The sequence below is a fragment of the Mustelus asterias genome, chromosome 4 (genome assembly GCF_964213995.1).
Source record: "Mustelus asterias chromosome 4, sMusAst1.hap1.1, whole genome shotgun sequence".
Classification (NCBI taxonomy): domain Eukaryota; kingdom Metazoa; phylum Chordata; class Chondrichthyes; order Carcharhiniformes; family Triakidae; genus Mustelus; species Mustelus asterias.
In genome coordinates this window covers 65,115,160-65,218,519 of record NC_135804.1, presented here as the reverse complement: position 1 = coordinate 65,218,519, position 103,360 = coordinate 65,115,160, and the positions used below count along the sequence as shown (strand labels likewise).

Sequence of the window (103,360 nt, the reverse complement as noted above, 5' to 3'; positions counted from 1 at the left end):
GCTTTCACAATGTTAATAATTTAGATGAGGGAATTAAATGTAATATCTCAATTTGCAGATGACACAAAGCTGCGTGGGAGGGTGAACTGTGAGGGGATGCAGAGATGCTTCAGTGTGCAGGATGCAGAAACGATGTTCCTGATGGTGGGGGCGTCCAGAACCAAGGGTCATTGGTTAAGGGTATGGGGTAAACCTTTCTCAACTGAAATGAGATATTCTTTGCCCAGAAAGTGGGAAGCCTGTGGAATTTGCTACCACAGAAAGCAGTTGAGGTCAAAGCATGTATGTTTTCCAAGAAGGACTTGGATATCGCTCTTAGGCCAAACGGGGATCAAAGGATATGAGGGAAGAAGGGATCGGGTAATTGAGTCGCATGGTCAGCCATGATCAAAATGAATGCTGGAGCAGGCTCAAAAGGAAAAATCGTCTCCTCCAGCTCTTATTTTCTATATTCTTTTAGATTGCAAAGGTTCAAGAAGGCAGCTTACCACCACCTTCTCAAGGGCAATTGGGGATGAGTAATCAATGCTGGCCTCACCACTTTCACTCCCATATCACAAAAACAAATTTAAAACCTCAATTAGTGATTATGAACTATTTTGGGACACCTTGAACATGATAGTGTTTCACAAATACCAGTCTTTAATTGAGTGGTTGTTGGGCAAACATAGTTTGGAATATATGGCAATAGTTGAAAGGAGCACTAGTTATTATCTACTTTATCTATCATGTATTTAAAGGACAGGTTGAGGACACAGGTTACTTAATTACTTAACCAAAACTATTGGGGCCTTTTCCAGCACAAGTCACAGATTGTTACCTGTGTTCACATCATTCCAATATTTGTTTTCATACCTTGTGATTTCATTCCCTATCGTCTCTTAGTATTATTGTAACTCCCTGCCTCCTTGTATCATTTACAATTGGTCTTGTGATTATCCCATTCTGAGTCTGGATTATATAAGGAGTTGTCTGCCCCCAACCACCACATTCCTGAGATCCTCCGGGTTGTGGCTGTTAATCTCTCGGTCTCACTCTCTCCACCTGCTTGGCAATGATGTGGTGGGGTTTGCTGTTGCTCTGTGTGAGCGGCGCTCTGGGATATTACGCCCAAGATGAAGTCCTGTCCTTGCCGGGTCTGAAGACCAAACTCAACTTTAGGCAGTGGTCAGGGTACCTACAGGCATCTCCTGGTCAACATCTACATTATTGGTAAGTGAATGGGGCGCCACATAGCTGGCATGCTGGATACCCTACCTTGACATTGGGGACACAATAGAACTAGTGTCTGACAGTCCACAGTCTCCTGAACTCTCAATGGGTGAAGGTCCAGATTAGATTCCTGGTCTGTGTAAAGTTGGATATTATAACAGGGCTCAACTAAACTTTGGGCTTGCTCATGAGATGAGGTTGGGGGAATTTGTGATTGGGAGAGACTGTGCAGCTTTTATTGCTTCTAATTACTTTTTATTTAATCCCAGTGATGCCCTCCACTGTTCAATGTCCCATTGGCATCTAGTGTTTGTGATCAGACAGAAAGAATGAATGTTGGGGGCGTGGGGAGGATCAGATTGTAGGATATATCCAGGAAGAGTCAAAGTGGAGAATAAAGAAAACATCTTGCATTTATATTGCACGTTTCCTGACTACTGTTCATCTGAAAATGCATTACAGACAATGAAGTATTTTTGAAGTGTAACCACTGTTGTAATGTAGGAAATGGAGCAACCAATTTGTGCACAGCAAGCTCCCACAAACACCAATGTATAAAGAACAGATAATCTGTTTTTCTGAAAGTGATTGAGGGAGAAATATTGGCCAAGAGAGCTTCCCATTCTACTTCAGCGGGATCTTTTAGGTCCACCCAAAAAGGCAGAGACTTGGTTTCACATTTCATCTGAAAGACGGCACTCTGACTGTACTGCATTCCCTTCACTGGAGTGTCAACCGTCATTTCTACTTGACAACAGCCCATTGACCTACTATTGTCTCCATGGATTTACTGAATATTTCCAACATATTCTGGTTTATTTTAATAGTTTAGATATTCAAGTCCTAGGGTTAGGACCTAAACACACGACCTTGTGACTAAGAGACAAGTGATCCCAACTGAGCCTCAGTTGACACAAAGGAGGAGGAATCAGTCTTTCAAAACCAAAATTCTGCAGTGTACCCTATGCTTCCCCCTGCTTCCCCACCCCTTATCGCCCATTTTTCACTCCCTCCTCCTGGAAATGGTATCATGTGTGTTGATAGAAAGGCTGCAGAATCCTGGCATTATCCTAAATGAAGAAGATTGGAGAGATATATTTGAGGAGGTTTTAGCATATGTTAGGAGTTGTAGATATACTGTGATGGGATTAGTATTGTTCAGTTATATTGCATTGTGGTTAAAATAAATGTGAGGTTATTTGCTATTATTAACTCTCAACTTTACTTCTCCAACTAATTTCTGGCCAGCCTCCGAAGTTCTATCCAGTTTTTTTAGATATGAGTTATGGGGACAGTGCAGGAAAATAGCACTTTGGTGCTCAACCATGATCGATCTAAATAGAAGGCCAGTATTGAGGGGCCGAATGGCCTACTTCTGCTCCTATTTCTTATGTTTCTACCCTCCACAAACCTAGTGTCATTCACTACTCTGCTGCCCATGTCCTTACTCACAGCAAGTCCATTTCACCCATCATCCCTATGCTCACTGACTTGTATGGGCAATGCCTAAATTTTGAAAACTTCAAACTTGTTTTCAAATCCCTCCATGGACTCGCCTCCCTCTTCGTCTGTAATTTTCTCCAGAATAGCCCATCCCCCAACCTTCCAAGTTAATTTTGTTTCTTTCATTCCGGCCTCTTAAGCACCTGATTTTAATTGATCCAGCATTGACCATTTCTATTCATTCGTAGCACATGAACGTCGCAGGCTGGCCAGCATTTATTTCCCATCCCTAGTTGCCCTTGAAACTGAGTGGCTTGTTAGGCCATTTCATAGGGCAGTTGAGTCAACCACAATGCTGAGACTCTGGAGTCACATGTGGTCCAGACCGGCAGATTTCCTTTGCTAAAGGATATTAGTGAACCAGATGGGTTTATCCTACAATCGACAATGGTTTCATGGTCATCAGTAGATTCTTAATTCCGGATATTTTTATTGAATCCAAATTCCACCTACTATGGCAGGATTCGAACCTGGGTTCCCGGAACATTCGTTGAGTTTCTGGATTAATAGTCTAGTAATAATATCAATAGGCCATTGGCTCCCCTATCGCCTGGGCAGTTGAAGACAATGTAGTTGACTCTGAAATGGACTAGCACTCGGTTCAAGGGCAATTAGGGATGGGCAATAAATGTTGGCCCAACCAGTGACGCGCACAGACAAAGAAAAAACACTTTCCACCTTTAAGATGCTCCTCAAAACCTTAATCTTTCACCAAGATATTGGTTGTCAGCCCTGAGATCTCCTTGTATAGAATCTCTTCTGTACAGATGGAGACCATTCCGCCCATCGAACCTGCACTGACAACAATCCCACCCAGGCCCCTATCCCCGTAACCCCACATATTTACCCTGCTAATCCCTGACATTCAGAGGCAATTTAGCATGGCAAATACAAACTCCATGCTGACAATGACCCGAGTCCCTTGTGCTGTGAGGCAGCAGTGCTGACCACTGTGCTTACTACAATATGGCTTGGTGTCAAATTTTTGTTGTAGTGTTCATGTGAAGCACATTAGAATTGTATGTCAAAGGTGCCAAAAATTGTTGTGGTTTCCTTGAGTGTTTATTCAGTTCACCTTGCATATAGAGAACACAAAGGATGCTATCTGTTAATTGTACATCAATTAGGAGTAATTATATTCAGCTAGTGGGCATTAGTTCATAGAATAGAATCCCGACAGTGCAGAAAGAGGCCATTTTGCCCATCAAGTCTGCGTCAACAACAATCCTACCCTATCCCCATAACCCCACATATTTACCCTACTACCCCCCTAACACTAAGGGTCAATTTAGCATAACCAATCAACCTAACCGCACATCTTTGGAGTGAGGCAGGAAACCCACAGAGACACGAGGAGAATGTGCAAACACCACACAGACTGTTACCCAAGGCCGGAATTGAACCCGGGTCGCTGGTGCTGTGAGGCAGCAGTGCTAACGATTGTACTGCCCTAAACCACTATGACACTGCCACCCTAAACAGGAACAGTCTGAAAATCTGTTTGTTGATTAGAGATGCATGAAATGTGATGTGTGTTTCTCTGTTAATAAAAGCTTTTATGAATAAAAGCAGAAACGGGCCATTCGGTCCCTCAAGGCTGCTAGACCACTCAGTTAGATCATGGTTGATCTGTTTGTCTTATGAATTCCACATTCCCATCTACCCCCGATTAACCTTGCATTCTCTTGGTCTAACAAGGATCTACTTCTGCCTCACAAATAATCAATCACTCTGCCTCCACTGTCTTATGTGGCGGGGAGTTCCGAAGTCGCACAACCCTCGAGAATAAGTTTCTCCTCACTCTGCCCTAAAAGGGTAACTCCTAATTTTACACAGTGCCCCCTAGTTCTGCAGCCACCCACAAGAGGAAACATTGTTTCCATATCCACCTTGCCAATATTGTTCAGAATCTTGTATACTTCAATCAAGTCGCTCCTCAATCTTCTAAATTCCAGTGGAAACAAGTTCAGTTTGTCAAACCTTTCTTTGTAAGACCTGTTCCAAGTGTCAATCGAGTAAACCTTCTCTGAATTGCTTCCAATGTATTCACATCCTTCCTTAAATAAGGCAGCCAAACTGTGCACAGTAATTGAGACGTTGGCCTGAATTCTCTGGTTTTGCACACCTCGCTACCGCTGCTGATCAGAATGGAGAATTTGGCACTCAGCCAAATCTCCATTCCCAGCAGCAGAACAGGAGAATTACAACCCTGGTCCCACCAATGCCCTGTATAAATGAAGTACAACATCCTTCCTTTTATGTTCAATTCCTCTCAAAATAAAAAATAACATTCCATTAGCCTCCTTAATTACTGCTGTACCTGCATACTAACGTTTTGTGATTCATGCACTAGAGCACCTAGACCCTTCTGCACCTCAGAATTCTGCAGCCCTTCTTCTCCATTTCAGCACAAAAGAGGACAAAGAAAAGTATGGAACAGGCCTTTCGGCCCTGTGCCGATCATGATGCCCTAACTAAACTAAAAACAAAATTCTGTCCGCACTCAGTCTGTTCCCTCCATCCCCTCCCTATTCATGTACCCATCTAGATGCCTCTTAAATGTTGCTAATGTGCCTGCTTCCACCACCTCCTCTGGCAGCACATTCCAGGCATCCACCACTCTATGTAGAAAAACCTCCTGCACACATCTCCTTAAATCTTGCCTTCCCTCATTATCTTGAACCAGTGCACCCTTGCAATTAACATTTCCACCCTGGGAAAAAGCATCTGATTATCCACCCTGTATATGCCACTCAATTTTGTAGACCTCTATCAGGTCTCCCCACAGCCTCCATCTATCCAGTGAAAACAATCCTAGCTTATTCAACTTCTCCTCACAGTCAATATCCTCAAGATCAGGCAATATCCTGGTGAATCTTCTTTGCACCCTCTCAAAAGCGTTCACAGCCTCTGGTACTGTGGTGACCAGAACAGTACACAATACTCCAAATGCGGTCTAACCAAGGTTTTATATAGCTGCAAAATGATTTCCCAACTCTTGCACTCAATGCCCCAGCCAATAAAGGCAAGCATACGATATGCCTTCTTGATCGCCTTGGCCACCCGTGTTGCCACTTTTAGGGAACTTTGGACCTGCATGCCCAGATCCCTCTGTATGTTAATGTTCCTAAGAGACAATCCATGGCACTATCAGCAACATGGTAAGAAGTTTCACAACACCAGGTTAAATGTTGTGAAGAACAGAAGTTGTGAAACTTCTTACTGTGTTTACCCCAGTCCAACGCCGGCATCTTCACATCATGACTATGAGCAACTCCACCAATCTTTGTGTCATCCGCAAACTTACTAATCAGACCACCTCCAGATCACTTATATATACAACAAACAACAGAGGTCCCAGCACTGATCCCTGTGGAACACCACTAACTGCAGATCTCCATTCTGAAAAACCGCTACTCTGTCTTCTATGACCAATCCAGTTCTGTATCCATCTAGACAACCCACCCGAATCCCATGTGATATTAGTTTTTGTACCAGTCTGCTATGTGGGACCTTGTCAAACACCTTACTAAAGTCTATATAAACTACATACACAGCCCTTCCCTCATCAATTATCTTTGTCACCAAATCAAAAAACTCAAGCAAGTTGGTAAGACATGATCAAAATCATGCTGCCTGTCACTAACTAGTCAATTTTTTTCTAAATATGCATATATCCTGTCCCTCAGTATCTTCTCCAAAAACTTCCCCACCACAGAAGTCAGCCTCAGCAGCCTAAAATTTTCTGGGATTATTCCTGCTTCTTTTCTTAAATAAGGGAACAACATTGGCTATTATCCAGTCCTCTGGAGCTTCATCTGTGGTCAAAGAGGATGTGAAGATATCTGTTAAGGAATATCCAAATATCTGTTTGGATGTATTTGGCCCTTGCCCAATTAATCAGCCTCACCTGAGGGCCACTCCAGCTACTTCTTCCCTTGCCTCCCGCAGTAGCCTGGGATAGATCCCATCCGGCCCTGGGACTTGTCTACATTCATGCAATTTAGAATATTCAACACTTCCTCCTTTGATATATTGACATTCTCTGCAGCGTTCACACACCCATCCGTGACCGCAACATCCATCATGTCCTTCTCTTTGGTCAATACTGATAAAGTACTCATATTAAGGATGTCACCCACTTCCTGTGGTTCCACATATAATTTCCCTCCATTGTCCTTGAGTGGGCCTACTCTTTCTCTTGCTACTCTCTTGGTTCTAATATATGCATAAAAAAGCCTTCGGATTCTCCTTGACCCTGTTTGCCAGAGACATTTCTTGGTCCCTTTTAGCCCTCCTAATTCCGCACTTAAGTTCCTTCCTACTTTCTCTATACTCTTCAAGGGCTTAGTCAGTTTTTAGTTGCCTAGACCTATTTATCATAAGCTTCCTTTTGACTAAGCTTACAATTTTTCCCTTGTCATCCATGGTTCCTGAATCCTGCCATTTCTATCCTTCATTTTTGCAGGGACGTGCATGTCCTGCTCTTCAATCAACTGGCCTTTAAAAGCCTCCCACATGCCAGGCGTAGATTTGCCCTCAAATTGCTGCTCCCGGTCCACATTCACTAGTTTCAGACCAATTTGGATGTATTTGGCCCTTGCCCAATTAAGCAGCCTCACCTGAGGGCCACTCCTGTCCTTATCCATGATTATCCGAAATCTTATTTAATTATGGTCGCTAAGCCCAAAATACTACCCCACTAAAACATCGATCACCTGGCCTGGCTCATTCCCCAACACCAAGTCCAGTATGGCCCCCCCTCCCTGGTTGGGTTGCCAACATACTGTATCAAAAAGCCCTCCTGGACACATCTAACAAATTGCTCTGCATCCAACCCCCTGGTTGTAAGGTAGTCCCAGTCAATATGGGGGAAGTTAAAGTCACCCACCACAACGATCCAGCTTTTTTCTCACCCTTTCAGTATCTGACTACAAAACTGCTCCTCTATCTCCTGCGGGCAGTTGGGAGGTCTACAGTACACTCCCAACATTGTGATTTCATCCTTCCTATTCCTGAGCTCCACTCATAATGCCTCACTACAAGATCCCTCCAATGTGTCCTCCCTCAACACAGCTGTGATCTGCTCACTAATCAGTAATGCAACTCCTCCACTCCTTTTGTTTCCCCTTCTGTCACATCTAAACAACAATATCCTGGAATGTTAAGCTGCCAGTTCTGTCTCTCCTTTAACCATGCTTCCATAATGGCAATAACATCATAATTCCATGCAGTAGTCCAGGCTTTCAGTTCATCTGTCTTACTTGTTATACTTCTTGCATTGAAGCAAGATGTACCCCAGACCTCCAGTCCCTCCAAGTCCCACAACTTCCCTCTGTCCGTTCTTACTCTGCGCTATGTTTATCTCAGTTTCACTTTCTTCCCCGGTCCCTACACTTACTGGCTTGCTGTTCCAGTTCCCAAACACTGCCACACTAGTTTAAATTCTCTCGAACAGCACTAGCAAGTAATACTCTGCTTTTTTTGTTCTTCCTGCCAAAGTGAACTTCATTATATGCCATCTGCCAGATACTTGCCCACTCACTCAACCCATCTGTCTGCACTTTTCTTCTGTGCTCTTCACAACATATTTTCCTACCTATCTGTGTCATCTGCAAATTTAGCTCCCATATCTTTGCTCCCATTATCTCAGTCACTGATATAAATTGTGAAACTTTGAGCACAGATCCCTGCGGGACTCTATTCATCACATCTGGACAATCAGAAAAAAGACCCATTTATGCATACTCTCAGTTTCTGCCAACCAGCCAATCTCTATCTAGGATAACATATTACCCCTTACACCATGAGCTTGTATTTTCTGCAATAACCTTTGATGTGCATCTTATCAAATGCCTTCTGGAAATCCAAGTACAGTGCATTTACAGGCTTCCCTTTATCCAAAGTGTATAAAGTCTCCTTCAAAGGACTCCAGTAAATTGGTTAAACATGATTTTCCTTTCACAAAACCAGGGTGACTTTTCCGGTTTACCTTAAGTTTTTCTAAATGCCCAGCTGTAACGTCCTGATGACCGATTCTCATATCTTCACCACAACAAATGTCAAGTTAACTGGCCGGCCTGTAGTTTCCTGTTTTTTCTCTCCCTCCCTCTTGAGTATTTGCTTCTTTCCAGTCTGATGGAACTTTGCCTGAACCAGTGTATAAATGTACAGAGACTGGGCTCTAGTGTTCATTCCATCACTGCCTGGCTATTTGAATTTGAACACTATCTATTATAATTCATTAGTTAGTATCTGGACTAAAGTTCCCTATGATGATCCTTGTAACATTTTCCTTGATTTTGGGTGGCAAAGAGTGCACTCCAGATTGTAGGGGACAGAGGTCCATTTATGAAAATGATTGGCAAAGCTGAACCTGAGCAAATATCTGGTTCCAAAAACTCCACAAGAATTAACAGAAACAAGTTTTTGTATGTGTTCGGTATCAAAGAGAGATGGGTTAGAAGAGCAAGGTTCAAGTCTTGAACACTTGAGCTTTACAGAGAATGACATTTGAAGATGGAAATAGAACTTGTTCTGAAAGCAGAATCTGTTTGGTGGTGGATGGACTGAAGGAAGACATGTAAAAGTTCCACTTCAGGTAAAGCATCCAAGAACTTTGATAGATGCAAAGGGACTAGGGGTTGAATCATCAGATAAATGCTGGGGATAATCCTTATCCTTTTAGTTCAATGCAGGTGCAGGGATCAGGGGCCAGAGAGACACCAAGTCAATAATTCTTATTTATCATCTACTAAAGAGAGGCACCTTTTTAATATCTTTACTCTACACTGACAACTGAACTATGTTACTTTCCGTTCTATGCACACTCTGTATGAAGGATGAATAAAGTAGAACTGTAGAACCAATACAGTGCAGAAGGAGGCCATTCAGCCCATTGATCCTGCAATGATTGTCTGAAAGAACACCTGCACCATGAAATACAAAAACAAGCAGTTTCCATGTAAGACTCATTGGCCTTATGCAAATGTATAGGAGATATGGATGACACTGGAATTTTACAAATCCAAAATAAAAAACTGAATAACTAGTAAAAAAAGTGGAATCAGAGTTGATCTTATTGAAACATCAAAGATTCTGAAGAGGCTTGATAGGGTAGACATCGAGAGATTGTTTCTGTGGATTGGGTAATCTAGAAGAGTCTCAGGATAAAGGGATGATCATTCAGGGCTGAGACAAGGAGAGGTTTCTTCACGCAAAGGGTTGTGAATCTTTGAAATTCTCTACCCCAAAGGGTTGTGGATGCTCCATCATTCAATATATTTAAGGCTGGGGTAGACAGATTTTTGGTCTCTTGTGGAATCAAGGGATATGGGAAGCAGCTGGGGAAAAAGGAATTGAAGCCCAAGATCAGCCATGACTGTGTTGAATGGTGGACCAGGCTCAATGGATTGGACGGTCTACTCCTGCTCCTATTTCTTGTGTTCAGATCTGGACCTCAATTTGCTCTCCCCATCTGTACTTTATCGCGTTTGATGCCCCTACATAACAGAACTCCATGGGTCTCAGTCCTGAATGCTCCAACTGTCCTCCACAATCCCCAACCTTCTTGGCCTCAAGATTTCCACTACTCTTTGGTTGATGAACTACTTCCTAATTTCACTCCTGAAGGGTAATCCACAAAAGGAAATCGATTCTCCATATCTTCCTGTTAAACCCTTTTCACATATTAAAGACCTCAATTAGATTGCTTCATTGTAAAAATGTTAATAATATAAACAGAACCCGTGCTTTCAGAAGACAAGGGCCAGATGGGTGATTCTCCAATCCAGTGACTACAGACAGAGTAGAGGGGGAAAGCTGGTTCCCATTGGCTCAAGGATCAAAAAAACAGAGAAATCGATTTAAAATCATTGACAAAAAAGAGCAACAACTTTTTGGACACTGAGTGGTGAAGATCTGGAGTGTACTGCCTGAGAGGGTATTGGAGGCAAGCTACATTTGTGCTTTCCAAAAGGAAATTGGATAATTATCTGAAGGGAAAGGATTGGCAGGGCTCCAGAGGTCACGCAGGAGAGTGGAACTAGCTGAGTAGGTCTTACAGAGAGTTGGTGTGCTTGAAAGTGGATGAATAGCTTCCCCCCTCTGCTGGAACCATTTAATGATCCTGATGTGCCTTATCTCTCCACTCTTGCATTGTCCCCAAGAACACACACTCATTCCAACTTGTTTTGGCTCCTGCAGGTTTGTGACATCCCAGCGAGACCCAGTCAATGACCCTGTGGTCCTGTGGCTGAATGGTGGACCTGGGTGCAGTTCCTTAGGTGGATTACTCACTGAAAATGGACCTTTGCATGTAAGTACTTGCCTCACTGAAGAGTGAGGATTGAGTTTTACTGTTGGCTAACCTCAGAAAAAACAGCAGTGTTGGCTTTAAATCTCTTCTGGCAAAGTGGAAAGGGAACATCCAGGGTTCCTGATTCTGTCCTGACCCAATGCCTGCCTATCACCCCGAGATGGTGCTTGAAGATTGGAAAACCTAAGCCCTTGTTTTCCCTTCCCAATGCCAGGACATGCATTCGGGATGGAACCTGGTCAGTCTAGCTCAGTGCTGTACAGGATTGTACATTTATACTCTACTCCCCAATGGTTCAGAGTTTTGATTTGAAATAGAGAAACGTGCACTGAACAGGAGGTAAAAAGCCAAGAAGCTCCTGAAGGCTGCTGTGTGTAGCGCTCTGTGGGTCTGGGGGAGGTTGAGAGGTGATGGGGGTGTTGCAGTGGAGTGTAGGAGGTTTGGCAAGTTGGGTAATGCAGATTCAGGTCAATAGGTCACATCCTGTTAACTCATGTGTTTGCTTCCAGGTGAAGGATAATGGTCGCACACTCTACACCAATGAGTACAGCTGGAACAAGGTGGCCAATGTTCTGTACCTGGAATCTCCGGCTGGGGTTGGCTTCTCCTATTCTGATGATCAAAACTACGCCACCAATGATATTGAGGTATTGTGCTCAACCTGCCACCCCTGGGAGAACTTCCCAGGTGGTAAGAGCTGGTTACTGCTGGCTGGGTCACCCAAGGGTAGAAATGTGCCTGCAAATTCCAAAACACTAATCACTTGAAATTCAGGGCTATTTATTTCTTGCATCCACCAATCAGTGCGTCACACAAGGTAGCTGCTTGAGCAGCAGGTGTTGACTATCCTATCCAGACTGTTGATTGAGATGGATCTTGTTCTAGATGAACCTTTACACATCACCACGTTCATTTTCTTCATTGAGAGACTGAGGCCTCTGCTCTTTTCTTCCCCTTCCTTCTCCTGTGTTCTCTGCACTCTCTCCTGACTCTGATTTTGAGAATGACGGGTCTTCTTTTCACTCTGCGGTTTAATTTTATTTTGACATTCAGAAGTCTTACAATCATCCCTGTACCAAAGAAAAGCCAGGCAGTGTACCTCAATGGCTGTTGCCCGGTGGCTCTGACATAGATCATTATGAAGTGCTTTGAAAAGACAGTAATGGCGCAGCTCAATTCAGGCCTCCCAGATTGCATGGATCTATTATAACTCGCCTTTCACTGTAACAGGTCCACAGCACACACCATCTCCCTACACTCAAGCCTGGAACAGCTGGATTACAGAGACACTTGTGTCAGACGCATATTTATTGAGTACAGCTCAGCCTTCAACACCATTATTGTTCCAAAAACGCATCTCCAAACTCCGTGGCCTGGGGCTCAGCTACTCTCCCTCTGAGATTGGATCATAGATTTCCCAACCCACAGACCGCAATCTATAAGGACAGGCAACAACACCACCTCCACGATTGTCCTCAACATCAGTGCCCCACAAAGCTGTGTCCTCAGCCCCTTACTATACTCCTTATACAACTATGGTTGTGTGGCCAAATTCCCCTCCAACTCGATTTTCAAGTTTGCTGATGACACCAGCACAGTGGGTCGGATCTCAAACAATGATGAGATGCAGTACAGGAAAAAGATGGAGAATCTGGTGAATTGATGCGGCGACAATAATCTCTCCCTCAATGTCAGTCAAATGAAGGAGATAGTCATTGACTTCAGGAAGTGTAGTGGAAGACATGCCCCTGTCTACATCAATGGGAATGAAGTGGAAATGGTCGAGAGCTTCAAGTTTCTAGGTGTCCAGATCACCAACAACCTCTCCATGCCGACATTACAGTTAAGAAAGCCCACCAATGTCTCTTTCTCAGGAGACTAAGGAAATCTGGCATGTCTGCTATGTCTCCAACCAACTTCTACAGACCCACCATAGAAAGCATCCTGTCTGGATGTATCACAGCTTGGTATGGCCCCTGCTCTAGCCAAGACTGCAAGAAACTACAAAGAATCATGAACAAAGCAAACTAGCCTCCCATCCATTGACATCCATCCACTTTGGAAGGAATAATAGTAAAATGGACTATTATGTAAACGGTGAAAAATTACAACATGCTACTGTGCAGAGGGACCTGGGGGTCCTTGTGCATGAATCACAAAAACTCAGTCTGCAGGTGCAGCAGGTAATCAAGAAGGCAAATGGAATGTTGGCCTTTATCGCGAGAGGGATGGAGTATAAAAGCAGGGAGGTCTTGCTGCAACTGTACAGGGTACTGGTGAGGCCGTACCTAGAGTACTGTGTACAATTTTGGTCCCCTTATTTAAGAAAGGATATATTAGTTTTGGAGGGGGTACAGAGAAGGTTCACCAGGTTGATTTCAGAGATGAGGGGGTTAGCTTATGAGGAGAGATTGAGTAGACTGGGCCTGTACTCATTGGAGTTTAGAAGGTTGAGGGGAGATCTTATAGAGACATATAAGATAATGAAGGGGCTAGACAGGGTAGAAGCAGCAAGGTTATTTCCACTTACAATGGAAACAAGAACTAGGGGGCATAGCCTCAAAATACGGGGGAGTCAATTTAGAACAGAGTTGAGGAGGAACTTCTTCTCCCAGAGGGTAGTGAATCTTTGGAATTCTCTGCCCAATGAAGTAGTAGAGGCTACCTCGTTAAATGTGTTTAAGACACAGATAGATTTTTAACCATTAAGGGAATTAAGGGCTATGTGGAGCTGGCGGATAAGTGGAACTGAACCCACTATCAGATCAGCCATGATCTTATTGAATGGCAGAGCAGGCTTGAGGGGCTAGATGGCCTATTCCTGCTCCTATTTCTTATGTTCTTATGACTCTGTCTATATTTCCTGCTGCCTCAGAAAAGCAGCCTGCATAATCAAGGACCACATGCACCCTGGACATACTCTCTTCCACCTTCTTCAATTGGAAAAAAGATACAAAAGTCTGAAGTCACATACCAACTGACTAAAGAACAGCTTCTTCCCTGCTGCCATCAGACTTTTGAATGGACTTACCTTATATTACATGGATCTTTCTCTACACCCTAGCTATGAATGTAACACTACATTCTGCACCTCTCCCTTCCTTCTCTATGAACGGTATGCTTAGCCTGTATAACACAAGAAACAATATTTTTCACTGTATACTCATACATGTGACAATAATAAATTAAATAAAAAATCTTTACCCATCACGCAATGAGCTATCTATTGATAAGTGATGACAGTTGCTGTGTAGGTGAATATGTTATCTTTCTGTGCACCATTGCATAGGCAGGACTTTCCTTGCTTCTCAACTGGATGTATTTCCTGACTGGGCTGTCTCTCTCTCTCTCTCTATATAAAGTATAGGTGCTTCTCTCACACTGCAGTGGAGCTTAGAAACAGGAAAGGCGCAGTCACTATGTTGGGGGTGTACTACAGGCCCCCCAACAGCCCAAGGGAAGTAGAAGAATGGATATGTCAGGAGATACTGGATAGGTGCAGGAAATATAGGGTTGTTGTAGTGGGAGACTTCAATTTCCCTGGTATAGACTGGAAATCGCTGAGGGCAGGGACTCTGGATGGGGAGGAATTTGTAAAATGTGTACAGGAGGGTTCGTTGGAACAATATGTAGACAGCCCGACTAGAGAGGGGGCTATACTGGACCTGGTACTGGGGAATGAGCCCGGTCAGGTCTTCAAAGTTTTGGTAGGGGAACATGTGGCAAATAGTGACCACAATTCTGTTAGCTTTAGGATAGTGATGGAAAAGGATGAGTGGTGTCCCAAGGGTAAGGTGTTGGATTGGGGGAAGGCTAACTTTAGTGGGATCAGGCAGAAATTGGCAGCTCTTGATTGGGAGAGGCTGTTTGAGGGTAAATCCACATCTGGTATGTGGCAGTCTTTTAAGGAACGGTTGTTAGGGCTACAGGACAAGCATGTGCCTGTAAAAAAGGATAGGAAGGGTAGGATTAGAGAACCGTGGATCACCAGGGAAATTGAGGGACTGGTCAAAAAGAAAAGAGAGGCGTATGTTAGGTCCAAGCAGCTAAAAATGGAGGGAGCTCTGGAGGAGTACAAAGAAAGTAGGAAAGTACTCAAACGGGGAATTAGAAGAGCAAAAAGGGGTCACGAAATGTTCTTGGCAGACAGGATTAAGGAGAATCCCAAGGCATTTTATTCATACGTTAGGAACAAAAGGGTTGTTAGGGAAAAAATCGGACCTCTCAGGGACAAAAGTGGGGACTTATGCTTGGAGCCCAAAGAAGTAGGGGAGATCCTAAATGAATACTTTGCGTCGGTATTCACAAAGGAGAGGGATGTGTTGACTGGGAGTGTCTCGGAGGGGAGTGTTGAACCGTTGGAGAAAATCTCCATTACAAAGGAGGAAGTGTTAGGTTTGTTAGAGAATATAAAGACTGACAAATCCCCAGGGCCTGATGGAATCTATCCAAGGCTGCTCAGGGAGACGAGAGGTGAAATCGTTGGGCCTCTGACGCAAATCTTTGTCTCGTCACTGGACGCAGGTGAGGTCCCAGAGGATTGGAGGATAGCTAATGTGGTCCCGTTATTTAAGAAGGGTAGGAAGGATAACCCGGGTAATTATAGGCCGGTGAGCTTGACGTCCGTGGTGGGGAAGTTGTTGGAGAAGATTCTTAGAGATAGGATGTATGCGCATTTAGAAAGGAATAAACTCATTAACGATAGTCAGCATGGTTTTGTGAGAGGGAGGTCATGCCTCACTAATCTGGTGGTGTTTTTTGAAGAAGTGACCAGAATGGTTGACGAAGGAAGGGCCGTGGATGTTGTCTATATGGACTTTAGTAAAGCGTTTGACAAAGTCCCTCATGGTAGGCTAGTGAAAAAGGTTGGATCTCATGGGATAAACGGGGAGGTGGCTAGATGGGTGGAGAACTGGCTTGGTCATAGAAGACATAGGGTGGTAGTGGAAGGGTCTTTTTCCGGCTGGAGGCCTGTGACTAGTGGTGTTCCGCAGGGCTCTGTATTGGGACCTCTGCTGTTTGTGATTTATATAAATGATCTGGAAGAAGGAGTAACTGGGGTGATCAGTAAGTTTGCGGACGACACAAAACTGGCAGGACTTGCAGATAGTGAGGAACATTGTCAGAGGCTACAGAAGGATATAGATAGGCTGGAAATTTGGGCAAAGAAATGGCAGATGGAGTTCAATCCTGATAAATGCGAAGTGATGCATTTTGGTGGGAATAATGTAGGGAGGAGCTACACGATAAATGGAAGAACCATAAAGGGTGTAGAGACGCAGAGGGACCTGGGTGTGCAAGTCCACAGATCTTTGAAGGTGACGTCACAGGTGGAGAAGGTGGTGAAGAAGGCATATGGCATGCTTGCCTTTATAGGACGGGGCATAGAGTATAAAAGTTGGGGTCTGATGTTGCAGATGTATAGAACGTTGGTTCGGCCACATTTGGAATACTGCGTCCAGTTCTGGTCGCCACACTACCAGAAGGACGTGGAGGCTTTAGAGAGAGTACAGAGGAGGTTTACCAGGATGTTGCCTGGTATGGAGGGGCTTAGTTATGAGGAGAGATTGGGGAAACTGGGGTTGTTCTCCTTGGAAAGACGGAGGATGAGGGGAGACTTAATAGAGGTGTATAAAATTATGAAAGGCATAGATAGGGTGAACGGTGGGAAGCTTTTCCCCGGGTCGGTGGTGACGTTCACGAGGGGTCATAGGTTCAAGGTGAAGGGGGGGAGGTTTAACACAGATATCAGAAGGACATATTTTACACAGAGGGTCGTGGGGGCCTGGAATGTGTTGCCGGGCAAGGTGGTGGAGGCGGACACACTGGGAACGTTTAAGACTTATCTAGACAGCTATATGAACGGAGTGGGAATGGAGGGATACAAAAGAGTGGTCTAGTTTGGACCAGGGAGCGGCGCGGGCTAATTGTTCTTTGTTTCTCGTTTCAAGGCTTCATTCTATGATTATCTTGCTGGTGCCAGTACAGAGCGAGACTGCGGATAGTTGGGAACCTGTCTCGGGGGCAGGGAATTCAGATGGTGTTCGTAAAGCAGAAGTGGAAATGAATAGGGTTGGGAAGCAGTGTGATCTCCTGGACTCGTTTCGATCGCCTCAGGGGGTCGGAGAGGAATTTCCCAGATTTTTTTTTCCCCATATTGGCCCTGGGGTTTTCACTCTGGGTTTTCGCCTCTCCCTGGAGATCACATGGTCTGGAATGGGGGGGTGGGGGTGAGTTAATAGGTTGTGATGAACAAAGCATCATAGCTGTGAGGGACAGCTCGGTGGATAGGATATTAGGATGTAGATAGGCTGGAAAATTGGGCGGGGATCCTGGATTCAGGATTCAATCCTGGACCGGGGAGCGGCGCGGGCTTGGAGGGCCGAAGGGCCTGTTCCTGTGCTGTATTGTTCTTTGTTCTTTGTTCTTTGCAGGGCTTACACTGCACTTGCTCCACTGGAATCTGAAACACCAACTCTTGGCTCAGTGTTCCCACTGGGAAAGGGAGTCGGGTTTTGCTCTGATAATCCAGGTGTCTGCTTGTGGACCCAGTGTCCCAGGATCGAAACTAAACTGGCAGTGTGAAATAGTTTAGGTAACCGGACCATCGCAATATCAAAAATACTTGAAGGATATAATCATTAAGTAAATAAGAAGCAGAGAGAACTCCTGTCTCTGGCACTGTGACTGCAGTCTGGTGACAGAATTAACCCTCTCCTCTTATCCCTGAATTTTAATAAATTCACTTTGGAATCTTTCATTTATCAATGGAAAGCTCTGAATGTTGGACAAAAGAAGGAACAGAAAAAACATTGTTTATCTCAACACTCCCAAAATTTGATACTCTGCGATCAGTCGCTGCTCAAATATCTATCAAATTCTCTCCTTTCCTATTTCCTTTCTCTCAACAGCCCATTTCAAATGTTCACCACCATCTTCATGAAGTATTTAAACTAAGCTGACTGTGCATCTTCCCTCTTTAAATACTCACTGGTTCCAGAACTTGTATCAGTGTTGAATTTATTTTTTTATTCTATAGCACAGCTACCAGTATTATATGTATTTCTGTAGTCTACATGATTTGCCTTATATTCCTGTGTAACACTTCTCAAATTTTGGCTTACTGCTGCCGATAACAATGCTGTTAGTTTCAGTGAACTCCACATCATTGCCCCATTTCACTCTATATTCTATCATGTAGCAAAGTTATTTAATTTATGTTCACACTAATAATTTCCAATTCCTAACTAACATTTGTCATCTATTACAAACTTTCTCAAAACAATCCATTTTCCTGTGCACTTGTTTCTTTACTACTGTTTGGAGTCATCAGCAAACAAAGACAATTTCATTTTCTTCCTCCATCTAATAATGTGCCCTCAGCAATGCTCCCTGTGGCACTCAATCATGATCCTTTTCCACTCTGATCCAACTCCATTCACAAAAACATTTTTTTGCTTTCTTAAGTTTTATCAATTTTCAATTCTCCTCCCGATGTATTTGATACCTTCCCACTTTGTAGTCTGATCACTTGTTTGGTAATAGTGTCAGAAGCCCCTCTGGTATCTGAACAACTCAAAGACATCAGATCGCCAGGATTTCATATGTTGTATTCTGTAGCCAAGAGCAATTTGATTATTGAGTCAAAAAAAAACTTGTATTCCAATAGCGCCTTTCACAACCTTTGGGTATCCCAAACCACTTCAGAACCAATCAACTATTTCTGAAGGGTAGTACTCTTGTCGGAAACATGGGAGCTGAGGCTAAGCACAGCATGATCCCACAAACAGTAGATCACTGGCAAGAATTCCTGAGTTGTCTTTATAATAGTGCCATTTGCCTTTAAGCATTTGGCACTTTGGTTTAGTGTCTCATCTGAAAGACAACACATCTGACTGCACACAATTTTAATACCAGCAGTGGGGATTAACTGGATTGTATGCTGAAGTGTCTTAACTGGGATTTGAACCCACAGCTTTCTGACTCTTGAGGTGTAGGAACTACCCAGTGAGCCCCAGCTAACTTCAGAATTGCTTTGGATATTATGAATAAATTCCATCTCAAAGCTTTCAGGGCAGCCAGCAAACCTGAGCCCAATCATGTCAATGACTTCAGCTGGCAGGTTCTCTGTGAGTCTGTCACCCCACAGGAAGCACAGCACTAACCCCAATCTCAATCTCATATTCACCCACCCCTCTTTGACAGGTCGCAGAGAGCAACTACCTGGCCCTGCAAGATTTCTTCAGAAAGTTTCCCAGCCTCATGAGTAATGACTTCTATGTCACTGGTGAAAGTTATGGGGGCGTCTATGTGCCGAGCCTGAGTCTGAAAATCGCCAATGGTCCAGCCAAGATTAACTTAAAGGTATTTGCATTTCTGTTCTGGGCACTGGTCAGCCTCTTCCTGGCCCCATGATCCTCCCTCTACTTGTTATTAATTGGGTGGATTGTCCCGATTGGAATCTGGAATGCTGCCTCTCCCCACACATGGGATTGAAGCACTTAACAAAGGGTGTGAGAGAGTAATTTAATACAGCATTTTATCACAACGTCCCAAACAGTCTCTCAACCAATGAAGTACATTTGAAGTATAATCATTGTTGTAATTTAGAAAACATGGCTGCCAATTTGGACACAACCAGTTCACACAACCAGCAATAACCTGTTTTTCTGATGTTGATGAGATAAAATCTGGCCAGGACACAAGGAAGGATTACCTAGCTGTTCTTTGATATAGTGCCAGGAAAGCTTCAGTCTCCATCTGAGATGGCAATGCTTAATGTCTCATCAAAAAAACAGTACATCTGACAATGAGGCACTTTGGCAGTACTGCACTGAAGTGCCAGGCTGAACTGACGTCCTCCAGTTTTTCGAGTGGGATTCAAATACAACCTCCTGGTTCAGGGGTGAGAATGATAACCATTGAGCTACTGGTATAAGCTGCAGTACACCTCAGTGATTTGATGCACAGCAGCACTGTCCAATTCCTAGTGGTAGCTGTTTCAGGCACATCACTGCTGTGGGTGGAGGGAACATTGGCCCCATTATCCTTCAAGTGAAACATGGGGGGTGGCAGGAGCCCAGCTTCTTGTGGTGATGTTACATTCTGTGTTCCAGGGGTTTGCAGTCGGGAACGGATTGAGCAGCACGTATTTTAATGACCAGTCACTCGTCTATTTTGGATATTACCATGGACTCTTTGGGGACACGTGGGTATTCTGTTTGAACTTCCAAACCGAGTGTATTTAATCACAGCGCGAGGTTGGGCTAAAAGGGGCATCATCCTCACTCACCCCTAAATGTTGCACAGTCTAGGGCTTAATGTTGGATAACCTATACCTATTGAAGCAGCCAGGCTACCATGACAAGCAGTGACCTTATTAAAACTTTCAAGGTTCAGAGTAGGGACAGAGTAGATACAAAGATTGCTCATGGAGGAATCTTGAAGCAGCGACACAGTTTCGCAATAAACTATTGTCCTATTTAAGGTAGAACATAGATCATAGAACATAGAACAGTACAGCACAGAACAGGCCCTTCGGCCCACGATGTTGTGCTGAGCTTTATCTGAAACCAAGATCAAGCTATCCCACTCCCTATCATCCTGGTGTGCCTCATGTGCCTATCCAATAACCGCTTAAATGTTCCTAAAGTGTCTGACTCCACTATCACTATAGGCAGTCCATTCCACACCCCAACCACTCTCTGAGTAAAGAACCTACCTCGGACATCCTTCCTATATCTCCCACCATGCCCCTTGTAATAGCTCCATCCACCCGAGGAAATAGTCTTTGAACATTCACTCTATCGCCTTCATCATTTTATAAACCTCTATTAAGTCTCCCCTCAACCTCCTCCGCTCCAGAGAGAACAGCCCTAGCTCCCTCAACCTTTCCTCATAAGACCTACCCTCCAAACCAGGCAGCATCCTGGTAAATCTCTTCTGCACTCCCCCCAGCGCTTCCACATCCTTCTTATAGTGAGGTGACCAGAACTGCACACAATATTCCAAATGTGGTCTCACCAAGGTCCTGTACAGTTGCAGCATAACCCCACGGCTCTTAAACTCCAAACCCCTGTTAATAAAAGCTAACACACTATAGGCCTTCTTCACGGCTCTATCCATTTGAGTGGTAACCTTCAGAGATCTGTGGATATGGACCCCAAGATCTCTCTGTTCCTCCACAGTCTTCAGAACCCTACCTTTGACCCTGTAATCCACATTAAAATTTGTCCTACCAAAATGAATCACCTCACATTTATCAGGGTTAAACTCCATCTGCCATTTTTCAGTCCAGCTTTGCATCCTATCTATGTCTCTTTGAAGTCTACAACAGCCCTCCACCTCATCCACCAATCTTGGTGTCATCAGCAAATTTACTGATCCACCCTTCAGCCCCCTCCTCTAAGTCATTAATAAAAATCACAAATAGCAGAGGACCAAGCACTGATCCGAGGCACTCCGCTAGCAACCTGCCTCCAGTCTGAAAATTTTCCATCCACCATCACCCTCTGTCTTCGATCAGACAGCCAGTTACCTATCTAATCGGCCAACTTTCCCTCTATCCCACACCTCCTTACTTTCATCATAAGTCGACCATGGGGGACCTTATCAAACGCCTTACTAAAATCCATGTATATGACATCAACTGCCCTACCTTCATCAACACATGATTACCTCCTCAAAAAATTCTATCAAATTTGTGGGGCACGACTTGCTCTTCACGAATCCATGCTGACTATCCCGGATTAATCCGCATCTTTCTAAATGGTCGTAAATCCCATCCCTAAGGACCTTTTCCATCAACTTACCAACCACCGAAGTAAGACTAACCGGCCTATAATTACCAGGGTCATTTCTATTCCCTTTCTTAAACAGAGGAACAACATTCGCCACTCTCCAGTCCTCTGGCACCATCCCCGTGGACAGTGAGGACCCAAAGACCAAAGCCAAAGGCTCTGCAATCTCATCCCTTGCCTCCCAAAGAATCCCAGGATACATTTAATCAGGCCCAGGGGACTTATCGACCTTCAGTTTATTCAAAACTGCCAGTACATCCTCCCACCGAACATCTACTTCCTCCAGCCTATTAGCCTGTAACACCTTCTCTTCCTCAAAAACATGGCCCCTCTCCTTGGTGAACACTGAAGAAAAGTATTCATTCATCACCTCTCCTATCTCTACTGACTCCATACACAAGTTCCCACTACTGTCCTTGGCCGGCCCTAACCTCACCCTGGTCATTCTTTTATTCCTCACATCAGAGTAAAAAGCCTTGGGGTTTTCCTTGATCCGACCCGCCAAGGACTTCTCATGCCCCCTCCTAGCTCTCCTAAGCCCCTTTTTCAGCTCATTCCTTGCTAACTTGTAACCTTCAATCGAGCCATCTGAACCTTGTTTCCTCATCCCTACATAAGCTTCCCTCTTCCTTTTTACAAGACATTCCACCTCTTTTGTGAACCATGGTTCCCTCACTCGGCCATTTCCTCCCTGCCTGACAGGGACATACCTATCACGGGCACACAGTATTTGTTCCTTGAAAAAGTTCCACTTTTCATTAGTGCTTTTCCCTGACAGTTTCTGTTCCCATCTTATGCCCCCTAATTCTTGCCTAATCGCATCATAATTACCTCTCCCCCAATCATAAACCTTGCCCTGCCGTACGGTCCTATCCCTCTCCATTGCAATAACAAAAGACACTAAATTGTGGTCACTATCTCCAAAGTGTTCTCCCACAACCAAATCTAACACTTGGCCCGGTTCATTTCCCAGTACCAAATCCAATGTGGCCCCACCTCTTGTCGGCCTATCCACATTGTGTGTCAGGAAACCCTCCTGCACACACTGCACAAAAACTGCCCCATCCGAACTATTTGACCTACAAAGGTTCCAATCAATATTTGGAAAGTTAAAGTCCCCCATGACAACTACCCTGTGACTCCCACACCTATCCATAATCTGCTTAGCAATTTCTTCCTCCACATCTCTATTACTATTTGGGGGCCTATAGACAACTCCTAACAATGTGACCGCTCCTTTCCTATTTCTAACTTCAGCCCATATTACCTCAGTATGCAGATCCCCCACGAAGTGCCTTTCCGCAGCCGTTAAACTATCCTTGATTAACAATGCTACTCCTCCACCTCTTTTACCAGCTTCCCCACACTTACTGAAACATCTATACCCCGGAATGTCCAACAACCATTCCTGTCCTTGTCTACCCATGTCTCCGTAATGGTCACAACATCGTAGTCCCAAGGACCAATCCACGCCCCAAGTTCATCTACCGTGTTCCGGATGCTCCTTGCATTGAACTAGACACACTTCAACCCACCTTCCTGTCGACTGGTACCCACCCTTGACCTTGATACCTTCCCCAATACCTCACTACCCTCAACACTGACTTCCGGACTATAACTCCTTCTCCCACCCCCCTGACAAATTAGTTTAAACCCCCCTGAAGAGCCGTAGCAAATTTCCCTCCCAGGATATTGGTGCCCCTCTGGTTCAGGTGCACCCCGTCCTGTTTGTACAGGTCCCACTTTCCCCAGAATATGTTCCAATTATCCACGTAGCTGAAACCCTCCCTTCTACACCATCCCTGCAACCACATGTTTAACTGCACTCTCTCCCTGTTCCTCAACTCGCTATCATGTGGCACCGGCAACGTACCAGAGATGACCACATGTTTTGTCTTGGCTCTCAGCTTCCAGCCCAGCTCTCTAAATTCCTGTTTTAAATCCCCGTCCCTTCTCTTACCTATGTCATTGGTACCAATGTGTACCACGACTTGTGACTGTTACCCCTCCCCCTTAAGAATCCGGAAAACACGGTCCGAGACGTCACGGACCCTGGCATCCGGTAGGCAACATACCATCCGTGAGTCTCTTTTGCTGCCACAGAACCTCCTATCTATCCCTCTAACTAACGAGTCCCCAATAACTATTGCCCTCCCGCTCTCCCCCTTACCCTCCCGAGCCACAGGGACGGACTCATTGCTGGAGATCTGCCCACTGCGGCTCACCACTGGTATGTCGTCCCCCTCAAATGCATCCAAAGCGGAATACTTGTTGCTAAGGGGAACGACCACAGGGGATCCCTGCACTGACTGCTTCCTCCCAGCCTCTCTCACTGTCACCCATCTATTTTCCTTTCCTGGACTAACTGTATCCCTAAAGCTTCTGTCTATGGCCACCTCTGCCTCCCTAATGATCCTAAGTTCATCCAACTCCAGCTCCAGTTCCCTAACACGGTTTTGGAGGAGCTGCAGATGGGTGCACTTCCCACAGGTGTAATCAGCAGGAACACTGACGGCGTCCCTCACCTCAAACATACTGCAAGAGGAACATTGCACTGCCTTCACACCCATCCCCTCTAGATACCTTGCCACTACCACTAGCAGATAGAGTTGCTCCAATGGAACAATGAGCTATTTTCTCCCCCTTTTCCTTGGAATCCACATGGACTGAACTTAAGATTTGCAATTGAGGAGACAACAAAACGAATTAAACTTACCCCGCCTCACCCTTTCTGCCTAAGCCCTTAGACCCTAAGCCCTTACCGCTCTCACTCTGCTCCCTGTTCACTCCGCTGCCCGCTACAACGCTGCCCGCTCAAAAGTGCGGCCTGCTTTTAAACCCACCAAAAACCTTCCCAGGCATCTCCTAGGCCTACTTCCGGTTTCGGAAAAAACCTCCGATTTTAAACACAAAAAATCACTGAAAAATAAATAAATAAATCAAGTCTAGAATCAAACTCTCCCACCCTCAGCCTGCTCCTGTGGAACAATGAAGGTAGTGTGAGAAAGAATTTATACTCAGAGGGTCATTAATCTTTAGAATTCTCTTCCCCAGAAAGCTATGGAGGCTGGGTCATTCAATAAATTCAAGGCTGAGTTAGACAGATTGTAATCAACATGGGAGTCATGGGATATGGGTGAAGGTGGGAAAGTGTAATTGGGGCTATGATCTGATTGGCTTTGGTTTTACTGAATTGCGAAGCTGTATCGAGGGGCTGAATGGCCAACTCATGCTCTTACTTCTTTTGAGTTAAGTTTTATTCTCCCAGTTGAGTATCTAATACCTAGTTTACAAAGTGCAAAATAGAGACAAAAACACAGGAAGCCTTTCCTCATTCCGATTAGAGTTCACTTTGGAAAAAGAAAACACAAGAGAGTGAACTTTGGAAATCACAGGAGACTAGGCAGGGAAGAGAGTTGGGGGGGGGGGGGGGGGTCCTATCCTTTTTCTAGCTGCCCTTTGGAAGCAAGTAGGAATAGACTAACTGCAGGAAGGATTTGGGAACAATACCAGGATTGTGAATGTGTAAGTACATGATAGGATGGAGGATTGGGGAAACACATTTTCTCCACAATCTCCACTTCATTAGAGGCTCCTTTCCCTGATACAGCACCTTGTATTAGAAAGGAAAAAGCAAAAAGAATAGTTAAGAAGAAAGAAGCAAGAACAAAGAGAAGGCAATATGAGATAGACCTGAGATACTTTCTGACTTGTGTTCAATGTCACAGGAGATTGTTTAGTTTCCATTATAAACGTAGATATAGGAATGTATAATAGAAACGGCATTCATAATTTTTTTAACATTGCAATTTCACCATCCCAAAAATGGTGCTGGCAGCACCTTCACTGGCAGGAAGGTGTCATTGCAATGCTAAATGTTTACATAGATATGTTACATTCTACATTTGGATATAGGAGTACATGAGAGAGAAAATTGATAACAGAAATGTAGCTTTTGCAGACAGGCAATGATAGGATTAAAGAATACTATTTCATGTAAACTTTCCCTCAATGGTATTTTATGCACAAATTCTCAATATTCCTTTTGAATGAATTGATAGATTGTATGTCTGAGGTAGCATTTTGTCAGTGGCTGCACTATTGGGCAATATCAATGGCACAGAACAAGCTTCTGTCAGTGACCTTGAGGTTAATTCACCAGGACTTTTCCAGCTCCTAATAGTTATGGTCAGGTCTTTGACATGTTTGTTTCTATATTGATTGGCGCCAACTGGTATTTATTGCACATTGTGGGTGATGGTGGGACATCATATTTCAAACAATGGTGATGACTGTGGAGTCTACAACAGTGCATTAAACGCATTAGAATTGTGTCAATAATAGTCTAATATTTGCAAGTATGGGTTTATATATACATATTTACCAAAACAAACATCACTAATTTTTCTTCTTTCTTGGGATGTGGGCATCACTTGCTGGGCCAGCATTTGTTGTCCATTCTTAATTGCCCTTGTGACTTGCTCAGCCATTTCAGAGGGTAGTTAAGAGTCACATTATTGTGTGTCTGGAGTTACATGTAGGCCAGACCAGGTAAGGAAAAAAAGATTTCCTTCCTTGCAAGACATTAGTGAACCAGATGGATTTAACAACAATCAATGACAGTTCATAGAAATCATAGAAACCCTACAGTGTAGAAACAGGCCATTCGGCCCATCGAGTCTGCACTGACCACAATCCCACCCAGGCCCTACCCCCATATCCCTACACATTTACCCTCTAATCCCTTGTTATGGTCACCATTCCACCAGCTGCCATTTGTACCAGTGTCCCCAGAGCACAAGCCTGGGTCTATGGATTGCCTGTCCAGTGACATTACCACTACATAATCTCACAAATGAACTGTTGGCTCCAAACAGTGCAGATAAGAAACTCATGAAGGACCAATGAAATGACACAAGGAGGCTGGGGTAAAGGGATGTGATGGGAAGGGGAGGAACTATCTCATGATATTTCACAATAAGGATGCCTGGCCCTCAACACCCAAAAGGCACGGTCAGATGTTGTGACTTAAATCACAATTTTCTCTTCTCTTTCATCCCTGATACAGATTGTGGAAAAACCTGAACACATACTGCTGCCAAGGTGGATACTGCAACTTTGTCACCAACAACAACTATTACTGCCGAGAATCAGTAGGTTCCCCTCATTCACTGCTCACTCTGATTCCACACCCTGAGGACAAATGAAAGTCTTGTATTTCTAAAGTATGTTTCACCATCTCAGAACATCCCAAACACAGCAAGATCCCTCGATTTACAATGTAATATATCAGAACATTTGGTTTAAATGATGCTAATTGGAGTTTAAAAAATTTTTTTCATGGGATTTGGGCATTGCTGGCAAAGCCAGCATTTGTTGTCCGTTACTGAGACTAGCTTTCAATTCATTCAGGGAATGTTGGCGTCACTAACTGAGTCAGCATTTATTGCCCATCCCAGATTACCCTTGAATGGAGTGGTTTGCCAGGCTATTTCTGAGGGCATTTAAGTGTTAACCACATTGGGATCTCGAATCACATGTAGGCCAGACCAGGTAACCACCACAGATTTCCTTCCCTAAAATCTACTGAAGAGAGGTGGCAGTTTTTCAAGGAATGTCTGTCTAGGGTTCTACAGGACAATGTTCCGAGCAGACAGGGAGGAGTTGGTAGGTTAAAGGAACCGTGGTGCACGAAAGCTGTGCGGGACCTAGTCGAGAAGAAAAGGAAAGCGTACAAAAGGTTCAGAGAGCTTGGCGAAGATAGGGATCTAGATGAGTATACGGCTTGTAGGAAGTGACTAAAGAAGGAAATTAGGAGATTTTCTCGTGACCCCTTCCTTGGCAAGTAGAATTAAGGAAAACCCTAAGGCGTTCTATAAATATGTGAAGAGTAAAAGAATGAGACGTGAAGGAATAGGGCCTATAAAAGATGAAGGCGGGAAAATCAGTACGGAACCAGTAGAAATGGCAGAGGTGCTTAATGAGTATTTTGCCTCTGTTTTCACAGAGGAGAAGGACATGGGTGGATGTACTGTGGGCTTGCGGTGGACTGAAAAGATTGAGTATGTGGGCTTTAACAAAGAGGTTGTGCTGGAATCTTTGAATGGCATCAAGATAGATAAGTCGCTGGGTCCAGATGGGATGTACCCCAGGTTACTGTGGGAGACGAGAGAAGAGATTGCAGAGCCTCTGGCGATGATCTTTGCGTCGTTGATGGAGACGGGAGAGGTGCCGGAGGATTGGAGGATTGCGGATGTGGTTCCTATTTTCAAGAAGGTGAATAGGGATAGCCCAGGAAATTACTGACCGGTGAGTCTAACCTCAGTGGTTGGTAAGCTGATGGAGAAGATCCTGAGGGACAAGATTTATGAGCATTTAGAGAGGTTTAGTATGCTCAAGAATACTCAGCATGGCTTTGTCAAAGGCAGATCGTGCCTTACGAGCCTGGTGGAGTTCTTCGAAAATGTGACTAAACACATTGACGAAGGGAAAGCGGTAGATGTGGTTTATATGGATTTTAGCAAGGCATTCGATAAGGTTCCTCATGCAAGGCTTCTAGAAAAAGTGAGGGCTTGGGATCCAAGGGGCTGCTGCCCTGTGGATCCAGAACTGGCTTGCCCAAAGGAGGTGGAGAGTGTGTATAGATGGGTCTTTTTCTAAATGGAGGTCGGTCACCAGTGGTGTGCCCCAGGGATCTGTTCTGGGACCCTTGCTGTTTGTCATTTTCATAAATGACCTGGACGAGGAAGTGGAGGGATGGGTTGGTAAGTTTGCCGACGACACGAAGGTTGGTGGGGTTGTGGATAGTCTGGAGGGATGTCAGAAGTTACAGAGGGACATAGATAGGATGCAAGACTGGGCAGAGAAGTGGCAGATGGACTTCAACCCAGATAAATGCGTCGTGGTCCATTTTGGCAGGTCAAATGGGATGAAGGAGTACAATATAAAGGGAAAGACTCTTAGTACTGTAGAGGATCAGAAGGACCTTGGGGTCCGGGTCCATAGGACTCTAAAATCGGCCCCGCAGGTGGAGGAGGTGCTTCAGAAGGTGTATGGTGTGCTGGCCTTTATCAATCGAGGGATTGAGTTTAGGAGTCCGGGGATAATGATGCCGCTATAAGACCCTCGTCAGACCCCACTTGGAGTACTGTGCTCAGTTCTGGTCGCCTCATTACAGGAAGGATGTGGAAAAGATTGAAAGAGTGCAGAGGCGATTTACAAGGATGTTGCCTGGATTGAGTGGCATGCCTTATGAGGATAGGCTGAGGGAGCTCGGTCTTTTCTCCTTGGAGAGACGTAGGATGAGAGGAGACCTAATAGAGGTATATTAGATGTTGAGAGGCATAGATCGGGTGGACTCTGAGGCTTTTTCCCAGGGTGGAAATGGCTGCTACGAGAGGACACAGGTTTAAGGTGTTGGGGTGTAGGTACAGGGGAAATGTTAGGGGGAAGTTTTTCACACAGAGGGTGGTGGGCGAGTGGAATCAGCTGCCGTCAGTGGTGGTGGAGGCAAACTCAATAGGGTCTTTTACGAGACTCCTGGATGAGTACATGGGACTTAATGGGATGGAGGGTTATAGGTAGGCCTAAACGGTAGGGATATGTTCGGCACAACTTGTGGGGCTGAAGGGCCTGTTTTGTGCTGTAGTTTTCTATGTTTCTAAAGAACTTTAGTGAACTAGATGGATTCTTACAACAATGATTTCATGGTCATCATTAAATTTCAATTCCAGATTTTATTTAATTCAAATTTTACCAACTGCTGTGGTAAGATTTGAAGCCGGGTCCTCTGAGCTTTACCCTGGGTCTCCGGATTACTAGTCCACTAACATTCTTTAAGCCACCCTCTCCCCCGAGGGCCAGAACACTGGGGAGAATTCCCCTACTCTGTTTCGACTAGCACCATCGAATATTTTCTTATTTTGTCTGTTCTAGGATAGTTGACAGTTTAACATCTTATTTAGCACAATTTCCTTAATTTCCCACTTCTGGCCTCTGTATAAAGCTCAGGATCCCATAATGTTTTTCAACAGTCTTGTCAACTGGTCCTCATGGGTTTGTGCATGTGACTGTCAGAAGTATATGTTAATCAGAACAAGACACCAAAATAAACATAATGTTTGTAATAAATTCTGGGGAAGATTTTATACATCGATTTTCAGACATAGATAAAGCCCAGATGTGTGTTCCCAGTTAAAGAGACAGATGCGACACAAAGTTGACAAACTGATGGGCATTTGGATAACCTGAGAAAACAGTCGGTGAAAATTTATTTTCTTTACAGGTCCAACAAGTCTTCAATCGCATCTACGGTATTGGACTCAATGACTACTCGCTTTACCTGAATTGTGCTGGGGGCGTTAAAGGAAAGAACAGCCGCTTCCTCGCAGATATCAAGAACCTCTTCCAATTTTACCAGTTTGAACTGCCAGAGGTACATGCCATCTATTTCCAATTTATTTCCCAATCCCTTTCTATTCATTCCCACCACATAGAATCCCATTCACTCCAAATGGAGTAGCTCCCTTCCATTCACTCTCATTCCATTGAATTCAGATGTGCCCAATCCTTAATTCCAATTCTACAAAATACCGGTGGTCCATTCACCTTCCTTATGGATATTTTCTGCAAACAAATTCCTAATTATCCAGTGTCCAGTATATTTTTAAAAATTCACTTATCTTCCTGTGATACACTAGTTATTTTTGGCATGCATAGTGTATCTGTGCTGTGTGTTATTAATACTTTTCTCTTTTCAGAATGCAGCTGCAGCACAGTCCAGTGTTCCCCCATGTTTCAATGCTACTGCTCCATTTTCCTGGCTGAATCGCGCAGATGTGAGAAAAGCCCTGAACATCCCAGACTTTGTCCAGACCTGGGAACTCTGCAGGTAAGAGAACATGCTGGCAGCATCTGTAAGACACAACATTGACTGGCAGAACTTCCAGCAGGGTAGCATTCCCTCAGTACTGCGTGGAGATGTCATAGCACAGCAAGAGGCCCTTTGGCCCATCGTGTCTGCACCAGCTAAAAAGCACATATCTATTCTAATCCTATTTTTCAGCACTTGATCTTGTATGCAATGACTGAGATTTTATGCTGTGTGTCTGGAGTGGGATAAACCAGACATGTTGTTGAATCAGTCTAACCTCAATAGTGTGAATGGTGCTGTTTGTGGATCAAATGCCTGATTTTCACCTGCTACATATGGGTCAGTGGGAATGAAAATCCAAGAGGTATAAATTGAACAGCTGATCCTTTACCTCTTGTGGGCAAAAATGAAAATTTACTCCACAATCCTGAAGTTTGATATCCCCCAAAAGAGAGAAGTTTAGAAAATGGTTGATGACTAAAAAAGACATAGAAATGCTAGTAGATGGGTTGTAAGCTAGAAACTTCCACATGATGTGGATAGGTGAGAGGGGAATCAGTTTAAGGGAAAAAATTAGGGTGAGGGAGCGTGCACCTAACGGAAACACATTGAAGGGTGTGGATGAAGAGACCTTCAAAAGCTCAAACATGTAATTTTCTGAAAGTTTATGTAATGATAAATAAAGCAATCATAAAAAAGCCAACACAATTTAGATTTTTTAAATAATGAAGAGATAATGATCAATTTATCTGTCACATTGGTTGGGCCACAGTTACAGTATTATGTAGTTTGAGGCCTCTATTATATTATAAAAGGGATAGAGAGTCTACATGATAGATTCTGCCAGGAATGAGAAATAACTTGAGAGAATAGAGATTCTAGGACGATTTTGATTGGGACAGATAAGGCTAAGAGGAGAATAGCTTCCTCCTGCTCCATTCAGGAATCTGTTTGATATTTCAATGACTGGTCTGGCTTAGTTTATAGTAATATATCATCTCATTCAAACTATTTAATCTACATATTGTTCTGAGCAGGTTAGGAGAGCTGAACTGGCTCCTCTTCATTGGCTTTACAGAATTTGAATTTAAAAAGGTGATATTGCCATTTCAATGTGTGTGTATGCAGCTTGGTGTAAAACAGCCAGGTTCCTTACATTAAGAGTTAGTTTGCAGAAAATATTAACAAAAGGTTTAAAATGTACAAATATGTCCCAGTAACCCACTAATCCAAAGCCAACATACACATAACCACCCTCCAAGCATGCTAAAGAGAGCTAACAGTTTGTAGAGTATCAGATATTAAACCTCGGCCAAATAAAATGTAAAGACAGAAAAAAAAGGTTCACAAATTGTCCAGATGTTTCTTTATAGCTGAAGGCTCACTTTCCACAAGAGCTGCTGGTACGTGGGTTTCTTGCTGCAAGTTGTGACTTATTGGTTCTCTTTTCACTTTGGGACAGTTGATTCAGCATCCTCTTCTGAGAGCCCTCAGCTTACAGCAATGAGTGGGTTCTGGTGCATTTTCAAATCACAAACAGCTCAGCTTTGGTGAGAGAAGTTCCAGAGAAAAGAGAGATGGGGATAAGGTTGTTGCCCCAATGCCAGTCTCTGTTAGTTCAAATCCAGTATCTTTAATATCCAAATACCAGGTCACATGACCTCTCTGGTTTCAGCCAATCTCCGAGAGCTCCACACACTGTCTCCATAAAGCAGACTCTGTCCTTCACAAATACAGTATAGTACCTGCAGTAGCCAATGTCCTTTGCTTAATAAAAGTGTCATTTACAAAAAGCCCAGCAGAGGTGTATGACCAGTCAATGACATTATCAAGCAATAGCTGTCCAACTGATAGTATAAATCTTCAAAACAATTTACTGTGGTTTTCTCACTGGTTAAGTAGATTATACTTGTTTGTACGAGAAAATGAAGTCAAGTATCAGCAACTGCAGTGGTCCAATTACCTGGCTTTACAATTGGGTACGTTCAGTATGAGCATTAACAAGAGGCCATGCAGCCCCTTAAGCCTGTTCTGTCATTCAATAAGATTATCATTGATCTGTAATTCAATTCCATTTAACTGCCTTTGTTCTTTGACCCTTAATCCCAATGAGTAACAAAAATCAAACCTATTGATTCCTTTATAACTTTGAACACCTTGACTACGCTACATCTGACCCAACTGCCTGCTCCTATACCGCAGCTACATTCGCGGCTGGGTGTCCCTGGAGAGAGAGCATGCGGTGTCCGGGGGCACTGTTGAGGCCTTCCGTACCCTCTGGGCATTGCAGGGTCTGGGGTGCATTATCAACCCCTTTAATCACATTTTAGTTTGATGTTTTAATTTTCCTTTCTACTTTCTTTTGTTTCAGGTGCTTCCCTTCTTTTTGAGGACTACTGCTTTTGATTTGTCCCTCAGTTAATTTGATTTACCAAAAAGATTGACTACACTATACCGCGAGCAGATTATTCCAAGTCCTTCTATTCTCATGAACTAAATCTTGGATTAAATTTGATGCATTTATTGTATTTATTCTAACCTGAGCTAAACTATCTCCTCCCCTGCAGTGGAGTGGTTAGTGACAACTACCAACGTATCTATAACACCATGAGTGACTTCTATCTGCAACTGCTCAGCAAGGGTTACCGTGCGCTGGTTTACAACGGGGACACTGACATGGTCTGTAACTTTCTGGGTGGTAACTGGTTCGTGAAGTCGCTAAATCAGCAGGTATGTAGAATAGCACTCGATACTCAGAATTGAGCTAAGGTATATCATATTGATTCATTAAGCTCCATGACTCTGTAAACATTTCATGTTGTAATATTATTGGCACATTCTGTGCTCAGTTAGGCAGCTGATCCATCCAGCCCTGGGTGTGGGGACACTGGAAATATTTGTAGTTATGGAAGGTGGGCAATAAGTGGGAATTTCCCTGGGGCTGATCACTGACCCTGGCTGGAAAGTGTGTGTATGGATGTGGGTAAGGCTGGGATGAATGATGAAGAATCTGCTGAGGTTTCAGTTTTTTAAATTCATTTATAGGATTTGGGCATTGCTGGCTCAGCCAGCATTTATTACCCATTCCTAATTGCCCTTGGACAGGTGCTGGAGAGCTGCCTTCTTTCACCACTGCAGTCCATATGGTATAGGTACAGTGCTGTTAGAGAGTTAATTCCAGGAATTTGACCCAGCGACAGTGAAGGAATGGCAGTATATTTACAAGATAGGATGGTGTGTGGCTTGCAGGTGGTGGTGGGGTCAGCTGTCCTTGTCCTTCTAGAGGTCATGGTTTTGGAAGATGCTGTTGAAGGAGCCTCAGTGAGTTGTTGCACTGCATTTTGTAGATGGTTCACACTGCAGTGACTATGTGCCTATGGTGGAGGGAGTGAATGTTTAATCTGGTAGATGGCTTCTTTTGCCCTGGACAGTGTCAACATACTGGCCAAATAAAGGATGGTAGCCTTGGGAAAGCTTTAGGCCTGTGTGACTGAAACTGAACAATGATCAGCAACGTCAGGTGGAATGGTGGGGGAGTAGGGTAAACATTCTAGTTAAAGGGTTAATCTGTTTACCCCTTGCAGATGGGACTGTGCTGTGACCCCAGATGCCCCAAAGGCCTGGCCCTCACATGAACCCAGCCCTTCAATGTCCCATCTGCATGAAAAGCCATCTCTGACAACGGCATTTCTCTAACGCTGGGGAGGATTTCCCAGCCATTCTCACCAGTGGGATTTTACAGACCTGCCATCAACAACCGTACCCCCCCGCCCCCCCCGGCCTTGTGGGTCCGCTGGCAGCCGAAGGTGCGAATGACAGGGGTGGGACAGGGAGATTCTGCCATCGGCCAAAGATGGACCTTTTCCACCACCACAAAACACACTGTGGTATGGGTGGAAAATCCCGCCTACAATCTGTGAACTACCCCTCTCACACTGCTGGGCGGATTCTGGGACACCGAGATAAGTGTATCTGAGAGCAAGGTACTTGTGAGTTGCTAATGTGGGAATATCTTCTCCAGCCTGTGTGGAGGCCTTTGAGTTTCAGTAAGACTTGAGCGACAGGTGTCATTGTTAATGAATAATTAACTAGCTGACTAACTGATCCATTTCACTGCCAGAAAACCTTGGACTACCAACCATGGATTTACAATAACCAGATCGCAGGGTTCTATGAGCGGTATGGAAAACTCACCTTCCTGACTGTCAAGGTAACTCCTGCATTTTTACATTGTTTTTTCCTTTCAATCTAATGCAGAATCATGAAAGCAATAGTGGAACCTGTACCTAGCAATAAACATGTAACATAAGACAGGACACATTCTGATTACATATCACTGGATGAAGCAGAGTGATTACTACAGTTAATGTGAAAGAAAGAACACGTGTCTGAAAATGCTTTACATTCAATCATTTTTGATTTAAAGTGCAGTTATTGTTGTATTGTAGAAGACACCTGGGACTTCGATGTTGTGGCTATTTCAGAGACATGGATAGAGCAGGGGCAGGAATGGATGCTGCAGGTCCCGGGGTTCAAATGTTTTAGTCGAAGTAGGGAAGGAGGTAGAAGAGGGGGAGGGGTAGCATTATTGGTCAGAGATTGTATCACAGTGTCAGAGAGGAGGTTTGATGAGGACTTATCTGTTGAGGTAGTATGGGCGGAGATTAGAAATAGGAGAGGAGAGGTCACCCTGTTGGGAGTCTTTTATAGACCTCCTAAAAGTTCTAGAGAGGTTGAGGAAAGGATTGCGGAGTCAATCCTGCTTAGGAGTGAAAGTAATAGGGCAATTGTTATGGGGGATTTTAACTTGACTAATATTGACTGGAATTGTTATAGCTCTAGCTCGTTAGAGGGGTCAGTTTTTGTTCAAAGCGTGCAGGAAGGTTTTTTGACTCAGTATGTAGACAGGCCAACTAGAGGTGAGGCTATATTGGATCTGGTGCTGGGAAATGAGCCAGACCAGGTGCTAGACTTGGAAGTTGGTGTGCATTTTGGTGATAGTGACCACAATTCGGTTACGTTCACCTTAGTGATGGAAAGGGATAGGCATGAACCTCGGGCCAGTGGTTTTAGCTGGGGGAAGGGTAATTATGAGGCTATTAGGAGAGAATTAGGAAACATAGGTTGGACTAGGAGATTACAGGGACTGGGAACGTCCGACATGTGGAGTTTTTTCAAGGAGCAGCTACTGCGAGTCTGTGATAGGTATGTCCCTGTCAGGCAAGGAGGAATTGGTAGGGCTAGGGAACCGTGGTGCACCAAAAAAGTTTCTTTGTTGGTTAAAAAGAAAAAGGAGGCTTATGTTCGGATGAGACGTGAGCACTCGGGTAGTGCACTAGAAAGCTTTAGATTGGCTAAGAGGGAGTTGAAGAGCGAGCTTAGAAGGGCTAAAAGGGGACATGAGAAGACTTTGGCGGATAGGGTTAAAGAGAATCCTAAGGCGTTCTATAGGTATGTCAAGAACAGAAGGTTGGTTAGGGCAAGTTTAGGGCCAGTTATAGATGGCAGAGGGAAGTTATGTGTGGAACCGGAGGAGATTGGTGAAGCATTGAACCAATATTTCTCTTCGGTGTTCACGCAAGGGGACATGAATATAGCTGAGGAGGACACTGGGTTGCAAGGGAGTAGAATAGACAGTATTACAGTTGATAAGGAGGATGTGCAGGATATTCTGGAGGGTCTGAAAATAGATAAATCCCCTGGTCCGGATGGGATTTATCCAAGGATTCTCTGGGAGGCAAGAGAAGTGATTGCAGAGCCTCTGGCTCTGATCTTCAGGTCGTCGTTGGCCTCTGGTATAGTACCAGAAGATTGGAGGTTAGCGAATGTTGTCCCATTGTTTAAGAAGGGGAACAGAGACTTCCCCGGGAGTTATAGACCGGTGAGTCTCACTTCTGTTGTCGGCAAGATGTTGGAAAAAATTATAAGGGATAGGATTTATAGTTATTTGGAGAGTAATGAATTGATAGGTGATAGTCAGCATGGTTTTGTGGCAGGTAGGTCGTGCCTTACTAACCTTATTGAGTTTTTTGAGAAAGTGACCAAGGAGGTGGATGGGGGCAAGGCAGTGGACGTGGTATATATGGATTTTAGTAAGGCGTTTGATAAGGTTCACCATGGTAGGCTTCTGCAGAAAATGCAGATGTATGGGATTGGGGGTGATCTAGGAAATTGGATCAGGAATTGGCTAGCGGATAGGAAACAGAGGGTGGTGGTTGATAGTAAATATTCATCATGGAGTGCGGTTACAAGTGGTGTACCTCAGGGATCTGTTTTGGGGCCACTGCTGTTTGTAATATTTATTAATGATCTGGATGAGGGTATAGTTGGGTGGATTAGCAAATTTGCTGATGACACCAAAGTCGGTGGTGTGGTAGACAGTGAGGAAGGGTGTCGTAGTTTGCAGGAAGACTTAGACAGGTTGCAAAGTTGGGCCGAGAGGTGGCGGATGGAGTTTAATGCGGAGAAGTGTGAGGTAATTCACTTTGGTAGGAATAACAGATGTGTTGAGTATAGGGCTAACGGGAGGACTTTGAATAGTGTGGAGGAGCAGAGGGATCTAGGTGTATGTGTGCATAGATCCCTGAAAGTTGGGAATCAAGTAGATAAGGTTGTTAAGAAGGCATATGGTATCTTGGCGTTTATTGGTAGGGGGATTGAATTTAGGAGTCGTAGCGTTATGTTGCAACTGTACACAACTCTGGTGCGGCCGCACTTGGAGTACTGTGTGCAGTTCTGGTCCCCACATTACAGGAAGGATGTGGAGGCTTTGGAGAGGGTGCAGAGGAGGTTTACCAGGATGTTGCCTGGTATGGAGGGGAGATCCTATGAGGAGAGGCTGAGGGATTTGGGATTGTTTTCGCTGGAAAGGCGGCGGCTAAGAGGGGATCTTATTGAAACATATAAGATGATTAGAGGTTTAGATAGGGTGGATAGTGATAGCCTTTTTCCTCTGATGGAGAAATCCAGCACGAGGGGGCATGGCTTTAAATTGAGGGGGGGTAGTTATAGAACCGATGTCAGGGGTAGGTTCTTTACCCAGAGGGTGGTGAGGGATTGGAATGCCCTGCCAGCATCAGTAGTAAATGCGCCTAGTTTGGGGGCGTTTAAGAGATCCGTAGATAGGTTCATGGACGAAAAGAAATTGGTTTAGGTTGGAGGGTCACAGTTTTTTTTTAACTGGTCGGTGCAACATCGTGGGCCGAAGGGCCTGTTCTGCGCTGTAATGTTCTATGTTCTATGTTCTATGACACAGCAGCAAAGTTTCCACAACCAAACATGTGATCATGACTGGATAACCTGGTATGGTGACCTTGTTTGTGGTAGAAATATTCTCCCAGACACTGAGCGGAACTGACCGGTGCAATACCCCACTCACCTTTCCTCTGACACTGACTCTCATGATGCTCAACTTACATGATCCACCACACTCTCGAACATGTTGTGCCAATCAATGAAATCATACTTAATCTGTGGTCCAACTCCACATACCAGACATCCCATATCACTTCTTACTTTTCTGTTAACAAGAATCTATCCATTTCAATTTTAAAACAACTGAAAATGACACCCAGTAGAGTACATACCACCATACTGTGGTAACACAGCATTATTGCAATGACACAGCTCTTCCTTGAGGCCTTTCCCTGCCTGGTTGAGACCGCATAAATGAAACCTGAAGACGACTTTTTTCCCATTCCACTTAAGGCAATCTAAACCTGCTCTGAAAACTCTGCTCATAGTTTGAACATTAGTGGCGACATTCTAAAACAATCAACAGCACTCTAAATCAAACATACAACATTTTTAAAAAAAATTAATTAGCCACATCTCGATGTTAATACATAATTTTAAAAATTTCAACACAGAATCTTGCAGCACACAACATCCAGTCAACTAGAGTACCTATAGCTAAAGAAAGGTATTTGATCAAAATCATTCATTCAATCTCTCCACAAATGCTGCCAGATCTGCTATTTCTAGCATTTTCTGCTTTTGTTTCAAATTTCCAACATCCGCAGTATTTTGCTTTTGTTACCTGTACATTATCTAAACTCTGTCTCTTTCCATTCAGTCTATTTCCTAACCAGGATAATAATTTACTTGCAGGTCTATGGGCTTCAACTTGAGCTAACCAGTCTCTTATGTGGAACTTTATCAAGTGCCTTCTGGAAGTCCATATAAATAATATCCATATACATTCCCCTGTCCACTCTTCCAGTTATCTCTTCAAAAAATACAATCAGATTCATCATGCATGACCCAGCCTTTACAAATCCATGTTGACTCTCCCTGAGCAGCTGAAAACTTTGAAGGTGTTCAGTCACTATCCTTAATTACAGATCTGAGCATTTTTCCAACCACTGACGTTAGATTAATTAGTTTATAATTTGCTGGTCTTCCTTTCTCATCTTTATAAATTAGCAGAGTGACATTCACTATTTTCCAATCCAGAGGAATGGTTTCCAAATCAGGTGAACTTTCTTCAGGTATGCTCGCGCTTTGACAATATTCACACCTACTTAAACCCAGTGGTGGAAACCATCTATTCCTGTAGATTAGTCATTCGAGTGCCATTAGGTCCTTCTTTATTGTTATATTGCTTACCCTAGTTTTACTGGGTCCCTGATTCTGATTCAATTCCTTGGAATGTCTGCATGGTGACAGTTTTCTTCACTGTAAATCCTGACAAAGTAATTCATCAGCAAGTCCAAGGTCACTATGATCAGTTTCTAAGGCACTCATTTCTCCTGCTGTAAATGTTTGTGTTGATTTGATAGCCCTTGAATCTTTATTTCTCTCCTGCCTCAGTGTAACGGTTACTATATACCAAGACAACCTTTGCTGGTCCATGTTTCTTTCACACTCACCAGGCTCTGAGCCACTTTTTACACATAATTCTTTTAACTTATGTTATCTCTTACCTTTTTAGTTGTTTGTGGTTGTCTCATTTGACAAGAAGAGCTCTTCCCCTCAGGAATTAATTGGGTTCTAAATCACATTTAATTCTTTTACAAACACATCTCACTGATTTACTGTCACTTTAACTATTCATTAACAGATTGGTCAGTCTCTGCCTCATCACCTTGAAGTTACCGAAATCTACAATCCTGTTGTTTTATAGTTCTCCTTTCCAAACACAATATATAAATGGTCACGGACAGACTGTTAACTAACTGATCAGCTCATTACAAAATTATGAAATCTAAATTGACTGCCCTTCGTAGACTCTCAGATACATCACAGGAAACAAAAAAAACCCTCTGAAAATGAGGTCCTCATTACCAGTTTTCTCCTGGATGGCAGCATCAAAGCATTGTTGTTCCAACTATGAATCAAGGTCATGGATGGGAAGGGGCAAAGAGATAAGCATGCAGTAATCCCTGCAATTAGCGTCAGATCAGGCCCGTTATCCTGCACTAACCTTGAAATACGATGTGGGGAGTGGAGAATTTCAAACCCATGCTTTACAGGAACCAATACGAGTCTCAGAAGGAAAAAAAAAGCAGCAGCAACTCATTCCTCTGCACCAAATTCCCAACTTCTCCACTGTACTCAGAGTACTCAACAACCAGTGCGACCACACATCCCATCTCACACTGACCCCTGAAATCACCCTCCCCCAAAACCTGATCTGTGATATTCTCCCCATCTCATTACTCCTCACCACCCCCTCTCTTTTCTCACACAGATCCTATGACACTCCACCATCCAGTCTTTTTAATTCATTTTGGAGCTTTGCTGCCATTTACTGTCCTTCCCAAGCCAACCTGAGATGTTGGTGGTGGTCTGTGTTCTTCTCGATGAACAGCCTTCCTGACCTCATGTAGTTTTATACTCCTGAAACCTATCGGGTCCGCATCATCTGGTCACTAGCTCTTTGTTCCTACTGAGTTTGAATACTAATATCCTGCACTCCAGCCCTTCACCTGGAATTCTCAATAACAAGGACAGTATCGATTTAGAGGCAACAACTCGTGGTTCTCATCAAATAAAGGATCCAACTGATGGAAAATTTAAATCCACACACAGCAGTGACATTTGTAATCAGGTTTACCTGTTTGAATATGGGGTAGCTGGTTGGCACGGCAACATTGCTATCAATAAAATTCACTGTTAAGTCACAACGATGATGTCACAATATTCAGAGACTGCTTTATGACATCACTCATGCAGTGCCTAGCAACCAGCCTCCCTGGACACTAGTTATTATGGGCTATTTTGAGTTCAGAAAGGGAAATGGAATTGGTGTGTGGAGTTACCAGGGTGGTGATGATGTCCATTGATCCTAACTTTTCACTCTCTCTCTTCCTCAGGGAGCGGGACACATGGTACCAATGTGGGCACCAGCACGAGCCTTGAAGATGTTTGAATCCTTCCTCGCCAACTCTGCATATTGATTGGGCCACCAGCTTGTCCTCACAGCACGTTGCTTTGCTATCTTAGTGCCTTATTCTCACTCAATTGTTAATTTTTTATCTCTCAACACAAAATGGAATTTTTAATCATAGCACAGGGACCAAAGCAAACCACACCAAGCTGAGCCAAGTGAAACCAAACCAACACCTTCCTGAATAAGATAGACTGGATCAGAACAAATACTAACAGCAGTGAGAGAAGGGTTGCTATCAATAATCAGAGAACTGTCTTCCATTAAATTGAAACTGGAGAAAAGAGCTCAAATTGACAGGAGTGCTCAATATGGACACCCTGACATTTTCTAGTCTGGGGTCCCGTGTTCACAGGTAGTTAGTTCCTCCTCTTAGCCCAGTCTGGGGTCCCATGCACACAGGGAATCTCCCCTCCATCTAGTCTGAGGTTTTATGCGTATAAGGAGCTCCACCTCCGCTCAGCTTGGGGGCCGGTGCTCACAGGGAGTTAGTTCCTCCTCGGTCCAGTCTGGTAGTTTGCTCTCAGTTCAATTTGTTGCTATTTTGAAGTAAAAATCCTGTTCCACAAAATGGGTTTTTTGCAATCTCAAGATTGCTAATCATTGCAATGTCCAAACTAATCAGTTCTTCAAGATAATTGTTAAACGTGATTGTAAACAATGGTCAGAGTGCTGAATAAACTCAACAACTTCACTTACTCCGGAAAGGAATTTTTGATGTCTTTACTACACAAGCTGGTGGTCACACTTTAGGAAGGATGTGATTGCACTGGAGAGGGTGCAGGGGACATTCACCAGGGTGTTGTCTGGACTGGAGTGTTTCACCAATGAAGAGAGGCTTGTTAGGCTGGGATTGTTTTCCTTAGAGCAGCAAAGGCTGAGGGTGGACCTGATTGGCATGTACAAAATTAGGAGGGACATAGCTGGGTAGGTAGGAGAAACTTTCCCCCTTAGTAGAGGGATCAATAACCTGGGGGCATAGCTTTACGGTAAGAGGCATGAGATTTAGAAGAGATTGAAGGAAAAGCTTTTTCTGGGGGCTGGGAATCTGGAATACTCCGCCAGAAAGGGTAGTAGATGCAGGAATCTTCAACATTTAAGAAGCACTTAAATGAGTACTTGAAGTGACATAGCATACATGGCTACGGACCAAGTGCTGGGAAATGGGATTAAAATAGATATGTGTTTGATGGCCGGCATAGACACGATGGGCCAAAGGGCCTCATTTTGTGCTGCAGTAATCCTGAAAAGATATCACAAAATTGTCCATGCCAGTTGGACCTTCGTAGAAAAGCAAAGAAGCCTAAATTCTTCCCTTTACGGTGACTAAAACAGCTGAGTTCAGCTTCGTGTGAGGGGGAACTTGCTCATCTGGGGCCTTCCCCAACCCTCCCAGGGGCATCACTGTGACTGGGTGTGAGTGAGTGCTTCCCGGGGTCTCTGAGGGCACCCGCCCCAGGCCTCCTTGTGAGGAGTGCAAGGGCCCCTGCGAGCACTTTGCAAGGGGTTGAGGTATCGCGCTCAACAGTATAACACTCCTTCGTACTGCAATGCACTGTAAGCCTGAATTACACACGTTTAGCCTTTGAGGTGACGGCTACCACTGAAAGAGCAATTCCTCGAAATATCTGCTTCAAACTTAAAAATAACCAGGGGAGCAGGAGATTGGGGGAAGACAACAGTAACGTTTGCTCCCAGCCAGACCACATGATTCACTCTCACCCAAAACAGCAGCTTGGCTCAGCCTCCTGCCTGCTCAGTCTCAATAACCTTCCAAACAACCTCAGCTCTTTCCTGCCTCAATCACATGCGCATGAAAATTATCAGGAAGACTCAGGGCAACCCATGTGAATATTATGGGATGACGGATGAACCAAACTCCGGGCACAGTTTGAACACAATGGACATGAATAATAAACGTCAGTCAATCTGGATCCTCTCTTCAATCTATAACTCTGGCTCAAGACATTTGGAATAATGTCGCAGAGTCTGGATCATTGAGTACTCAGTGTTTATTGAAATATGATGGAACAATACGAGAGAAGTCCTAGGTGACTGTTAAACAAGCATCGCTGCATTATTAAAGCCCATTGGTTCAGTTTATCAGTGCACAGAGCCACACAGATCGAAGTAGCCAGATTCATTCCTCAATGTGTGGTAACATTGTGTATTGTGTGGGGAGCTGAGATGATGTGGAGATGCCGGCGTTGGACTGGGGTAAACACAGTAAGAAGTTTAACAACACCAGGTTAAAGTCCAACAGGTTTATTTGGTAGCAAAAGCCACACAAGCTTTCGAGGCTCTGAGCCCCTTCTTCACTGAGAGCCAGTGTTACACCTCCTGGTCACTATCCAGTACCCAATTCGACAAACTGCACAAAGGACTAAGGCTTCCAGAGTCCAAGCTCTTGGTGACATTTAATGCCTGGGTACTGCCTAGGCACAGGTTAGGTAATCAGGAAGGTCAGTGGCCATGTATCTGTAATGTTGATTGGTAGAAATGCCTTGAGGGGGGATGGGGAAACGTTACCTAAACTTGTCCTTCAAGTGTCCCAGTCTTATCACCGCTTGGAGAGATTAGATCCAAATTTTAAGGAATTTATCTTCCATTGAATAATTTACATCAGGGGAACACACACTTTCATATAATACCTTTGTATAAAAACTTCTCAGTGCATTAACAACAGATCGCATCGCAGCTTCATTTACACATTACTATGCAATGGGTGATTGAAGGATTGTTACCCAGGACACCAGTGCTGCCACACGAGGTGCAACTTTCAGCCAGGACTGGCAGGTGGAGCCTCACCTGAAGGATATCAGTTCTAATGCTGCATCACTCACTCAAGTCTTTGCCTACCTTGGTCTCCAATAAGTAATAATTCCCAGCAGTGGAAAACAATCGGGAACCCTGGTCTCCCTTTCCTCCCAGCCCATGGAAAACTACTTGCATTTATATAGCACCTTTAACTAAAAAAGCATCCCAAGCCACTTCACGGAGGCACTTATCAGACAACTTCTGACACTGAGGAACACCAGGATATACTAGGATAGGTAACTGATCAAAGAACATGTGAAAGAGAAGAGAGGGAGGCTTGGGGAAGAAATTCCAGAACTCAGGGTCCAGACAGCAGAAGACACGACCACCAATGAAAGGGTGAAGTAAATGGGGGATGGGCAAGAGGTCAGAATCAAGGAAGTACAAAAGGTGGGGAAGGAGTACACTGGAGATTAAACCGATAGGGAGCAGCTATGGAGGAACTGGGTACTCAGGCGTGTTTGATCCATGGCTGTGATTGTTTAATAGCAGTAAGACGTCTCACAAAACCAGGTTAAAGTCCAACAGGTTTATTTGGCAGCACTAGCTTTCGGAGTCTCAGGCTCCTTCATCAGGTGAGTGAGGACTTGTGTTCTCAAACAGGTCATATACAGACACAAACTCAATTTACAAGATAATGGTTGGAATGCGAGTCTTTACAGGTAATCAAGTCTTAAAGGTATAGACAATGAGAGTGGAGAGGGGGCAGGTTACGGGTTAAAGAGGTGTGTATTGTCTCCAGCCTAATTGAGTGGCTACAGACAAGGCTGGCTGACTGGGAGTCAGTGTGTTACAGAGATCAGGCTTAACTGGAAACAGAGACCAGCCTACAACTGCTAACCCAAACCCGCCATCTGCAACCTGGAATTAGTGGTTTGCAAGTTGCCCGATTCTGCCATTAAACCAACCCTGTGCGACTGCTCAACAGCCCCGATCACAGCTTCTTCCCTCTGTCAATCATTTCAATGCTGCCCTCCCTCCCCACCTGTGGGAGGCATGGGCAGCAACCGGGTCACTGGGTCAGTAAAAACCACCCCAGGAGAGAAACCAGGAACATTTTTTTAAACATACTTGTTCACAGGACGTGGGTGTCACGGGCTGAGCCAGCATTAATTGCCCGTCTCGAATAGTCTTCAAATAGGTGGTTGTGAGTTACTTTCCTCAACTGTTGAGGTCCATGTGGACAGATGTTCAGTTATACTAAATATTAAACCTCAGGGTACTGGGTGAGTTGGAGATTAGACATCCCAATTATTCCAGAGGGAAATTCCTTCTGAAGAGCCGGTTTTAAATTCGAACCTCAGCTTCTGATCAAAACTGCAACAAGCTGCATAAAGAGCAAGATAAGTAAACAATAGCTCAGCATAGTGATAGACAGGGGCAGTGTTAGTGCCCCTGGGTCTGTGATCGCAGGAGATAGTAACAGGCTCAGGAACAGGGAGGTTGTTTATATGCTCAGTGTTTTAATTAGATTGGTCCCTTCTCAACTGCAGCATATTAGTGCCACAGTATTTGAACAGAAATGGTTATGCTAAAAATCTTACCATAAAGAGCAGTCATTTACAAAGTTTTCACCAACGTCATCAATGTAACAGACAGGCAATGTGCAATACTGCAGCTGACACACAGATAAAGGTCTTGGTTCAATCGTAAACTTAAATAATATGACCAAACTCTTCCATTCCTGCTCAGTCCGATTGAGAACGCTCAAAGTGTCCTGATCATAAATCATAAAAGCTCAAATCATGCAGCGTCTCTCACCTTGCGGGACTGAAAGGCAAGTTGGCCAACTGAAAGATAAACCACATTCCAGAAAGAGAATTCTCATCAGCCAGTTTCCACACCAGAGTCCCAGGACCAAGAACAGAAACTGAAGTCACGTATCTGGTCAGGCAGCTGCAAACCAAGTTACACTGAACCAGACTTTCATAGGGAGAAAGGAAGTGTCAGAATCACCCAGACTGTAACACATATATTGCAGGAAAAACCAGAGCACCAAGATTATTGCACAATCTGATCGCACCATAACAGAGACAGTTCTAGCTGCGTCTCAGGTCACAGAGCAGGCAGAATCTCTCTAAACATTGTACTAATGATACAGTGAAGTTCCCTGAAGACTGGCTCAATTAGCCACCAGACTCTTGTGGAAAATATTATAAGGAATTGGAGGGAGCCTGTATGTGGTCACTTATGTAGGTCCTGGTAGATGGAGTTCACCGTGCTCTGGCCAAAGATGAAAGCTCCCATACATACCATGAGGATCCCGCACAGCACCAAGACCCACCAGCTAAAGTGAGACACAGAGAGACATCCCATTAGTGAACAGAAACTCATCCAGAAAACCAGAATAAAACACAAGATAAAAAAGGATCTAGTGGACAAAGTAATGAATGGAGTTGCCCATCAAACCTTCAAAATATATCCCAAATTTTTGACAAAGATTTATCCCTTTTTTCAGTATAGGAGCAATAACTTCTCAGACATTCAAGCAGTCCAAACCCACATGCAGGACATGGACAACATTCAGGCTTGATAAGTGGCAAGTAGCACTAGGCAATGACCATCCTTCCCTAACAGCACTGTGGATGTACCTACAACACAGGGATGGCAGCAGTTCAAGATGGCGGCTCACCATCACCTTCTCAAGGGTAATTAGGGATGGGCAACAAATGCTGATCTAGTCAGTAACGCCAACGTAGAGATGTCAGTTATTGTGTGTTTACCATTATATTGTAAGGCACAAAAAAATGCTCATTATGAAGTGCATTATAATACACAAAGAAATGGTGGAGAACCAAGAGTAAAAGGAGGGTGAGGAATTATTTGTAATTATTATGAAAGAAATTGTGACTGAAAATTGACAAGTCCCCAGGGTCTGATGGCCTACATCCTAGGGTTGTAAATTGTAAATAGCGACAGAAATAGCAAATGTGCTGGTTATGATTTTCAGAATTCTCCAATTTTAGAATGTTCCTAGCAGATTGGAAGTTTTCAAATGTGACAGCTATTCAAGAACAGAGGGTGAGAGAAATGGGAACTACAGGCCAGTTAGTCTAACAGGGAACATTCTCTGTGGCAACGCATCAACCAGAGTCCTCTTGCCAACCAATCTACACTATTCCCATGCAGTATAAATTAATGCTCCTTTTTAACTTTGGTATTCTGTCCTGCTGAGTTTAAAATGAAAAGCTTTGACAACATGTGTCTTTTCTTCAGCAATACTCAAGTTCTGTTCTACCAAATGTCTAAATGTCAATATTACAGGGCAGGACTATAACCCACGTTTACTACATGGAATTTTTAAATTCATTTACAGGATGTGGGCATTGCTGGCTAGGTCAGCATTTATTATCCATCCCTAATTACTCTCAAGAAGGTAACAGTGAAATTTCTCATGGGAAATTATGAAAGAAATTGTGACTGAAAATTGACAAGTCCCCAGGGTCTGATGGCCTACATCCTAGGGTTGTAAATTGTAAATAGCGACAGAAATAGCAAATGCGCTGGTTATGATTTTCAGAATTCTCCAATTTTAGAATGTTCCTAGCAGATTGGAAGTTTTCAAATGTGACAGCTATTCAAGAACAGAGGGTGAGATTTCATAATAATTCACGGCGTTACCGTGGCGGCACGGTAGCAGTGGTTAGCACTGCTGCTTCACAGCTCCAGGGTCCCGGGTTCGATTCCCGGCTCGGGTCACTGTCTGTGTGGAGTTTGCACATTCTCCTCGTGTCTGCGTGGGTTTCCTCCGGGTGCTCCGGTTTCCTCCCACAGTCCAAAGATGTGCGGGTTAGGTTGATTGGCCAGGTTAAAAATTGCCCCTTAGAGTCCTGGGATGCGTAGGTTAGAGGGATTAGCGGGTAAATATGTGGGGATAGGTAGGGCCTGGGTGGGATTGTGGTCGGTGCAGACTCGATGGGCCGAATGGCCTCCTTCTGCACTGTAGGGTTTCTATGAAATCTTTGCTCAGCACACCGTTTTAGGAAAGCTTTGGGAGTGCTAAACGATGGTTAACTTTATCACTTCAGGAGGAAAAGAAAAGCAGAATACTTTTCAACAGCTGATTTATGATTAATTGTTGCTACAAAAGTGAAAATACCATGGATGCTGGAAATCTGAAATAAAAATAAAAAATAGCAAAAATTCTCAGCAGGTACTGAGGAATAGTCCCAGACCTAAAACGTTAACTGTGCTTCTCTTGTCCCAGGTGCTGCCTGACCTGCTGAATATTTCCACGACGGAACGGTAGCACAGTGGCACTGCTGCTTCACAGCTCCAGGGACCTGGGTTCGATCCCGGCTCGGGTCACTGTCTGTGTGGAGTTTGCACATTCTCCTCGTGTCTGTGTGGGTTTCCTCCGGGTGCTCCGGTTTTCTCCCACAGTCCAAAGATGTGCGGGTTAGGTTGATTGGCCATGCTAAAATTGCCCCTTAGTGTCCTGAGATGCGTAGGTTAGAGGGATTAGCGGGTAAAATATGTAGGGATATGGGGGTAGGGCCTGGGTGGGATTGTGGTTGGTGCAGACTCGATGGGCCGAATGGCCTCTTTCTGCACTGTAGGGATTCTAAGTAAGCTTTATGTTTTTATTAATTATGAAAAGATGGTGTTCAGGGGAATTGGGAAACACAAGATCAGCAAGCACTCTTTATTGTATGGGATTAGTATACAAGAATAAAGAAGTTTTGCTGCAGTTGGTGAGACCACACCAGGAATACTGTGCACAGTTTTGGTCTCCTTGCCCAAGGAAGAATATATTTGTCTTGGAGAAGGTGCACCCGAAGTTCACCAAATTGGTTCCAGGAATGAGAGGGCTGTTCTTTGAGGAGAGTTTCAGTTTAAATGCCCAGTACTCTTCTAAACTCTGAAGTTTAGAAGAACGAGAAGAGATCTTAACAAAATAGATAAGGTTGGGAGAGGGTTTGTTCGGAGGGACTGTTCCTAGTGGCTGGTGAATCTAGAATTCAGAGACACGGCCTCAGGTTAAGGATATGAGGAGAATAATCTTCAAATAGGGCTGTGTATCTTTGGAACTGAACTTTATTTGGCACTTGAGACTCTCTCTCAGTCTACACCCTCAATACACTGCCCCCCACCCCGCAAGTCTGCAATCCTAATAAACCTTACCCCCCCCAGCGTACAATCCCAATAAGATCTCTCCCTTCAGTCTACAATCCCAGATTCTCTTAAATGAAGTGGATATTGGTTTGTCCAGAATCGTTTTGTATACCCCAGTCACGAGGAAATAGAAATTCAGCCGGGAAAATGGATTCTTTGGACTATGGAGCTGATCTGGACTTGGTGAGACCCTCCACTGTTTACAATCACAAGAGACCCCTCCTCCCCTGGTCATTGTGTGAGGTTTACTCAGTGTTTACCTGACAGAGTCGACTTGCTGGATTTCTGCGAGTTTTGCTTCTATCAGACAGAGTCCTAAACACAGAAAACATCATAGTAAGGAGAGAGTACGTCGAGAATCTGTTTCTGCTGTTCCTTCAGGCAGTGCATTCCCAGTCACAACTCAGAAATCTCATCTCCACATCTTCATTTGTCAATAACCTTGAATGTGTGCTCTCGTTACCAACCTTTCTGCCTTGACCAGAACCAATCATTTACAACAATGAAATCAAATCTTTACTTCACCTGCTCTGTTCTAAAGTGAATAATCAGGTTTCTCTACATCTGTGATATCCCTCATCTCTGGCCCCAATTTAGTAAAACTTCTATAGCACCTCTCATAACCTCAAACTATATCAAAACACCTATATTTTGCACCCAAAGTCCTTCTGAAGTGTGGTCACTTTTACAATGCACGGGAAAACTCCAGCAATGAGGTAATGACCAGATAATCTGTTTTAATGAAGTTTGTTGAGGTCAGGTCACCAGGGGGAACTCCCTTGCGTTTCTTCGAGCAATGGCATGGACCACTGTCACCCAAGAACAAACGGACCTCAGCTCAACTTCAAATGGGTCCCATCTGCCTTTCCCCACCAACCCACAGAGTGTTCCAGCCCGTCATTGACACTGCGGCTCTGGCCCGAGTAATCTGCTCAGATCAGCAGCCAGTTAAATGTTAACCACATACCTGTGGGTCTGGAATCACACGTAGGGCAGACAGGGTAAGGATGGCGGATTTCCTTTGCTAAAGGGCACGAGTGAGTTTTCATGCAAACTTAATAGCTTCACAATCGCAAAGGACTTAAATTTTTCAGGCACTGTGGTTGGATTTGAACTCAAGTCATTGGGTAACTAGGCCAATAACATGATCACTACCCTACTGTACCCCCCAGCTCCATACCCGTCTGCACAAAGTGAGACACTGGGAACAGATCATCAGGACATCGCACCCTGCTGTTTGCTCCCCCCTTCCCAATCACATCCATTATCTCCAACTCCTTCCCATGCCTGTGGTTCCTAAACACCCAGACCCCTTCGCTCAGCCACCCCCTCCACACCACCCTAGGGAGTGCTGTACCTGGGAAGACAAGGATGAAGCAAGCAGCCAATCCTCCAATCACAGAGATCACTTTCCCAATGTCTGGAATAAAAAGTGCCAGCACCAAGGTCAGGAAGAACCAGAACAGAGTCTGCAGAACCCGGCGCTGCCGCTCCAGGGACAGGTCCTCATCCTCACCCTTATAACGAAGCCATAGGCCCTCGATCACTGTCCTGGATTGGGGAAACAGGAAACAAATAGTTAGGGGGAGGCTGGGGGGGGGGGGGGGGGGGGGGGGGGGCCTAAGGGGGAGGCCAAGGGGGGGGGAGGGGGAGGCTAAGGGAGGGAGGCGGCGGCTAAGGGGGAGGGAGGCGGCGGCTAAGGGGGCTAAAAGGGAGGGAGGCGGCAGGGGGGCTAAGGGGGAGGGAGGTGGGCTACATGCCGTGGGAGGCTGCATGTGCCCTATTTAATTGTGTCTTTCTCCTTCCTGCCATTCCACCCTTCCTGAAGCTGGTGACTCCTGTCTGGGATACAGACCCAGGGTCACTCTCGGTCCAAGTGGTCACTTTATGTGCTGGGAAAATAAGCAAATGATTGAAATTTTTGGCTCCTGATTTCAGTTCACATATTTGCTTGTGGCAAAATACAAAACAAACTTGTGATAGCTTGCTAAGTTTCCTTTTGGAACTTGGTTTGCATGGCACTTACCACCTGCCAGATCATAACACATGACAGGGTGGAATCTGGAAGAGGATTTTTCACCTTGTAGCAGAGATTTGAACTAGGGGACACAATTTAAAAATAAGGGATATTCCATTTAAGAATGAGATAAGGAGAAACTTTTTCTCTCAGAGTAGTTAGTCTATGGAATGCTCTTCACCACAGTAGTCAAGAACATATCAAACTCTTAAAAGTATTCAAAGGTTATTGGGGGCAGGAAGGAAAGGGATGTTGATGCCACAAATCAGACCAACATTGTTTTATCAAATGGCCTACATTTGCTTTTAAATCGTATATTTATCTAACTAGAAAGGAAAGCTGGGACTCAAACCCCAAGACAGCTGTTTAAGCTGTACAAAATTCAACACAGACAGAGATTTTTGGTAGGCAGAGACCCATCAGCCATGATCAAATAGTACAAGCTCAAAGGGATGAATGGCCCTGATTTCAGTTGCAATTAATGGTGCTGATACCATAGGCTAATGAAAGGCTGAGCATGGCTCACAGCCCTTTGTTTCGTTTCCTGCCCTCTTTCTCTCTCTTGGACCCAGACAGAAGCCTTACCTGCCGCAGAAATGAAGAATGGGGTAGGACGTAAGCACACAAAGAATGATGGCAGCACGGGCAATGGTAACAGCGATATCGTTTGACGGGTAGGACAGCAAGACATCAACATTCACATTGGAGCCAAATGTCAGGAAACCGCAGACTCCTGGAGAGAGACATTCCATCAGGAAACATCAAGTTCTGATACCCACAGGCCCTAGGGTCAGGTACAGGGAGGCCACTAGGGTCAGATTTACACATCCTGCATACACCGACACTTCAATTAAACATTAAACACATGATCTGAGGGCCAAAGTCCCAAACACTCCCAGAACAGATATACTTGGGGTTAGATGTAGAGTAAAGCTCCCTCTATACTGTCCTCATCACACATTCCCAGGACAGGTAGAGCAGTGTTAGATACAGAGTAACACTCCCTTTGCACTGTCCCCATCAAACACTCCCAGGACACGTACAGCACGGGGTGAGATACAGAGTAAAGCTCCTTTTACATACTGTTTTCTGCAATAATATGCCCTCAGACCAATAAGGGGGCTGATTATATTAAATTTAGTATTTAGACAGATTTAGTCAACAGGCTAGAGATATGTGAACATTTACCCAAACTTGATGATATAATGATAATTATTAATAGAGTTTGAAAGGGAGAAACATTAACCAACTAAGATTCTAGATTTAGGTCAGAATAACTTCAATTTGATGAGACAGAGTTCTCACAGTGAAGAGTGCAGATCTGTTAGTGATTAAAAGTAAGAAGTTTAACAACACCAGGTTAAAGTCCAACAGGTTTATTTGGTAGCAAAAGCCACACAAGCTTTCGAGGCTCTGAGCCCCTTCTTCAGGTGAAGAAGGGGCTCAGAGCCTCGAAAGCTTGTGTGGCTTTTGCTACCAAATAAACCTGTTGGACTTTAACCTGGTGTTGTTAAACTTCTTACTGTGTTTACCCCAGTCCAACGCCGGCATCTCCACATAGTGATTAAAAGGACAGAAGATCAGTAGGAGCTCAGATTTAATGTGAACAGAACCAGTCCCTTAAGAGGGCCAGAGCTCCATTTGCCAAAAAAAAGACAGCCGTGGACAACTAGAGAGGTAAGGGATAACATAAAACTAAAAGAAAAAGCAGACAAAATGCAAATACAGCATAGATCCTTGCTAATGGGAAAGATACAAAGAACAGTAAAGGGTGACAAAAAAGTTAGTACAAAAAGGCAGCATGAACATTTGGTAACTGATAGCGTTGACCCGTTAGAGAGAATCTCCATTACAAGGGAGGAAGTGTTAGGTTTTTTAGGTAACATTAAAACTGACAAATCCCCAGGGCCTGATGGCATCTATCCTAGACTGCTCAGGGAGACAAGAGATGTAATTGCTGGGCCTCTGACGGAAATCTTTGTCTCTCCATTGGACACAGGTGAGGTCCCTGAGGATTGGAGGATAGCGAATGTGGTACCGTTATTTAAGAAGGGTAGCAGGGATAACCCGAGTAATTATAGGCCAGTGAGCTTGACGTCCGTGGTAGGGAAGTTGTTGGAGAGGATTCTTAGAGGCAGGATGTATGCGCATTTAGAACGGAACAATCTCATTGGTGACAGACAGCATGGTTTTGTAAGAGGGAGGTCGGGCCTTACAAATTTGGTGGAGTTTTTTGAGGAAGTGACAAAAACGGTTGACGAAGGAAGGGCCGTGGATGTCGTCTATATGGATTTCAGTAAGGCATTTGACAAAGTCCCTCATGGCAGGTTGGTTAAGAAGGTGAAGGCTCATGGGATACAAGGAGAGGTGGCTAGATGGGTAGAGAACTGGCTTGGCCACAGGAGACAGAGGGTAGCAGTCGAAGGGTCTTTTTCCGACTGGAGGTCTGTGATCAGTGGTGTTCCGCAGGGCTCTGTACTGGGACCTCTGCTATTTGTGATATATATAAATGATTTGGAAGGAGGTGTAACTGGTGTTATCAGCAAGTTTGCAGATGACACGAAGATGGCTGGACTTGCGGATAGCGATGAACATTGTCGGACAATACAGCAGGATATAGATAGGCTGGAAAATTGGGCGGAGAAATGGCAGATGGAATTTAATCCAGATAAATGCGAAGTGATGCATTTTGGAAGAACTAATGTAGGGGGGAGTTATACAATAAATGGCAGAGCCATCAAGAGTATAGAAACACAGAGGGACCCAAGTGTGCAAGTCCACAAATCCTTGAAGGTGGCAGCACAGGTCGAGAAGGTGGTGAAGGCGGCATATGGTATGCTTGCCTTTATAGGACGGGGCATAGAGTATAAAAGCTGGAGTCTGATGTTGCAGCTGTATAGAACGCTGGTTAGGCCACATTTGGAGTACTGCGTCCAGTTCTGGTCGCCGCACTACCAGAAGGATGTGGAGACTTTAGAGAGAGTGCAGAGAAGGGTTACCAGGATGTTGCCTGGTATGGAGGGTCTTAGCTATGAGGAGAGATTGGGTAAACTGGGCTTGTTCTCCCCGGAAAGACGGAGAATGAGGGGAGACCTAATAGAGGTGTACAAAATTATGAAGGGTATAGATAGGGTGAACAGTGGGAAGCTTTTTCCCAGGTCGGAGGTGACGAGGGGTCACGGGCTCAAGGTGAGAGGAGAGAGGTATAACTCAGATATTAGAGGGACTTTTTTTACACAGAGTGGTGGGGGCCTGGAATGCGCTGCCAAGTAGGGTGGTGGAGGCAGACACGCTGGCATCGTTTAAGACTTACCTGGATAGTCACATGAGCAGTCTGGGAATGGAGGGCTACAAACGAATGGTCTAGTTGGACCAATGAGCGGCACAGGTTTGGAGGGCCGAAGGGCTTGTTTCTTGTGCTGTACTGTTCTTTTAACAATGTTATCAATGAAAATCAGGAGATGGCAAATGCGCTGAGTAACCTCTTTGCGTATTTACAGGAAGAAATTAGCATGCTGGAAATCCCAAGGAAACTGTTACTGAATCTGGGACAGGGACTTAACAATGTTCATGTTAGCAAGATAGCAGTAATGAAGAAAGTAATAGAAAGTAGTCATTTGGTGATCCAGAACTTGAGAATTGATGAAAAAATACATTTTGTCAAAGCTTTTCATTTTGCACTCATTAGGACAATCGCAAGAATAGCAATGTTAGGGGGAAACAACAACTTAAAAAACTGTTTCATTACAGACTGCTGATTGGTTGGCAAGTGGATTCAGTTTTATGGAGGCGTTGCCGACAAGAATGTACCAATAGCATTAAAGCGTAGCAAGTTCCCAGGACAAGATGGCTCCCATTAAAAGGGTTACAAAGGAAGTCAGTGGGAGCAATGCAGATGCCCTAACTATACTCTTCCAAAAATAAAGTAAAGGAAATTCTCAGCAAATCTGACAGCATCTGAGGAGAGACAGATAGAGAGTTAATATTTCGAGTCTCATGACTTTCGAGTCTAATGACATAAGGATAGGTAGGAAAGTAAGTTGTGAAGTGGACATAAGGAATCTGCAACGGGACAGAGATAGGACAAGTGAGTGGGCAAAAAATTGTCAGATGGCATGTAATGTGGGAAAATATGTACTTGCCCACTTTGGCAGGAAGAATAGAAAAACAGTATACTATTTAAATGGAAAAAAAGTGCAAAACTCTAAGGTACAGAGGGATCTGGGTGCTCTGATACATGAGTCAAGAAATGCAGATGCAGCAAGTGAATAGGAAGGCAAATGAAATGTTGTCAGTCATTGCAAGTGAAATGGAATATAAAAGTGGGGATGTTTTACTACCGCTGTACAGAGCATTGGTGAGACCACATCTAGAATACTGTGCACAATTTTAGTCTCCTTATTTCAGAAAGGATATAAATGCATTAGAAGCAGTTCAGAGAAAATTCACTCAACTGATACCTGGGATGAGGGGGTTAATATAGGAGAAAAAGCTGAGCCTGTGTCCACTGGAGTCTAGAAAAACAAGAAATGATCTTATTGAGATCTTGAGGGGACTTAGACATGGTGGATGCTGAAAGAATCTTTCCCCTTGTGGGAGAGGTCAGAACTAGGGTACACAGTTTAAAAGTAAGAGGTTTCCATTTAAGATGGAGATGAGAATTTTTTTTAAAAATCTCAGGTCATGAATCTTTAGAACTCCTTTCCCCAGAGAGTTATGAAGGCAGGGCCAGTGAATACTGTTAAGGCAGTGATAGATAGATTGTTTACTAATAAGAGAGTCAAAAGTTATGGGAGTGCAAACAGGAAAGTGGAGCTGAAGACACAACCAGATCGTTCTTAATCTTATTGAATAATGAGGCAGATTTGAGGGACCAAATGATCTACTCCTGCTCCTAATAAGTTTGCATTTGTTTCAATAAACTCTGTCACATTTGACTCAAAACATGAACTGTTTCTCTCCCCACAACTGTTGCCAGTCCGGCTGAGTATTTCCTGCAGTTTCTGCTTTAATTTCAGATTTCCAGCACAAGCAGTATTTTGCTTTTAGTTTAGTGTAATTTTCGAAGATTCACTTGATTTGGAAACTATTCCTCCAGATTGAAAAAAATTGTGAATGTCACACTGCTAAAAAAGGAATATAACAAAGGGAAACCAGGGGATTTTAGACCAATTAGTCTACAATTTGTGATTGAGAAATTATGGAGTCTATAATTAAGGATATAGTGACCTTGAAAATCTTTAGCTGATCAGAGAGTCAGCCTGGATTTGAAACAGGTGGGTCATGCCACTCGATTTTCAAGTTTGCTGATGACACCACCATTGTGGGTCGAATCTCAAACAATGACAAGGCACAGTACAGGAAAGAATGAGAGAATTGGGTGAGCTGGTGTGACGACAATAATCTCTCCCTCAATGTCAACAAAACGAAGGAGATAGTCATCGACTTCAGGAAGCGTAAAGGAGAACATGCCCCTGTCTGCATCAATGGGGACAAAGTAGAAATGGTCGATAGCGTCAAGTTTTTAGGTGTCCAGATCACCAACAACCTATCCTGGTCCAGCCATGCGGATGCTATAGTTAAGAAAGCCCATCAAAGCCTCTGCTTTCTCAGAAATCTAAAGAAATTTGGCATAGTTGTTACAAATCCCACCAACTTCTACAGACGCACCATAGAAAGCATGCTTTCTGGTTGTATCACAGCTTGGTATGGCTCCTGCTCTGTCCAAGACCGTAAGAAACTACAACGGATCATGAATGCAGGGCAGTCCAACACTCAAACCAGCCTCCCATCCATTGACACTGTCTACACTTCCCGCTGCTTTGGAAAAGCAGCCAGCATAACCAAGGACTCCACACACCTCGGATATACTCTCTTCTATCTTCTTCCTTCCGGAAAAAGATACAAAAGTCTCAGATCACGTCCCAACCGACTCAAAAACAGCTTCTTCCTTGCTGCCGTCAGACTTTTGAATGGACCTACCTTAAGTTGATCTTTCTCTACACTCTAGCTGTGACGGTAACACTACATTCTCCACTCTCTCCTTTCCTTCTCTACGTATGGTATGCTTTGTCTGTATAGCATGCAAGAAACAATACTTTTCACTGTGTACTAATACATGTGGCAATAATAAATCAAAAATCAATCAAAAAGTTTGATTGAAATTTGCAAAGAGATGATTAAAGTAGTGGAAAGGGGAATGTGTGCAGATGTTATTTATGTGGACTTCCAGAAGGCACTTAATAAACTGCCCTCTGGATAAATTCACCAGACTGATTCCCAAATGGCAGGACTGACGTATGAAGAGAGACTGGATCGACTGGGCTTGTACTCACTGGAATTTAGAAGAATGAGGGGGGGATCTCATAGAAACATAAATTTCTGATGGAACTGGACAGGCGAGATGTGGGAAGAATATTTCCAATGCTGGGGAAATCTAGAACTAGGGGTCACAGACTAAGAATAAGGGGTAAGCCATTCAGGACTGAGATGAGGGAGAACTTCTTCGCTCAGATTTGGAAACCTGTGAAATTCTCTACCACAGAAAGCTGTTGGGGCCAGTTTGTTAGATATGTTCAAGAGGGAGCTGGATGTGGCCCTTGCGGCTAAAGGTATCATGGGGTATGGAGAGAAAGTATGATACTGAAAGTGCATGATCAGCCATGATCATATTGAATGGTGGTGCAGGCTTGAAGGGCTGAATGGCCTACTCCTGCAACTATTTTCTATGTTTCTACAAAGTTTGTCAGAGGCTGTCAAAAATGAACCTCTTGAAATTGAAGGCAAATTATTGCCCCCTTGTTTGAAAATTAGCTGAGTGCAGGGGAGGAGGAATAACAGACAGGCACATTAATTAGTTCTTGTGACCTCCAAGAATCTGTGTATGGATCTCAGGTATTCACAAAATTTATTAATGACTTGGATGATGGAACAGAAAGCCACAAATCCAAATTTGCTGATGACACAAACAGCTGTAGATGGAGTCACAATATTACAAAAGGGTATTGATTAATTAATTGGAGGGAATTTTTTTTAATTTACGGGATGTGGGCATCACTGGCTAGGCCAGCATTTACTGCCCATCTCTAGTTGCCCTTGTGAAGGTGGTGGGCACTTAAGGTTTGCACTTTTAAAGCTCCTATCACTACCATAAGAAGCCTCAGAGCTTTGCAGACAATGCAGTCTTTGAAAGGAGGCATCTCTGACAGTGTTGCCCCCTATCAACACTGCACAAGGATGTCAGCCTTGATACTTGGGCTCAAGTCTCACATTGGGACTCATGACCTTGTTAGCCCCACCTCGCTCTCTTTCTGTAGTGAAGGAAGTGTGTGCCGTACCTGTGCCTGTGTACACAAACAGACAGATCACTACAGCCGCTGTCACCACCCAGCCCCAACGCCGCACCCCCGGCTTCTCCATGCTGCTGAACACTGGAACACTGCTCACATGGCACTGTCAGAAACAGGAAAGAAACTATTGTAAGAATGGTTGGGCAAGACTTGGAATTATTATACATAGGGTGAAAGAATGCAGTTATCAAAGAGTGAGTCAGACCCTCATCCTTCCTGTCAAACCCTGGAGAAACGCTGCTCAGTCGATCTTGGAGTTGCAATAGCGAGGTTCTATCACTGGGTGGTGACATTGCTCTTTAGAAACATAGAAAATAGAAGCAAGAGTAGGCCATTCGCCCCTTCAGGGCTGCTCCGCCATTATTATGATCATGGCTGATCATCAAATTCAATATCCTGATCCCTCCCTTCCTCCCATATCCCTTGATCCTTTTAGCCCCAAGAGCTACATTTAATTTCTTCTCGAAATCAGACAATGTTTTGGCCTCAAATACATTCTGTGGTAGTGAATTCCACATATTCACCACCTTCTGGATAAGACAATCTGTTCAGTCTATTTGACCAGGTCTGCTCAGAACAACCCCATGAGTCCATTCCACCTACTAGCATTTATTCTTTAAGTGGATCCAGTCTCCTGTCTCAATCACCTGTCCCCGGATCCTCTTCTTTAGTACCTAACCTCCACCTGTCAACCCTGAACCAGCTGTGGCCCCTTCTCCTGCTGCCCTGTCACATCAGCTGTCATAAATCGAGTTTTTTGTTAATTATTTTAAATGCAGGTATCGACCCTCATGTCAATTGAAACAGCTTCTCCATCATAACCACTCAGAAATCTTAACTCTATAAAATCTTCCATTAACTTACTCCACTCGAAGGAGTGGTACTTTTTGTTGTTTTATTTGTATTATCGATGTTACTCTATGATCAAGCCAAGCATTTAATGTTTGTTTGCTCCTCTGGTCTTTCCAGACATCTGCATCCCCTCACCCCAGGTACCATTCTACCTAATCATTGTCTCACCTTCTTCAAGACTTTGACATTCTCCCTGTCGTGTGTCCAGAATTGAACATAATTCTCCCACTGGGAACTAGCCAGTGTTTCAGAAAGTTGAGTTTAATGTCCTTGCTCTTGCACTCTCTTTGTAGAAGAAAGGATTCAGAGGAAGGGTTCACCTTGTCCTCCCACCCTCAAAGATTTGTGTTTGTATGCCCACAGGTCTCCCTGTTCTTCCTGCAATTCTACCAGAATTGCACCATTTAGTTTATATCTCCAAATTTATCCCTCCAGAATGTATCATTTCACACTTTAATACATCAAATTTCATCAGACTGACAATTTCACCCATGGAATTTATTTTATTATTTCAAGGATTATGTGTGTTGCTGGCAAAGGAGGTATTTATTGCCCATCGCTAATTACCCTCAAGCAAGTAGTAGTGAGCTGCCTTCTTGAACTGCTGCATGCAGGGTAGGTGCACCGACAGTGCTGTTAGGGAAGATGTTCCAGAATTTTGACCCAGCAACAACGAAGGAACGGCGATATATTTCCAAGTCAGGATAGTGAGTGACTTGCAATGGAACATGCAGCTGGTGTTCCCAGGTATCTGTTGCCATTGTCCTTCTAGATAGTAGAGGTCCCTGGTTTGGTTGGTGTTATTGAAAGAACCTTGGTGAGTTGCCGCAGTAAATGGTAGACACACTGCTGTCACTGTGCATCAGTGGTGAAGGGAGTAAATTTTAATCTGGTGGATGGGGTGCTGATCCAGCAGGCTGCTTTGTCCTGGATGGTGTCAAGTTTCTTGTGTTGCTGGAGCTGCACCCATCCAGGCAAGCGGAGAGTATTCCATTGCACTCCTGACTCAGAAGGCGAGTTACTCGATGCAGGATACCGAGCCTGCAACCTGCTCTGGTAGTCACAGTATTTATATGGCTAGTCCAGTTCAGTTTCTGGTCAATGGCAACCTGTAGCATGTTGATAGTGGGGGATTTAATAATGATAAAGCCACAGAATGTCAAATGGAGATGGTTAAATCCTCTCTTGCTGGAGATGGTCATTGCCTGGCATTTGTGTGGCATGAGTGTTACTTGCCACTTGTCAGTTCTGAATATTGTCCAGGCTTTGCTGCATTTGGACATGGACTGCTTCAGTATCTGAGGAGTCATGATACTCCTCATTGTGCAGTTATCAGCGAACATTCCCACTTATGACCTTATGTTGGAGGGAAGGTCATTGGTGAAGCAGCCTAGGACTATGTTCCATGTTCTAGATTCCCCAGCCAGGGAAAATTCACTCCCAGTAACTCCTGAACAATATCCTTTTGACTGAGATGATTGGCCTCCAACCACCACAACCATCATCCTTTGTGCCGGGTATGACTCCAACCAGTGGAGAGTTTTCCCCCCGATTCCCATTGACTCCAGCTTTCTTGGTAGCACATTCAGTGAAATGCTGCCTTGCTGTCAAGGTCAGTCACTCTCACCTCCACCTCTGGCATTGAACCAAGGATGTAATGAGGTCAGCAACTGAGTGACCCTAGGAGAACCCAAACTGCGCGTCAGTGAGCAGGTTATTGTTGAGTAAGTGCCGCACGGCTGACAACATCTTCCATTCTTTTGCTGATGATCGAGAGTAGACTGATGGGGCGGTAATTGGTTGGATTGGATGCGTTTTTCTCTTTGTGTTCAGGACATTCATGGCCAATTGGGGCGGCACGGTAGCACAGTGGTTAGCACTGCTGCTTCACAGCTCCAGGGACCTGGGTTTGATTCCCAGCTTAGGTCATTGTTTGTGTGGAGTTTGCACATTCTCCTAGTGTCTGCATGGGTTTCCTCCGGGTGCTCCGGTTTCCTCCCACATTCCAAAGATGTGCAGGTTAGGTTGATTGGTCATGCTTAAATTGCCCCTTAGTGTCCTGAGATGTGTAGGTTAGAGGGATTAGTGGGTAAAATATGTAGGGATATGGGGGTAGGGCCTGGGCGGGATTGTGGTCAGTGCAGACTCGATGGGCCGAATGGCCTCTTTCTGTACTGTAGGGTTTCTATGATTCTTTCTATGATTTTCTACAGATGCTAGTATTGTAGCCTAACTGGAAAAGCTTAGTTAAGGACGCGGCTAGTTCTGGAGCACAAGTCTTCAATACTACATCTGTGATGTTGTCACTGTTAATAAACTCTACTGTATCCATTGATTGATGTCACCGAGTGAATCAAATTGCCTCAATGTTGATGTTGAGAGAGACTTGGAGGCACTTATGCAGCAAACACAGAAACCCAGCATGCAAGTGATTCGGAAAGCAAACAACATGCTGGTCTTTACGACAAGGGAACTAGAATATGGAAATAAAACAGGAACAAGTCTTGTATATCTGGAATACTGTAAGCAGTTTAGGTCTGCATACATAAGCAAGGATATACTTGTATTGGAAGTGGTGGAACAACCGTTCACTAGATTGGTCCCTGTGATGACAGGCTGAGTAAATTGGGTCGATATTCTCCGGAGTTTAGATGAAAGAGAAGGGGTTTCATTGAAACAGTCAAGATTTTGAAGGGGTCTGACAGGGTAAATACTAAACGGTTGTTTCCCCTGGCTGGGAATCTAGAGCGCAGAGTCGCTGAGCAGAAACTGATAGCCAAGTTCCGCACACATGAGGACGGCCTAAACCGGGATGTTGGATTTATGTCACATTATCAGTAACCCCCACAGCTTGCCTCCTGGACTTGCGGGCTGTCCTGTCTGGAGACAATACACATCTCTTTAACCTGTGCTTAATGCTCCCTCCACCCACATTGTCTGTATCTTTAAGATCTGGTTGGCTGTAGGGATTCGCATTCTAATCAGTATTCTGTAACTTGATTTTGTGTCTCTGTGCCCTGTTTGAGAGCACATTTCCACGCCATCTGACGAAGGAGCAGCGCTCTGAAAGCTAATGGTGTTTGTTACCAAATAAACCTGTCGGACTTTAACCTGGTGTTGTTAAAACTCTTACTGTGTTCACCCCAGTCCAACGCCGGCATCCCCACATCATGGGAATCTAGAACCAGGGGGCACAGGCTCAAGGTGAGGGATTAATCATTTATGGCTGAGAAGAGGAGAAATTTCTTCATTCAAAGGGTCATGAGTCTTTCACTACTCCAAATGGTTGTGGGTGTTCTACCATTGAAAATATTCAAGACTGCAAACAACACAGATTTAATCTTTCAGTGAATTGAGGAGTATGGGGAGCAGTGGTGTTGAGCTCAAGATCGGCCATGATCCTTATGAATGGTGGAGCAGATCGAAGAGCTTCTGCTACTATTTCATATATTCTTATCCATGATGCTGTGCACCTCAGCAGGAGGTCAACATTAAACATTCATTCAACACTTCTGGCTGAAGATGGTTGCAAATGCTTCAGCTTCATCTTCTGCAATGTCATAAGAACATAAGAAATAGGAGCAGGAGTAGGCTATCTAGCCCCTCAAGCCTGCCCCGCCATTCAATAAGATCATGGCTGATCTGAAGTGGATCAGTTCCACTTACCCACCTGATCCCTATAATCCCCAATTCCCTTACCGATCAGGAATCCATCTATCCGTGATTTAAACATATTCAACGAGGTAGCCTCCACCACTTCAGTGGGCAGAGAATTCCAGAGATTCACCACCCTCTGAGAGAAGAAGTTCCTCCTCAACTCTGTCCTAAACTGACCCCCCTTTATTTTGAGGCTGTGCCCTCTAGTTCTAGTTTCCTTTCTAAGTGGAAAGAATCTCTCCACCTCTACCCTATCCAGCCCCTTCATTATCTTATAGGTCTCTATAAGATCCCCCCTCAGCCTTCTAAATTCCAACAAGTACAAACCCAATCTGCTCAGTCTCTCCTCATAATCAACACCCCTCATCTCTGGTATCAACCTGGTGAACCTTCTCTGCACTCCCTCCAAGGCCAATATATCCTTCCACAAATAAAGGGACCAATACTGCACACAGTATTCCAGCTGCGGCCTCACCAATGCCCTGTACAGATGTAGCAAGACATCTCTGCTTTTATATTCTATCCCCCTTGCGATATAGGCCAACATCCCATTTGCCTTCTTGACCACCTGTTGCACCTGCAGACTGGGTTTTTGCGTCTCATGCACAAGGACCCCCAGGTCCCTCTGCACAGCAGCATGTTGTAATTTCTTTCCATTTAGATAATAATCCAATTTGCTATTATTTCTTCCAAAGTGAATAACCTCGCATTTGTTAACGTTATACTCCACCTGCCAGATCCTCGCCCACTCACTCAGCCTGTCCAAATCTCTCTGCAGACCTTCTATGCCCTCCACACAATTTACTTTTCCACTTATCTTTGTGTCGTCTGCAAACTTTGTTACCCTACACTCAGTCCTCTCCTCCAGATCATCTATATAAATGGTAAATAGTTGAGGCCCCAGTACCGATCCATGCTGGCCTCTCCCATCTCTGAAGATAGGAATATTTGCGGAGCTTCCTCCTCCAGTTAGTTGTTCAATTGTCCACCACCAACTGAATGTGAAAGGATTTGGGGGTTGTTTAGCTCTGTCTATTGTATGCATGTAAGCTTGTGTTGCAGCTTCACCAGGTTAACATCTCATTTTTAGGTATGCCTGGTGTTGCTCTTGGCATTTCTCCTGGCATGCCCTCCTGCACTCTTCATTGAACACATCGATCCCTTGGCTTGGTGGTAATGGTAGAGTGGGAGACATGCCGGGCCATGAGGTTACAGACTGGGTTCGAGTACAATTCTGCTGCCCAGCTTTGATTTGCTAGATCTGATATGAAATCTATCCCATTCAGCACAGTAATAGTGCCACACAACATGATGGACAGTATCTTCAGTGTGAAGAGGGGACTTTGTCTCCACAAGGACTGCATGGTGGTCACTCCTACCAATATCATCATGGATAGATGTATGTAAACAGCTACACTGGTGGCAATGAGGTCACATATGCTTTTAGTCCTTGTTGGCTTCTTCACTACCTGCTGCAGTCCCAATCTAGCAGATATGTCCTTTTTGGTGCTGAGACAATCAATGATAGACACGGAAGTCCTCCACACAGAGTATATTCTGTGCCCTTGCCACCCACAGTGCTTCTTCCAAGTGGTGTTCAGCATGGAGGAGTGCGGACTCATCAGCTGAGGTGGAGGTGGTGGGGGTGGGGTAGGTGGTATCAGGTTTTCTTATCCAGGTACTCAGTCTAGTTGAACAGGTGGAGATGGGGGAAGTGATAGTAGGCCAACATGGAATACGCAAACCAGACCAAGAGTTAGGAAGCCTTTTTCCACTCAGCACCATGATCAGAATCATGGTAATGGTCTGGTAAAAAACCAACAAGACACATGATGTTTGTAGAATTGTTCCAGATATCTAAAAGGAAATCAGACAAGTCACTGAGACATGAAGATGTTTCCAGCTTTGTCGAATAAATTTCCAGCGAGTTGAGATTTGACGTGGGCTACTGCAGTCTGCTCGTACTTAAATGCCTCACGAAGTGGGCGAGAAGTTTCCAGAAATTTTTCCAGAATTGCCCACATTTGACCAAAAGCTGTGACCAAAGAGGCATCACAAGACAAATCCTGACCTGCTATCATGCACTGTCCACACATGTACACTTGCCATAGGGAGTATGGACTTCAGCTACACCCAAAGGTGATGATCATTATCACTCACATTGTCTACAACTGCCACATCAACTCAGATCAGAAATCCAACTCACTCCTGTGTAGGTGCCCTTTTGGCTAAGATCAAGATTCAGATCAAGCCCAAGATCAGGTGTAATGCCTTTACTTGTCAGCTTGGATCTTGTACATCCATGAATTCAATTCAATTCAATTTGAATTGATTTTTGCAATAAGCAAGGAGATGGATTAAGGGCTTGCCTGTCTGTTCTGCACATTGGCTTTGTATCTTTAAGAAAGGATAAAGGGGAATCTTAATGTATAAAGATCAGGAGCAGGACCAAGCATCACAGAACCACAGGGGAAAGGGAAAAACATCAATACCTGAAATCCAAAACAGATGGTTGGAATGGCATTGAGCACGGCCATCCAGGAGGAAGGGCTGAGGATAAAGGGAGATGAAAGAGTTAATAAGACTGGCAACTCGACAAACCCAAGTCATTCTTCCCCCTCAAACTATACAAATCATCTCAGCTCCCTCTCTTGTTATACAATCACTACCAGTATAAACCTCTGCTGATTTTCTTTGCTCTTAGTTCTGATGAAGGGTCATCTAGACGCAAAACGTTGGCTCTATTCTCTCTCCACAGATGCTGTCAGACCTGTTGAGATTTCCCAGCATTTTCTGTGTTTCAGATTCCAGCATCCGCAGTATTTTCCTTTTACCCGACAAGCTATTCCTGTGTAAAGGAGAGAACTGCGCTAGCTCACAGCACAGGATACCATTCAGCCCCTCGCTAGTATTTTGCTAGAACAACTCTAAACTACACCCATTGCTCCACCATCTCCCCACCGACCTGTATTTTCCTCTATTCCATTATGAATCCAATTTTACTTTAAAACATATAAAGCAGACCATTCCCAACACTCTGCACAGTAGGACTTTAACCTGGTGTTGTTAAAACTCTTACTGTGTTCACCCCAGTCCAACGCCGGCATCTCCACATCAGTAGATTTCAACCAGCCCCTTTTATTACTCAATTACTTATTTTATTCTTTTCCGGAATGTGGGTGTCACAGATTAAGCCAGCATTTATTGCTCATCCCCTTTTTCCCTTGACTAGTTCAAATTGGTGATTCATCACCAACCCCATGAAGAAACAATATTTCCCTATTCACTATCTGAATCCTTCATCAAACTCAAAACCCTCTCCTTCAAGTATTTCCCAGATTACAATGCTGAAAACATTTCCAAAAGGCTTCATTGGATGTAAAGAGTTGATGGATACTGGGATTCTATGAAGTCTTCCCCACGGTGCAGGAGGCTGCTATTCAGCCCATTGAGTCTGCACCAACTCTGTGAATTAGCAACTTACCCAGGCCCACCCTGCGCTCTATCCCCATAATTCCATACATTTACCCCACTAACCCCCTAAACTACACATATTTGAACACTAAGGGACAATTTAGCATAGCCAATCCACCTAACATGCACATCTTTGGACTGTAGAAGAAAACCTATGCAAATACATGCAGAATGTACAAATTCCACACAGACAGTCATGCAAGGCTGGAATCGAACCCGGGTCCCTGGAGCTATGAGGCAGCAGTCATAAGATTTGAAACAAGGCCTCCATTCGCCTGGTAGTTCCACATTGCTCAAATGTCTGGTTGACAGCCTACCAGCTGAGGCGTTGACTAAGCGACTTTGCCCACTTCCTCTGCTGGTAAGGGAATGCTGCTGAGGCAGGATTATTTTAGGTGCCCACACAGCAAAGGGCCCAGTTAACACGACTATGGAGCCAATTTAGCAAACTCATCCTGAGGGTGGCAGTCCAGGCCTCTACTTAGGACAACATTGAACTCTGCAGCATGGGGGCTTCAAGGGCGTGGGAATAGCAGCCACATGGAAGAGTCTTTCCCCACTAAATAAGCATCTATGACAAGCTGGACACTGAGCAGCCAGCACTTACCGGGTTGGGATATTGCCGACATCGATATTTTGATCTGGCCAGATGTACTTAATGATAATTATGATGGTCACATACCAAGTCCCCAGAACGCTCAAGGTACTACAGACAGAGAAAAAGAATGATCAAAACAGGTCCAACATTGACTGTGTGCATCCTCCAATAGGGGAGGTGGTTAAGGGCTGCCTTAAATACAAAGCTCCAATGGAAATCGTTGCTTTGAACTCATTAACATCCCTTTAAAACTTGTTGGGCTGCTGTTTGGAAAGAATGGGAGTTCTCAAGAATGATCCACTTCAGATACCTCAGATTAGACAACTCAAATTCATTGCAGCTGTTGTGCTTTCGAACATTGTTCAAGGTCTTATACTTCAAAATCTCACAATTCCACTCATTGCTAAATAAACATGCACTCGCAAAGGAGGCCGAGGCTTTCCCCAAGGTTTACAGGGACAGCAGTTCTAGCAATAACCAGGAGAGATTGGGATGTGTGTAGCTGACAATGATCATCCTTTTTAATGTCATCAGTTGGTTAGTGCAAATTGGGGTTTGGGGCAATTTTCCAGGGCATCCAAGAAAAATAGTCTCTAACAGGCGAGAGAAAAACAAAGATCCTCACTTTATAGAAACTAACTGGAGTTTGTGTTAGACCTGCACAAGGAGCTGACGAGGTCTGCTTCTGAAGCAACAGAAAAATGTGATCCTTGCAATGGACACAGCAATGGCACCAGGAAGACTTTCTGAGGGGAGAGATTGAATAGCAGTTAGAGGATTGATGGTAGTAGGATTGGGCAGCAATACTAGTTTTTGCAAGGAATAGCGCCTTGACACTGGCAATTAAACAGGGAGGAGAATAGTGTGATGATACTGTGTCTTTAAGAAATATATGTACATTATGTTTTGTGTAAAGGCTACGTTTAGAATTCAGATCAGTTTTACTGGGTATTGATTTGTCTAGCAAAACCTTTAAATTGGTAGCTGGCACACAGGATAAGTACTCATTTTAGGCCTGGAGCGTTTAAGCAGAGCTAATGCAGTTTTTACTTGGGTTTCCCTGGGGTTTCAGAGTAGAGTTTTGATTGGGTTGATTGACATGTGATCAATGGGAGGAGCTAAGCTTGCAGGGAAGAAATACTGTTTCAGTTTCATTTTTAAAAAAATACAAGCAGTTGCTGCTTGGGCTGCCAGAAGAAACAGATGCATCTCTGTCTCTCCTCTCTCTCTCCAGAAGTGTTCTGAAAGTTCGAGGACTGGTAACTTAAGTCACAGCAAGTATGCCTGTGTATCGGTAACTAACTTTAAAGAGGGGGATTAAGTCTGTAAGAGGAATATTGCTTGAATCGGAACTCATAACAATAGGTTAGCAGTTAAGACTTGTATCTTGTCATGTTTAATTATTATTCAATTATTAAAGGTTAAGCTAATTTATTTGTTACAGTTAAATTGTGTTAAATAGAGTTAGTTTTGATAAAAGCTTCCTGGTTTGTGAGTAGAATGGTACCTATCCTCACATTAATGCCAAAATAGAAAATTGTCTGGGATTGTGGGAAACTCTTCCTCACACAACCTGGAGATTAGGTTAGGGTGGGACAGATCGTTGAACAGAGATGCTTTGAATTGTATAGATTACCTTCTCCTAGGCTCATCCTTTTGCAACAACCCCTCAACTTCAGGAAGTAGTAGAGGACATGCCCCTGTCTACATCAAAAGGGATGAAATGGTCAAGAGATTCAAGTTTCTATGTGTCCAGATCACCAACAACTGTCCTGGTCCCTCCATGCCGAAGCTATAGTTAAGAAAGCCCAGCAATGCCTCCACTTTCTCAGGAAGCTAAGGAAATTTGGCATGTCTGGAACAACTCTTTGATTTGATTTATTATTGTCACATGTCTTAACATACAGTGAAAAGTATTGTTTCTTGCACGCTATACAGACAAAACATACCGTTCATAGAGAAGGAAACTAGAGAATGCAGAATGTAGTGTTACAGTCATAGCTAGGGTGTAGAGAAAGATCAACTTAATGCAAGGTAACTCATTCAAAAGTCTGACAGCAGCATGGAAGCTGTACTTGACCTCAGACTTTTGTAACTTTTTCCCCGAAGGAAGAAGGTGGAAGAGAGAATGTCCAGGGTGCATGGGGTCCTGGTTTCTTTGCCGAGGCAGCGGGAAGTGCAGGCCGAGTCAATGGATGGGAGGCTGGTTTGCGTGATGGATTGGGCTACATTCACGACCTTTTGTAGTTCCTTGCGGTGTTGGGTAGAGCAGGAGCCATACCAAGCTGTGATACAACCAGAAAGAATGCTTTCTATGGTGCATCTGTAAAAGTTGGTGAGAGTCGTAGCGGACATGCCAAATTTCCTTAGCCTTCTGAGAAAGTAGAGACGTAGGTGGGCTTTCTTAACTATAGTGTCGGCATATAGGGGGACCAGGACAGGTTGTTGGTGATCTGGACACCTAAAAACATGAAGCTCTTGACCCTTTCTACTTCGTCCCTGTTGATGTAGACAGGGGCATGTTCTCCTTTACGCTTTCTGAAGTCAATGACAATCTCCTTCCTTTTGTTGACATTGAGGGAGAGATTATTGTTGCCGCACTAGTTCACCAAATTCTCGATCTCATTCCTGTACTCTGTCTCGCCATTGTTTGAGATCCGACCCACTACGGTGGTGTTGTCAGCAAACTTGAAAATTGAATTGGAGGGGAATTTGGCCACAGTCATAGGTGTATAAGGAGTATAGCAGGGAACTGAGAACACAGCCTTGTGGGGCACCGGTGTTGAGGATGATCGTGGAGGTGTTGTTGCCTATCCTTGCTGATTGTAGTCTGTGAGTTAGGAAGTTCAGGATCCAGTCGCAGAGGGAGGTGCCGAGGCCCAGGCCACGGAGTTTGGAGATGAGTTTCGTGGGAATAATAGTGTTGAAGTCTGAGCTGTAGTCAATAAATAGGAGCCTGACATAGGTGTCCTTGTTCCAGGATTGAGTGCCGGGCCAGGGAAAAGGTGTCTGCTGTGGATCTGTTGCGGGGGTAGGCAAACAGGAGTGGATCCAGGTAATCCGGGAGATGGGAACTGACTTGTGCCGTGACTAACGTTTCGAAGCACTTCATAATGAAGAATGTCAGAGCCACCGGCCGATAGTCATTAAGGCATGCTGCTTGGTTTTTCTTAGGTACGGGGATGATGGTTATCTTCTTGAAACAGATAGGGACCTCAGATTGTTGTAAAGAGAGGTTGAAGATGTCTGTGAATACCTCCGCCAGCTGATCCGCGCAGGATCTGGGTGCACGTCCAGGTACCCCATCCGGGCCAGTTGCTTTCCGTGGGTTGACCTTCAAGAAAGCTTCTCTGACATCTGCAATGGTGACCCTAGATACAGGTTCATCCAGGGCTTCCAGGGTGGAGGGCATGCTCTCGCTGACCTCTTGCTCAAAACAGGCCTAGAATACATTGAGCTCATCAGGAGGGGTGTGTTGGAGCCGGCAATTTTACATGCCTTCACCTTGTAGCCTGTTATGTTTTGCAGGCCTTGCCATAGTTGGCGGAGGTCAGTGTGGCTAGCCTGGCACTCTAGCTTGGTCTGGTATTGTCTTTTGGCATCTTTGATGGATCTCCTTAGATCATATCTGGCTTTTTTGTATGGGTCAGTGTTGCCTGACTTGAACTCTCAGCAACATTTACAGATGCACCATAGAAAGCATTCTTTCTGGTTGCATCACAGCTTGGTATGGCTTCTGCTTTGTCCAAGACTGCAAGAAACTACAAAGGGTTGTGAAAGAAGCCCAGTCAAAACACAAACCAACATCCCATCCATTGACTCTCTTCACTTCCTGCTGCCTCAGAAAAGCAGCCCAACATAATCAAGGACCCCACGCACCCTGGACATACTCTCTTCCACCTTCTTCCATCGGGAAAAAGATACAAAAGTCTGAGGTCACGTACCAACCAACTCAAGAACAGCTTCTTCCCTGCTGCCATCAGACTTTTGACTGGACCTATCTTATATTAAATTGATCTTTTTCTACACCCGAGCTATGACTACATTCTGCACCCTCTCCTTTCTTTCTCTATAAACGGTATACTTTGTCTGGAAAGCACGCAGGAAACAATACTTTGCACTGTACATTAAAACATGGGACAATAATAAATCAAAAAGAACGCCCACACACCCTGGAATGGACTGAGGATTCAACATGGGCCCTTACAATAGATCAAGGTGATGGAAGCACTTACCTGGCATATTTCTGGAATCCAATCTCTTTGGGAATGGAGAGTGGTAGGATGACCAGAATAGAGGTGACTGAGATGGTGAACTTGCGGTCACTATACCAGTGGCTGTTGACTGAAGCATCTCCATCAGATGTGTACATTGCTCCGATTACTGCAAAACAAAGCAAAGCATTCAAATCCTTCCCCATAGAGAATATTTCACTTCCATTTGACAGGTTTCTTAACATTAGTTTAGATTTAGAGGGCAGCGTATGGAGCAGAGGCTTAAAGCAAATCGCTCCTCTTGCACAAAGTTCCTCACAACACCTCCCATATGGTGTAGTGTTCAACTGTAAACCAGGTGTGAGGATGTTCGCAATTGCACTCAAATTAACTCCCCACTTAATCTCTACAAAGAGGGCTTCACTGCACTAATATTTAAGGAGAGTCTATAACAAAACTCTCTCGATATATCCACAGTTCATCAGCAAAGACGAAAACACACCATCTGGTCATTTATCACATGGTTTGCAGAGTCTAACTGTGTGCAAATTGGCTGTCACATTTCCTCCACAAAAGTAGTACTAAATTGAGCATAAAGTGCTTTGGAATAGTCAGATGTCATGACCCTATTGAATATAGAATAACGAGTCAGTCCGTTACTGTTTGATGCACTGTGTCCCAAGAAAAATGTGATTCAAAACTTGTCCCAACGAGCAGCGTAACAAACCATTTGGGTCTTTCAAACACACCCCAACCCCCTGCCCCCACTCCGCCAACCCCGCCCCAAAACCCCCCACTCTGCCGCCAACCACGCCCTGCTCCCCGCCACCCTGCTGCCCCACCCCGTCATCCTCCCTACCCCAGCCACAACCCTGATATCCAGTATCATTTTCATTTGGTTCCCAAAAACCTGGTATTCAAACTGCCAACACCAACTGACAAACAATAGAATCTAATTCTTATAGTGCCATTATCTACAATTTGACAATCTTACATTTGCACAATGTTGTTTAATTATACAGTGCAGGGCCGGTGGATCGATACCAGTGTTTAGTTCAACACTGGCCAACAAATTGATAACTGTGTTTAGTTTTACAATAAATGCTGAAAATACTCAGCAGCTCACGCAGCATCTCTAGAGAGAGAAAGAGAGTTAACGTTTCAGCTCAAGATTGTTGGCCAGATTCGGAAACATTAACTCTTATTTATCCTTCCACAGAGTATTTCCTGTATTTCTGTTTTATTTCAGATTTTAAGCATCTGCTATGTTTTGCTTCTGTTCTGAATTTTACAGTGGATCAGTCACAATGTACATTGATTCATGTAAAACCAGTAAGGAGTCTAACAACACCAGGTTAAAGTCCAACAGGTTTATTTGGCAGCAAACGCCACTAGCTTTCGGAGCGCTGCTCCTTCGTCAGGTGAGTGCCTGACCTGACGAAGGAGCAGCGCTCCGAAAGCTAGTGGCGTTTGCTACCAAATAAACCTGTTGGACTTTAACCTGGTGTTGTTAGACTCCTTACTGTGTTTACCCCAGTCCAACGCCAGCATCTCCACATCATGTAAAACCAGGCAGCAATGTTACTGCCAGAAGGTGCTCCAAGATCTTCCCTCCAGATAGGATTGTTTCCAACAGTCCCTCTAGTCTTCAAACCCCAATAACGACCACTCCCCACCACCACCCGCCCGCCCGCCCCCCCCAAACGCTCATATAGCAATACAAACAAAACAATGTTTGTGACCAGGAGCAGCCATGTGTGTGTTACCTGTAAAGTTGTGTGTGCTCATTGCCCTATAACAGCAACCACGACTCAAATAGAAAAATTCTCTGGGTGTCTGCTTCTTTGAGAATCTGTTCATCAGATACTCTCTAAACCTCTGGGCGAGATCGACAACTTGCAGCTACCTTCAAGATCACTGGGATTCTTCTCAGAACACAAGTTAAGGGGAGATTAGAGAGTACAGATGAAGATGTTGCCAGGACTGGAAAATTGCAGCTACAAGACAGATCAGATAGGCTGGGGTTGTTCTCCTTGGAACAGGGGAGGCTGAGGGGGGATTTGATGGAGATGAACAAAATTGCGAGAAGCCGGAATGAGTGGATGAGAAGAGCCACCTGAAAGGGTAGAGACATAAACACTCATTTCATTTAAAAGGTGCCTGGATCTGCACCTCAAACACTGTAACCTGTAGGGCTATGGAACGAATGTTGTAAATTGGGGTTAGGTTGGGTGGCTCATTTCTGTGGCCTCTTTCTGTGCAATTCGATAAAGGTGTTCAAACTGATAAAACGTTTTGATGTCAGGTGACCAGATTTTCACCAGTCTAAATTGGGACATATCAAAAAGCCTTGAGAAGGTAAGGACTCCATGGTTGGCATGCAAGGTAACCAATGGCAGAAGTCTGGGGAGGGTGCAGTTGAAGGTCATGTGATGACATATCCTGGAACATAACCAGCCAGAGTTGGGAACCCTATTCCAGAGATCTTCAGTCACTGAGAAAGGGCCAATCAATTTAATTTTAAACTAATTTATGTTCCCTCAACATACTTTAGGCCTTTAAGAAACTATTTCAATCCTGCTTCAACGTGCTGTACTTTTACAGATTGCATGATACCTGACTTCAGCACAAACAATTTGCAGTGAAATTATAGGTTGCATGAATGAGTTAATTCAGAGTAGCGCTGTCAGCAATCCAGCCTGTTAGGTACAGTTAAATACAGGAACAAATTGCATTAGCACTTTGATGGAGGAGTACATTTATCAGTTAATACCATTTCCTCAAACATACACATTTGTCCATGATTAAGAGGTGCATCTTGATTATTAATTACTTGGGTTAAAATTCGTATCCTGGTCTATCTTTTCTGATTTTTTAAAATTCCTGCTGAAAGGAGGGATTAGAATGGGAGGTTAGTATTTTTTCAGCCAGCGCAGACACAATAGGCTGAACAGCCTCTTTGTGCTGTAACGTTTCTATGGTTTTATGGATGTAGACATCACTGGAAAGGCCACAATTTATTATCTATCCATTACTTCCCTTGAGCAAAGTGGTTTGCTCAGCTATTTCAGAGAGCAGTTAAGAGTCAACATTGCCTTGGAATCACATGTAGGCCAGACTGGGCAAGGATGACAGATTTCTTTCCCTAAAGAACATTAGTAAACCAGATGAGTCTTTAGACAATCAATAGTTTCATGGTCATCATTACGGAGACCAGCTTTATATTCCTGATTTATTACTTAAATTTAAATTCCACCAGCTGCCATTATGGAATTTGAACCCATGCCCCAGAGCATTAGCCTGGGCTTCTGGATTACTAGCCCAGTGTCATTACCATTACCACCATGATTCATGATTTGCAATTTAGGTGTCTGCTATAAACATTCTACTGGGCTGCTAAAGAGGCCAACTGGACCAATGGGAGGAGATGATACTAACCTGAAAAGTGACTGACAGCTCCTAGCAGCCACATGGTCAGCACATTGGCGAGGGAAAGTTCTGGAACCAGTGAGATTGTCAAGGAGGAGGGCTGAGAGGTGGAGCAGTTAGAGTACCATTAGCAGGTTGGGTTGAGAGGCATGTGCCATGACATCAGACAAGCCAGGCCAGTGGCTGAGCGCCACATGGATGCTGCAAGGGCATCACCAGCAATGGAGCCATAGGCACTAAAAAGGTGGCAATAACCCCCCTCCATACAACAATGGTGGCAGCCATTGTTGAAGAATCCAGAGCAGAGCTGGCCCTGATTCACAGGGTGCAAAGTGGCTTTCGTATGACAGTAAATTGAAGTAGAGGGGAGGATAAGGGGGAGGGGAGGATAAGGGGGAGGGGTCTCAGCGGAGCTTAAAATCCAAAAAACTGTTGGGACACCAGGTCGCTTAGTGAGAAACTAGGACTGGCCCAGCCAGACTACAAGGTCTGGTCACCCAATTATGACCAAGTAAATAAGCAGAGCCAGTAACCAGAGGGACATAGAGTTAAATTCATTGTCAAAAAGACCAGAGCGAAGGAGGAGAATGGACGAATATTTGAAACACCTAAATCGTCAGTGCTTTGGGGAAGGAGTAGAGAGTGGGAGTAACTGTTAGTTTTCTCCAAAAACCAGCACTCAGATGGGCTGAATGATCTGCTGCAGTACTGCAAGACTTGATGAGTGTCTAATGTGAGCTGAGGCAGTGAACTCATATCATGGACAACTCCCATGGTTAGATCAGACTTTCACCCCATTAGTCAATGGCTCAAACAAACTTTCACCCTGCCAGACCCTGTGGCTACATCAGACTTTCAACCACGCCTCACAGATGGCTTCAAATTTTGCCCAGTCTCTGCCCCATCTGACAAATGGCTGTCTGCCCACAATTATAATCCCTGCTCTCCGGCTGATAGGCTAACGTGCTGCTCCACACTCACTCACTCTTGTCCAACTGATCTCCGATGATGATTAAGAATGCGATGCAGGTGCCAAAGGTATAAACAGCTATGAAGACGTCGCAGATGGTGCCAACCACTTGTCCACAGGCTGCCCGCACCACCTCCTGGTAAGTGGCCTTGCTGCTAACCTGCGAGCAGTACGCCAGAATCACCAGCCCAGCGATTATAAACAACACTAAACACTGAAAGAAATAAAGCACAGGGCTCGCTTCATCCAAGGTAAAATCCACCATAGCAAAAAAAACAGCAGCAGCTTTTAAACATATGGGATTGGGTCGAATTATGAGGGGTTTTGATAGAGTACATTGTGAGTAACAGCTTTCGTTAACAGGAGGGTTAGTAAGCAGAATTAAGACAATTGGCAAAAAGCCAGAGAGGATGAGGGAAAGAACTGGACAAAGAAACACAAGTGTTAAATTCCTCAATGGATTCATTTCTCCCCATCTTAGTAACCTCCTCCAGTCCCACATTTGAGAACTCTGCATTCTTCCAATGTTCATTTCTGTTCTGTCCCCAGCTTCCTTCCTCCATTATTGTCAGCCGTGCATTCGGAGTCAGCTCTGGAATTCCACTCCCCCCCCCCCCCCCCCCCCCCCGATCATTGGCGATCAGTGACTAGTGGCATGCCTCAGGGATCAGTGTTGGGACCGCAATTGTTTACGATTTACATAGATGATTTGGAGTTGGGGACCAAGTGTAGTGTGTCAAAATTCGCACATGACACTAAGATGGGTGGAAGAGCAAAGTGTGCAGAGGACGCTGAAAGTCTGCAAAGGGATATAGATAATCTAAGAGAGTGGGTGAGTGTCTGGCAGATGGAGTACAATGTTGGTAAATGTGAGGTCATCCATTTTGGTAGGAATAACAGCAAAATGGACTATTATTTAAATGGTAAAAAATTGCAGCATGCTGCTGTGCAGAGGGACCTGGGTGTCCTTGTGCAGGAATCACAAGGAGTTGGTTTGCAGGTGCAGCAGGTAATTAAGAAGGCAAATGGAATTTTGTCCTTCATTGCTAGAGGGATGGACTTTAAAAGCAGAGAGATTATGTTGCAGCTGTATAAGGTGCTGGTGAGGCCACACCTGGAGTACGTGTACAGTTTTGGTCTCCTTACTTGAGAAAGGATATACTGGCACTGGATGGGGTGCAGAGGCGATTCACTAGGTTGATTCTGGAGTTGAGAGGGTTGGCTTATGAGGAGAGACTGAGTAGGTTGAGGCTATACTCATTGGAATTCAGAAGAATGAGGGGAGATCTTATAGAAACATACAAGATTATGAAGGGAATAGACAAGATAGAAGCAGGGAAGTTGTTTCCACTAGCGGGTGAAACTAGAACTAGGGGGCATAGCCTCAAAATAAGGGGAAGCAGATTTAGGACTGAGTTGAGGAGGAACTTCTTCACACAAAGGGTTGCGAATCTGTGGAATTCCCTGCCCAGTGAAGCAGTTGAGGCTACCTCATTGAATGTTTTTAAGGCAAGGATAGATACATTTTTGAACAGTAAAGGAATTAAGGGTTTAAGGGGAATTAAGGGTGAGCGGGCGGGTAAATGGAGCTGAGTCCACAAAAAGATCAGCCATGATCTTATTAAATGGCGAAGCAGGCTCGAGGGGCCAGATGGCCTACTCCTGCTCCTAGTTCTTATGTTCTTATTCCAGGATTTTGACTTAACAACGGTGAAGGATCTGTTTTGGTCTCCATATTCAAGAGTGATATACTTTCATTGCAGGCAGTATAGCAAAGGTTCACTAGATTTGTTTCTGGGATGAGCAGGTCGTTCTACGATGAGGCGCTGAGTAAATTAGGTCAATATTCTCTGGAGTTTACAAGAATGAGAAGTGAGCTCATTGAAACAGTCAATATTCTGAAGGAGTATGACAGGATAGATACTAAGAGGTTGTTTCCCCTGGGCTGGGCTGAGGAATCTTAACATGGGGGGCACAGTCTCAGGATAAGGGACCATTCATTTAGGACTGAGATGAGGAGAAATTTCTTCACTCATAGGGTTGTGGATGTTCCAGCGTGAATATATTCAAGGCTGTGATAGACATATTTTTGGTCTCAGGGAATTAAGGAATATGGGGAATGGCCAGGAAAATGGAATTGAAGCACAGCATCAGCCATTATCATATGCTAAGCCCAATGGGCCAAACAAACAGTTTATTCCTACTCCTATGTCTTATATTCTTATGGGACGGCATTTTATCCTAGTTTCAAGCTAGGATAAAACTCCCGGAAAGACCTTGGGATATTTTACGTTAAAGGTGCTACATAAACACAATATAAGTGGGACCATCCAAACCCACCGTACACAAGCATCCTGCTAAAGGCCAACTCTGAATTCACAATCGGAAATTCCAGTCTCCGCTTACTGGGGCTGTGTGAACAGATATAAGAATATTGGACTTTCAAATTTGGGGATTCCTGCCTGAAGCTGGAACAAGGTACTAACTTTGACAGACCTGTTACTGGGGTTATAGGGACAATATAAGGTGTCAACATTCACCCCATATTAAATACTAATGATTCCTTCATTGTTGTATAAAGACTAGAATTCTTGGGTAAGGATTGGGAAATGTGCTGAGAGTGAAGCAGAAACCAGGTGTCCGCCTCCAATAATCCATTCATCTATCTTTAGATTTGCATTTTGATAGTTATCCTGTGCTCCTGTTTAGCAGCGCAGGGGCAGACTGGACACCAGGGCAGACTGGCATCTCACACTGCAATTTCTTGTGTTCTCTGTGTGGAAGCACCAGGTTCACTTACTCGCAAACTCCTGTTCACAATACAGAACTGACCAGAAAAAACAAACAAGCTCCAAAACCCAACTCCGCGGAGATCGGCGACCAGATGTTACCCAGCTCACCAGCTGCAGGATGATCCCAGCCACCACTCCCCCAGCCACAAAAAAGGCGTAGGGAAAGTTGAGTAGCCCCGCGCCGAGTGCAGCATTCACCACGATGAACACGGCCCCACAGGCTGGCATTCCTCCTTCCCGCTTCCTGCTGTCCCTCGGCCGCTCAGTGGTCAGTGGGTTCTGCAGGAGACTGGCCTTTTCCCCAGCCTCCTCGGTCCAGCTCCAATCCTGCTGGTCACAGTTCACTGTGGCTTCACAATAGGCCATCCCCACACACTGCCCACAGCTTCAAGCAAACAGGCAAAGCCTCAGCCTGAGCTCTTAGTCAATCACCCAGCAAGGCAAAGCTTTCAACAGCTTAAATTATTCAGACTCCAAACCTTCAAACCATCCATGGAGAAGTGAAAGTACAGAACTTCCTCTTCACTTATTCAGCCTCAGCATCTAAAAGAAAGTAGGAGGGGACAGAGAAAATGAAGAAAACTGTTAAAATGAAGAACAAGATGCAAGGTTTATTCCCCGTCCCTAATTATATACCACTAAAGCCATTCGGTGAGCTTCACTATCACCTCCCAGTCTGAACAGCATCCAGTGCAAAGCTGAGGGAGTGCAGCACTGTCAGGAGGAGGTGCAGTCTTCTGCAGGAGACTCAAAACTGAGGCACTGTGAAAGATATTGCATCCTTATTTGGAAGAAAATGGATGGCTTGCCCTCCAATCAACATCAAAAATCAGATAACCTGACATTGCCATTTGTACAACCTTGCTGATGCACATATTGGCTGCACATTTCTTACGAATTCAAGTTGCTCCATTTCAAAAGTATTTAACTGTTTAGGAAGAAGTTTAACACAATGAACAATGATATGGAACGCAAGTTTTCTTTAATTCCAATTAATACATTAAATACTGGATTGTAGCAGAGATAGTTTTAATAACCTGCTGCTGAGCCTCTTGAAGCATGTGATAAAACATGTGATGAGTAACTCAGTATAGATTGTGCAATTCAAACCTGTCACTAGCACACACCCAATGCAACTTTTAAAAAGTTACATAGCCTGGATACCCAACTAACAATCACTAACTCTACAACTGATATCAAAATGTACTCAACAGGAAAAGGTCCAATGAATGATTTTGAAGAGGCGAAATGAAACAGGAGGGTCATCTTTTGAGGAAAGATTGAACGGTCTAGACTTGTATACACTGGAATCTAAAAAAAGAGGCAACTGGATTGAAACATAAGATCCTGAAGGGTCTTGACAGGGTGGATGTGGAGAGGCTGTTTCCCCTTGTGGGAGAATCTAGAAGGTGGGGTCATTGTTTAAAAATAAGGAGTCACCCCACTTAAAACAGAGATGAGAAGAATTTTCTCCAGCTTCAGGCAGGAACGTGGGGTTCAGGTTCCAATCAGATCAGCAATGATCTTAATGAATGGCAGAGGAGGCCCGAGGGGCCAAATGGTACACTCTTAATTCATATGTAAAATGAAGAAGCTTTAAAAATTCTGATAGAAACATAGAAACAAGAAGCAGGAGTAGCTTACAACCCTTCAAGCCTGCTCCAATATTCATTTTGATCATTCAATATCCTGATCTAGCCTTCCCCACACATCTCTTGATCTCTTTAGCCCCAAGTGCTGCAGCTAATTTCTTACTGAAATCACACAATGTTTTGGCCTCAAATACTTTCTGTGGTAGTGAATTCCACAGATTCACCACTCTCTAAGTGAAGAAATTTCTCTTCACCTCAGTCCTAAAAGGGTTACCCATATCCTCAAACTATGATCCCTAGTTGTGGACTCCCCCGCCTTCAAAAACATTCTTTCTGAATCTACCCTGTCTAATTCTGGTCGAATTTTAAGTTTCTATGAGATCCTCTCTCACTCTCAAACTCCAATGAATATAATCCTAACCATATATATAATCGTTTCCTCATATGACAAACCTACTATCCCAGGAATCCCTCTTATAGCAAGGACATCATTCCTCAGATAAGCACACCAAAACTGTACACAATACTCAAGATGTGGCCTCACCAATGCCCTGTACAATTACAACAAAAACATCCCTATCACTATACTCAAATCCTCTCGCTGTGAAGAACATACCATTTACCTTCCTGACTGCCTGCTGTGCCTGCGCGCTTACTTTCAAGTGACTGATGCACGAGAACATCCTCCACTCCACCCGCGTGCGCTATCTCTCCCCCACCTCCCCAGTTACCGGAGGAGCTGAGGCCGAGGTCCCGGGGGAATAAATCATGGAGCCAACTCTGACTAGTTTTCCGTCAGTGTCAAGTGATCATCGGCTGACCTTCCCACGTGTCTGCAGCCGCGAGACGCCGGAGTGTGGCACGGCATGCCGGGAACTGTAGTCCTCCTAATGCCGGGGCGACGGTTGCGCGTGCGCAGCGGCCGCCCTGCGGCTCTCTCGCGGGCGGGAGGAGTCAGTGCAGCAGCTGGGGACTCAGTCATGGTGATGATGTCATTTTGTTCTCAATGTCTGTCCGTCCATTCCTCTTTAAACAGCTGCAGAGCACTGATAGCACTTTTCAACAAGCAGACATTGGAAAATTTGCAGATTGGGCGGTTAGATGGCAACTAAATTTTCACACAGGTAAATGTGAGGTGATGCTGAATGAGAAACCTCTCAGAATGATGAACGGTTCTATTCCGTCTGCTCTTTGCATAATTTGTTATAATGGAAAAAGCTCCAGTTTCAGTCATATCTCCTCCTAACTAAAGGTCGTTAGCTCTGCAATCATTCCAGTAAATCTCTTTTATTTATGGGATGGCAAGGCCAACATTTATTGCCCATTCAGAATGGCCTTTGAGAGGCGGTGGTGAACGGCTGCAGGCCATGTGCTGTAGGTCGTGTAGCATAAAGGTTTAACAGAATGGACATGGGGCACATGATGGTGTGGCACTGACATCTGGTAGTCACGTACTGGGGGACGATGTGCCTTCCTGGTAATTCACTCTGAACATACCGTAAATAGAGTAAATAAACTAGTGTTAAAATAGATACCCTGATCACCTGTGGCTCCTCCTTGCTAGAATCCAGACCTAACACTTTCTACAACATGGTAGCAAGTGATGGCACAATTTAGTCTGTTGTTTGTGCCAATACGATGTATTCACGGTCCCAGACGACTACAGTTTTGCTTCGCCAAAATGCCTTGTTGATCATGCCAGCAACAAACTCCGTGCGTATAGCGATGGTGGCAGGGCCGGGACAGTCACTGCCTCCACCGCGCTCATTTACAAACTTCGGGAACACACACGGAGATCGCTGCTGCAAGCCGCGCCACGACGAATGTCCACAAGCGATCCGGGTTGCTCCTTTCCCGCCATTGCGGAGCCACGCTGGGTAATTCACCGGGCCAAAGAGCAGGAAGGGCCAGCGGAGCTCATTCACATGCAGCAGGATGGGACACTTCCAGTGTTTCTGCTCCATTTGAGCCTCTAATAAACAGGACAACTGCCTGTTTATTAGCGCCTTTCTCACATCCTGGGCAAAGTTTAGCAGCATTCCCAGGATCTCGGTTTCGTCAATTTACAGGTCAGAGGTCCCAACACTTATTAAACTGGACACGGGGGGCAGGGCTATCTGTATTGGCTGACCACTTTGCATGGCTCCCGCACAATTCCTCTTCATCCTTCGAACCTACATGTTAAGGGCCAGCTTACTGTCACACCGTGCCACAAGGGCCAACATCATAGAAACCCTTTATGTCATCCATAACTAAGCAATTTCCATACTTAGCAGGAATGTATGTGTACCGTTAGGCATTATACCGATTGATTTATTTGTCACATGTATTGGGATACAGTGAAAAGTATTGTTTCTTGTTCATAGAGTACATAAGGTTTATTTATTAGTAACAAGTAGGCTTACATTAACACTGCAATGAAGTTACTGTGAAAATCCCCTCGTAGCCACACTCCGAAGCCTGTTTGGGTACACTGAAGGAGATTTAGCATGGCCAATAGGGGAGAAGGAAAGGATCGGGTGCAGAATATAGTTTTACAGTTATAGATAGGGTGAAGAGAAAGATAATTGATGTGATAATTAAGCTGATCTTTCTCTTCACCCTATCAGTAACTGCAACACTATATTCTGAGACCAGGATCACATTCTGCCAGGAATTTCCATAACTTTTTCAAGGACTGGTGAAGGTAAAAAACAAATATTATATTTCTCTGCTCACTGACACCATTTCAGTCTGTCTGTTCACCCCCAGGAAAATACTGCATCTCCTATTATTGAAGATTAAGGAAGAACTTGACCACATGTTAAACAGGGCATGTTATTTCCCCAATCACACAACCAACCCACTGGTCTGGTCACCTGTTTCCAAGCCTAATCGTCACCTCCAGCTTTGTGTGGATCTTACGCAGCTCAATAAAACCATGCAGCAGAAGTCCATCGGTAGCATTCGTAAACCACTGTTTGGAGAAGCTCGCAATAGGGTCCTTTGGATGAAGCTCAATGCAAACACCAGTTTTTGGAAAATACCTCTCAACAAAGAATCTTGACTCCTAATGACCTTTATCATGCCCCTTTAGTTGAGTTTGCCTTTTAATAGATGCATGGAATCCTTACAGTGCAGAAGGAGGCCATTCGGCCCATTAAGCCTGCACCAGCAACAATCCCCCCAGGCCCTATCCCTATAACTCCGTGTATTTACCCTGCTAATTCCCCTGACACTGAGGAGCAATTTAGCATGGCCAGCCAACCTAATCTTTGGTGTGTGGGAGGAAACCTGAGCACCCGAAGGAAACCCAAGCAGATACAGTTTAGCATATCATCTGCTCTGGAGATACTCTAATGTACCATATCAACAGTCCTTGAGGGCAAACAAGGGGTTCTCTACCATATTGGGCCCTGACAAAGATCTTTGTATCCTCGCTAGCTACTGGAGAGGTCCCAGAGGACTGTCGAGTAGCTAATATTGTTCCTCTGTTCAAGAAAGGAAAAAGGGATAATCCAGGAAATTATAGACCGGTGAGTTTCACATCAGTTGTTGAGAAGCTATTGGAGAGGATTCTTAGGAATAGGATTTACACACATTTGGAAAAGCATGGCCTGATTAGGGAAAGTCAACATGACGTTGTACGGGGCAGGTCATATCTTACTAACTTGATTGATTTTTTTCGAGGAGGTGATAAAGATGAGAGTAAAGCAGTGGATATTGTGTACATGAATTTTAGTAAGGCTTTCAACAAGGTCCCTCATGGTAGGCTCATCCAGAAGACTAAGATGCTGTTGATTCTCCAGAAGGAACTCCTCAGTTGTAGGCAATAAAATAAAACAAAACTTACTCCAATTTATAAAATCAAAGAGAAAGAGAAAATCATAAAGAAACTTCATTATTCCACTCTCGAGGCTTCACCCTGGGCCATTCGAACCTCCCCCAGTTCCTAGTTTTGTCATTGGTTATATAGTTTACTGGGTCAACTGACCCTTACAGCTTGTTACTATTGGCTACATTACAGCAGATCCAAAGTTATCATTGGTTACATTCTAACAGATGCATGGGAACCACGGTGACCTCTGCAGAGGTTCCAGTACAGATTCCTGCAGAACACCACTAGTTATGGACCTCCAGCCAGAATAGTCTCACCAATAATCTCTAACTTCTATGGGCAAGCCAATTCTGAACACAAATGGCCAAGTCACCGTGGTTCCCATGCATTTGTTAGAATGTAACCAATGATAACTTTGGATCTGCTGTAATGTAGCCAATAGTAACAAGCTGTAAGGGTCAGTTGACCCAGTAAACTATATAACCAATGACAAAATGATGTAGTGGTTAGCTGACCTGTTTACTCAGTATAAGTAAGAATATGTTGGGAACTGGGGGAGGTTCGAATGGCCCAGGGTGAGGCCTCGAGAGTTGGAGTAATGAAGTTTCTTTATGATTTTCTCTTTCTCTTTGATTTTATAAATTGGAGTAAGTTTTGTTTTATTTTATTGCCTACAACTGAGGAGTTCCTTCTGGAGAATCAACAGCATCTTAGTCTTCTGGATGAGCCTACCATGAGGGACCTTGTTGAAAGCCTTACTAAAATTCATGTACACAATATATGTATAAATTACTTGGATGAAAAAGTAGATGGGTTGGTTAGTAAGTTTGCAGATGACACAAAGCTAGGTGGAGTTGCGGATAGTGTAGAAGGTTGTCAAAGGATACAGTGGGATACAGATCAGCTGCAGATATGGGCGGAGAAATGGCAGATGGAGTTTAATTGGGACAAGTGTGAGGTGCTGCATTTTGGGAGATCAAATGTTAAGGGTAAGTATACAATTAATGGCAGGATCCTGCACAGCAGGGATCTTGGGGTTCAAGTCCATAGCTCCCTGAAAGTGGCCACATAAGTAGGTAGGGTGGGAAAGAAGGCATATGGCTTGCTTGCCTTTATTGGTCAGGGCATTGAGTACAAGAGTCAGGATATTATGTTGCAGCTTTATAAAACTTTGGTTAGGCCACACTTAAACTGTTGCGTTCAATTCTGTTTGCCGCATTACAGGAAGGATGTGGAGGCTTTGGAGCGGGTGCAGAAGGGGTTTACTAAGTTGCAGCCTGGATTAGAGGGTATGAGCTATAAGGAGAGGCTGAACAAACTAGGGTTTTCTCTGGAATGGCGGAGGCTGAGGGGAGATAGAAGTCTATAAAATTATGAAAGGCATAGATAGGGTTGACAGTCAGAATCTTTTACCAAGAGTTGAAATGTCTAATACTAGGGGCATCCAGCTAAGGCGAGAGGGGGAAAGTTCAAAGGAGATGTGAGAGGCAAATTCTTTATTCAGAGAATGCTCGGTGCCTCGAATGCGCTGCCAGGGGTGGTGGTGCAGGCAGATAAGACAGGGGCATTTAAGGGACTTTTAGATAAGCAAATGAATATGCAAGGAATAGAGGAATATGGACCAAGGGCAGGCAGAAGAGATTAGTTTAATTTGGTGTCATTTTCGGCACAACATCCGTGCTGTACTATTCTATGTTCTATATGGACAACATCCTCACAGATGGTTCTACAAGAGCCAAACATGACCATCAGATACAAGAGGTCCTCAGGGCTCTCCAGAATCAGGAGACATCCTCATGGGTGGTTCTGTAAGAGCCAAACATGACTATCAGGTATAAGAGGTTCTCAAGGCTCTCCAGGAAGCAGGTCGCACACTGAATGACAAATGTGAATTTGCCAGGATCAACACAAACTTTCTAGGACACAGCAGCCAATGGCTTGGTGTTACAGTTGATCATCAGAAAACAAAGCCATTACTGAACTTACAGACCAATGTACATCACCAATATTCAACCTTTCCTTGGGATGATAAATCAGGTGAGAAAGCCTATCCCAACTTAACCATACTCACAGAACCCTTGACAGATCTCCTGCGGAAGGGTCAACAATTCTGGGGCACGGAATAAATCAAGGCCTTTCAATCCGTTACAGATCACCTCATCAGCAAATGTGTGTAAGCGGATGAGCACAATGGAAAGTCAAGTTAGATAAACGTGATTACATAAGATTAGGATTCTGCATCTTGTTCACCCTTTGAGGCAAAGATGACCATGTGCATCATCTAGGTGTTTGGTAGGGTTCCAGTGGGGTATGTTGGTGACTGCTAAGGCTAATCTGCATCGGGAAGGTTCGGCTGCAAGTAGGACAGGATATCAAAACTGAGTTTTGGACAAGTTGCAGACTTGAGATTTCCTCCCTGCTTTTGAAGAAAGCAGCACCATTTTTTATTTGGTTGCTGCCACATGCAGCGACCCTGGATGAACTTCTCCCAGGATTCAGGGCCAATGTCAAAACTCATAAGTGAAGCTATTGGGGATTGACCTTGTAGCACTTCCTCTGACCACCAGGCTCCCTGGCTCAAGCTCTCCATAGAAGATTCACTTTGGTAAGTGAGTGTCAGGCATTTTGGTTACGTGAGCAGCCCAACTCAGTTGTGACTCTCATATTATAATTCAGATCAGAAACTCCAAAGTGTTTTATAAAGTCCGCTTGGATCATAAGTTTTGCAATTTGAATTTGGCTAGGGTAAGCATGAGATGTTTCATTTCTGGTATGATTCAAATGACCCCTAGGAAGCTTTTATCAAACAAGTTTATTTAGGAATACAGTTAACATGTATAGAAAGAAAATTGGCAATAACTTTTATCAATTACAAACAAGAAAAGAAAACATGATATTGTATAACCCTTGACAAATAAATATGAAATATTCCAACCAAACAAATGCCATAAATAGGTTTAGCACAGAAAATACAAATGCTAACATATGCTTGAGCTTCGTCCTTTGGTTGGATGCTGCAGCTCTCTTGATACACAGACAGACAAGCTTAAAGTCAGAACAGCTTCCCAAAACACCAGCGGGAGAGAGACACTAGGTACTAACTAGCAAACTACCAACAGCAGGATTTTCACTCAAGGAAGGCCAGGAGATCTGCTTCCAGCTAGCCAGCAGAATTTGCAAGATCAGAGAGGGAGAGAGAGAAAACCCACCTGCCACTTAACAACCAGAATAGCTTCTGACTCTAAACCAAAACTGAAAGTGAATCATTGGATTCTTCTGGGAACGAACCACCTGACTTTGACTTGTCAAACAATCTTCCCTCACAATGCAGGGTCATGAAACAAAATCCCAGATAGTATCTGAGGCTCCGAGTAAAAATAATCAAACCCCCATTTAAGCCATTGAAGCAGCAATAAAAGGACTTCGAGCTGACAGCTCGGCAATAATGAAACCAAAAGACCTACTTATAACTGCAGAGAACATGATTTAGAAAAAACATTTCTTAAAGGTACACTAGCGTCATACTCAACTGAATGCTCGGCTTGCCAGTTCGGCTGATCACCTAGTGTTTGGTATTTTGTCCTGCTATCACTATCTACTCTTCAGAAGTTTCTGCAATGGTACATCCTGGTAATAAATGGGGAATAGCGAGAAGACAATATGAGGAATTTTGTGGGCTAAAATTGGTGTAAATCAGCTTGGAGCTTCAATAAAATGGGCACATATTTGGATACAGAAGATACAGAAACTTAGGCAGTAGAGGCCACGAGAAGTAATGATGGATGATGAATATCCTCGTAAAGTTTTAGTGGCCTCAGGTCACACGCCTGTTGCCATTGCTGGCCTGGGTCCACTAGTGCTGGCTCCCTGCGCAAACTTGCTCGCCTGCTCAGCTCCTCGTGGCTTGATTCACAAACCTCAGCAGCCTCTCCCTCACTTCTCATCACGGTCTCGCAAGTTAGCCGTTCCTTACCAGTTTACCCACGCTTTCAGGCTCACCAATTAGAATCTGATTTTGCTCTGCATTGCCTGCTGATAGGCTCAACAAAAAAAAAAGAGCTTATCAATAAATGCAGAGTAATCAGCCTCCGATTGGCTATCCAGCACACTGGACGGTGTGGGCCCCTCCATTAGTTGGGGCCTTGTGCCTAGAAATGGTGTGTTGAATTGTAAATCCACCTCTGACAGTCCCTGTATTAATTGCAGAATCCTTTAATACAGAACTAGATCTTCAAGTTATAGACCTTCCTAACCTCCAGTGTCCCAAAATACAAACAGTACTTATAAAAGTGTTACATTTCAGTATTGTGTTTGAAATTAAAATGGGTTCAAACTATGTTTAAAACAAACACTTTAATTACGCAAAAGCCCAGTCTGCAGGTACAACAGGTGATCAAGAAGGCAAATGGGATGTTGGCCTATATTGCGAGGGGGATAGAATATAAAAGCAGGGATGTCTTGATGCACCTGTACAGGGCATTGGTGAGGCCGCAGCTGGAATACTGTGTGCAGTATTGGTCCCCTTATATGAGGAAGGATATATTGGCATTGGAGGGAGTGCAGAGAAAGTTCACCAGGTTGATACCGGAGATGAGGGGTTTGGATTATGAGGAGAGGCTGAGGAGATTGGGTTTGTACTCGTTGGAGTTTAGAAGGATGAGGGGGGATCTTATGGAGACTTATAAGATAATGCGGGGGCTGGATAGGGTGGAGGCGGAGAGATTCTTTCCACTTAGTAAAAGTTAAAACTAGAGGACACAGCCTCAAAATAAAGGGGGGTCGGTTTAAGACAGAGTTGAGGAGGAACTTCTTCTCCCAGAGGGTGGTGAATCTCTGGAATTCTCTGCCCACTGAGGTGGTGGAGGCTACCTCGCTGAATATGTTTAAAGCGCGGATGGATGGATTCCTGATCGGTAAGGGAATTAAGGGTTATGGGGATCAGGCGGGTAAGTGGTACTGATCCACGTCAGATCAGCCATGATCTTATTGAATGGCGGGGCAGGCTCGAGGGGCTAGATGGCCTACTCCTGCTCCTATTTCTTATGTTCTTATGTTCTTACTTGTCTTGTTTCAAACTTCCTACAAACATACACATCTGTCATTGTTGCCATGTCCCTAGTCATTTAATTTGGGGTGTTGGTTGGAAATTCCCTGGGTTTGGAGGGAGAGTGTAGCGGGGTTTTATCAATAGGAGGATCCGGTGAATCACCAAACAGGAAAGAAGTAAAGGAAATTGACCCCGTTTCCTGTGTTCAAAAGTTTTTTAGAAAAGCAAAATCACATGTTGATGGTTAGTTGAGAGGGCATTGGAGAGAAAGGAGGGGGTCATGTCATTTATTGTAAAACAATGGTTCACACAAACCTGTGTAAGTCTTGTGTTTTGATGTGAAGACTGAAAGCAATTGTATTCAAACCATTAACTCAGACGGGCTTGAATGATTTATTAAAAACAGAATTGTTTTACACGACAAGAGACTGGGAAATGTTGGTATTCAGAAGGAATTGTGTGTCCTCATGCAGATATCACAAAAGGTTAACATGCGGGTGCAGCAAACAAATAAGAAGGCAACTAGTACAATAGTCTTCAATACAAAAAGGATTGAAGCATGAGAATAATAAAATCTTACTACAATTACAAAAGGACCTTGGTGAGACCAGACCTGGAGTACGAGTAGCTTTGGTCTCCTCACCCTTTAGTCTTTGGCAGCCTTCCAAGATGCTGAGGTAATGGTTTTCGTCGAGGTGGTCTACTCTATGTTCAACATTGCCTGGTGCATCTCAGAAAGCCCACCTTGGCAGTCTCAGAAAGCCCACCCTGGCAGTCCCAGCCACATTTGTCCCAGATGTAGACAGTGGGATGAGAAGGTGCACAATTCACTGGCCTCTGTTTTCTAACCAGCAGCACCCCCCCCCCCCCCGCCCCCCACCCTTGCCCCCTTGGCCAGCTGAATTTTCCTTTTCTCCCTTCCTCCTCCAATGCTGCTCCAGATAGTCAGCCTCCAGAGGCCATGGCCATCAGTGACTGTTTCCCAATTCATTTGTCACCTTCATCTCTCACTTGCAGGTGTCGTAATAATGTAGATACATATGGATGTCGAGCAGTCACAGCCCAGTGACCAGTTCACCGTACAGAAGGTCTTTAGGTATACGACCATCATTCATCCAATGAATGTGACCAAGCCAGCATAAACATCATTGGCTTAACAATGAATGTTTGCTGATGGAATTAACACCTTCCAGGACCTCTGAGTTAGTGACCTTGTCCTGCCAAGAGATACTGAGGATATGTCTGAGACCGTGAATGTCCTTACGAGCATATGTTGTCCAGGCCTCACCACTGTAGAGGAATGCACTGAGATGCAGGCTTGGCAAACTCACAGTTTGGTGTTCTCAGTCAGGTAGCTGTTGTTTCGCACTCTCTTACTCAGCTTGGACACAACTGCAGCTTTTGTGACGTGTCTGTTGATTTCAGCATCAAGTGATAGGTTGCTAATAATTGTGGAGCCCAGATAAGTGAAGCTATCAACAATCTCCACTGTCACATTGTCATTGCTGAGAGATGGTGATATGGTAACATCCTGGACCATGACATCTGTCTTCCCGATGCTGAAGGTCAAACCAAACTCTTTACAGATGTGAGAGAGAGTCTGTCCATTTGCTTCTGAAGGTGTTCATCTGTATGAAATGTTAGTGCGCCATTGTCAGTGTAGAGCAACTCTCTGATGAGGATTTGGTGCAATGTTGTCTTGGATCTCAGGTTGACAAGGTTGAACTGCTTTCTGTCAATTCTGGTTAGTAAGTGGACCCCTCTGTAGATGATCTGAAGACATATATGACAGCAGCAAAGTGAAGAATATGCTGAAGATTTTCAGTGTCAGACGCAATCCTGTTTGAACCCACTGTGGATCTTAAAGGATTCTGACATTGCCCCGTTCATAACTGCCTTGACCCATCATATTTTTCCAGCAGCTTAAATAGGCTGCCTCTGCTCTCATGGGTGAATGCCTTGAGTTTCTTTTATTTGTATGGCTGGGAAGCAGTTACAATTCAATTGTGAGGATAACAATTCATTCCAATGGCTCCAGCTGATGCAGTGTTAATGTTTGTAATGCCACCAGGAATGGATCTCTCAGGGCAGAGGTTCTATATGTGAGCTTTGGTCTAAGTCGGATGGCCATAGTCACAATTTGAGCTGTCCCTCGTGTTTCACTTGTGGAGCCAGTGGCCATATCGTCCCTGGCCTATCCTCAAGGTTGACCAGATTCTGTGAGGAAGGTTGAAATCTTGACATTACTGACTCAAGTCAGTTATCAGGTTACAGGTTGGTGATGTTTGCGAAGGGGTGCCATCAAAAGTTGGGGCTGTCATCAGTTTGGAGGGTGTGACAAGAGAGATGAAGGCAATATATAATGGTCTCCTTTGTTCACAACATTTCTGTTGCAGCTTCCAGACTGAGAAGATCATACCAATTGCAGATTCTCCAGATCTGAAACCACACTGAGATTCGGGGTAGATGTATTCAGTCAGAATCTGCTGTCTGACAAGAGCAAGACAGGCAATACTTTTCCATGATGCTCAGCAAGGAGATGTCTCAATAGTTGTTGTAATCGCTGTTGTTGCCCTTATTTTTGTACATGGTCACAATCTTTGCATCACACACACCATGGAGACTGCCCCTCCCTCCCACAGAGACAGAGAAGTTCATGCAGATGCTGCAGAAATACTGGTTTCCTATACTTGATGTGTTCAGAGGTATAGTTTGAGCACCTGGAGCTTTGTCCACGGCAAGAGTGTCAATAGCTTTGCTAAGTTCCATGACAGACCTTAAGTACTGTCTACAACTGAAGTTTGGAGCTTCCTTGGTGATAATATTCTCCCTTGACTACAACTCTGGGGAGTGTTCCAACCATCTACCTGTTTATTAGAGTTAATAATTACCTAACTGCCTTTCTCAGAGCTATTTTCTTTTCTGATCTCATCATACATTCCCCTTCTGATCCCATCATACATTCCCTTAGCCTCTGGGTATTTTGGCAGGTGTAACCAGTGGCCATTGGGGTATAAGCTAGCAATCTGTTAGATTTCACTTCAAGCAGATTTGAATGCTCTCAGAATCTTCACGCTCGGCTCTCTCTTGTGATTAATGAGAGCAGTCTGCCTGTCTTCAATGACAGGTTCCATCACAGTGATGTTAGCTTTAAATTTCAGCAATTTTCCACTCTTGTTTCCCACATGTTGAGGGTAATACAAGAGGGATTGGAGTATAAGAGTAATCAAGTCTTACTATAATTATATATGACTTTGGTAAGAGCTCACCTTAAGTACTGTCTACAACTTGGGTCTCCTTTCCTAAGGAAGGAGATACTTGCCTTAGTGAGAGTGCTTAGGAGGTTCACCGGACTGATTCCTGTGATGAGGGCATTGTCCTGTGAGAAGAGATTGGAGATTAGAAGAATGAAAGGTAATCTAATTCAAACTAGTAAAATTGATAATATGCTGAATAAGATATATGCAGAGAGGATGTTTCTCCTGGCTGAGGAGTTGAGAACACCCGGCCACAATCTTAGAGTAAGAGGCTAGCCATTTCTGACTGAGGTGAAGGGTACTTTCTTCACTTGGAGAATGATAAATCTTTGGAATTCTCGATCGCAACTGCTCAGATTCCAGTCAGGGATCTACGGATGTTTGGATACTAAGGTTAATAGAGGTGGAAGGTGTAGCCGGCGTCAAAATGACCTCCTCTGTCTGTAATATAAGCAATTTAACAACCTCCACCAGGCCTTATCTCGATGAAGTCTTCCCAGTCTATGTTCTGCTTCCTATGGAGACTTAAAAAGAAGGCATGTGGGAAATATTCTGTTCTATATATATTCTATATTTAATAATATACTGTTATATGATTAGATATTGGGCAGTACAGGGCAGAAACTTGAAAAGAAGACTTGGGGACCACCAATGGGAGTGACCAGCATTGCTGAAATCTAAATAATATCTAAGGCAGAAGGAAATTTACCAATACCTTGCAGGGAATATTAAGCAAAGCAATGGAAGCTAGATGTATGTCGACTGGTCGGTGTTTTTTTGAATCTTCCCTGCAGGTAATGCTGGAGGCAGTGAAGGCCCAAAGAGACAGAGGGTGGAGTTTTCTGGCTGCACTCACCCCAAGGCTGCAAATTCCTACCCGAGGTCAAGGGACCTTTGCATGATCCGCCCCCACCTGCTACGATTTCCATGGCAGGCGGGACGGTAAAATTCCAACCATATTGTTTCCCGTGGATAAAAGAGACCAGCCACCCAAACTAAACAAGCATGATTGGAAGCTTCATTGCAGTGGTACAGGGGTTGAATATCCACAGGGTGGCACAGCCATGGGCATAACTGATGGAGAGTCTCCCATAGGCCTGTTATTTTTAATGTATCTTCAGACACACTTTTTTTTCCCTTTGGAGAATAGTGGCGAAATGGTAGAAGGATTCCTGTGCTGATTATCAGCATTATAAACACTTCCCATGCCACCGAATCCTGGAATTGGACTCAAATCAGAGCTTCTGGTTCAGAGGTAGTCCCATGTGCCACAAGACATCGTACAAAGGCCTGGTGACAGCATTAGATATCACACTGCTACCTTGCATGTAACACTTACTTATGTTGAATTCCTGATGGGGTAACAGTGGCACAGTAGTAACGTCACTGGACTAGGAATCCAGAGGCCCAGGCTAGTGGAAACATGGGTTCAAATCCCATCACAGCAGCTGGTAGAATTTAAATTCAGTTAATAAATCTGGAATTGGAAGCTAGTCTCAGTAATGATGACCATGAAACTATTGTCAAAAGTTATAAAAACCCATCTTGTTCATTAATGTCCTTTAGGAAAAGAACTCTTTAACTACATGTGACTTGTTAACTACATGTGACTCCAGACCCACAGTAATCTGGTTCACTCTTAACTGCCCTCTGAAATGGTGTGGCAAGCCTTTTGGCCCTTAAAGCCTACTCCACCATTTAACTAGATCATGGCTGATCTTCCACCTCAGTGCCATCTTCTTGCACCTCATGTCTCTTAATCTCATTGGTATTTTGAAATTTATCAGCCTCTGCTTTGAACATATTCAAAGACTGAACCTCCACAGTCTTCTGGGGTAGATAATTTCAAAGATTCACCACCCTCTGACTGAATAAATTCCTCCTCATCCTGGTCCTAAATGGCTTACCCCTCATCCTGAGACTGTGTTCACTCATTCTAGACCCTCCCAGCTTAATTTGAATTTCACCAGCTGACGTGGTAGGATTTGAACCCATGTCTCCAGAGCATTAGGCTGGGCCTCTGGATTACTCAACTGGATAATACCTCTGTGCCAACAACTTTACCTTATCCTTCAAGGGCAATTAGAGATGGGTAACAAATGTGGGCCTTGCCAACGATGCGTACATCCCATGAAAGAATTTTTTAAAACCACCACAGTAATTCAAATTGTACAATTTGAAATTTGAGCTCCTGCCATATGTCAGTTTTAATTCATTTCATCTTCCACATGTAATTTAGGATGACAGAGGAAATGGAGCAGGAGAAAACTGAAGATTCCTCAGGGGAGTGTTTGCACTCTGAGAAGCATTGTCACCATGACTCAGGCACACCCCTCAGCAGCGCAGGAATGCACACCTTGGTAAGGCCCTTCAATGAAGTTGCAAAGTGATTCCTGTACTTGGCTGGCAGGGAAGTGCAGTTGGGTGATGAATACGAAGTTAAAGGAATTACAAATGGAAGTGGGACTCTTCTCAGGGTGTTTGAATTTTCATCCCTTGCCTCACCTCCCCAAAACAGAACCCCACATGCTGCCTCTTGTCCTGTGGCTGAATCCGCCCCTGCACAGTCGCAGATGGGGCAGTTTTTGGCTTTCATCTTTGGCCATGTGGTGAACCATAGATGGTTACCACTATGGGTACTGAACCATAGATGGTTATCACTATGGGTACTTGTACATATGTTACTCTTGTTACTGTTGGGGTGTTCCACCTGTTGATATTGTTCTGTGGTACACTCCGGTTGGCTCCGCCTTCCTAAAGGAGTATAAAGGTCACTGCACTTCCTAGTGACCCTTTAGTCTGGGATTGTATTGTTAAGCAGTATGCTCTATTCTTGTTGCTAATAAAAGCCTTTATTTCCCGGGTACGATCCAGCCTCCCGAGTGAATTAATCGCGCATCAATTTTATTAGCAACAATTTTTGTTTTGAAAAAAAAACTATGGAGCAAATGTTAAAACCCGATCGGCTTACCTTAGATCCGCGTGCTGCTGGAGCGTCGAACACTTTCGACCATTGGTTGAAGTGTTTCCAGGATGATATCGATGCCTCAACAGCAGTCCAAAGCGACGCCGATAGATTGTGGGTCCTCCACGCAAGGGTAAGCGACACTGTGTATGCAACAATCCGCGATTCACAAGACTACAAAGAGGCCATCGAACTACTTAAGAAGCTGTACCATAAACCACCAAACGAGATTCATGCTCGGCACCTACTAGCCACTCGACGGCGGCAGCCCGGCGAAACGACGGGACAGAACCTGCGCGAACTTCAGCAGCTAGCCAGAGCCTGCAATTGCAAGCCAGTGTCGGCTACTCAATATACTAACGATCTGATCCGAGATGCGTTCGTGGCGGGAATCGGCTCATCCTATATTCGCCTGCGGCTGCTAGAGCAAGGTAACTTGGACCTAGCTAAGACAGTGGAATTGGCTGATGCGATGGAAACGGCCTCCAGAAGTCTTGAAACTTACTCCACCGACCACGTGGGAACATCGTGGTAAGTACAGCCACCGACTCAACTCTACCCAGCGGCTCCTAGGAACTGCGCGATCGTGCTTTCAACCTCGGACCTGACGGCGGCGGCAACTCCAGGAGGCCCACGGTGCTATTTCTGTGGATTGGCGAAGCACCCTCGTCAGCGATGTCCGGCCAGAACGGTATTTTGCTCCGCTTGTGGGAAGAAAGGGCACTATGCTAAAGTGTGCCGAGCGAAACCACCTTCGAAGCCAAGCAGTGCTGCGTGTGACGCTCCAGGATCTGTCTCCTCGTCTCCAGCTTCGTCGATGACTTCAACCACGTACGATTCACGGGCGCCGCCATTCCTGAGGACGACGACGAAAGACACGTGCGACCTGCGAGTGCCGCCACTTTCAACGCCATCGACCACGTGCGATCCATGGGCGCAGCCATTTTGGTCGACACCAACCGCAGACGACCAGCAGGGGTCCTCATCATCGACCATCTCAGCTGCCTGCAGTTGCACTCGGGATTCAACGGTGGCGTCAATCATCCTGGACCAGGCCAAGCCTCACAGATTCGACAAGTCCATGATGGACATAGAGGTAAACGGAAGCCTGATACATTGTCTGTTTGACAGCGGGAGCACGGAGAGTTTCATTCATCCGGACACCGTGAAACGGTCTCCGAGTACAGACTGTCAGGCAGACAATTTCTATGGCATCAAGGTCCCGATCTGTTACCGTTCTTGGGAGCTGCATGGTAAATCTAACGGTGCGGGGCACAGTTTATGAGAACTTCAGGCTCCTCGTGTTACCGCACCTTTGCGCTCCGGTACTCCTGGGACTAGACTTTATGGTCCACCTGAGGAGTGTGACCCTGCAGTACGATGGGCCACTCCCTCCACTTTCAGTGGGAGAACAGCAGCCTCCAAATTGCCCAGCGCGCTCCACGTGCAGTCTCTCGACACTCAAAATCACCCCGCCGTCTTTATTTGAAAATCTCGTGCCAGGCTGCAAGCCAATCGCAACTAAGAGCAGGCGTTACAGCGCTGAGGATCAGATCTTTATTCGATCTGAGGTTCAGCGGCTCCTCAGGGAAGGGATCATTCAACCTAGCACTAGCCCATGGAGAGCACAAGTCGTGGTGGTTAAGACTGGAGACAAGCCCCGGGTGGTCATAGACTATAGTCAGACCATTAATGGGTACACGCAGCTGGACGCGTATCCTCTCCCGCGCATATCTGACATGGTCAATCAGATTGCGCAGTACCGGGTGTTCTCCACCATCGACTTGAGGTCAGCCTACCACCAGCTCCCCATTCGCCCAGAGGACCGAAAATACACGGCCTTTGAAGCGGATGGCCATCTCTACCACTTCTTAAGGGTCCCTTTTGGCGTCACTAATGGGGTCTCGGTCTTCCAGCGTGAAATGGACCGAATGGTGGACCAAAACGGGCTACGGGCTACCTTCCCGTACCTGGACAACGTCACTATCTGCGGCCATGACCAGCAGGACCACGATGCCAACCTCCTGAAGTTTTTATGCACTGCGTCTCGCCTGAATCTGACCTATAACAGGAAGAAGTGTGTATTCAGCAAGCGCCGCCTAGCAATTCTCGGATACGTGGTGGAAAACGGGGTCCTCGGCCCTGATCCAGACCGTATGCGTCCCCTCCTTGAACTTCCCCTACTCACTAGCATCAAAGCACTGAGAAGATGGTTAGGCTTCTTTTCGTATTACGCACAGTGGGTTCCCAATTATGCGGACAAAGCCCATCCGCTCATAAAGTCTACCTCTTTTCCCCTGGCAGCAGAGGCTCGCTTAGCCTTTGAAGAGATAAAAGCCGACATCGCAAAAGCCACGATGCACGCTGTCGATGAGTCCATCCCCTTCCAGGTGGAGAGTGATGCATCTGATTTCGCCCTGGCCGCCACACTTAACCAGGCGGGCAGGCCCGTCGCCTTTTTCTCTCGCACCCTCCAAGGCCCTGAAATTCGGCACTCCTCTGTGGAAAAAGAGGCTCAGGCTATTGTGGAGGCCGTCCGGCATTGGCGCCATTATTTGGCTGGAAAACGATTTACCCTGCTCATGGACCAGCGGTCCGTGGCATTCATGTTTAACAACATGCTAAGGGGTAAAATCAAAAATGATAAAATCTTGAGGTGGAGAATCGAACTCTCCACCTACGACTATGATATCATGTACTGCCCTCAGATGCCCTGTCGCGTGGAACATGTGCCAGTGTGCAGGCGGACCGGCTACAGGCCCTCCACAATGATCTCTGCCATCCGGGGATCACTCGGCTCTTCCATTTTGTAAAGGCCCGGAATCTGCCCTACTCCATAGAGGATGTCAGGTCGATAACTCGAAGCTGCCAGGTATGTGCTGAATGCAAGCTGCACTTCTACCGACCTGACAGGGCACACCTCATTAAGGCCACTCGCCCTTTTGAATGACTGAGTGTTGATTTCAAGGGCCCCCTTCCTTCGACAGATCAGAATGTGTACTTCCTCAACGTGGTTGACGAGTACTCCCGATTCCCTTTTGCCATTCCCTGTTCAGACATGTCCGCTGCCACGGTCGTCAAAGCCCTGCGGAGTCTTTTTACCCTGTTCGGCTACCCCAGTTATATCCACAGTGATAGGGGTTCGTCGTTTATGAGCGACGACTTGAGGCAATACCTGCTCTCTAAAGGAATTGCCTCAAATAGGACTACGAGTTACAACCCCAGGGGTAACGGGCAGGTCGAAAGAGAAAACGCTACAGTCTGGAAGGCTGTCTTACTGGCGTTGAGGTCTAGGGGTCTTCCAGTCTCCCGTTGGCAAGAGGTACTTTCTGATGCGCTCCATTCAATCCGGTCCCTCCTGTGTACGGCAACCAACGCTACCCCACATGAGCGGATGTTTACCTTACCTAGGAAGTCTTCCTCTGGGACCTCACTGCCGTCTTGGTTGACGTACTCAGGACCTGTCCTCCTGCGGCGGCATGTAAGGACCCGCAAGTCCGACCCTTTGGTTGAACAGGTCCATCTCCTCCACGCCAACCCTCAATATGCCTATGTAGCATATCCTGACGGGCGAGAGGACACGGTCTCTATCCGAGATCTGGCGCCTGCAGGGGACCTGGAAACCCCCGTCGCTCCCGCACCCCTGGTTAGGGTTCCTTTGCCCATTATCTCCCTTCCTGACACGGCGCGGGCAGTATCGGGACCTCCACTTAATCCTCTTACTCCCGTGTACAGCTTGCCTGAGTCCAGGAGATTGTCGCCACCTCGAAGTCCACCCGTCCGTGAGAAACTGGAGGAGTCACTGGACACCACCTTGGAGAGAGGGTCATCACGGTCACCAGAACCGGCGCTACCGCCAGTGTTAAGGCAGTCGCAGAGACGGTGCGGCCCTCCGATACGACTGAACTTGTGAATATATGGACAGTTCGTACTTTTTTTTTGCCCCACCGGCCTTTGTTTTTAAAGGAGGGGTGAATGTGGTGAACCATAGATGGTTACCACTATGGGTACTGAACCATAGATGGTTACCACTATGGGTACTGAACCATAGATGGTTATCACTATGGGTACTTGTACATATGTTACTCTTGTTACTGCTGGGGTTAGGGTTGGGGTGTTCCACCTGTTGGTATTGTTCTGTGGTACACTCCGGTTGGCTCTGCCTTCCTATAGGAGTATAAAGGTCACTGCACTTCCTAGTGACCCTTTAGTCTGGGATTGTATTGTTAAGCAGTATGCTCTATTCTTGTTGCTAATAAAAGCCTTTATTTCCCGGGTACGATCCAGCCTCCCGAGTGAATTAATCGCGCATCAGGCCAGAGCACAGCAAACTGTACCTGTCAACACTTTATAACTGATGGGTGGTACAGTGGCACAGTGGTTAGCACTGCTGCCTCACGCCGGGGATCAGGGTCCGATTCCCAGCTTGAGTCACTGTCTGTGTGGAGTTTGCACGTTCTCCCCATGTCAATGTGGGTTTCCTCCAGGTGGTCCGGTTTCCTCCCACAGTCTGAAAGACATGCTGGTTAGGTGCATTGGCCATGCTAAATTCTCTCTCAGTGTACCCGAACAGGCGCCAGAGTGTGGCAACTAGGGGATTTTCACAGTAATTTCACTGCAGTGTTAATGTAAGCCCTACTTGTGACATTCATAAATAAATTTTAAAATTTTACAAACTTTAACCACCAGATCTTGTAAGTACCAGGACTGATGTAAATGACCCCTAGTTACCCCAGACCGTTTCTGGAGTGGGACTTAACTCACAACCTTCTGACTCAAAGAACAAAGAACAGTACAGCACAGGAAACAGGCCTTCGGCCCTCCAAGCCTGTGCCGCTCCTTGGTCCAACTAGACCAATCGTTTGTATCCCTCCATTCCCAGGCTGCTCATGTGACTAGAGGCTAGAGTGCCACCAACTGAGCCACAGCATCACACTCAAGTGTCTGTCTGTTATCATAGTGTAAAGTGTGATAATGCTGATGAAAACTTCATAAACAACTTCTCTTTATGGTGAGATTTTTAACATAACAGATCTGTTTAAATATTGTGGCCATTCTGGCAGCACTAATATACTGCAGTTGAGAATGTGACTAGCTCTCATTTAAACACCAAGCACATAAACACCTTCTCTCCCTGAATCTGTTACTAACTCCTGCTATCACAGACCCGGGGCACTAACACTGCCCTGTCTCTCCGTGTTGAGCTATCATTCAACGCAGCTTGTTGTAGTTTGGATCATTAACTGAGGTTCTGATGTAAAACAAGCTCTTCAGAAAGAATTTATTTCTCGAACCGGGGAGCAACTGATGTCCAGCTCATCATGTTAACACTCAGTGCCCTGAGCTGTAATACAATCACTTCCCTGGTGCCTCTCTCCCAGTCACCACGGGTCAGTGTCCATCATTTACCATAGCATCCACAGTGCCAGCTCCCCAACAGCAGATGCTACTCAATTTCACCTGGTGTTGTCCCAAGATTGGTATCAGAGAGACAGGAAGGCAGTCCACAGCAAATCCTTTGCCTAAATTCCAAGATGGACTTTACTGACCCAGTAACCCGGTTGCTGCCTATGTCTCCCACAGGTGGGGAGGGAGGGCAGCATTGAAATGATTGGCAGAGGGAAGAAGCTGTGATCGGGGCTGTTGAGCAGTCGCACAGGATTGGTTTAATGGCAGAATCAGGCAACTTGCAAACCACTAATTCCAGGTTGCAGATGGTAGGTTTGGGTTAGCAGTTGTAGGCTGGTCTCTATTTCCAGTTAAGCCTGATCACTGTAACACACTGACTCCCAGTCAGCCAGCCTTATCTGTAGCCACTGAGAGATGCTCAAAGGCAACGTTTGATAATGGAAATCACTGCTGCTGTCTAATGGTTCTCAGCGTTTTACAAAATGTCCATTTTTCACTGGACACACTTTATTTAAATAAATTACTATACCTGAGGGAATATTTGCTTCTACTGCTGTGATATCTGTTTTATCTGGGTTGTGGATCAAACACACCTGAGTATAGCCATTCCCTTTCTCTGTATCCTTCTCTAGTCCAACTGCTCAACTGCTACTCCCACCCCCAACCGAGATCATTGTGCTTCTCCAATTCTTTCCATCACTGATTTCCTTCACCTCTGCATTGGTGGCCATGCCTTCAGTCTCGACCCCAAATTCCCTCCCTGAAGCTTTCAGCCTCTCTTCCTCTAAGATACTCTTCCAAATATTTTTTGATCAAGCAGACTTTGCTCAGTTGCTCAGAGTAAAGACTCTTGTTATCTTCCCCCTTCCATCCTTTGGTGCCGTGTTTCTGCATTATTCTTGGCTCAGCAGTAGTACTCACACCTCTAAATCAGAGTCACAGCTTCAAGTCCCATTCCAGTGATCTGGGCACATAATCAAACCTGACACTCCAGTGCATTATTGAGGGAGTGCTGTACTGAGAGAGTGCTGCACTGTTGGAAGTGTCCTCTTCAAGATGAGACATTAAACTGAGTTTGGCTCATTTCACTCAGGTAACCATGGCTCTACCTTTAAGAGCAGGAGAGTTATCCCCATTGTCCTGGCCAACGTTGATCCCCAATCAACATCACTAAAACAGATTATCTAGTCATTATACTGCTGATAGTGACAGTTTTGTGTGTGCAAATTATCCATTGCATTTCTTAAATTACAAAAGCGACTGCACTTCACAAATATTTAATTGGTTGTAAAATGCTTTGGATGTCTGTTGTGAACAGTGCTATGTAAATGTAAGTCTTTTTTTCTATAGTGTTATGAAGTGGAGGTTGATCTCCTCTGAGAAAATAACACCTAACTATTCAAAGAGGAATACCTCGCCTCATAATCTGTTCGAAATGTGTGAGAAGTGGTAATATCTGCGCTTCAGCAACTTTTAGTGGTTAAATCAAAATAACTCCCTGACACACACTCTAAAATGAACAAGTAACAATTTATTTATCTAACTAACTGTGAACAAGTTAACCAAACTCTTAACAAAACAAATAAAACACAATTCTAATGGAATGTTGTTTAGATAAATACAATTTCCACTTATTAACAAAAAAATAGAATTTTAGGCTCTCTCTAAATTACATCAGGTTTGTCATCTTCCGGAATATTCTGCTTTCTTTGCTATATAGATGAGGCTTTGAGCTAAAAGCTATGAGATGTGGCAAAGGGCAGCCGCAGTCTCTGCTTATTGTCGCACTGCCTGTTCTTTTATACCTGTGATGACATATTCACACCCCCTACAATATGATTGGTTCTCAGGTTACAAAAACATCAATTTAAAATCTAATAGGTTGCTGGTAGCTAAGTGCCTGATTCAAATTTGATTGCCTAAATTCAAAAAATAATTGAAAGCCTGTTGCCAAGGCAACCCTGGTGTTCTTTTTGCTACAAATGTTTCAGTCTGTGTACCATAAGTACCTGCATTTTTTAAACTTTCTAAACACAGAAAAACACCACCTTTTTAAATAGACCATGCAATTTTACAAACACCAATTTTGCAACATCTTCCCCCCTTAAGAAAAAAATGAACCATCATCATGAAAAGATGGCTTCTTTTTTTTTCTCTTTTTTTAAACTTGCAATAAAGCATCCGCAATATCATTTTCATGACCTGCAACATGTACAATCTGTAAATTAAATGCTGATAACATAAAACCCCAACAAAATAATCTGGTGTTCTTGTCCTTAAATCTTTCCAGAAATGTCAAAGGATTGTGATCGGCATACACAATCATCTCTGATGCATTATTTGTAACATAAACATTAAAATGTTGTAAGGCCATTACTAAACTCAGTAACTCCTTTTCAACTGTGGAATATTTTGTTTGGTGGATATTGAGTATTTTTGAAAAATAACCGATTGGCTTTTCAATTCCACATTCATCCTCCTGTAACACCACAGCTCCAACACCTACATCGCTAGCGTCGAAGGCAACTTTAAAGGGTTTCAAAAAGTTTGGTGTGGCTAAAACCGGTGCAGTGGTTAACTGCTTTTAAATTCTCAAATCCTCCTGGCATTGTTCTGTCCACCAAAATGTTGTGTTTTTTAACAAATCTGTCAATGGTGCCATTACGCTTCTAAAGTTTGGTACAAATTTCCTGTAGAAGCCGCTCAATCCTAAAGATTGAAGCACTTCCTTCTTCGAGGATGGTCTTGGAAATTCCTTGATGGCTTTCGTCTTCACATTTCTCGGCGCCATCTGTCCGTATCCAACATCCTAAGAATGTCACTTCTGCCTTCGCAAATTCTGTTTTTGCCAAGTTTATGACCAACTTTGCCTTCCGTAGTCTCTCGAAGAGCTCTG

General features: G+C 44.5%; 2 protein-coding genes across 9 annotated transcripts; one reads left to right on the top strand and one right to left on the bottom strand.

Annotated features, from left to right (window-relative positions):
• Positions 1-1,054: 1,054 nt before the first annotated feature.
• LOC144492305 (lysosomal protective protein-like) lies at positions 1,055-41,103 on the top strand. The gene is made up of 11 exons (XM_078210294.1): positions 1,055-1,212; positions 10,921-11,032; positions 11,542-11,679; positions 19,238-19,396; positions 20,149-20,240; positions 26,900-26,984; positions 30,116-30,265; positions 30,591-30,721; positions 33,271-33,433; positions 34,824-34,913; positions 41,020-41,103. The coding sequence occupies exons 1-11, from the start codon at positions 1,055-1,057 to the stop codon at positions 41,101-41,103; spliced, it is 1,362 nt and encodes a 453-aa protein (XP_078066420.1).
• Positions 41,104-43,344: 2,241 nt separating this feature from the next.
• On the bottom strand, positions 43,345-80,820 carry slc38a7 (solute carrier family 38 member 7). Of its 8 annotated transcripts, none has more exons than XM_078211170.1 (11): positions 80,701-80,820; positions 78,486-78,920; positions 75,601-75,799; positions 71,208-71,355; positions 66,982-67,080; positions 65,393-65,450; positions 58,380-58,494; positions 51,628-51,775; positions 50,383-50,576; positions 49,286-49,340; positions 43,345-46,197 (listed from the first exon to the last, which is right to left on the bottom strand). In XM_078211170.1, the coding sequence occupies exons 2-11, from the start codon at positions 78,741-78,743 to the stop codon at positions 46,095-46,097; spliced, it is 1,377 nt and encodes a 458-aa protein (XP_078067296.1). In that variant the 5' UTR covers positions 78,744-78,920; positions 80,701-80,820; the 3' UTR covers positions 43,345-46,094. The 8 variants fall into 8 exon arrangements, with proteins under 8 accessions (XP_078067296.1, XP_078067298.1, XP_078067297.1 ...); XM_078211172.1 differs by having other exon boundaries at positions 80,626-80,787; XM_078211171.1 differs by having other exon boundaries at positions 80,593-80,746.
• Between the last annotated feature and the right edge of the window lie 22,540 nt (positions 80,821-103,360).

Bases quoted from the DNA above. Each gene is read 5' to 3' on its own strand.
- slc38a7 (XM_078211170.1), bottom strand. From the start codon at position 78,743: ATGGCCTATTGTGAAGCCACAGTGAACTGTGACCAGCAGGATTGGAGC. The intron at 71,356-75,600 runs GTGAGTGAGTGT...TTTGTTTTGCAG, and splicing joins CGGAGATCAGTTGGACAAGA to TAATCGGAGCAATGTACACA. The intron at 65,451-66,981 runs GTAAGTGCTGGC...CTTTATCCTCAG, and splicing joins GTCGGCAATATCCCAACCCG to CCCTTCCTCCTGGATGGCCG.
- LOC144492305 (XM_078210294.1), top strand. From the start codon at position 1,055: ATGATGTGGTGGGGTTTGCTGTTGCTCTGTGTGAGCGGCGCTCTGGGA. The intron at 11,033-11,541 runs GTAAGTACTTGC...GTTTGCTTCCAG, and splicing joins CTGAAAATGGACCTTTGCAT to GTGAAGGATAATGGTCGCAC. The intron at 34,914-41,019 runs GTAACTCCTGCA...TCTCTTCCTCAG, and splicing joins TCACCTTCCTGACTGTCAAG to GGAGCGGGACACATGGTACC.